This window comes from Haliotis rufescens, unplaced genomic scaffold (assembly GCF_023055435.1).
Source record: "Haliotis rufescens isolate VD_foot unplaced genomic scaffold, xgHalRufe1.0.p SCAF_14, whole genome shotgun sequence".
Lineage (NCBI taxonomy): Eukaryota > Metazoa > Mollusca > Gastropoda > Lepetellida > Haliotidae > Haliotis > Haliotis rufescens.
In genome coordinates, this window is record NW_025963824.1 from 24022070 (window position 1) to 24143965 (window position 121896).

At 41.1% G+C, this 121896-nt stretch overlaps 2 protein-coding genes and 1 long non-coding RNA gene across 3 annotated transcripts; 1 reads left to right on the plus strand and 2 right to left on the minus strand.

Annotated features, from left to right (window-relative positions):
- The first annotated feature begins 3272 nt into the window (after positions 1 to 3272).
- Positions 3273 to 34027, plus strand: LOC124131227. The gene is made up of 18 exons (XM_046494340.2): positions 3273 to 3366; positions 13429 to 14130; positions 16236 to 16506; positions 16840 to 16999; positions 17788 to 18143; positions 19374 to 19746; positions 20536 to 20776; positions 21395 to 21647; positions 21957 to 22097; positions 22586 to 22632; positions 25530 to 26028; positions 26499 to 26689; positions 27401 to 27861; positions 28557 to 29273; positions 30259 to 30499; positions 30965 to 31217; positions 32996 to 33136; positions 33748 to 34027. Exons 1-18 carry the CDS (start codon positions 3336 to 3338, stop codon positions 33896 to 33898), a joined length of 5229 nt encoding a protein of 1742 aa, XP_046350296.2. The 5' UTR covers positions 3273 to 3335; the 3' UTR covers positions 33899 to 34027.
- Positions 34028 to 49527: 15500 nt separating this feature from the next.
- Positions 49528 to 52459, minus strand: LOC124131293. The gene is made up of 2 exons (XR_006860634.2): positions 51651 to 52459; positions 49528 to 50177 (listed from the first exon to the last, which is right to left on the minus strand). It is a non-coding gene; the product is annotated as an uncharacterized LOC124131293 (long non-coding RNA).
- Positions 52460 to 67102: 14643 nt separating this feature from the next.
- On the minus strand, positions 67103 to 110765 carry LOC124131228. Its single transcript, XM_046494341.2, has 18 exons — positions 110660 to 110765; positions 95158 to 95859; positions 92190 to 92460; positions 91005 to 91164; positions 89997 to 90352; positions 88320 to 88692; positions 87275 to 87515; positions 85372 to 85624; positions 84042 to 84182; positions 83504 to 83550; positions 81266 to 81764; positions 80190 to 80380; positions 79301 to 79761; positions 76057 to 76773; positions 72410 to 72650; positions 70946 to 71198; positions 69139 to 69279; positions 67103 to 67751 (listed from the first exon to the last, which is right to left on the minus strand). Exons 1-18 carry the CDS (start codon positions 110688 to 110690, stop codon positions 67583 to 67585), a joined length of 5247 nt encoding a protein of 1748 aa, XP_046350297.2. The 5' UTR covers positions 110691 to 110765; the 3' UTR covers positions 67103 to 67582.
- Positions 110766 to 121896: the final 11131 nt, after the last annotated feature.

Here is a 121896-nt window from a genome sequence, read left to right on the forward strand (position 1 = left end):
GGCTGTGTAATGTTGTGTGAGGCTGTGTAATGTTGTGTGAGGCTGTGCAATGTTGTGTGAGGCTGTGTAATGTTGTGTGAGGCTGTGTAATGTTGTGCGAGGCTGTGTAATCTGCAGCGAGACTGTGTAATGTGGAGCGAGGCTGTGTAATGATGTGTGAAGCTGTGTAATGTTGTGTGAGGCTGTGTAATGTGGAGCGTGACTGTGTAATGTGGAGCGAGGCTGTGTAATGTTGTGTGAGGCTGTGTAATGTTGTGTGAGGCTGTGTAATGTGGAGCGAGGCTGTGTAATGTTGTGTGAGGCTGTGTAATGTGGAGCGAGGCTGTTTAATGTTGTGTGAGGCTGTGTAATGTTGTGTGAGGCTGTGTAATGTGGAGCGAGGCTGTGTAATGTTGTGTGAGGCTGTGTAATGTTGTGTGAGGCTGTATAAAATGGAGCGAGGCTATGTAATGTTGTGTGATGCTGTGTAATGTTGTGTGAGGCTGTGTAATGTTGTGTGAGGCTGTGTAATGTGGAGCGAGGCTCTGTAATGTTGTGTGAGGCTGTGTAATGTTGTGTGAGGCTGTATAATATGGAGCGAGGCTATGTAATGTTGTGTGATGCTGTGTAATGTTGTGTGAGGCTGTATAATATGGAGCGAGGCTATATAATGTTGTGTAAAGCTGTCTAATGTTGTGTGAGGCTATGTAATGTGGAGCGAGGCGGTGTTATGTTGTGTGAGGCTGTGTAATGTTGTGTGAGGCTGTGTAATGTTGTGTGAAGCTGTGTAATGTTGTGTGAGGCTGTGTTATGTTGTGTGAGGCTGTGTAATGTTGTGCGAGGTTGTGTTATCTGCAGCGAGACTGTGTAATGTGGAGCGAGGCTGTGTAATGTTGTGTGAAGCTGTGTAATGTTGTGTGAAGCTGTGTATTGTGGAGCCAGGCTGTGTAATGTTGTGCGAGGCTGTGTAATCTGCAGGGAGACTGTGTTATGTAGAGGGAGGCTGTGTAATGTTGTGTGAAGCTGTGTAATGTTGTGTGAGGCTGTGTAATGTGGAGCGAGGCTGTGTAATGTTGTGTGAGGCTGTATAATATGGAGCGAGGCTGTTTAATGTTGGGTGAGGCTGTGTAATGTTGTGTGAGGCTGTGTAATGTTGTGTTAGGCTGTGTAATGTGGAGCAAGGCTGTGTAATGTTGTGTGAGGCTGTGTAATGTTGTGTGAGGCTGTGTAATGTTGTGCGAGGCTGTGCAATCTGCAGCGAGACTGTGTAATGTGGAGCGAGGCTGTGTAATGTAGTGTGAGGCTGTGTAATGTTGTGTGAGGCTGTGTAATGTGGAGCGAGGCTGTGTAATGTTGTGTGAGGCTGTGTAATGTTGTGTGAGGCTGTATAATTATGGAGCGAGGCTGTGTAATGTTGTGTGAGGCTGTGTAATGTTGTGTGAGGCTTTGTAATGTTGTGTTAGGCTGTGTAATGTGGAGCGAGGCGGTGTAATGTTGTGTGAGGCTGTGTAATGTTGTGTGATGCTGTGTAATGTGGAGCGAGGCTGTGTAATATTGGGTGGAGCTGTTTTATGTGGAGCGAGGCTGTGTAATGTTGTGTGAGGCTGTGTAATGTTGAGCGAGGCTGTGTAATGTGGAGCGAGGCTGTGTAATGTTGTGTGAGGCTGTGTAATGTAGTGTGAGGCTGTGTAATGTGGAGCGAGGCTGTGTTATGTGAAGCGAGGCTGTGTAATGTTGTGTGAGGCTGTGTCATATAGAACGAGGCTGTGTAATGTTGTGTGAGGCTGTGTAATGTTGTGTGAGGCTGTGTTATGTGAAGCGAGGCTGTGTAATGTTGTGTGAGGCTGTGTAATATAGAGCGAGGCTGTGTAATGTTGTATGAGGCTGTGTAATGTGGAGCTAGGCTGTGTAATATTGGGTGAGGCTGTTTAATGTGGATCGAGGCTGTGTAATGTTGTGTGAGGCTGTGTAATGTTGTGTGAGGCTGTGTAATGTTGTGTGAGGCTGTGTAATGTTGTGTGAGGCTTATTAATGTTGTGTGAGGCTGTGTAATGTGGAGCGAGACTGTGTAATGTGGAGCGAGGCTGTGTTATATTGGGTGAGGCTGTTTAATGTTGTGTGAGGCTGTGTTATGTGAAGCGAGGCTGTGTAATGTTGCGTGATGCTGTGTAATGTTGTGTTATGTGGAGCGAGGCTGTGTAATGTTGTGTGAGGCTGTGTAATGTTGTGTGAGGCTGTATTATGTGGAGCGAGGCTGTGTAATGTAGTGTGAGGTTGTGTAATGTAGTGTGCGGCTGTGTTATGTGGAGCGAGGCTTTGTAATGTTGTGTGAGGCTGTGTAATGTTGTGTTATGTGGAGCGAGGCTATGTAATGTTGTGTGAGGCTGTGTAATGTTGTGTGAGGCTGTGTAATGTGTGAGGCTGTGTAATGTAGTGTGAGGCTTTGTAATGTTATGTGTTTGTGTGCGTGCGTGTGTGTGTGTGTGTGTGTGAGAGAGAGAGAGAGAGAGAGAGAGAGAGAGAGAGAGAGAGAGAGAGAGAGAGAGAGAGAGAGAGAGAGGCGGAAAGAGAGAGAGAGAGGATAATTGAACATTATTTTCATATTCAATATTTAAAACACTGACCCGATTCACCGATCGGAACAGACAATATAACTTACATGGCCTTGATCCTCAGGCAACCCCCCCCCCCCCCCCCCCCCCCCCCCCTCACACACACACACCCCATCCACCCTCCCTCCCCCGTTATATCCGCAGTGACACCCCCCACTACTGACCCTCCTTGTCTGAGCCACTGGTCAAGATATCCTAAGACGTAAAGAGACTTGAGCCAGCAGCCTACGCCATCCTCTAACATGTCAACAAACGACTTATCGGAAATGCGACCATGTTAGTGAGCCGCGTCCAACACAGCAAACGTTATCAAGCGCAGTGTACACATTTGACCTCTCGGCTGAGACAATGTTGAGAATGACAAGACTCAAATTAAGCTTTCCGTGTCCTCAAGTGATTCTAACTATCACCACTTATCTCCCTTTGGGTACACCATCACACGAAAATAAAATATTGGGCTGTCAACGTTAAGTCTTTCAGCATTATCCGGTGATAAGTTATTGAAGCTATATTGAATCCATATATTGGTCATAAATAAGTCATTAGATGACGCCACGCCTTCAATATCTTATATGCGTACGGCTATGAGATAGAACAAAACTTGGAAAAGGTAAACATTTTTTTGGGTCTAGGTAGCAGTTATCTCCCTTTGTGTTATCGTTATTCGGGTTAAAAGAAAGATATGTCACCGTTGGTTGGTGTCAAGTTGGTGTTTGTTGCACTCGGAGGTCGGACGAAGCAGTGATGTGGCGATTTCTGTTGCCCCTACTCCCAGGTAGGACAAAGTGCATACATTTCTTTTATCGGAATGGATTACTGATATACCACATTTATCTATTTTTAAATTTACATGTCTATAATTGTAAGTAAAGAGGACGCATTAATATCCTTTCATCAATAATTACGCGTTTGAAAAATGAGTGAAATTCGTGGATGAAGTTCCTAAATCGTATAGATGAATTTGTTGGAATAAATCGTAAATTGGAATGTCTATATTAAGTTATGCTACATGCAGTTTTAATAATTTATGTCTAGTGTCTTGTGTCATCGTACACTTTCAAAATGAAATGTGATATTTTCATGAAACATCACAGATACAAAAGAAGTTTGAAGTTTTTTACCAAACATGTTCACATATCTAGGCGGTACATCGGCTGACCTCGTTACATATCTTAAATCCTCATTATTCAAACTACTGCCAGTTTTGTCAAGGAAAACGGCTTACCCATCATGACGTCGGAGCATTAAGCGTAACAATGATGCGCTGTAAAACGTTAATTGTTTGCATTGAAATAAACGTGATGTATTCGAAATAGTGAGTTCACAATTTGATTCTCCGCGTTAATCGATAGGGTAGTGTGTCCTGGTCAATCGCTAAGAATACTGTAAACCTTTTGTTCAGTGTTCTGGTCAATCGCTGATGTACAGTGAACGTATTGTTCAGTGTTCAGCTCAATCGCTAGGAAAATAGCGTAAACGTTTTGTTCAGTGTTCTGATCAATCGCTGATGTACAGTGAACGTATTGTTCAGTTTTCAGCACAATCGCAGGGAATATATCGTAAACGTTCTGTTCAGATTTCTGGTCGATCGCTAGGGTAACATTGAACGTAATGTTCAGTGTTCAGCTCAATCGCAAGGAATATATCGTAAACGTTTTGTTCAGATTTCTGGTTGATCGCTAGGGTAATGATGAACGTATTGTTCAGTGTTCAGCTCAATCGCATGGAATGCATCGTAAACCTTTTTTCAGATTTCTGGTCGATCGCTAGGGTAACAGTGAACGTATTATACAGTGTTCTGGTCAATCGCTAGGGTACGGTGAACGTATTATACAGTGTTCTGGTCAATCGCTAGGGTACGGTGAACGTATTATACAGTGTTCTGGTCAATCGCTAGGGTACGGTGAACGTATTGTACAGTGTTCGCCAATCGCTAGGGTACGGTGAACGTATTATACAGTGTTCTGGTCAATCGCTAGGGTACGGTGAACGTATTATACAGTGTTCGATCACATTAATCGGTAGGCCTGTCATCATACCCCGACAACACGGCACGTCCCTGGGGGTTAGGACACTGATGTGTGTGGCCCAGATTCCATTATGTGCAGGACTTCCCAGATTGTTTGAATATGACAAAGTGTTCGGGTGGACAGGCTCGCTGACTTGGTTGATGCATGTCATCGGTTCCAATTTCGTGGATCGATGGCATTGCTTATGATGTCAATCACTGGATTGTCTCGTCCAGACTCGAATATTTACAGGCCCCCGCCATATAGCTGGAATATTGCTGCGTGTGGCGTTAAACAACAAACAAACTACTACTACTACTACGCCGTGAATAGCTACTTCTACCATATCTTGACTGAATTCATCACGATCAAAGATCGATGATCTACTGTCTCGGTCTGGCTACACCCATCACGTGAGCCAATGTCGGAAGGTCTATCGAAGGGGCGGTAGGGTAGCCCAGTGAATAATAGTTCGCTTGTCAAGCCGAAGACCCGGGTTCGACCTATGCAACGGTTCAGTCACTCTGTTGATTTAATGAAAACAACTGTGTTGCTCGAGGGATTCGAACCGGTGAAGTCGGCGCATAGGGTAACGAAGGCTTACATCAACACCAGTGCTTCGTCTGGTCATAGATGGGGGAACCTATGTGATTTGTTTAGTATTCCATTTAATTTGGTTTGCTTGTTTGTTGTTTACGCCACACACAGAAATATTCCAGTTGTATGACGGCGACCATTAAATAATTGAGTCGAGTCCCCAGCAACCTTGGCATGTCGTATAAATCGACGCAAATGGATCGGTTAGTGTAGCTAGATGACTTAGTTAATTGTGTGTTATCGTACCACGATGAGGCAGGGCGTTGCTCATATCAACCACTAGTTTATCTGGACTCGATTGTTTACCGATTGCCGTGATAAAACGGTTACACTGCTGGCACCGGCATTTAACAACATTCACTCACTATGGAACCGTGAAGATCCGGGGTAGAATAGGTATCCAGTAACCCATGTTTACCGTGAAAGGCGACTCTGCTTGTTGTAAGAGGCAACTAACGGGATAGGGTGGCCAGGCTCGCTGACTTTGTTGATATATGTCATCGTATCCCAATTGCGTAGATCGATGCACATGATGACAATCACTGGATTGTTTGATCCAGACTCGATTATGTACAGACCGCTGTCATATAGCTGGAATATTGCGGCGTTAAACAACAAACAAACAAACAAACAAACAAACAAACACAAAGGTGCATAGAGTGAGTGAGTTTGGTTTTACGCCGCTTTTAGCAATATTCCAGCAATATCACGGCGGGGGTCACCAGAAATGGGCTTCACACATTGTACCCATGTCGGGAATCGAACCCGGGTCTTCAGCGTGACGAGCTAACGCTTTAACCACTAGGCTATCCGACCGCCCCGGTGCATAGAGTGAACTATTCCCGCAAACGGTACTCTCCATTAAAGGCCAACGTACCTACGTCCATGGCGTCCGTGTAAATCTCAAGGTTCATGCCGTTCGAGCCACAGGGTAGTCATTTGTTGGGGCACATTACCTGTACATAACTGTACTACACGGGACACAAATGACAGACATATATTGGACCAGAACGTTCAGCTGTGCTGTAACGCTTTGCTTCCGACTGTTAGTGAGAGGACACAGTCGGTGGTGTTTAATTAAACGTTTTAATTTGTTAACGTTTCAACAAGAGAGTCATACTCAAACAAAACCTATTTGGCGTCCTTTATCAAAAACATAACCACACACCTGATTTCTCGCGCGTGATTCGTCCTCTCTTGAGGACAAGGTCCAAGACTGCGCATGTCACGTCTGTATGTAAGTCCAACAATAGAACATGTGCCCTTTGGGTGAGTGAGTATGTTTGTACGCCGCTTTTAGCAATATTCCAGCAATATCACGACGGGGGACACCTTAAATGGGTTTAACACATTGTACCCATCACTGAACGCTTTAACCCTTAACCTTCCGCCCCAATCATTCAGGGGTGAAGTTTTTAAGAATTTCTTTTAGAAAGAATTCTTATCCAACACAAATTCATCTTTTATGGCTGTTTGCTGTTAAACGCCACAGACAGTAGCACCCAAACCGTATCACAGCGTTCTATCGAGGCTTGACCAGACAAACCAGTGATTGATGTCATAAGCAACGTCCCCTCGTGTTATGGGTCAGAATTGGTCACCAGCAACCCATGCTGGACATAAGAGGCGACTAATGGAACAGGGTGGAGGGTGGGGACTGGTAGTCGCACAGTCCCTGAACCATATTAAATTCCCTTCCGCCAAGCCTTTTCTGAAATGCAAGGGGCGGTGGGGTAGCCTAGTGGTTAAAGCGTTCGTTCGTCGCGCAAAAGACCCGGGTTCGATTCCCCACATTGGTACATTGTGTGAAGCCCATTTATGCTGTCCACCGCCGTGATATTGCTGGAGTAGTGCAAAAAACAGCGGAAAACCATACTCACTCACTCACTCTGTAATGTAAAAGTTCTAAATAAAGCAGGTCTAGATTTTCCTCAGGTTATCTCCTATCTCATCGGGGCTCCTTTCCAATTTAAAAGGAGTAATTTGTTTCTATCAAAACCTTATGTTTTCAGAGCTTAAGCGTTAGTCTAGGGGACTGGGTGCTTTCTTTGATAGTATTTCATTTGAACCTAACTTGGTGATTGTGGCCTCTGACGACAAGCACAGTCGCATTTTACATGGGTTGATGAGGACCTCTTCTAATCCGGGTCATTGAATTATGAGTACATTTCAGCACTATTCTGTCTGTAAATAATTGACAAGTGAGTACCAGCATGAGCAACGACCGACGCCTTATCAGGGAAGATCCTTCGACAATACTGCGGTACTGGGACGCTGTTTTTCTGGTCAAACACGATTATTTCCAGGCCGCCTCATAGAGCTGGAATATTGCCGAATATTGCGTTAAGAAAAGCATTCACTTACTTTGATGTCATTATATAGAGAGACTATTGTCCATTGTAGCACAAAGTGATATTCCCTCACTTACAAATAGACGTACCATCACACAAGTTCAACCTCACAAATAATTACAAGATTCTAGTACCAAATGATATCAGATATCAGTGCTTAAGACGTAGATGTCTTTTTGACGACGAAGACGTATTGCTGAATGATTACTACTGCTTAAAGAAGTTAGATGTAGAGCGGTCAAGGCTGGCTATCCCAATGCAGAACAGAGTGAGTGAGTTGGATTTAACGCCGCTTGAAATAGCATTTCAATTATATCACGGCGTGTGAGCTTAATGTGGTAGGAAAGCCCGAAGTGATGCAGGCCGTAGACGTTTACCACTTTGTTCAAGCCTACGGGCAGGGGCATGGTGCTGAAAAACATAGAAACAATCACGGAACACCGGGATTTATGGGGGTCTGGCGTGTGCAAGAGACTCAACACAGCATGGCGGATTGAGGTGGCTTAGACGACAGCGTCATCGGTGTCCCTCTTGAAGAACAGAGAAGGTTGATGAGTGGTATAATTTAATCTTTGGAGACAGAGTGAGTACTGTAGCTACCACCAAGAGCCGTATTTATATACAACTCAGGCCTTCAAATTTCGGAACGTTGTTAAATTGTATAACTTACCCGTGTCTCACAGCCAGACTCACCATATGTGCCGACCATGTGAAGTAATCTGTGGCAGTCTGAGAGAGTGACCCACAGTTGGAATGACAGTACGTTTAGCCTCATGTGTGAAATATTAGTTGCGGCGGTCAACTGATGCAATACCTACATTGCATTTACTTTAAGAATCATTATATTATGTACAGATACGATTTGATAAAATGAAAGTTGGTGTTATAAGAAAAGCAAGGACACTGAGAAACGAAGAAATCATTCACTAACGCAGGCCTCTGAAATTGGAAAATATTTGTTCCACATTTCAGTGTTTTCCAGTAGGATTACGCAGGATTCTGTTTCAATCTAAACATCAAACAAACAGCACGATGCCTCTGTGGTTAGAATACTGGAAGGCATGGCAGCATAGAGACACACGGCACATGGTTCTCACCAACCAATCGAAACATTGTTTACTGAGAGATTGAGACCAAATAAACAGTCTGTGTATAAACAAAGATTCCGACAAAACTAAATCTGGGACAGACTAGTTTCTCGGTTAGTTGGCGCTGTTTTAAACTACATTACGAAAAATCTAACAAAAAACCGAGAAAGGGCCAATCTGTGGTTGAATTCGGAATACCGTCAGGTTTGGAGTTACGTCCCTTGACTTAAGTGACGCGTTTGGCTATGCACAACATTAATTCAACACAAATTAGTTAGCTCCCATCTTCAAAATCTCACAAAATTTTACTCGGACGTTTTTAGAACTATCTATAACGTTAAAACAATAAATTATCAATTAAAAGATGAAAGTAGGACAAATAATTTTTTAGTTAGGATGAATCAATAGTTTTTTCATTTAAATTCACATTTATCAGGCAATTCGGACAAAATCCGCAGGTGCTTTATGCTTGATATAAAGTGAGTGGTCAAAAATTTGATGAAAAATGACTTTCTAAACACATGATCCCCCTACTTTGTTTGAAATGTTTTAATTTTTTGCCGAAAAAAGGCAAATTCATTGATTTTCCGAGATGAGGTATCTAAGATACCAATCAGAAGTTGTGTAATATGCGAATTTATTTTCAATATTTTATATATATATATATACTGAGAGGCAAAAGAAACCATACCTCTCAGTTGATTTTATCAAATTTCTACATTCCAAGTGAAAACATCTCAAGTTATTATATCCAAAAGGGATATAATACCCCAGGAAATGAACTGTACTAGCGCTTAGTCAGCAATCAAAGAATACTCCTACTTATTCTGATATTGTTTTTCAAATATAACGTAATTAAAAACGCTTTAAAATTGAAAATAAATTCGCATATTACACAACTTCTGATTGGTATCTCAGACACCTCATCTCGGAAAATCAATGAATTTGCCTTTTTCGGCAAAAAATTAAAACATTTCATATATATATATATATGATTTAGACATTTTCAACCTGCCAACCTTTCAATAGGCCAAAGGGTTTAGCGAACTGACACCCAGCTACTGCATCAGACATTTTACTGCCAGGTTAATATGACCTGCACTTACCTACAGTGTTTGCTTCAGAACAACACTGGACGTTTCAACATACAAACTGGGGTTGATATTAAGGCAATACGTTCCTTTCAGTCTGCACCAGCAGTGTGTTTGGGGCGACCTTGAACTATTGAAGAAAACAATGATGATTCTAACGTAATGCATGATTTGTTGTTGTAAGCTGAATGTTCTATATACAGATATAAAGTAACTTGAAATTACTGTCGTTTGAAAATATATCGAAAAGATTTTTTATCCCGCTACCAATTACTGAAGTATACCAAGTCACACACTGCACCACACTGGAACCTGTTGTTGATGGCAATTACTAAATAGTACTGTTTAATTAACTTTCAACATATAATGAACGCCTCCTGATACGCCTGTCCACGTGGTATTGTAGAAGGTTATAAAAACGTGGAATCATGCTATAAAACACACACACACACACACACACACACACACACACACACACACACACATACACACATATATATATATAATTTTACAAATGTACTTTTCGCACATTTAAGAGAGGAATTTGAACACATTAATCGTGTTCACGTGTGGAATTTAACGCCCATGGCAAACCAAATATAAAAAGTAAAACATGTTTGAAATCATAAAAAAAGATGCCGAAGCAATTCCGGACTTAAATGCCGAAATTTCTGCAGATCCCATTAACAAAAGCGCCTATGCTTTATTTCATCAAAAATGAATACTGAGAATACTGATTCCATGTCGAAGACATGAACCGTTGGTGTTTCCGAGGGGATCGCCATTTATTTTCCCAAACTTAAATTTCAATCTGGAATCCTTATTCAAAGTTAAACTTCGATGACATGCAAACCTGACAACACGCTCCGTCACAACACCTCATACGACAAGAATAGTTGCTGAGGAACAAGTCGGGGTATTCATGTAAACTGTGGTATCGCAGTAGGCCAGCACTATGGACTCGGCATTAGTACAAACATCCTTTCACACCCACACGTGCATGCACGTCGATATATGAGTGCAATACTCTTGGATGCAGGGTACAACCCCATTTCACCTCACCTGACCTAAGATAGTCACGTGCGTGAAAACGTTAGTCATACCAACATGGCGTCGTCCAATTGCTGGCTGAGGAACGTGCAGAGAGCTGGGCTTCTTAAGTCATTTTATGGACACTTCGACCGACCCGTTTGTTAACTTCCATACTGTTATCCTTGTCGCTCAATGTATACCGGAACCACTGGGCGACTTCTGATTTGTCGATCAAGATTGTCCCATAAATGTTGAATGGGCGAGCATGACGGCCATTGTAAAACCTGAAATGTTCGCGTTGTTAAAGAAAGTTCTGCGTCAAGCATGCAGTATGCGGCGTCGCATTGTCGTGCTGGAAAATGATTCCACGCGGCTGTTGCTGGATGAATGGCTCCACAAACGGTCGCAAAACTTCATCTCGATATCGCTGTGCATTCATGTTACCATGAATAACCACGAGCCTCGTTTTCAAGTTCCCCCCAAAGACCTCCGCCTTCAAATGCCTTCGTGACTGCAATTCGGCGCTATACGTCCACCAACTCTTCTGTAAACACGTTGCCGACCATCGTTCCTGAAAAGACAGAATGTGCTCTCATCGGAGAACCTAACACGTGCCCAGTCACGCAGTTGCCAACGTCGAAGTCTCCTGGCCCACATCAGTCTGTCGAGGCGATGTTGAGGTGTCAACAACACTCCTCGGTAGAGTCGATGTGCTCTGATACCATGGACTCCTTATCACCTGGCCTCGGTGTGTCGACTGAACCTGTGTCGCAGTGCCGTCGCTGCCGTTAATGTCGTCGTGACAAAGCAGTTTTGGAGGTGAATTGTCCGGATGTAGCGGTCTTGAATGGGCGATGTCGCTGAAATATTTGAGACATCTACGGGACTACGCGTGGGCTGTGTTCTTATCCCGCTTTTTTTCTCGCTGCACATAAATTTACAAGTAAATTTCGCATGAATATAGTTAAATAGAGGAATCCAGTTGTTCCCTGATTATATAGATACTTCTGATTTTAATATTTGCAGACGACAGCATACTCTTTCCCGATAACGTAATTGGACTACAAAGTCATCTTGCTATCTTGAATTTAACTGTATAAAATGAAAATTGAAAGTCGTTTTCCGAAAATAAATCCAGTGAAAATAGCAAAATTATGGAAGTTTGGACATGAGAACAATGAAATAGTCTCTCAATGTAAATATCTTGGGGGTCATGTTTACTTTAAATTAAATATGAACAAAGCAGTGCAGAGTACTTGTATTAAGGGTAAAGTGGGCATATATGAACTTCTTCTGCCTTCAATGAATTCTGTTGGTAGTCTTACGTTCGACCTGTTCTATTATTATGTATGGATCTGAACTATGGGATACACCAAAATATATATGTAAACACGAATTCAAACAACGGCATGCAAAATATGTTTAGGAGTGCCGAATTATTCAATGTAATGGCACTTGGGGATTGTGGAAGACAACCATTTTTTTAAAGAATCTCTTATTTTAGATGATCAAATACTGGCTGTCCCTCATACATATATGGGGGCGGTCGGGTAGCCTAGTGGTTAAAGCGTTCGCTCGTCACGCCGAAGACCCGGGTTCGATTCCCGACATGGGTACAATGTGTGAAGCCCATTTCTGGTGTCCCCCGCCGTGATATTGCTGGAATATTGCTAAAAGCGGCGTAAAACCAAACTCACTCACTCACTCACTCATACATATATGACAAATACTAGGCTCCAAAAGAAAGCTTACACTGTGAAATACTGCCTAGATGCACATAAAAAGATTAACTTGGCTGTCAATCATTGGGAAGCCACTTTTTACATTTAGTCTTGGGTATGCATGGGTCTATCAACAAGTCGGGAATACTGACTACGTTTTAAATGAAGTCAAAATGAGACTATTTCAAGAATAGCATTCGAAATTGAACGAAAGTTCCTGATATTTTAATTATTCTAGTTATAAACATCATCTGCATCCTGAAGGTTATGTTACAAATACTATGTATTAATTATTAGACAGCATCTAGCACTATTAATACTGGTGGGGCAGGGCTAGACAGATATTGGATGCAGATAAAATATCCTCAAAGTAAGCCAAATCGGTCAGTTTTGTAATTTGAATATGGTTGAAGTTGAGTTCCACGTTGTTTCTCCATTGTATGGTAACACAAGAAAGCTATGCATACTCCTCAAATATAGAAACATATTGTAATTTTTGAACAATTCTGTCTTCTTAAGACGGATACTAATAATAAAATTGTTAAGAGCTATTTTGATCCAAATAAATTTATTATTAATGTCGTATACACTGCAAATATATATCTATTACTCAACTTAACCTTAACTCTATGTATCCTATATGTTTGTGGGTCTTCGGCCTTGAATACAATCAACTGTATTAAAATATCTTGATATATTATATATTGTTTGTTTTCGTGATTAAAAAAACAAACAAAACGTAAACAATACCACTTTTCGTTTTCGATATGGAATCCTTACTCTTTTTGATGAACAAAGTAGAAGCGATTATGGCTTGTCTCTTATTTCCCAATATTATTTACTGCCAAAGAAATACACTTCTTAAAAAAACATTGTTTTATTAGTAATAAATATTGAATTCACAAACATGCCTGACCATGTGTTGTCACCAGTTGTTCTCTGTTCCAGCACTGGTCAGCTGCCAGGTCTGGACACAAGACATGCTGGACAACTTCGCCCAGACTCTGCAGGTCAGATGGAAGGTCAAGGACAATCTTGAGTTCGACAACAAATACTTCGCGGAGGTGACCCTGAAGAATACAGGGCCGTTTATCCTGGGTAAAACCGGGCAATGGAATATATACTTCGACTGCATCAGAATGATAGAACCCGATGTCCTACCCCGACCAGAAGGGGTTGTCCTAGAGGGTCAAGGGGTCAAGGTTACCCATTTGCAAGGTTCCCATTTTCGCCTTGAACCAACGGACGCGTTCCTTGACCTACCGTCCAACACAAGCAGAAAAATCAAGTTTTATGTGAAGTATTGGCAAGTTGCTAAAACAAGTGTGATGCCGAACTGGTACTTCATGGCACCGGGTTTAGCACCCAAGGTAATAGAAAGCACTGTTGGGGAAGCGTTGTCTTTCGTTGACGACTTCATTAAACCGCAGCAGGTGAAACGATACGCGGCGGACAAGTATGCTCCCTTCACACCACAGGAGAGATACAGACGGAACCACTTGACCGACCCTTTCGAGAAGGGAGGGGTCAGGATCATCCCCAAGCCCCTGAATATGACGGTGGTCAAGGAGGAGAGCTTAACCATCAACGCGGATACATGGAGGGTGTATGCTCTTGACAGCCTATCAAGCGAGGCCAACTATTTCAAGCGTGGGTATTGTCTATGCGACGTTAAAAACATTTGCTTGTCCGTCCCGTTCCCATCTCCAGTGCTCGTATATCGATAAACCTACACTGATCCATGGATCCATTCCCGTGGTTCTTGCGATCTCAAAAAACATGCCCTTGATTTTCATTAGCTAATTTGATTTGCTACTCTACTCAGTCTAACGGACCAATCAGAATGCGAGTTACAAACCAGCCTAAATGTTCGGTTGGCGATATCTACGACATGGCGGCCAGTCCCAGTGATTACGATAGAGTTTGTGAATAATTGGCAAGCAAAGAAAGACCTCTAGAAACCTTTTGATTGAAATGATGTCTTCATGTCAATGAAAACTGGCGGTGGCTTTGGTTTCAAGGCAATACGAGTAACCTGCCTTAACTATATTCTTTTTTCAATTTTATTGAAATTTGATTGGTAGGTAAAATGTTAAAGAAATCAATGGCGGGTCATTTAAGAAACACGGGTAAATGAATCCAGGGATAGGTGTGGGTTTACCGTAATGCGACCCCTGGAGAAATGGACAAACACGCATGAAAAAAATGAAAAACCCACTGTCAGTAATTAGTCAATGTATCCAGTTGAACCTGCATACTTGCATTCCTTTACAGATCTTTATTGACCATTGAATGCCTTCATCACATATGCCTTATCTACCGCAGTGAATAATGCACTGAATGTCACATAATACAGCATTTTGAACAGAATTATTTAAAAAATTGGTTACTTTTGGTTTATAGATGTCCAATAAACTGGACCAAGGGATTGAAATATATTGAGTGAGTGAGTGAATGAGTTGGGTTTAACACCGCTTTTAACAGTATTACAGTTATATCGCGGTGTGTCAGCTTAATGTGGCAGGAAAACCTGAAATGATGCAGGTCTCAGTAAAACCCACTAGCACGGATATGGTGCTGACAACCCAAAAACATATCATAGGTTTCTGGCGTGCCCAAGGGACACAACTGCACAGCTAATCGCGGCGCATTAGGCGACTGGGCCACGCGTGCTCCCGTGAAATATGTTGAATAACCAAAGAAATCTATGAATGATATATACTCATAGGGTGAAAAGATTGCCAAAGCATTATCTGGGGACCTGTTATCATTCATCTCATGATCTTGTGGCTGCCTCCGTGGTGTAGTGGATAGAGCATCTTCCCGGAGAGCGGAACGTCGGTGGTTTGATCCCCTGGCCGAGTGGGGTATCCATGTTATTTATTAAACTGCGGCATGGTTAGCACTATTCCGGACTAGTACAGCAACAGATACACGTGCATGCAGGTCGACATGTGCGTAAATCAATCTTAAATGCGACGTTAAACCAAATTTCACCTAACCTCAAATGTCAGGTCCAGTCTGGTAGGAAAAATGAAATTATTCTTATTTTTGCCTATTTTTTTGCTAGCAAAACATGGGCTTCTACGTGACGAACAGAATGGTTTCCGATCCAGACGAAACTTCTTCTTTTTCACCTTTATTCACAACAGAAAAACCACAATTACACAATTCCGTATAATTTCGCCATTCCCTCTTTCATTAGGCATCAGGTACATATCAATTGAATGTTTCATATGCATGCAAAAATTTGTCACCGAACATTCAAAAGCGGTTGGTAACCTGGTGGTGACTTCGTAAGCTGGTCGTGCTGAAAAACACACAAAAAAACCGATCCCCAAAGAGGTATAAACAGTGAAGACATTCTTCTATTCGCAATATGTATTGTACTTTTACAGTTTAGTGGTTCTCAGCTGCTGAAATCGCTGTGCAGAGTTTCATCCTTTCATCGTGCCAGGAATCTTTGAGATTCGATGAAATAACAATTAAATGTTTTGGCAGGAGTAGTGCTATGAGGTGTCAGGCAACGAAAACATACATTTTTAGGCAAATTGTACGAGTGGCGGATGCTACCTGGAGAACAGGACATGCCTACCCTTTTCGCGAACACCTGGTGTCATCAATGATTTTCAGTGATCCATTCATATTATTGTTTACCGCTTTTTTCCTTTTACGCCCAATGGAATCGGTTATGTCAGATAATCAAGTTATTCTCGGGCGTTGACGATTTATATTTGTAAAACAAACTTTTTCAGAGATGTCCAATATTGACCTCGGTGGTGCAGACATCGGAAATAACGTCATACGCATGCGTATTGGCAACGTTGCTGTTCCCGAGGGAGGGATCCCGAACAGCCCCGACGCGTACAGACTGACAGTGGATGTCACCAACAGAGTGATTGAAATCACGGGACAAGGAGCCTCGGGGGTGATGTACGGAGCTCAGACCCTGCTCAGCCTCATGTCTCAGAGAGGGAACATGGTCTGCAAGATGGACATCATCGACTCGCCGAGATACTCATACAGGTGATATATAATACACCAAAATACTTGTATTTGTTCAATCCCATAACTGTCCTTCCCAGTCAGTGTGTCATCTCAACCAACCAGCATTGGGAAGCGTAGGGAACCCAGATGTTGATTTTGTAAAACGTTCTCTTGTTGGAACATCGATATGTGCGATGGTCGGCTTGAAATGGCAAGGGAAAAACTTGACATTGACACAGGATAGTGGACGCTCGCTTGTCCAGACTCGATGACAAACATGATATGATATATGTTACCCCATCTACTCAATTGCGTGAGTGCAAATGTCGATTTGTGGTCGAGGAATGCCAATGTTTGGTTATTCATATACAGGGGTCTCCATTTGGATGTTGGACGGAACTTCCAATCGAAAGAGGAAGTGTTGAGACTGCTGGGTAACATGGCGATGTACAAGCTAAACAAGCTCCACCTTCACCTGTCTGAAGACGAGGGCTGGAGACTGGAGATCCCAGGGCTGGGGGAACTCACTGAGGTGAGAAGCGACTCATCAGTAAATAGTGATATTCCCTTGGAGGTGTTGAATAAATAATAGTTTAAAAATACTTCAAAATAAAATGGCCTCCGGCTTCACTCAAACACATCAACTGTTCGCTGGGAAAGCTGGTGTCCTCAAATTATTCGTGTGAAAAGAATAATATTCGCCTCGTATCAGAGAAACAAAGTCTTCCGGAACAAGTTATTTTCGTTCACCCCACACGGAAATTATATTACTTGTTTGTCTTCAAATCATTACCATCAACAACATCACACCAATTTATTGACAGCTGAAATGCATAATACCAAGGTTGTTGTTGCCTTTATAGCTTTACAAATTGATGAGTTTCTGACTGTGTTCACAGCAAAGAGCATACTGGTGTAGCTATTAGCTTAATGCCCTTTAAATGAATATTTCGGAAAGACCTAACCCTTTCAATCTGGGGTTCCTCTCATATGAGCGGTGAAAACAGTAATCACTATATTTCACTATAACACCCGAACACACTTGAACAAACAGTTTCAAAGGCAGAATATGTATCTGTTTAAATCCATATTTTAATAAAACAAATTAAAGAAAACTCCTCCAGAATACTTGAAATCTTCAAGAATAAGTGTGTAGGTGTGTGTTCAAAGCTGCAATATTCCAATTATATGACGACGTCCTTAAAATGAGTCTTTTCCCTCAAATCCGGGCATGATGCTTGATAACAATAATATTACGGTTTAAATGGATACAGAGTGATCCGTCATAAAAAATATGAAGCTAAAAAATTGAATTTGCAGATAGGTTCCAAGAGATGCTTCGATCTCACAGAAATGACGTGCCTGTATCCACAAATTGGTTCCGGTCCAACAGCGTCCACTTCCGGTTCCGGGTTTTACACAAAAACCGACTACAGGGAAATTCTTCGGGAAGCGAACAGATTGCACATTCAGGTCATACCGGAATTTGACATGCCGGGGCATTCCCGCGCCGCCGTGAAGTCAATGGAGGCAAGGTTTAAGATTCTTCAAGGTCAAGGCCTGGAGGAGGAAGGCCGGAAGTACCTCTTGGTTGAAGAAGGGGACAATTCAAGTTACATCACGGCACAAATGTTCACAGACAACTCGATTAATCCCTGTCTGGAATCTACCTACACGTAAGCATGGAAAATAAAATAAAATATTACTCGTGTTATAGATACTGTCACAGAGGCGACAAATCCTTTTTTTATCCCTTAATGCCGAGCGCCAGGCAGGGTTGCAAGTGCCCACTCATAACTGCCCAATGCTACATATATGACCTGGCCTGGAAAATGAACCATCAATCTACCGATATCTGGGCAGGCGCTCTATCCATTGCACCACGGATGCGGTCATATCAGTGAATGAAGGAATGTTTTTTAATGCCGTAATTTGAAACAGTTCATATCAGAAGTCACATTAACAACTTTGGAGTAACATTTTTTATATTAAACTGAGGAGCAAAAGAAGATCTACCTCTCAGCTGATTGTATCATGTTTGATTTTTGAAAATATCTTATGTTTGCGATATTATATCTAAACAATGAATTGCGCTTTGTCAGCACTCAGAGATTACTTCTACATGTTATTATTTTTCGAAAAATACTTTTTGATTTAAAAAGTTTAAAAATGAAAAGAATTTTTTTCAGAACCAGAATTGCTTATAGGTATCTTAGACATCTTATAATTGACAATCAGAACATTTGCTTTTAAAACATGGTAGCGGTCATTTGGTTGCAAATTCATTTCTTAACCAAGTCATCATTGAACCAATTTCTTTGTACTTTTTACAAACTGCTGCAGGAATGAGTGATGCTTAAATAGACATAATCAAACTTAATACATTTTTTTTCAATTTTCAAATACATCAAAAAACAAACTCGGTATACTTGCTTTTGCCCCTCAATTTAGTATCCTGTATTTATTTGCTGAGGAAATACCGGTGTTCTTGTCTACAAACTGATAAAATCGATTATCTATTGACATCTTTTGTAACTATTGTTACAAATACATAAATAACAAACTCGGTCTACTTTCTTTTGCCCCTCAGATTAAATGAGACAAAAGATAATTAAACCATCCTGTTAAGATTCCTCCGATATGGTTTCATGGGATACTGGTACCTTGTTTGATCGTCATTCTTGCATGAAGAAAGTGGAAGTGAAATAAAAGTATGTAAAGTAATGACAAGGGAATTATCTCACTTCCTTTATGAACCAAGTTTGAACATGTTGAATGGGGTTTTATTGCAGAATAACTCAACGGGAAGAACACTTTGTATTTCACAATTTTGACATTTGTGAAATTTCGGTCGATCCATAATTCAAGTAATGCGCCTTATTTACTCAAGCAAATGTCTGTTCTAGGTTCATCGACCACGTCATGCGAGAGGTGATGGCGTTACATCAAGACATTCAACCACTGACAGTCTACCACTACGGAGGGGATGAGGTTGGGAACGGGGCATGGGTCAATTCCACAGCCTGCAAGACCCTGTTTGGCTCTAACACCGTGTCTACTGGACAGGTCAAGGAGTACTTCTTCACACGATTGGCAAATCTGACAGTTGCAAGAAATCTAAATATGGCAGCTTGGGAGGACGGCCTCGTGAGGCAGAAAAATGAAGTATTTGACAGAAGCCTGGCGGGGAATGAAGAAGTGTACAGCTACGCCTGGGACAACATTTGGGAGTTGGGAACAGGAGGAAGGGCGTACGACATGGCCAACAAGGGTTATAAGGTATAAGATTATGTCGATATTGGATTGGGAACCGCTGCGGACCCGGTCGCGATCCAGTCACAATTTAGTAACATGGAGAACAAGGATGATAAGGTATATGTATCTCGATTACGATCATGTCGATGTTGGATTCAGAGCGGATGCTTACCTGATGACGATCCAGTCGCGATCAAAGTAGATAAGGATTCTGACCAAGTCACGATCCGTCACAATTAAGTAACATGGAGAACAATGATTATAAGGTATATGTTTCTCGATTACGATCCTGTTGATGTTAGATTCGGAGCGGATGCTGACCCGGTATTGATCCAGTCATGAACAAAGAAGATGAGGATTCTCACCAAGACTCAATTCAGTTGCGAACCTGCAGTGACCAAATCGACAGCAGATCTTTGCATGATCATGCGCACTTTTGTTTGTTATAACGATTTAATAATATGGACAACAAGAGCCATAAAGCAGTAACATTCACAGGGAACGTCCGACCACATCCTGATCCAGTCGCTAACCTGCCGTCACAAAAATAAGAGCATATCTTTGCCTGGTCACGATCTGGTAGTGAACCTTACAGGGTCCATATTTTATTTGATATGTCACTGTGATTATAATGATAATTGTAATATTGTCCTGTTGAGTTTGTTTCAATGGATTCATTGCATCAACAATCGAGTGGACGTTTGGGGTGATATTTACTGTAAAGAATATAACATTATACAGGGATCGGATTCTGTAATTAGTGTTGTGATCTGTGAATGTGTGATAAAGTATGCTGATTGATGTTATCTACAGGTCATAATGGCGCACGCCACCCACCTCTACCTGGACCACCCCTATGAGCCCGACCCAGAAGAAAGAGGCTATTACTGGGCAACCAGATTTATTGACTCTAAGAAAACGTTCAGCTTTACCCCCGACAATCTCTACTCTTTGATTGAGGTGAGGCGGTCAGGAGTTACTCTAACGAGGGAGGAAGCTTGTGGAGTGAATGATGAGAGTTGTCCTCCCTTGCAGAGACTAGAAAATATTGCCGGTAAGAACTAAATAAGAACATGTTTGTGTTAATAGTGAAGCAGTACTTTAAATGTTCATCTATCAACAATTAGGACTCAAAGATTCTCAAACGCTAATGTACGTGGTAACTGCATGATAATATTAAAGATAATATTATGACTTGGACCATTTGGTATTGTAGATTGATGTGTACGTTTCATATTCCTTCTTATGACAATCCAGCATAGATGTCGTTGGGGTTAAGGAAGTAAATTGTCCCTTTCAAACTTCTCTTCGTCATACTGTGATGCTTTTTGGAAGATTGTTGGAAGCGGTGGAAAGCCAACTCAAAACGCAGGAACAAATTAGCTTTACCTCTGGTTTAGCCAAAAAATAACCGTTGGACATGCCAGATGTCCTGAGCAAAATATTTCTCCTTCCTTAAGAGAAGGAATATGGATGTATTGAAGCAGTGGCCGAAACCTATGTCTCTAATAATCAAAATGTAATAGTGAAAACATGGAAAATGGGCCAACTCTTGACTAGATACTTGATTGGTGAACGGTATGAAACAGAAACAAGCTATCTGTAGAAAAATACCTACAGACTTGTGGGCGAGTGTTGCCAAACTATACTTTTACACTTTATTTGATTCTAGGACTCCAAGCTTGTTTATGGACCGAAACGTCCAGGACGCAAGACCAGGTGGACTCACGACTTTTCCCTCGACTGCTCTCATTGGCTGAGCGTGCGTGGCACAAAGCACAATGGGAAGACGAGAGTGAGAGCGAGGCTGGCAAGGCCGCCATGAGAGAGGACTGGGAGTCCTTCGCTAAACTGATTGGTCGTTATGAACTTCGGCGTCTAGAAACCAACGGTGTTAAATACAGAATTCCCCCACCAGGAGCTGTGTGAGTATTTCGTTTTGATGTGCTGATAGTATTCATTCCCACTCAGGGCCACTGAGGATTATCAATCAGAATAGATAACCAGTACCCCATACTTGTCGCAAGAGCCGACTATTCTGCCCCCGGAATCCCTGAATTTTCTTTCATGTGATCTCTGAAGTTATTATAGTTAATCACGACTCGGAAAGAATCGGGTGATCATTGAACGAATCGGTTTGACTTAATATATTTGGGAACAGTATATTTCTCTCTATATATAGCAAGTGCATCAACTGACAATGTACACACTGTAATATCCGACTGTATTTACAGGGGAGAGAACGGGTTTCTGAAACTGACCACCACATACCCCGGGCTGCCTGTCCAGTACAGCAAGGACGGTGGCAACACGTGGTTTGTCGCCAACAACAACGTCCTGGTCAAACCGTGGGACACTCTACATCTCCGGACTAGGTGAATAGAGCTGGACATAGGGAGAACTTCAATATGTCGATGAAACACAATTGGGTACAACTATGGCCTGTACTTGCTTGATTCTGTTTTTTCCCCTTATGCTTCACCTGCCAAAACTTACTGTCCTATGTGATCAAACAATAATTTTGACAATTTTACTTTAATTAACTTGAAACATCATTTTACTGGTTTTGTAACTGAGGCCTCACAATAAGGGATTGATATTATTTGGATGAAGGACTTCAGAAAAAATAGTCCAGAAAATGTGTTCAGACAAAATTATTTGACCTCGTGTTTCGCAAAAAAGAATAGTTTATCCCATTCTATCCATATCCTATCAGTGAAAATAAGGTTATGTCTTGGAGGAGTAACAGAAAATATATTCTTTTTCTCACATAAATATACATTAAAATTTTAATTAGGCGGTGACTGAACTGTTTGAATCCCAGCATCGAAAGTCCTATGACCACTGGATGTCTCTACTTCAGATCCAGCAACATGCAGAGGTTCAGCCGAGTTGTTAAACTCCAAGGAAGTGAGTAAAAAACTTCACCCATATATGTTGTGGTAAATTGCCAACGGTCTCCCTTTCTTCTGAAACATCAGGTGAACAAATGATATATTTGGGATAACAATTTCTCAGTAAAGTACAGATTCTCGTACTTTTTGGGGGGTTGACTCCAATCCGGGATTTGACCACTTTCTAAATGGCATTTGTGTCTTCATCAAGTGAACAATACTTGTTCTTACTGCACACGATGACAGCTTATGTTGTTGGGGGTACCTTAAGTTTTCGTCAACCAAACTTTCATGACACATAGTCAAACGAACGCCCACTTAAGATATCGATAGGAAAACACATCCTCATGTTAAATGTAAGAGTAGCCATAGACACGCTTTTTGACACACAGACACACGCACACACAGAGAGAGAATTTTTTAAATTAAATTGAATTTCACATTTTAATTATTAGGCTGTATAATATCACAATTAGAGATAATTACGTGGTGAACACTTTTCTTCCTAAATCAAAAGGTTATCATTCCATGATTGCTCACGTGAGGAGTATATTTACACCAGACGAAAAAGCACACTTTTAAAGCACGGACATTTTTTTGCCATTTGTATGTAAATGCCCAAAAGTCTTGTCTGAATTTGACTTTGTTTTTGAAACCATGCGGTGCTTTGGCATCTTGGGGATATGATATCATGCATATCGCTATTAGTGCGCTGGGAATTTTGTTTGGTTTGTTTTGTTTTGTTTTGGTGTTTTTTTTTCAACACGGCACTCACCGATATTACAGCAATACAACGGCTGTTTGTAAATAATGGAGTCTTGAATCAGACATCCTGAAGGAGCAATGATCTTAGCATCAGGGATACCATGCCATACATTAACCAAGCCCGCGAAACTGACCTCCCGACCCCGTCAGTCGCCTCTTACGACAAGCATAGGTTGCTGAAGACCTATTCCAACACAGATCTTATTAAAAGGGGGATTTTCGTTTGACATATTGTTGTCATGTCAGTGGCCAGTTGCTGTAAAAAGTTTGTTTTCCGCCCACCCCAAAAAGGATTAACGGGAAATCACTGAAATGTGGTACATGTCTTCCTCATGGCAGGCTGAGACCTGGTACTTATATTACTTTCCATGAATAGCCTATGCCATATTTTCGTTGTTACACTGAACTCTCCGTAGGGGCATCATATTTAATTTGGCTTATAGCCACGAATTTTTATAATATATTATGTATCAAAATGCATTGATATATTTTCTGTTGCAAATTATAATCTGATACATCATGATTCTATAGATAAAATGGTGGTATGTATACAAGCTATAGAAAAGTAAACAGTTTTCAACTTAACAATGTGTGACACTCTGACGCAGTCTATTTCGTCATGCAGTGACGTTTCAAAAATGTTCTTGCGAAATGTTTAGCAAATGTATTTGAAAACGTTGTATTCACGCGAATTTGTATGGTTTCGGAAAAGTTTTGGCAGCGTTATCTGCCAAATTTAGTAATAACGTTTAGAAAATGTTTTTGAAAACGACCCAGGGCGTCGGAAAAGCTCAGTGTTTTGCTGCCAATGTTCCAAACGTACAACACCAACGAACTGTTAACACGACACAAATGATTAGGCGTGTTCTGCAGGAAACACAATATCAGTGGCAGACAAGGTAGTTAATGCTATGTCCTCTAAAGTCAGTCAACAAAGAACTTCAAGATAAATTCTGTGGAGATTTTAATATTTTTAGAAAGCTTTCACACCTTTCGAAATTATTTTAGTCACCTTCTGACATAACATTTCTGCAAGGTGTTGAAAACATTGTAGTGAGTGAGTGAGTATGGTTTTACGCCGCTTTTAGCAATATTCCAGCAATATCACGGCGGGAGACACCAGAAATGGGCTTCACACATTGTACCCATGTCCGGAATCAAACCCGGGTCTTCGGCGTGACGAGCGAACGCTTTAACCACTAGGCTACCCGACCGCCCCTGAAAACATTGTAATAACATGTTATGAAACAGTTTCGGCCATATAATAAGCATGATGTTCGCCTACATAATAACATGATATTTTTTAATAACACTAAAGAAACATTTCAATAACATTTTGAATAATTGTAAAACACTTACACCTCATTCTAATGATTTGACATGTGTACACAAAGTTTTAAAACATGATGATAACATTTAAAAAATATGTTCTGGCATAACATTTCTGCAACGTGTTGAAAACATTGTAATGACATGTTATGAAATACGTTCGCCTATGTTATGGTATAATGTGCTTGAATAGCATTTTGAAAACATGTCATTAACATTTTGAATAGTTGTGAAACATTTCTATATCTTTAATAAAATGTTTTTGATGAAAATGTTTTTGAGAAACTACAATGAAATCTCATGAAAATGTTTTGAAAATGTTACGTGTTAGCTGGGTACTACCAACACAGAACGTTTTGTTTCATGATTGTCTTGGTGACATGACTAGGTCGTACTAGATTTGACAAGATTAGGGATCAAAGATGAATATAGATAGATATTGGTGAGGTCAGCTACCACCTAAATTGATGTTGGTAATTTGGTCAAATGGTTCATGCTTCAGATGGTAAAATGTCGAGCCATTCTGGGAAAAGAAGGAATGGATGTTCTTCTGTTAACGTTATTGCATGCGATGCAAACATATTGTGTATTTTGCCAGTTGCTGATTGCTTTCGATCATATTCAGATTGTTTTGAATTTCATGAAGTTAAACAGTGCTTCGCTTTTAATATAAGCCCAATGTCTTGACATGTACGAATGAAGGGTAACTCAAGGTTTGGACATGTTGGACAGTTTCTATATGAAAACCAGCTATCCAGTGCTATCTGTGACTATTAATGTAGTAGAAACTGGAAAGTAGGAAATGAATTTTTTTTACAGACGAACCTTCGCCACTGGTAGACCAGTCTGTCCTTGACTACATGGCAGAAAACATCGTCCTCACTTACTCAGTTTTGGATAACTTCCAAGATGGCGCTAGCACGTTTCTTGCCCAAGTCACTCTGAAGAACATAGGTCCACAAGATGTTGTCAAAGGCAACTGGGGCATCTATTACTGCAGCATCTATATGGTACCTGATGACCAGCCAGAACTGACACTCGAGCGGATGACCATCAAACACATTAAAGGATGCTTGTTCAAGATGGAGCCAACATCTGAGTTTAAACCACTGAAGTCGAACGAGGTACGGAAACTTAAGTTCCGGGTTCAGAACTGGTCTGTGTCAAAGACGGATATGATGCCTAACTGGTATATGTGGGCGGAAGGACTGAAGGCTCGCACTATCGCCAGTACCAAGGGACCTGGGTTAGAGTTCGTGAAGGACTTTACAACAGTCAACCAATGGAAGCGGTATGACACTCCTGATCTGAAAGACAGGTAAAGGAATTACATTATTTGTATAAGGAGATACTTTTATTGTGGTGTTAATTTTAGGGTATGCTGTCGGTAATTTATTTACCGTAAATCACCTAACATAATGGTTTTGAAGGATGGAAAGCCTTACAATCTCACTGACAATACCCCGAGAACAATAAATGTTCGCCCCAAGCAGCTATTGTAGACATGACAAATATTATTTATAGCTTCTCCTATGCTGTCAGCAGTGTGTAGCTGTGTTCCCTGAAACACTCTAATCACAAAAATGCCAAATGAAAATAAATTCATATACTACCGACCCTTCTTTAACAAAATGTAACGGTCTAAATTTGTTTTTAAATTTATAGTTTCCATTCGTCCATCGACCAAAGATTAAACCAATCGATTGTAAACGGTGTCAGTGTTTGTAAAATTATTGTTATGTTGTGGCATTGTTAATAATATTCTAGTGAGTGTGTCCAATGTCTCAGGTACGACCCGTACTCCCCTGATGTAAGATATGGAATGGCCCAGGACATAACTGACCTGGGATCATCTCAACATCCAGTTATTCCTACTCCAGTTACCATGGTGATGGATGATAATCTTGAAATGATGACGTCAGCAATTAAAACCATTTCTACTGACCCTTTGTTCCAAGCTGACGCCGACTTCCTCAAAGGTCAGTAGAGGTCAAGATGCTTGCTTGTTTGCTTGTTTGTCGTTGAAAGCCGCACCCAGCATTATTGAAGTAATATGGCGACGGCCTGTAAATAATCGACTCTGGACCAGACAATCAAGGGATTGACATCATGAGCACTGATCTATGCAATTACGGCAAGCATGGGTTGCTGGAGACCTATGCTCTACCCAGATGTTCACGGATCTAGATGTTGAGAAAGAGACTTGATGTAGTGCTATGACCAAGTGATTTTTAAATACATAGACATATGTGTGGTAGCCAGTCGATACAAACATTTCCCCCGGGCTACATATCATTATCAGACATTATGCATGAAATTTATACTTTGTCCAACTGTTTAAAATAGTAAAAACCCATCACGATATCTTAGTAGGAGAAGGGGAGTCAGCGAAAACAAAGCATCATTTTATTTCTTCTTTTTTTTGGTACTCTAACAATAACTTAATAGATAGCTTATTATAAAATTTAGATACAATTTTACATTTTCGTGTTTCAACCATGTTTCAGGAAATATTTTTTCATAACACCTGTAATGTATTATTTGATGCGAGGCGTACCACCATGTCAGTTTGCATCAGGTTCCGTCTGTAGAATGGAGACCCTGGATACACGAGGATGGTCAGGACACCCGGTTGCCCTGTACTATTAGTAATTTAAAAGAGTGTAATGCAATGTTTTATTTGAATCCAGACGAGCTCTCTAAAGGAGGTTACTCTGCCATCAATGTCAGCACATCAGCTCCACCACCTCGTGGCTACATCCAGCTTCTCCAGAGAGACCCACAAGTCATCATAAACAGAAAAATAACCTCATCCCTAGAAGCATACTCTCTGACCGTTGACCCTGTCAATGAGGTCATCCGAATTTGGTCCAACACATCTGACGGCATCTTCTATGGTATACAGACCCTGCTCAGCCTCGCTCTCAAGTCCAGCTCTGACGGCAAGTTGTACAAGAGTACCATAGAGGACGCACCCCGGTTCGCATACAGGGGGATGCATTTGGACGTGGGCAGGAACTTCCATGGGAAGGAGTCGGTGATGAAACTGCTGGACGCCATGGCCATGTACAAACTAAACAAGTTCCACTTCCACCTGACGGAGGACGAGGGCTGGAGGGTGGAGATTCCAGGTCTGAAGGAGCTCACTCAGGTGAGTAAGTGAGTGGTAGATTGACTGAGTCATAATGTTTGGGCTACATGGTAGAGATTCTAGACATGGAGGAAATTTTGTAAATTAATAATAAAAAAATAATAATCATATTAAGTACATTTCTATGGCGCCAAGTTCCATACATTCAGTGAATGCCTATATGGCGACATTGATAACATGAGGAAAATAACTATTAACAATGTCTATACTGTCCACAGAGGGAATTGTTACACGTCAGTTTATCAACATACATAAGAATAGAAGAAATATATTTGTCTTCAGCCAAGACTTGAATGATGTTAGAGACGATGCTGACAGTTCGAGCGGCAGTTGATTCCATAGTTCAGCACCATAATATTGGAACAATCTATGTCCAAATGTTTGTTTGTTATTTAACGCCGTACTCAGCAATATTCAAGCTATATGACGGCGGTCGGTAAATAATCGAGTCTAGACCAGACAATCCAGGGATTTGACATCATGATCATCGATCCACGCAATTGGGATACTCATTCAATCAACGAAGTCAGGTGATGTCATTACGTCAAAACATATGAGTAGGTGCCGTCTTAAGCTATTTATTGACAGTTCTAATTGTTTCAGTCGCAATGCATAACCCAGATACAATATGTAACTACTAACTTGTCTAAGGATTAAGTTCACCATCCTGTCATATTTCTTCTTTATGTTCTCAGCTTGGAGGTAAGAGATGCCACGACATCGCAGAAGAGAAATGCGTCCTTTCCCAACTTGGGTCAGGTCCCGACACTACTACTTCCGGGTCAGGATTTTACACGGTCGAGGACTACAAAGACATTCTGCGATACGCTAGTGCCCGTCATATTGAAGTCATACCGGAAGTAGACTCGCCCGGACATGCGCATGCAGCTATATTCGCCATGCACGCCAGACGACAGCGCCTCCTTGACATCGGAGACATTGACAACGCCGACACGTACAGACTGGTCGACCTTGACGACCCATCGAATTATATCTCAGTGCAAATGTTTAAGGACAACGCCATCAACCCGTGTATAAATTCAACTTACAGTTTTATCAAATACATAGTTGAAATGTTTATTGACATGCACAAAGACATCAGTCCTCTGAAGACTTTCCATTTTGGAGGTGATGAAGTTGCTAGTGGCGCGTGGAAGAAATCGCCAGCTTGTCAGGCGCTGTTGAGAGCCAATGTCAGTCTGAAGGAACACTTCACGAGGAATGTCGCCAACATCACGAATCTCCAGAACTTGAATCTCGGAGGATGGGAGGATGGTCTCATGGAGTCCGTCTTCGAACCCTTTAATAAAGAACTCCTGGGAAGTCAGGACGTGTTGGCGTATGCGTGGGACAACGTATGGGAGTGGGGTGTTTCAACTCGGGCGTACAGACTGGCCAACGCAGGGTATAAGGTTAGTCAAAATAATTCTCAGTTTAGGTCGAGGTGAACAAACATATATGTATTAGCTAGGTCAAGGTGATATGGCTTTAGTATGAGCCAAGGTGAGAATCATATTTATTATCTCTATAATTAGTAATTAGTGACTGAGTTAGGGTATGCTTCCTGGTACGATTATCAGCTATACAAGACCACCCTCGTAAAGAGTCCTGGTTAAATGTAACTTCTGTTTATCGCACGAGGCGAAAACATATAAATGGACCCTAAATGGTCTGGTCAGGCTCGATGACTTTGCTGAATGCGTGTCATCGTGCACCAACGGTGTGCATGGTCCATAATACAATCACTGGTGTGTCTGGCCCAGGCTCAATCTGTTCTTCATATTAGGTTTCTGTGATATGGCTGGAATAACGTTTAGAGCTCTGTTGAGGAACAAACAAACAAACGTTTAGGATGTTTTACGGGTAATTGGGTGGAGAACAGAAGCAACAGAGCTCGATAGGGTAAATATACAACTCACTTATGTTATACTCCCTGAATAAGTCTTGTAAGCCTGATAATTGCCGTGCCAACAGCTCGCCAAATTATCCACATCCTGTTAATGGTTGGGTCCGGTAAAATTAGATTTAACGTTGCGTTTAAGTTCGTTGCACTTATATATCGAGGTACATGCACGTCTATGTGTGTGGCTGCTTGTACTAGTCCGGACTAATGCCGATTTTATAATGGTAGTCCACCGAGATACCATGCCGCACTTTAACATGAATACCCCACTCAGACACAGTACAATGACTCCGAGCCGACCAGTCCTTGTTTAAGGATCTTATGCCGAGAGCCTATCAGGGTAACAAGTACCATCTTTTACCGTCTTTTTGGTATGACGTGGGCGGGGATCGCACCCCCGACCTTCTGCTCTCTGGTCGGACGCTCGAACACTAGACCACGGAACAAAGACACTGTTCCTATCGGCGTCACACTTATTCCTTCTTCGCTGTCAGGTTGTTCTGGCGCATGCGACCCACCTGTACTTCGACCACCCGTATGAGCCGGACCCAGAAGAGAGCGGGTACTACTGGGCCACCCGTTTCACCGACACCGGGAAGACGTTCGGGTATATGCCGGACACCGTTTATGAGAACGTGGACGTCCGGCGCAGCGGCGACCCCATGACAAAAGAAGAACTATGCGGCAAGGACGGTAGCAAGTGTACACCACTTACAAAACCGGAAAATGTTGTTGGTAAGTCATGTTAGACCTTATGGTTGAGGAAGGACCTTGAACCTCACTTCGACTTCATCGGGCCAGAATGTGATGTTTTAGGTAGTGTTGGTCAGTATGTCAAGAGGAGGAACTCGTGTTCATATTAAGCATTATTTTAATCGAGCTATTTTGTAACAACCTGATGTATGTTCAAATATTATGAAAGGGCGGCAGATTAGATGCTCGGGTACTGATCACATGTATGATGCGACCCGTGAAGATCCGGGGTAGAATAGGTCTTCAGCAGCCCATGCTTGCCGTAAAAGCTATGCTTGTCGTAAGAGGCGACTAACGGGATCGGGTGGTCAGGCGACGTTATATTTTTTTACTCAGTCACTCTTATATTATATAAAGCAACTACTTATGAAATGCGTATCTTAACGTTGTCGTTTTAGTTTAGTTGACATACCTGTGTTTAATTTATTTGCATCATTGACCTTCCAGGAATGCAAGGTAACTTATGGACCGAGACGGTTCGAACTCAGGACAATCTCTTTTACATGATATTCCCGAGGATAATTGCCCTAGCGGAAAGGGCGTGGCACAAGGCAGCATGGGAGGACATAATGGAGGCAGAGACGCGCAACAAAGAAAAACGAAAAGATTGGATAAACTTTGCAAACTCGTTAGGATACCAGGAGTTACCTGCCCTTGATAAACTTAACATCACTTACCGGGTGCCGCCCCCTGGTGCAAGGTTTGTTGATATTTGAGTGAAAAGTAAGTAAGTAAGCGAGTTTGTCAGTCAGCGACATTTACATTTCGAAATGAGTGAGTTAAACTTGGACGTCACATCGGCAATTTTTCAGCCATATCGTGACGAGAACTATGATGAATATATTTAGAGATAGAATAACATCCTTTTAGCGATGGACAGTATAATAACTACACAACAGTTGCGATTTCAACTGGTTGAGAACATTTAAAAGCAGAAATTATTATTCTACAACACAATATAAAAAATAGGCTATAGATCGCCAGCAACCAGTTTAAATTTAACGTCACATCGGCAATACTGCAGCCATATCGTAACGAGAGAAAGTACTACTGTTACGTGTCGATTTCTAAATTGAAACAATGTTAACCAAGAAATATATTCGTAAACGAAGTGAGTGTGAAACCAACAAACGGTACACAATTAACAAATGTATTACAAATTCACTAAATTTACAAATCAATACAAATTACTGCACAGCAATTACAATGGCAGTACACAATAGAGTGGTAGTACAATATTCAATGGCAATAAATAATATGATGGCAGTGGTCACTATCAAATACAAAATTACAGCGGTAATAGCAAAAGTCAGTGACAATAATATATATTCATCCAGCGGCGACAGTGGTCAAGCTTTCGGGATGGGCAAGGCAGGGAATCAGGGATGATGAGCGATCCTCACATGAAAGCTGGTCTTGACTTGATGAACATGCGTACATGTAAACACGCTCTTGTCCCACTATATACACAGCTATTCGAAGTTTCCATACAGTGTCCATGCCAGTCTATCGGTACTAGAACATGACAGAATTTACTGCATGGGTCCACGGCCTAGCGGAAGTTTACACGCCACACTAGCATCTAAATATAGTAACTTCCTGACGACTGCTTGCATTGCCTCAAATACAATGCAGTTAATTGTGTCTACTTGGTAATGCAGTGAACGTCTACCGAATTTCAACAAAAACAATGCAAGACCGTTACAATCATTGTTAAACAATCAAATACACTGCCATATAGCACTACATTGAAAAAATATATTTTTAACTTTGTAAAAACCTTTTGTCGAAGGACAGTTTAATAACTACTTTTCAGTTTTTATTTAAAACTAGTGTAGAACCATAAACATATCTCACAATACATACCAGTACATGATATAAAACGAGCTATAGATCGCCAGCCACTGAAGTTAGATCACTATACTAGGGACCATGGCGACTTGCAGTACTTTTGCTACCTGGATGGACCCAGCAGGATTTACACCATCCCTTCATTTGTTGGCGATTGTCCGTAAATTTAGCCACAATGAAAATAACAAATATTCTACTTTTAAAAGCGTACTTTTAAAAACTTACAGCATAATTATATCCAGTGTGTGTTCAGATGGACAGTGGACTTACCTTTGCAAATGCCTTCGGTGTGGCACGATGCGCGCACCATTCTGCGTACTCCTGGTGTCATTACTATTATAAAGTGATTTACAAACATGCTTATGATTTAGCAGATATTTTTTTTGTGTATCTGGAATTTTTGTCGCTTTTATAGTATAACTGGAGTATTACCACAATGTGTTAAAATTGTGATTATTTTAAATTACCTTCTTAATTTATAAACAATCCTCAGCAGCTAGAGTAATGGTGTAAATCCTGCTGGGGTACCATCCAGGTATCAGAGGTACTAAGTCTCCATGGTCTATAGTGTGGTGTCCTAACGCTGGTTGCTTGCGATCTGTGAAGATCAAACTTTTATGTTTTCAGAAATAATAACGGTCGACTAAATCTTAAGTCGCCATTCCCTGGCCTCGCTTTGGAAACAAGCACCGACGGCGGAAGGAGCTGGCAGACGGCATCAATGGAAATGACGGTTAATCAGGGGGAAACAGTCCTCGTGTCGCTCAAGTACGTAAAAATAATCTGACAGTGACCAATCACGGATGTCTGTAACAATATTCTCGAATGAGAGAGTTGGGTAATATTTCTGCTATACCAGGCGGAGATTAGAAATAGGTTTTACCTATCGAACCCGATCCTTCAGAGTGACGAAATACTAGGCTATCCCACGTCTCTCAACCTCGTGTGTATACGATTGCTTTGCTGACTGTTTCAAGTTAGATTCGGCCACCAGTAACCAAATTCTTGTCGAAAGAGTCGATCAGGTGGCGTGTAATCGTGCCTCGAATGCATAGGTAATCGCACATGCCTTCAGTCAATGGTTTGCCTGACCCAGATTCAATTATTTACAGTCCGTTACAGAACAACATTCACTCATACATCCTCACAAGAAACATAAACAACGTTAGACTTATGTATAATTCACACACTTAACATGTATATGCAAATTACCAACGTACCGTATCTTAGACATTGATTTAAACAAGTAGCCCTTGAATATTGCGGTTCATGCCAGCTTCTGATTTAGAATTTCCTTATCAAAATAAACAGTACCGAGGCAAAGGTTTCTGGATACTATCTGAGCTATGAAGTTAAATGTATGTATTGCTTGTTTCCAGGTCGGCTGACGGGAGAAGACGTGGGCGGGCGGTTACTGTCAGGGTACCCGGTAGTAATACCGTGACAGGTTCCGGTGCAGACAGCAAAATAAATTCCACTGCATTAACACTGGTTGTGTATATACTCCAAGTGATATATAGATCTATGTAACGATATATCGCTATGTAATGGTTGGTTTGTTGTATAACGCCGCATCCAGCAATATTCCAGCAATATGACAGCTGTCTGTAAATAATCGAGTCTGGACCAGACAATCCAGTGATTAATAAATATCATGATCATCGGATCCACGCATTTGGGATCGATGACATGCATCAACAAGGTCGGCAAGCCTGACCACCCGATCCCGATAGGAGCCTCTTACGACAAGCAGTCACCTTTTTTCGGCATGCATGGGTTGTTGAAGACCTATTCTACCCCGGACTCTTCATGGGTCCGCAATGTAATGTGATTATTGTGTTTGGGTGTCTGAAATACGGAGAACGATAATAAACTCACCTAACAGCTAAAGTATTCACTCTTCATAACGTTTGTTAGGGGTACTGACTGAGATATGCCATTCAGAGGTACACTCAAAAACATGATCATTTTTAAGTATTGAAAAATGAAAATAAATAATAAAAATACGAGCTTTATAGAAAGACACGCAACAACCCACGTGTCAGGGAAGACCACGGAGCTGGAGGCCGTGTTAAATCACTGGTAGAAAAAGGAACAATTCCAAGCTTGGTTGTAACATTGGAAAATGGATCTTTCAAACATTTCCTCAGGTTAAAAGACCGACCTTTCCAAAAGCAAAGCAAAGGACTACAAGCATCCCACACTATACATACACATACACTGTTTAAATAATATTATGCCCAATATGTTTGATACAATTTGTGTTAAACAATTTGTTTTTAAATGTAACTTTGTATTTATGACTAAATTGTACACGTCAACTTGTTCTCGTCGCTATATGGCTGAAATAATACCGATGCGACGTTAACTTTCAACTCACTCATTCTACATACAACACGCCACATGTCAAGGACATGGCAGTCTGATGCCATTATGCATATTGGGGTCAAAGTTAAAGTTTCACCACAAATGTAGTTTGCCCTCTGAAACTAATGCTAATTTCACCCTTTTCAATGAAACAGCTTCAGAGAGTTCAGCCAAATGTAACACAAAATCACTAAAATAACCATAAGAAACGAGAGCTCTACCTCAAAATCACGGCTTTATAACTATCAACATGCTTTTGATATATTTGCTTAAACATTTCTATGTCATGTTTGGTGTTTCCAGGGATGACAGAAATATGCTCCAGTAGCTAGGTAGTGTATATTGGTATCCAGAAATATATTTTTGTACTGAGTTAGATAGCTTAATCATATAGTAACTACACACTATTACAGTTAAAAGGTCGTCATATTATAAGATTTTGTTTGGCTGGCGTAATTTTACCAAAAGGGGGAAAGTATTTGTATTATATCTTATTCTTTCTAACATTGTAAATAATGATGTATTTCCCCCACCCAGCCATATACACACTGACCGAACCAATACAATAAAAAAAGTGTTTCAAACGGCTTGTTTGTTCGTACGCAACTAGTAAAAGTATAACCGGAACATTCGATCTAGCATATAGTCATCCAAAAGGAGATTGTGAAAATACGACCTAACTTTGACAGGAAAACCGAAATAGTTAATGAACATTACACGTGTATGTTACGGGTCACAATTTCGTTTTATATAAAAGGAATACCCCTATCAAAAAGTATATCGGAAGGCGGATAAGATCTTATTTGGACTCGACGCAAATCGCTGAATTGGTTGAAATCAAAGCAGCATCGATTGTGTTTCTTTTGTACATAAATTATATTTACACATGTTTGTATACTTTGGGATTTCTTCCTCACATTTGTAATAAATACTTCCAATAGTGTGTGTTGTCTTGTTGTTTATACACAATGGTAAAACCAGATTCGAACGATCTTAATATAATTTATGATCGTGTGTCATCCTATTCCGAAATTGTATTGCTGCTCATGCTATCAACCACCGGTTTGCCTGTCCTCGGCACAGTTATTCGCAGAGTGCCATGAGAGAGAAAGAACATTGTTAGATTCATGTTGATTGTTTTGTTGTTTGACGCCACACTCAGATATATTCCAGCTATATGAAGACGGTCTGTATAAATAATCGAGTCTGGACCAGACAATCCAGTGACATCATGAGCATCGATCCACGCAATTGGGATCAATGACATGCATCAACCAAGTCAGCGAGTCTGACCACCCGATCCTGTTAATCGTCTCTTACGACAGGCATTGTCGCCTACTACGGCAAGCATGGGTTGCTGAAGACCTATTCTATCCCAGATCTTGACCTATATTCTACCCCAGGCCCCGGGATCATGAAAGTGGTCTTAGCTCAAATTTTGCTGAGCACGAATTTTGCCTTAAGTTATTAAGATTTTGCTTAGCTAAGATTCGGTCTAAGACTGGATCTTGAAACGGTCTTAGCAAAATCTAAGCAATTTCTAAGTCTAAGACCGTCGCCATAGGGACGCGCGCACGTTAAACCGTACTACGGTAATCATTGGAACTCTTCAGTGAATTGAGATGCGAAATGCGTGTTGTTTGTAAACACAGCTGTCGCGTGTGACATGTTGTCTGCGGTAGCTGTCAACCATGGATGACAAGAAACGAAAGGTGAATTGGACTTAAGAAGAAGAGGTGCTGTTGGTGGAGGAGGTTTCAAAAAGGGAGGCTATTCTGTTTGGAAAGCTTGACGGATGTCAGCGTACCGGACAGCGGAAGATGAAGCTTTGGGAAGAGATTTCGAGCATACTAAACTCGTGAGTAAAACACTGAGTTACTGCAAATTTACAGATCGAAAGTTAGCTTTGCTTGCAAAATTTGTATTCACACCCTACTACCCTTGTAAAGATATATACTGTTCTTATGGTCGTCGAAACGATATTTGCGGTCATCTATTACGCAAAGCTACGTCGTTTTACATCGATCCCAACTGCGTGGGATTACATAATTATTTACATGTAAGCCAACATTAGTTTACTGATATGGATATGAAAAAAGTGAAATAAATGAAATTGACGGAAAAGCATGACAAGCAAAAACCAGGAGGCAATTTCACTACACTTGTTACAGTCTATATTTACAGATGAGGCAAGGCCATCATCATTTGAAAAAAAATGATGCAATCAATTTATATTTTTGTGTTATTGTCATCAAACAATGGCCAGCAACATTCACCCTCTTATTCTTAAATTAATACTTATCATCATTAGAGATGATGGTTTGACAGGTAAATTGACTACTTGGTTCTTCTGAATGCTGTTGAATACACCTTTCCTACAAGTTATTAACATTGAGCATGTTAAGATCACAATAATTACATTTATAAAGTAATAATCAATGAAAAGTTTTATGAAGTGAAATGTAATATTTATCTTGAACAATGACCTCAGTATCCTCCATTGTTATGATAATTTGTCATTTTCTGTAATGGATTATTCTTACAGAAGAGGCACTTCCGGAAATCGGTCGATTGGGGAAATGAAAAAGAAGTATCAGAATATTAAGCAGAAAGGTAATTAAATATTCAATTTTACACACAACTACATCCCATATACTAGATGTATATTTCAGTTCAACCTACTGACCATCCAACCAGAGCATATAGATTATGAAAAACTCATTTGTGACAAAATAATCAGTATCTGACTTTTTTAACAATTATATTAGGATTTATGGCTGTAATACTTCACCAATAACCATTGATATTGGACAATGTAATCTTCATTGATTTTAATACAGAAACAACTGTTAGGAAATTGTCTGATTTCATCAGTTTTTTAGAATAAATTATTCTACATACAAGTTAACAAAATATCCTTAAGACTTTTGGAAGGCAGTTTATTCCTAGAATCTGAAACTGTTTATTTTGATGGAAATATTTTTCAATATTATTAGCGAAGGCAAAGAGGAGTGCTGCAGTGTGACCCCAAACAGGTGGCGGTCCTCGTCCAGCCTCACCTACCCTGCCAGAGCAGTTGGTGCTGAGAATCTCAACACCCTTTATTACCAATTTCATATTTTTTTTACCAAATTCAAAGATTCTTCAACTTAATCTTCTCATTGTGAATTTTATATTTCTCTCTCTCTCTCTTTCACACACACACACACACACAGAGTTGACAGTACAGGGTCCAAATACATGTACATGTATGTATATGTATATCTTAATGAAATAGGGGGCACAGGTGGCCCAGTCGTCTAAGGCGCCGCGATTCGCTGTGCAGAGTTGCGTCCCGTGGACACGCCAGAAACCTATGATTGTGGGTTCGAATCCCGATTATGTTTCTAGGTTTGTCAGCTTCATACCCGTGCTCGTGGGTTTCACCAAAGTGGTAAACGTCTGGGACCTGCATCACTTGGGGCTTTCCTCCCACATTAAGCTGACACGCCGCGATATAACTGGAATACTGTTAAAAGCGGAGTTAAACATAACTCACTCTTAATGAATTATAGAAATGCCTACATGGGATATATTTCAACCATCTGCTTGTATTGAGCCTGTATGTTAACTCACATTCAGTTGAATATTTCACTGAACTAATTACATGTTACTTCATGTGTAAGTCACATAGGTGTGTGTATATAATGCAGCATTTTCAATGTTTTGGGTACGGAATCATAATAGAATTATGTGTAATAACTGTTTTGTATTTACATATTTCAGGATCAATGGACACAGGCGAGGCATTATCAGCAGCATTGCCTCTGGACATAAACATGGCCAGCCTGGGGGTGGAGGACTTCTTGTCCAACAGCATCGTCCCAGCATCTATTGATGTGCAACCTCCAAAGGAGTTAACTACAGAGGAGGAAATTTGTAGGGAGGAGCTCCAGAGTATCCAGGAAAGCAGAATACTTATAAAAGAGCAGACAAAATTGGCTCAGCTGAAACAAAAATTAACAATACTGCAAATTAGACAAATTGAGCCATTTTTGATTGAATAATGTGCCCTTAATGTCATGCCATCTTTCATAATTAGTGCCAACCTGCTAAACTGTTCCATACACATTACTTAGAATTTGACAAAGAAGAGACAATTTATGGATAACAACTCTTCATGTGTTCTCTGGCCATCTTGATCTTACAGTATTATTCTCCTGTTGTCGTTGTTTAAACTACTCTTGTTAATCTCTCTGACATATGCAATTGTTGATACAGTTAATCCTCCATCAACAATAAGTATTCTGTACCATGTTCATTATTCAGCATTGATTGACAACGGTATAAGGATCTATTCAGAAATGTCGCCTTTACAGTAAATCTAGAAGTTGTTATCCTTAAATTGTCTCTACTTTGCCCACCTGGTAGACTGATTTAGGTTTGTTTTTTTATATGAAGTAGCTCTGGGCTCTGATGCCAAAGCCATCATTTCTCTGAAACTGCTGCTGTTGCTTAACTGGACCCTGAATTGTCAACTCATCCACATGATTAATTGTATATCCTGTTTCAAAATTACGGAAGCCTTTTAGGGCCATTTGTTTTTTTATTTTTTCTGATACTATCTTGAAATTTCAAGATACTAAGTTGAAATTTCAAGATACTAAGTTGAAATTTCAAGATATTAAGTCGAAATTTCAAGATACTAAGTTGAAATTTCAAGATACTATGTTAAAATTTCAAGATACTAAGTTGAAATTTTAAGATACTTTCTTGAAATTTTAAGATACTAAGTTTTTAACATCCTAAGATGTAAAAATACGTTTTAAGTGAATAATCTTGAAATATCAACTTAGTATCTTGAAATTTCAACTTAGTATCAAGATAGTATCTTGAAATTTCAACTTCTCTATCTTGAAATTTCAACTTCAAATTTCAACTTCTCTATCTTGAAATTTCAACTTAGTATCTTGAAATTTCAAGATAGTATCGAAAAAAATAAAAAAACAAATGGCCCTAAAAGGTTTCCGTAGGATGATATCTTGATATTTCAAGATTATTCACTTCAAACGTATTTTTACATCTTGGAATGTTAACTTATTATCTTGAAAATTCAACTTAATATCTTGAGAGTCTCAAGATACTATCGAAAAAAATTAAAAAAACAAATGGCCCTAAAAGGCTTCCGTACAAAATTCCTATATCATGTAAAATTGCACAGGAAACAACATATTTACATGCTCTGGTTGGATTGGTTCTCAGTCCCAAAGATAGACAAGGAAATCGCAGAGAGAATAATTATATCTGTCTCTGTATCTGATATTGCCAGTGTTGTAGTAGGGTTTGTTGTTTAACGCCGCACTCAGCTATATTCCAGCTATATGACGGCGGTCTGTAAATAATCGATTCTGGACCAGACAATCCAGTGATAAATATCATGAGCATCGATCCACGCAATTGGGACCGATGACATGCATCAACCCAGTCAGCGAGCCTGACCACCCGATCCTGTTAGTCGCCTTTTACGACAAGCACAGTCACCTTTTACGGCAAGCATGGGGTGCTGAAGACCTATTCTACCCCGAAATCTTCACGGGTCTAGATCTGTTGTGGTAGGGAGTCATCACGTATCGTCTACAGGGGTATCCAGAGTCATCCAGCAGGAATTCATCATGAACACCTGAAATATATATGTGCAATTCGTTTTCATATGATTTTAAACTTTAATTCAGTAAGGACAACTATGATAAGAGCCCAAGAAATGAATTTGACAAGAAACTTGGTAATGTAGTCATTATATATGTTCATGTTAATAGTAATTAGTCTTTGTCTTTTTGGATGTTTTGGACTTGAGTCAACATTGAATGTAGATGCTTATATTCATAGAAATCTTTTCAGAATGGTTGACATTTCAGGGAAACCTTTACTGTTTTTCTAAGGATATGGATAAAGAATTCATCTTGAGTCACAGAATATCGTGTTTGTGTGTTGTTTAACGCCGCACTCAGCAATATTACAGCTATATGACGGTGGTCTGTAAATAATCGAGTCTGGACCAGACAATCAAGTGAATAATATTTGCTTCAGTGCGCCGTTCTTGACTCCATTTTTCAAAGCAGTCTTGATGCGAGCTCAGCCTTGTGAGAGCCTAAGGTAGAATGTGTCCCCAGCATTCCCTTATTGGTCGTAAGAGGCGACTAAATTGGAGAAACCTCTTAATTTGTCGTGGGTTGCTGTGTCGGTTGAGGAGGCTAGTCTGGTGGTTGAGGGCACAGGCTCCATTGCGAATTGGAACCTTACTTCACCTAGAGACCCGTGAAAATTCCGGGGTAGAATAGGTCTTCGGCAACCCATGCTTGCCGTAAAAGGCGACTAACGGGATCGGGTGGTCAGGCTCGCTGACTTGGTTGATGCATGTCATCGGTCCCAATTGCGTGGATCGATGCACATGATGTCAATCACTGGATTGTCTGGTCCAGACTCGATTATTTACAGACCGCAGTCATATATAACTGGAATATTGCGGAGTGCGGCGTAAAACAACAAACAAAACTTCACCTAGACGGGCGGTAGTATGGACCTGGGTGCCGTTAAAAGTCTCTTAATTACCGCTACGACCTTCTAAACCACGTCGTAAAACACCTCTTAAATATGTGTGCCGTTTTACAAAGACCTCCTAACTTTACACCTTATCGTAAACAAGCTCCTAATTCTACGATAGGTTAATTAGGGGCACTTGTAACTAGCTTACGACATCCCTACTCAGCGTCTGAAATGGCGACATTATTGAGAATTAAAGAAATTTTGAACATGGGAAACGTTAGGGCGAATATTCAAGGATAGGACTCAAATGTTGGATACTTTGACCGACACAGAACTGATTGCCAGGTATCGCTTCCCTCGGCATACCATCCTACAGCTGGTTGATCGGGTCAGCTCGGAGATCTCTCGGCCGACCCAACGTTCGTGTGCCTTACCTGAGCATATTCAGGTGTTAGTAACACTTATATACTATTCAAAAGAGAATTCCTAAGGGAATTAGGAGATGTACACGGTATTGCCAAATCAAGTGTTATGTCGCGTGTTGAAAAACACGACAGATGACTTGATCAGGTTTCCAACGCCCGACAAACACGCTAAACTAGCGGATGATTTCTTCCACATCTGTGGTTTTCCAAAAGTTGTTGGTTGCATAGATTGTACGAAGCAGTATATGTGTGCAGAAAAGGATTCCACGCAATCAATGTGCAAGCTATGTGCGACGCCCAACTCCGGTAAATATCCTTGACGTCCTTGACCCTTGCAATGTAAACAAACAATCAAGACTTTCTGCATGGACATTGGTACTTTCAGAAAATAAACGTCATTGTGTCATAATTGATTTGTCAATCGCTCATGTAAGGCATAATTATTAGGCTTATTTAAAATATTGTTAGGCTTATTTAAATATTATTTTCTTAATGAATGTGGGCTTATTTAAATATTATTTTCTTAATGAATGTGGACTGAGTTATTTATTCATTTTTGAAGATTCACAAATATTATTGTCCAAAGGCCAGGATCAACCCATGATACTCATATAATCAACAACTGCAATTAGAAATGGCATCTGGAGGAAGGGAAATATGACATCTGGCTTCTTGGTGATTCAGGGTATGTCCAAGTTAATTAGACCCGGGGTAGGCTGACGATGTCATCGTATCCAAATTGCGTGGATCGATGCTCATGATGTCAATCACTGGATTGTCTGGTCCAGAATCGTTTATTTACGGACCGCCGTCATATAGCTGAGTGCGGCGTTAAACAACAACAGCAACAAATAATATGTAAGGGGAATTGGCCAATATACAGGAGGCTAAAAGGAGCAATAGTGCCTACAGATAAATCAATTTTTTATCTATCAACAAGATATTACAACACGCACAGTGAAAGATGTTCATAAATATGACAGAGAAAGAGCTACACTTTAACTTAAAAAATGTTAGGTTTTGAATTTGGCAAAATTTGTTATGTTTACATCTTCAAAACAAAGATTGGTTGGTTGGTTTGTTGGTTTTACGCCGCACTCAGCAAAATTCCAGCTATATGACGGCGGTCTGTAAATAATCGAGTCTGGACCAGACAATCCAGTGATTGATACTCTCTTGTTCTTTCATATTCATCATTATGCAATAACAATGAGGGATTAATAAAATTTTGAAGTGAAGTGGTGGTTAGTAGTTGTTTATGTTTTAAAGAGAAAACACACATGAAAATAATCTGACCTAAGTTAACTATTACTACATATTGTTAACCTATAGGGGGTGTAAGTAGGTCACGGGACTACGCGAGACCTAACGTTATTTAGTACTTCCGGTGACAAACAACGTCTCGCGGCAATGGCGACAGCAGTGTCACTTCGGGCAGGGCCCGGCGAATCATATTTGGAAAACGCAGGTGTAACTTAGAAAAACATGACACTGTCACAGTCATTAAAACACTCGAGATGGGGAACATGAATAGCAAGTGTTGGCTTGTCAAAGCAGTTGCAGTGTTGTCAAGACGTCCTATGGTCGATGTCAAACTGGCCGCTACCCATTCATAAATATTGAGGTAAGTTTTCACTTTTTGCACACTTCTGATAAGTTGGTATAATTGTCAGTGTTGATTAGTCAATACTGATCGGTTCATCATCACACGTACAATGGTGATGGCGTTGAAAAATGAGCATAAAACATTCGTTCTGAAGGTATTTGCAATATGCTCTCGGTTTGTGCACCATACAATGTTAGGGCAAATTTCCATTACATCTATCCTGAGCCTTTTCCAATAATAAATGTTCGGCTCTGATAGGGAACGTCACAGAATTATATTTGTAGGTCCAGGGGAGATGACACAAACTATAGTCATATTTAATGAAGGCCTATCGAGTGCATGTTGGCAACGCAAATTTTGTCAATACTTAATGTTGTGCAAGGAGACTTATGGGGGTGCCTGTGTTAATAAATAAGGATATGTGCCAATATCACGATGATAATTTTATGTGCACTGAAAAATTTGTAAATAATGATCATTAAATCCTTGCGGTGTTTGTTATAAAGATCTCTGAAAAGTGACCTCACTTAAATGTATTCTGTATGATGTGAATAGACTTGACCATTACAACCCCATTTAGCATTTGTTAAGCATATTCAGTTGAAGGTACAATGTACATGCTTAATTTATTAATTATATCTTGACACTGATTCTCAGCTAAATGGTCTATTTCACATATCAAATGTTAAAAAATATATTTCTTGATATTGAAAAACTTAACTTATTTTCAGTAAAAACAGTATTCAGGCTTTCAGAATTAATCATTGGGGGACCCAAATGACATCAGAGTTGTTTTTAATGATAACGGAAATAACATATGTCAAATGTCCTGTAGTCAGATACGTTAGACTGCATGTTATCATTGCAATCAAAATATATTGCACAGCATTAATTAACTTGCAAAAAGTGCTATTGTCATTTGCATAGGACCACATATTATATCATTTTCAAACGAAGTCATTGCCTAAGGATCATTTGTCTCAAAACAGGACAGTGTCGCGGACACCTGTTCAAGAAACACATTTTCTACAGATATTAGCAAATAATAACAGACACGTATTGTCTATGAAAGGTTGTTCATTTTGCAAAAATAACTTGATAACAAACATTGGTACAAATATCGAACAAACTACATGCCAAGTCCCTGGCCTTCAAGAATTAGTCTACTGAGAACACAGCAATAATCTTCAACTGCAAAAACTGACGTATCTGATGTCAACCTGAATCAACAACACAAGTTCACAAGTGGCCGATCTTTGGCTTAAAAACGTCTGAAGTTTAAACATTTATATGAAAGATGAGGTTTATATTTTCTCCATATGACATTTAGCACAAACTCTAACATAACGTATCTGATGCTTTTTGAGGCATTGTGGTTGAAATCTTGGCAATTCGTAAAAAATACAAAGTGAATGTTCATTTGAATGCCTTCTCAATACGGGCGACGTCACGTGCAGCTACGTTGTACTGGCGCCTTGTTTTGCCAATAGCGACCGGTTCATCAATAAAGCAGAGCACATCGTCAAATTCTATCCAAATTTCATCAGGACGAGATGGCCACTTGTAGGTCTTGCCTTTGTCTTGTGTTTTCTCCATGAAAGTTATTTTGGTATCGCCATCATCTATGTCAACTTCGAGAACCTTCCCGATGAACCAGTTACCATCATATATGGCAGCCAGAAATCTGCCAACAACTGGGACAGCAGGTACATGTGGTGCAGCAGGTACAGGGGATACAGAAGCCTGTGTGGGCTGCAGTACATGCGTTTCCTGGGATATGGTTTGGTCAACATGGTGACGGCGCCAACCAACACATAAGTCATTGCCGCTCAGACAACCTGTACAGTAGCATGATACAGTTCTTGAAAAAAGAACCCCATTCTGCTGCATGACTGCGTGCAACTTCATTGTGCCATGTACAACCTTTGCGTTAGAGGTAGCTATGTCCTGTGCAGCCTTCTCTACTTCAGCAGTAGAGTACAATCTGTATTGGATTGATTTTTGATTGTGTCTCGCCCACTCATAAAAATCGTGGGCATCTTGAATTGTCGCTTTGCCTTGTTTTACTGCATCAGATGCCTGGCGTTTACATGCACCTCCTAGTCCATCACATGGACCTTTCCCGTGTCCACACTCAAAATAGTTCCAACGTGCCTCAAGCCCAAACAGCTCCTTATGCTTCAGAATGACATCAAACATGTACCGATTTCTGTACTGTGATGACGGGCTATCAGTCCAATAGTGAACATGCGTTGCATCAGGGAAAGTGGTTTTCAGTTCAGGTAACATCCGTTTTAGGATTGTAAGTACCGCAGTCGAGTTGTGCTGATTGACGTCAGACACATAGATAAAGTTTTTGTGTACCAGTTTGTCCAACTTGTAGTAGACCACTACAGGGTGAAGCGTGACATTTGTTGGGTTCCAGTATGCACTTTGGATTTCATCCATGCTGGAACATGTAAAGTTCTCAGCAAAGTCCATCTGTATGATGATATGGCCATCTGGGAGTGTATCCTTCAACTCATGGATAGCTGCATATTGCGACTTTACTCTTCCAACGTGGTCACGGAACTCAGCAAATTCAAGTAGCATATACTTCTTGAAGTCAGTGGCATTCTTTATTATCTTCACCACCTTCATTTTCTTTTTCCCCTCAACATCCACACGCCTCCACTCATCATATTCAACGTCATCCTGAATAGTTTCCAGCATCTGATCCATTGCGTCCACGGATACACTGTCATACGCCATATCCGGTGATTTTGGAACTTGTAATCCAACACTTCTCAGACATTTGAGTTTCATGGCCATATTCTGATGTTTGTTGCATAAGCAAGTGTTTCTTGAAATGTGTGATGTGAGCAAGATGTACCTGGGCCGTAGCCTACAGAATGATGCAAAAGACAGTTTCATATTCTGGTTTTCAATCTTGAACTTAGCATACACCTCAGACAGATAATCATTCATTATTCTTGTTTGATGTTTGACACCATTTAGGCTCTTGGAATCTGCTTTGCCTGGCATACATACGCTGATATCATCTCTCTCCATGAATGAGACAATTAGTCTCTTAATCTGCTCTCTTACGAGAGTGAGACGGGCTCTTCCTCGAATCTCTATTACCTTAGAGGTGGTCCGAGATAAACTTCTTCGTGACAAACCTGTAGCCTTGTTCAAACCCGACACACATCTGTACTTCTTAAGTACTTTCCCTCCAACAAGAGATGTCATCACATTCATTTTGCTTTGCTTTTTGTTGGCTGTGACACTTTCTTTAATTTCTCCAAAAAGTACATTAGCCATTGTTAATTGTCTAACAACAGTAGCTGGCAAGTGACTGGGACTCACACCGTTTTCCCGGAGATCATGTCTGGTTTTTGTTGAAGGTGTTGCTTCAGACTGTTGTTGAAGACTGCCTGTCGTCTGATCCGAGCTATTTTCAGTATTGTTGCGGCTAGTCTGTTTGGATGTCCCATACTTCGCCTTCATCCTCTGATATCGTTTCTTCCATTTCTGTTGCTTCTTTTTGTAGCTAGAGAGTTGTTCAGTCAACTCTTTTACTTTTGTATTTGCCCTTTTCAGTGTACACGAGCGTTTTGGTTTTCTCTGTTTATTTGGAAAAGTCATTTTGACCAAGAAAGGACCTGGGCGTGACCTTGACTGCCGAGATGCATCAGTACTGCTTGATACTGTGTCGACCTGGTCAGTTTCTGCATCAACGACCACATCTGTGACCTCAACTATGCTGGCACCTTGTGCTTGTTTCTGTGTTTTCTTTCGATCCCGGTATGCTTTACTATAGAGTTTATTCCTTTCACGAACTGCCTTTTTTTTCTTTGTTTGCATTTGATCAATTGGTATTCTGTACCCTTTGACTCGAGCACGTTCTTTGGCTAGATATTGACTGTCATTTCGTTTCTTTCTTTCCCGATACACCTTTTGGTTTTCTGCGTCTGTTTTCGCCATTTTCTAAAATCAAGCATAGACAAAAACATGCTGAAACAGTCGTCGAAGTGAAAGAGATGTTTGCACTATGAAATAGCCACCCTTTAAAAATGTTCATACTTTATTCTTTGTGAAATATGCTAATTTCATCAGATACGTTATAAAAATCATCACATACGTTAGTTGGTATTTAGGTGTTTAGACAGGAGCTTGAGTAAAATATAGTACTTTTCCTATCAATGAAATGCATACCGACAGAAAACATCAGTAGAATGTTGTGGTCTTCACTTCAGAAACATATCTAATCATTAAATTACATTCGTAAACTACGTTAGGTTGGCATCAGATACGTTAGGTTGGAAAACATGCTCTTTGGGAATTGCTAATATACAGAAAGGGATTCATTTTTTCCATCCTAATGAACAGAATCTATTTTATCAAATAATTATCACCTATGGGGTGGCTTTCAATTCAGATGACCCATTTACTAAGATGGCAAAGATTACTTACCAATTTGTGATGGATTGTTGAGAACCGAAACCAGGTTGCAGGACGTTCTTGGCTGAAAATCGGAAGTAGAGAGGTGGCACGGCGCGCATGTGCATTGATAAGATTCAACTTATCGAGATTACTGAAGTTCGATGACCATCTTCCGATGTCGCTGGTGTTATCTAACGTATCTGACAAAATTGTATCTGATGACAACTTTGCAAATTGGTCAGAAATTTCGAAAGTATACTCATGTCAAGGTTTGGGATGGACATTTCTCATAGGTGACACGTTGTTTTATGAAAGTAACAAACACAACATCATATATTGTAGTTTATCAGGCGCGTGCGGCAATAAATCATGCTAACGTATCTGATGAAAAGTATCGTACCCAGCTGGTATAATTTTGTGATTTTGTGATTCATGATTTTTCTTTAAGTTTTTTAAGAAATTGATGATAAAAAGTGTTAAGACTATGCTTGAACAAATCATATCTGACACATTGTGTTATAATGTTTGTTTAGTTGGTGTATGACTTCTTCACACAAAAGTGACCAACGTATCTGATGGTAAAATCGGGGACAGTAGAATATTGCTAGCCAAAGATATTTTATCAGAACCATTGCTTGAAAACTGCTGGTAATGATGATATATGATCATTACGCATGAAAAAAAAGAGTAAAATGCAGTAAAAATGTGCAGAATATTTAATTATTCAGTGGAAAAGTCACACACTGAGAACGGGGACAAGGCTGGGGACGACTTTATAAGCAACACTATAGACTGGTGAAGATACAAACTGAACGAAGTACATCAACATGTGTATTCATTTAGCCGTTCAGCTTGCATTATATGATTTGTAACAGAAAATATAGTTTCAGCTAAGATATTAACCAGGTTTTCCGCAGGGGACAGCACAATTGTGTAATTTACCATTTAGCTGAGAATGAATGCTTGATGTAGGCATTGTAAGAAATGGTTGGTATTTTAGAAGTATATATTATCTGATCTCATAAGTGTTATTTATCTTTTGCAGTTGGACCATATTTCCATGTTTGAGGGGAGAAAGATTTCCTCATCTTACTCACGGGTAGATGCATATGGATCACCAGAATTACCTTAACTGCACCTCAAGAGCATCTCAGATTATAACATATCTTCAGATTTCTTGGAATATTTTGTGGTCAAGCATTACATTGCCTATGAAAGAACAACTCTTGTTGTGTATACAGGTGTAAACATATTAAAGTTCTATCTGAACATTTTGCTGAAGTATTGGCTCTGTAAATGATGTCTGTGACCATCAGAATACACCATATATACACTGGACACTTGTTGGAACAGGACCTACTTGTCATCAACATGGTGTTGCAGAACATCTTGGGACTCTCTCATAAAGTCCAGTGTGAATCTAGATACTGACACCAGTAACAGTGCATGCTGGCACATTTATTTGTTCAGGCTTGGCATTTGGGAATATTTGCCATGAATGTTTAATACTCATGACCTTGGAATAAAATTACTTAATAGATCTAAAGCTTATTTATTGTTTTTTGTCTGGGATAATGCCATACAAAAAAAGTTTTTTAATATTTCTGGTATCAGCCATGATACTGAATTGATATTGAATATAATATCATAACAATGCACATGGAATGTGTGATAAATATTTCCAGTTTATGGGTCAAAATTTTCCAAGAAAATACAACAGATGCTTACCAATGAAATTTAACTTAACCAATGGCATAGCAGTTGTTGCTTTGTGAAATGAATTCTTTGTTGAAATATCAACATGTCTTGTTTTCGCATCACTGTTTTAGGGTCCAGCATACAAATTACACTGATTCATAGAACAATAGCCAATAAACATTGACATTTCTTGACCAGTAATCTTAAAACAGATTGGTCCAAATGGATAGCGGAAAATGTGAAATGACAGTTACCTCATTTGTTTGACTTGGATTTATTGGCAGAATATTTAAAATACACGAATATATGAAAAATAGGTGCAATTGTTTCTATCTCTGCATCAAGTCAATATGGTTGCACTACATTGTGTGCATCAGTGTTGACTGAGTGATAAGTTGAATCTATTAATGTTTTGGACTTGTGGCAATTTTTTTACTTGGTTCAATTGAGCCTCACAACCAGAAATATTAATTTAAAAACCCCTACCGTTTATCACAATTAATCTTTTAATCTTGCCCCTGCTATTAATCAGTCTGCAGTGTTATAACAATTATATTGCTGACGAGGTGCAACACTTTTATTTCTTCCCTCAGAAAAACATTACACTTCATTTATTAGTAAGTATCTTTCTAATGTAGGACATGTCATTGGTGATGGCCTCCATAATTCAGTGTATTTGTATTGCATTTTGGCCACTTCTGACTTGAAGTTGCTGCGTGCTGGATGATGATTCATCTTTTGGTTGCTGTACAGCAGAAATTCACTCCTGTATGACCAAGAAAAAAAACATTCATGTTCTGCAACAACATAGAACTAGACATAAAGTACATACACAGTGTAAAATTACCATTGTCCAACACCAGTTCTATTCATCACCGGACTTAACAAATAATGTTTACACAATTTGATGAATAAGTATATCACTGTGAATATTCATATGGAATACTAACAGCAGTTACTTGTTGCACAAACCTGAAACCACCTGAGACTAAGAGGTCTTTGATTGAAATATGCGAGTAAAATAAAACAATTTGACTTACATACTTTTAATATAACTATGATAATACATATTCAAATGTAGTTCGAAATTAAGGGGTATGTGGGTTTTACAGGATAGGGTTTGATATATTTATTTCAAATACTAGATTATAGTTATCAATATAATGTATTGACTTGCCTTCATGGTTATTTGATTAACTGTTGAGTGATTTGTGACACTATAAGTTATTATGTTTATTCTCCCATGTATTCTTTTTTGGTGCATGTTGATGAGAAAAGCTTTATTTTATTCAATTTGGATAATTATTTTTGGGATCAATATACTTACAGGCAGGGCTAAGAAAATCTATTTGGCATGCAGTAATGACTGTCATTCATCCAAAGTAGAGGAAATTATTCATTTTCTCTCAACTTTTAATTATTTCACAAAAACATTTTTTTTTATTATTATCTTTTTTTTTTTTTTCTTTTTTTTATGGGTTGGGGTGGGGTGGGGGTCTTTTGAATCTTTCTTGTTAATTTCTGACATCCGCACTTCCATACAGTCATTAAGTACATGTAGGTGAGAGTAAACTTATGGTGCAAACTACCAAAGTGCAAGAAATAGTACATCTGCATTATTATATCTATTCACATTTAATTTTCATAATTACACATCAATTTATGCACAGGCTTTCTACATTGCATTTTAATTGTCTCCTTCATAAAAAAATATTTATAAGTAAGTTTCTTCTCCAAACTAACAAATTTCTTAATGGAATATTATTTACTTAATTAAAGGTGTGTGACAGAGTAAACATGGTAATTATGACCAAATATAGTGCATATTAAATTTTAAGTTCCAAACACGTGACTGGGTTATTAAGTACTATAATTGCTAAAAAAATAAATAAATACAATTTACTAAAATAAATTTCACGTTTAAAAATATATTCATAGCATAGATTTTCCAAATTTCATCCTCCAAATCTTGCCTAATTTAATGCCTATTCAAACTGTCAAAGGCACGGCTTCCATGACACTGCTCATGCCGTCAGATACCAGAATAACGTGGTAAGTTGGGGAAAGTGGCCTACCCATTAGTAGTTACATCTTCATAAATGATATTACATCACAGAAACATGTAACACATCCTCCGTAATCATAAAACACTGTCCACTGAGACTATAAATACACGTCTGAACGATAGTACCGCACTGGTTGTCAAAATTATTTTAAAGTTAAAGAAAAGAACACATACCTTTACGAGCGGTCCCATGGTTGTCAGTTGTCATTCAGGAACCGATAAACCTGACAGTATTGACAAATAACCGATCATATTATTGTGAAATAAGTAAACTTTTACGACTGTCAACAGCGGTGACAACCAAGCGTGGTAGTTCACTTGGTACCGTCTACAGAGTTAGCTTTGGCGGCCGCGCATTTCGAAAGCAGCACTAGTTCACGCGGATAGGCATGTCACCGGAAATGCTGGCAACGGAAGTAGCGCTTCGCGAGACTTACGGGCCCTATAGAAAGTGTGTTCTGTGTTGTGATTGGCTAATTTAGGTCACATGACCAAATGTCAAAGGGTGAAAATATGATTTGCATTCCCTGAAGCAAGCTGTGTAGGAATATATAATTACTCAGCATTTTTTGCATACTAATTAACAATGGACGCAAATTGAAATACAAAATTAACATTCATAACAAATATTTTGATTTTCTCAATTCATGGGAATTATTGAGATTTTAAATTTTTTAATTAAAAAAATTTATTATGAAATAATTACCAAAATCACAATCACCATAGCGACTAACGCGCACCTGGCGAATCCTCAGATATCACTGTTCTGTATATCAAACGGCATAAAATTTCCAAGACCAAGCCAATTCTTCAAGAAATGTGTGCATATAATTTAACGAAAAATAATCTTCATTTTGGTTAAGTTATATCGTCAGTTTTAGTTATAAAATAAAATGAAACGGCTATTCATGGACACTATTTATATGAACTTATAATATTGACTATTACACTCCCGAGAAATATACATACATGTGACAGGTACATTTACATTTCATCTTGTAACACTTGTTCAAATTAAAGAAATATTGTATACGACACTTTAAACTAATCAACTTCATATGTGAACATTGTTCATACAAACAGGAGATTATCAAACGTTCATATATGTTCTGGCCTATATCTACGTATGATATCATATTGAACATTGATTAATATCCAAAGTGAAATTAATTGTCTGAAAAAATGTACAAAAGATATCATCATGAAACAGTAAAAAGCAGTAAACAATGATCGTGTGTACCTTCATTCAAGGACCTTCACCTGAGAGAAATTTCCAAATATGTACAACAAATATGTTTAAGTTTGACATCACTACCGGTGACCGAATTTTACAAAATGGCGTGTTGACTGTCAACAGACGGGATTTTACGAGGGGTCTTTTGTTAATTCAGGGTTCGTATATACATAAATGTGACATGTAAGTAATCAGAAACATTCTGACAGTCTGTGTACTGTTTTTTGTTGTTGTATTTTTCATTGAAACCAACGAAAATAGTCAGAAATTCCGTTGTTGTGCGTGATTTTGCGTCAGTCATGGCGTCACACAGGACGGAAACTTCGACAAGTTCTGTTGAAAATATCAAATCATTGCAATGTATACATGTTTAATTCCCTAATTCTTCCTACGATTCTCTTCCCGTGTATATTCTGAAAATGCAGATCTAGAGCCAATGTACTCAACGTATAGACGAATGGTTTTGTTTATATTTCCATCAAGTGCAGTTTTTTCAGCGTTCGTTTTCACACCTCATTTATTTTACTTCATTACATCTAGACAATTTGTATTGGTGACAAAGACCATTTGGCATTTGATTCTAAAATGTATTTGGAATTCAAGGATGTAGGTATCGCAGCTGAAATATACGTGATGGTATTTGCGTCTCATTACCGGTGTACGTTAATTACCAAAATCACAATCAGTATAGCAACAACAGAACGTTCGATGTTGACGCCTCACAACCGAGTAAGTACGAGGTGTTAAAGAGTGCGCATGTTTTTCTAACTAAAACAATAGGTTTACAATATCGATAAATACTAGATCTATGTGTGTGTCTATTTCCGGAATTTTATCGAGTATTTGCATCTTGGAAATTTTCATTCGAGCCCCTCAAGCTAACGCTTTCGGGTTTCGAGATGAATTCCCAAGATACAAATACTCGATAAAATCCCGGAAATAGACACACACATAGTATTTATCTTCTAAATGTAATCCAGGATAGGGCCACATAAACCACTTCTCTCAAAAAAATGTTCCCCTATTTCCTATTTGTTTCATAAAACGTCACAGATCTAGGACCCTTGAGACACATGCCAACTTCTTGTTACGTTTTTGAACATTCAGGAAAAAAGGAAGTTGAAATAAATAAATAGATCTAAATGAATAAATATATAACAGAATGTCCCCCTTCTTTCATGCGTGAAAATCATATTCATCAACTTAAAGTGGCCTCACTTTTAGATTTTATGAGAGTTTCCTTTTTAACGTATCACCAGAAAAGGCGCTTACTTATTTGTGATGTGTTTCCAGATCTTCTTTGCTGCATTATTTGCTACTGTATTCGTAAAGGCGGAATTCAGCGTGTCAAAATTACTTTCAACACCTGACAATGATATCTATGTCAGCCGAAGAGAAGTTTCTTTTTCTGTTCTTTAGTGCAGAAGCGTCCATAACATATACCGTAGTTCTATGTCGTCTGCCGTTTCGAAGGGGAACAACTCTAATATAACAATCTTGTGTGGTTCCACACAAGAGAGTTACCGGTGCTATGTTTTGCCGATACAGTTTGTTATCGCTGGATTTACTATTCAAACCACCACACTTGACAGCTATTGATGGAACTATCGATGTGGAACAGACTATCATGAAACGTCAACAGGCTTGTTGTTATCTATACTCACCATTAATAAGCTTTTATTTCATTTATGTTTAGCATTTGGCTTTCCTTTGATGAAAATTAACAGGTGCGCTTCCATTTCCGGTTTGAATTGCATAGCATTAGGATTTAGTAAATCTAATCTCACTCTTATCGTAAGAAGGGTTTACGACGGGTTTCAACAACCGAGCAATCCATGCTCGCCGTAAAAGGTGACACTGCAGGTCGTAAAAGGCGACTAACAGGATCGGGTGGTCATGATCAGGCTCTCTGATCGACTTGGTTGATGCATGCCATCGTATCCCAATTGCGTGAATCGATGCTCATGATTGTCAATCACTGGATTGTCTGGTCCAGTCGCGATTATTTCAAGACCGTTGTCACATAGCCGTAATACTTCTGCGCTTCCATTTCCTGTGTGAATTGCATAGCGTTAGGATTTAGTAAATCTAATTTTCACTCTTATCGTAAGAGGGGTTTACGACGGGCTTCAAAAACACAGCAATCCATGCTCGCCGTAAAAGGTGACACTGCATGTCGTAAATGGCGACTAACAGGATCGGATGGTCAGGCTCTCTGATCGACTTGGTTGATGCATGCCATCGTATCCCATTGCGTGAGTCGATGTTCATGATTGTCAATCACTGGATTGTCTGGTCCAGTCGCGATTATTTCCAGACCGCTGTCACATAGCCGTAATATTTGGTTGGTTTGTTGTTTAACGCCGCACTCAGCAATATTCAAGCTAGATGACGGCGGTATTTAAATAATCGAGTCTGGACCAGACATTCCAGTGATTAATATCATGAGCATCGATCCACGCAATTGGGATCAATGACATGCATCAACCAAGTCAGCGAGCCTGACCACCCGATCCCGTTATAGTCGCCTTTTACGACAAGCATAGTCACCTTTTACGGCAAGCATGGGTTGCTGAAGACCTATTCTACCCAGGAATCTTCACGGGTCTCATAGCCGTAATACTACTGATTGCGGCGTTAAACAACAAACCAACCAACCAACATTGCCGTACGTTGCCGTGTTTAACGCCGCACTCAGCAATATTCGAGCAATATATATAACGGCGGACTGTGAATAATCGAGTCTGGACCAGACAATCCTGTGATTAATATCATGAGCATCGATCCACCCAATTGGGATCGATGACATGCATCAACCAAGTCAGCGAGTCTGACCACCCGATCCTGTTAATCGTCTCTTACGACAGGCATTGTCGCCTACTACGGCAAGCATGGGTTGCTGAAGACCTATTCTATCCCAGGTCAGCGAGCCTGACCACCCGATCCCGTTAGTCGCCTTTTACGACAAGCATAGTCACCTTTTACGATGAAGAAGACAGCAATTCAAGAAGACAGTAAGACAAATTCCATGATTCCCTTATGAACGTCAACAAATACAACTTCAATCCTTATACTGACAGATACTTAAATCAAAACAAAACAATCCAAGGGATAGTATATAGAGGTTATTACGCGAATGTGTGGGGATGGTAAATATCCTGCATTAGGAATAAACACTGTATTTAACGAGCTAAATACATAGTGTTTATTCCAAATATAGGATATTTACTATCCCCACTCACATAACCTCTTTATCATATAATGTCATTCTTTAATTCTGTGCTTCAAGATCGCTTTCCCTCTCTCACAAACATTACCGAAACCGAGTTTTCCTGGAATGCGCGCATTAATATTTGTTAAGTCATAGGGTAAGTGATGTGTCAGTCGGACAGTGATAGTAGCCAATATAGTTCTAACTGAAATCTGTTTCTTATCCAGTGGCGAAGTAACATATACGCAAAACAACAATTGTTTTTAATTGCTTTTCGCGGCAATCCATCGGTCTGTCTGCTAGAGTAACTGCCCTTTGTCAAAGGGAAGCTACTCCAACCCTAGTCTATGAGACGTCACGGCCACGTTCAGACGCTATTGACAGTCGGCCTGTCCTGTCGTAACGTTAAAAAGTGCAATCAGATGTACACACAACGACAATACGAAACAAGGTAACAATTCAAACATATTTCGGCCAAATCCAACTATTATGATTATGACTATGGAAAAGATTCAAGCCGCAGAGATCTACAAGCACAGATATGGCTACTGATCCCGCTTGGCTAGGCCTAGTGCCCTCGCAAAATTGCTTCGAAAATTATATCTCCAAAGTTGCCAAAACTTATAAAATGCCTTAGCCATGTCACAGTTAGACACTGATTTTAAGTATATTAGACTGTTCATTTGATAATGATAGCAATTATCTCTGTAGTTTATCCAGGTTCCCGATGGTTAATTCTGACTCGATTGCCGAATGACGAGGGCGACGCCATGTTTGTTTATAAACAGGGAAAGTAGTCCTACTTGACCTTTGATATTTGCATCTCTATCCACATATGACGCCAACGAATATCGTTTTTATCCGTTGGCTTTATCCTGCCGAGAAACCTACCCATTATATGATAAAGCCGGTTCCTCTGTATGCACATTTGCAAACAACTAAAATTGATTTGTGGAATACGACTTAGATTTGGGGATTGTTAAGTTGGGTATTAGGATAATCTAGCGTTTTCCCACACGCAAAACAATCCGGTACGATCACCTTACCACGGAAACAATGTACTGTCATTGCTGGGTGACAGCCATGTAGGGTCTAAAAGGACCAGGAGCAGTGCTCTCCGCCAGATCCGACTAAAACTGATTCGTGCAAGTGGAATACAACATAGATTAGGGGATTATAAAGTTGATTGTAAGCGCCAATCTGTGCAAGTGCAAGTGATCTGTGCAAGTGGGCTGAGTATATTTACCAAAGTCTAGATGGCAGCTCAGTAACATTGTTGCAGAAAAATGACAATAAAAATAGTTTTCCAAACAGGATCCTTTCCCAGCTCGAACATTCTCATCCCGCATTCAAAAGGAACGCTTTATCTCCAGACATCCTCTCCCACAGCAATCACATTCAACCAAACCATCAGGTGAAGCTCCCATATGCGGATACGCTGACTTAAGGAAAAGACCACAGGTTTCAGACTTCCAGTTTGTATGGTTTGGAGCAGTCTCTCGCTGATACTTGTTCCGTGCTGTTTCCTCATGTTTGCAACCCCATTCAGTTGCTGCAATGGAGAACTTGCATTCCGTCGGATAGCAAATCGATTTCAGTAAACTCATTGATGGATTCTCACATGATGTTGAACAGACCGCTTTAATGCTGTTATTCTACCAGTTCTCATTCGATGCCAAAGCTTAGAATCTGCTTGATCTCTGGTTTCGCTTTCAACGTTATTAGCTTCATCTTCTGTTACTGCAATTTTTGGTAACAAGGACTGACAGTGCTCGAGAATATGTTCACGGTCCATACCCACTTGTCATCAAACAGTTCAGTCAATACCAATGGATATTTGGCTTGAAGGCTTTTTGGGATGTAAGCTGTGTTATATTCTCTGTTCACAGACAAACAGGTAGGCATGTCAGGTTTAATGGCGTTGAAGAAAAGGTCTATTCTTGATTTATTTATTTCAGTTGGTTCCTTTACAGATGTCCTTTCATGGCAGGCAATTTTCAGATCTAAGTTTTCCAATGTTTGAACTTGGCTAATTTTCTTATGAAGTTGTTTTCTCAGAGTTTTAGATGATTTAAAGTCAATTCCAAGAAGAGGGGAATAGTTGACTGAAGTGCGTGACGTCGGCAACATCCAGTATGCAGGGGCTTGTGTCACTGTACTGGCTTCTCTTAGTCTTACTGTGGCTTCAATGTAGAATAGCACAGAAGCAACATGAGAACAACTTTCTCCAAGTCCAGCTTTGCAATCACAATGTGCAGAAATTATTTTAGACTGGTCATCAATAATTATCCATGGATGGAGACTGGGATCTGATAACTTTTGCGAATGCATCACTCTTGCTTTTATCACCTTCCTCGGATTTTCACCTGCACTGTAGATGTAAACACCAACATCCCTCACCCACCCACAGATACAACGATCGTAAGCATCTAAACTCTTGTAATTTTGAAAGTCTTTCAGCGTGTAGAAGGGACTGGGATGGAAAATCAGATAATTTACCAGGTCCGGGTAAGTCAGTTCGGGAAACAAGCTGTGATCTCTACTCCATTCTTTTTCATCAATCTGGTAAGGGTCCTGTTTACCGATAAATGCAATCTTTTCCAAATACCTCGCATGTGCTTGTTTGTTTAAGGAATCCACATACTTCTCCATGATGTACGATATCTTGATAGTCACCAAAAACACTTGCTCAAAGAATTCACAGTGCGCTTTCAACAATATTTGCTTCGATTAGATAATAGCCCCCGATAGCAGACAGTCATGCGAGCCTACCAACATGTCGCGCCGCACGGGCTTGTGGGTAATGTTACTATATTTAGCACAAAGGACGGAGCCCTCTATTGCGTGGATCGATGCTTATGATATCAATCACTGGATTGTCTGGTAAACACTCGATTATTTACAGACCGCCGTCATATAACTGGAATATTGCTGAGTGCGGCGTTCAACAACAAACTAACCATCATATAGCTGGAATATTGCGGAGTGCGGCGTTAAACAACAAACCAACCACAACGGTTAGAGTAAGTGGGGCTTGGGGAGGAAGAGGCTACAGAAATACCTTGTTAGTATAATTATGATTGTTACCGCAGCAGTGCAGCATTATGGGCCTCCATCTCGGCGTGTGTGAGGTTGACGTTATCCACACAATGTTCCGGCTTTGGGGTAATGGCGACAACCTGGCCACCCAGCTGCCCCTTGACTAAGTTGGAGATGCGGCGGTTAAGCTTCTTGCGTTTGATCTCGATGGCGCGAACGTAGTTGGCTCCACGCCATTCAAGCCGCGACAGCATGCCGGACCATACAATGGTGGCAGCTGGGCAGCGCAGGCGGATGTGTAAGAGGTCCTGATAGACACTATAAAATAAGTCATTGGAGAGGACTTGACACAGGTCGTTTGAGCCTAGGTGCACTATGATATACGACCTGCATGGGCCCCCCTCGTCGATCAGCCTGCAATTCGACCAGAGGCCCGATCGAGGTAGCTGCGCAGCCTGGCAGCGTAGCTGGACCCGATTATCCAAGCTGGCCCTGTAACCCACAAAGCAGTGATGTCAGGCCTCAGAGTTATTTTTTTTCAAAGGAGCCACTTGGCTCCTTATTTTTTTCAAAGAAGTGAAATAGAATTTAAAGGAGCCAAGGCAAAATGTAAGGAGCCAAAAGTAATGCCTTGTAATTTAACTGAGCTTCTGCATAACAAAACAAAACAATCCATTAGTTTGAATAATCAGTTTTATATAATGAATAACAACTGTTGTTGAAGCTTTTGAGTTTTTCAGACAAACAAGCTTTAGAACATTGTGTCAGTAACATCATAAGACAAGCTTTAGAACATTACAATACTGATAATTATGTTATATTTCAACTGATGTAGTGTATCTTACAAATTCAGAGGCGACTCTGCTTGTCGTAAAAGGCGAGTGCGGCGTTACACAACAAACCAACCAACCAACAAATTCAGCATTTTTTTAATGTTCAAAATAAAAGCTAATCTATAACATCATGTTTCATTCTCCAAATTTATTCACATCAGATTATCAAATGATTTTAATGCATGTTTTCATGAAATTTATCTATTTTTAATTTCAAAGTGCATTTAAAATTTATTAATTTATCTTCCAGTCAATTCAAATAAAAAATTATTTTTAGATGGTGCCCTCATCTTGCCATATTTCACAGCCAGTCCTGTTTGAATGTTCGTTTACCAGTGCCAGTGGCAGGTTTTGGTTTATCGAACGAGTCGACAGACGAATTAACACACGAATTGCTAGATGACGAAACTTCCGTGTCAGCTTCGCCATTCAAAGCATTCCCCTTTGGGGGAGCGCAGTCGTCATCATTTGCCACTTGACAACGTTTTGTTGTTGTTTTGACTTGCGCAAATATGGAAAAATACTTCGTGTTTTTGTTAAACATCAAACAACATCAGGTGGAGCTTCTGCTGCTTATGAAATAGCAAAATCTCTTGATTCTGGCTTGCAAAAGGGTTTGATTTTATTGTTTATGTATCATTTCCCATCCACAGACAACCGACCCGTGAAGATACGGGGTAGAATAGGTCTTCAGCAAGTATGCTTGTCGTAAGAGGCGACTAACGGGATTGGGTGGTCAGACTCGCTGACTTTGTTGAAGCATGTCATCGATCCCATTTGCGTGGGACCCGTGAAGATCCGGGGTACAATATGTCTCCAGCAACCAACGCTTGCCGTAAAAGGCGATTATGCTTGTCACAAGAGGCGACTAACGGGATCGGATGGTGAGGCTCGCTGACTTGGTTGATGCATGTCAATGGTCCCAATGGCGTGGATGGATGCTCATGATGTCAATCACTGGATTGTCTGGTCCAGACTCGATTATTTACAGATCGCCGTCATAAAGCTTGAATATTGCTGAGTGCGGAGTAAAACAACCAACCATGCAACCAAAATCCACAGACAACCTGAGATTTAGCAACTTCCTAAATCCAATATCGTTGATCAGCTTTTGCCAGTCAAAAGTGGGGACAACTGTCGCTCCATCTTGTCTCATCTCGTTTGAGGAACATTCACTCTGGATGTTGACTTGAGTTGTACATACACGTATCAACATCTGCTGTGTGAACCTCTGGACTTGAATATTCCAAATGCCAAGTCTGGGCTAAATTTAGTGTGACGCACTGGCAATCAACATCGTTGTTCCCTTTCATGCAGATTACCTGCAACTCTCAATAAGAAGTATAGTCTATTACAAAGCTGTTTTTGTTTTGCCCTGTGCAATTGTCCATATTGAAAGTAGCACTGGTTTCTCTAAGCCCAAAGTTAGCCAAGTGGAAGTGTAACATGCTTGTGACTGCGTTTGAACTCTCTCCTGTAACAGCATTCTCTCCAGTACATCCGGAATGACCACGGTGTTACGCGGAACACTACTGATTGGAAGTGCCTGATGAAAGTGTGTCTCGGTGCTGGTTATTGTAAATGTTGGAATAATTGTCAATGCTGTGGAAGTTTTTGTGTTCAGAAATATACTTGATGTTGGTTGGTTGTTTAATGGACCTGTGAAGATTCCGGGATAATCGAGTTTGGACCAGACAATCCAGTGATTGAAATCATGAGCATCGATCCACGCAATTGGGATCGATGACATGCATCAACCAAGTCAGCGAGCCTGACCAACCGATTCCGTTAGTCGCCTTTTACGACAAGCATAGTTACCTTTTACGACAAGCATGGGCTGCTGAAGATCTATTCTACCCCGGAATCTTCACGAGTCCCACGCTATTGGGATACGATGACATGCCTCAATGCCCGTGAAGATCCGGGGTAGAATAGATTGTAGGTCTTCAGAAACCCATACTTGTTGTAAAAGGTGACTATGTAATTGCGTGGATCGATGCTCATGATATCAATCACTGGATTGTCTGGTCCAGACTCGATTATTTTACAGACCGCCGTCATCTAGCTGTAATATTGCTGAGTGCGGCGTAAAACAACAAACCAAAACATGCATCAACAAGAACAAGTCAGCGAGCCTGACCAAACGATCCCGTTTAGTAACCTCTTTACGACAAGCATGGGTTGCTGAAGACCTATTCTACCTCGGATCTTCACGGGTTCGATGTCACAGGAACTCGATGATAGCGTGTATATCATAATATTATTCTTTTTTATAAAAAAAATCACTCCCCTCTACATATGTATATAGAGGGGTGTGATACTCTCTCTCTCTCTCTCTCTCTCTCTCTCTCTCTCTCTCATATAAAATAATAAAGTCCACGTTAGTCCATCATCTTCTTTTTATCAGTTTCAGACATAGTACTATCGCTGTCTCATGACAGCTCTTCAGTGTAACTGACAATGACAGTGGATACAGGCTGGATAGGTGAATTACTTCATGATGTTCAAATAGTCATGTCTGTTGGCATCTTCCTGACTGACACTTTGCCACAGCTGGAGGATGAACAGTCTGGAAGTGGGGTTCCTGGCCAGATACAGCTCCAGCTCCGACCACTCCACCTGGGCAGACACTATGTCACATCCACAGGCATGGAGCAACTGAGAGAAGTGGTGTAGGATCTGTCTCAAGTCTTCATTTCTATATTGATAAAGAGCTAAAGAAAGAAATATGCATATATTTAGAGATATTTGAATTTAAAATTATTCCATTTTAATTAATATATCTGAAAGCCCCAAAAAGTTAAAATATATTCTTTCCTTTTTCTTATGAATATAATGATCATTTTATACATCAAAAGAACCCAAAAGATTTAAGGTTTTTGCCATTAACTAATATATAAAAATACTGTGATTGTGACATATTAATGATTGTTGATTTAGTTTGATTATAAAACATACTGCATGACATGTATCACAAATATTATTTTATGATGTTTATGATTACCGTTCCATTTCCATTGTTAGGTGATGGCCAATTTTTGTGATCGAAGATGTGGCAGGCAGCAAAGGCAGTGAAATCAGCAAGGGCATTGGAGAACCTCTGATCTATGCAGTCAATCACCTTCTGAAGAATCTGTCGATTCTGTGTCTTCAGGATTTTGATATCCACAACATTGTCCAATGCGGTGCCTTTATAGACTCCATAAACAACATCATGAGAGAATTCCTGAAGCTGAGGTCATCATTGCCTAGAGGGCTGTCTGGGCACATTGCAGCTTGGTCACAGCACTGCTGACATTGATATCATCCCGTTGAAATAGCAGGCTCATCTTTGACACCTCGTTGAGGACATCCTTCAGGAAGTAGAGATACCAAATAAGTTTAAACTGTCTTAGCTGAGAGAGTCTTCCTCTGGCCTTGGCCCTGTCTTCTGCCTTGTTGCTGACATCTTCAATATAATCCATATAGTGGATGATTATAAGCTCCCAGTTGGGACCCGTGAAGATCCGGGGCAGAATAGGCCTTCAGCAACCTGTGCTTGTCGCAAGAGGCGACTAACAGGATCGGGGGGTCAGGCTCGCTGACTTAGTTGATGCATGTCTTCGTATTCCAATATTGGGTGGAACGATATTCATGATGGCAATCAATGGATTTTCTGGTTCAGACACGATTTATTTACAGACCGCCGTCATATAGCTGGAATATTGCCGAGTGCGGCGTTAAACAACATACAAACAAACTTACATATTCCGTGATGTTATATACTGAACCAAATTTAAAACTTCACAATCCTAAAATTTTAACATTTTGACCAGTTTTTGTGGGCCCTTATCGTGTATTTAAACAGTAATGGCCACGCATTGTCTTCAGATAACTCCCGTTTTTGTGCAGGTGAATCGATCAAAATCATGTGAACAGCACTCTAGTGTCAAAAGTGGTTTTTCACGTACAACTGGTGACGTGGCCATAATACCGCACGTGTTTTCAGCCATACTTGTTAGCAGTCATTACCAAAAAAAAAGAAAAACACAAGAAAACACAAGTCTTTACGGACATTTTTATGCCACGCCTTTCAAATGTGCAACGTGAATGTGCCATCGGCATGTTGCAGACGGGAACGTCCGTAGCTGAAGTCGCAAGGACGATGGGTTTAAGCTATAGTCGACGGACTGTTTATGATTTACAGACGCGTCTACAGAAAACTGGTACCACCGCTGATAGCCCTCTGCTAGGTCGACCACGTGTGACGTCACATGCAGAGTATCAAATTGTCTTACGTCACCTCCGTAACCTATTTTGGACGGCTACATCAACAAGAAATGAACTGTTTAGGGGTAGTCTGAGTGCTCAAACTGTTCGAAACCGTCTGAGAACTGCTCACCTTCAAGCACGACGGCCATATTGCGGACCGATTCTGACTCAATGACTCGGAAGTCAACGTCAATTGTCACAGCGACACTTACGATGGACTCAGAGGAATTGTAATCAAGTCGTCTTCAGTGATGAATCCCGATTTAATCTTCGATTTGCTGATGGTAGGGCGAGGGTGTGGAGGCGCCGTCATGAAGTTAGTAAGTGTTTTGTACAGGAAGTTGACAGATTTCGAGGCGGAAGTGTCATGGTGTGGGATGCTTTCTATGGCAACGCACGTTCCAGGCTTTTTGTCATCCGTGGCAACCTCAACGCTGCTGCTTACCGCGACCAGGTACTGGCACCAGAACTTCTGCCTTTTATGGCAGCACATGGACCCGATTTGATCTTCCAACACGACAATGCCAGACCCCACACAGCAATTTTGACAAGGAATTTCCTTCAGAATGCGGGAGTCAACGTCATGGACTGGCCGTCAAGGTCTCCCGACGTCAATCCCATCGAACACGTCTGGGAAGGTCTTGGCAGAAGTCTGCGCACTCTCCAACCACAGAATTTGCAAGATCTTGGCACCATTTTGCAGCAACAATGGCGTCGTCTTCCCAATCATGTGTTCCCAAGCATCACAAGGTCCATGCGGAGGCGTTGTGTGGCAGTTGTCAACGCACATGGTGGCCATACACGCTACTGTGTGCCATCAGATTCTCGTGCTTGGGACTTATGATTTAAACTGTTGATGTTATTACCGAATACCGTAGGTGCTTGGAACAAATTATGGTTACCACCGTTGATTAAAATCCTTCTTTGGACATTAATGATTAAAAATTACCTTCTCTGATACATTTGTCCGTTGTAAATCATATATGGGATTACTTTTAAAAATATGAAGTTTTTAATTTGACATAGTATATATTTCTATCAAAATGCATGTTTGACTCTCTTAAACGGGCAGATTGGGGATGCTTAAGTTTGACATATCATGACAGTATAAACACTTATGTATTAGAAGATATTGTACGTTACTTGTGTTAATGGTCAGTGACCGCGAATTGAGTGTTGTGGTGGTCGTTATGCGCCGGGAGTGTGAAAAAGTTGTGATAAATATTGTGATAGTTACCTTTAGTGGCTATAAACAAACAGGACAAACTTTATCGCTCGCGACGTTAAGTGATGTGACAGCGTCTAGAAGGCTGCCTATTCATATATAACAGTGAGTCGTGGGCGATCTACTTCCCCAGTGCTGACCTTATATCTATTACAAAAACTCCGGATTCCTGACAGCTTCAAACACTATTACGGAGCCAACAACACAGCCAGTCCCGCTTTTAAGACATTCGACAGTGACCTAATCAGGGATATTTCTTTATAGGGCTTGCTTCTTATTCCTGCTTCCACTTATATACAGATGAATATTTATGGAAAGTATTTCATTTCATTTTTAAAGATCCTATTTAATGAAGTTAATCCTCATTTAATAGTTCACCTTTTGTGAAATATGTTTCCTCGATACATTTTGAACTTGCATATAAAGTTTGATTTTTTTATGGATTGGTAGTGTATATTTATTTACTAAGTTTGTTAATGGCAGCACCCGAGATTAGGGTAAAAGTGGTGAACATTTATTGTTCCCCTGATAGGGTAGTGTATACACCATGTCATTCAAAGAATATTTATATCTATCATTGCTGGATGGATGGTATAAATCCGTATGGGGGTACTATGCAGGTATCAGAGGCATCGTAAGTTCCGCTAGTAAGGTGTCTAACTTGGTCGCTGGTAATCTGTATCCAGTTGTAATATTGTATTGTTAAGTGCATTGATATCTTGTTCTGTTTTCATATAAGTTTTTACTACAAAACTGATAATCTTGTTGTTTTACTGCTCTTTGTCGACCCTATTATATATATATTCTAAGTGTATTTATTATTATTGCAGCATAGCTATACGGCTGCAATATTGCAGATGCGATGTAAAATGTTATCTCGCTTTCTTATTTGCAAATTGTATTGCCTTTTGTGGTTTCAGGCCTAAAACTGTTTTTCAATATGCTTCGTTGATTATTCATCAATGTGATGTTATGATGTCATTATATTCACCGATGCTGGTTTGATTTAGCGAGATCGGCCACTCACTTTTACTGACTGAAATAATAGCGTCATGGCCTGTTTGTAGTCCGTCGTCCGTCGCCGGTCGTGCGTCATAAACATCTCAGAAAACACTGGACCAATTAATTTAAACTTCACATACTTGTTCACACCAATGAATGTTTTCCAGATGTTATATTCCGTGGCTGAAAAATCATTTTGTTACTAAGTGTCCTGAATTTTGTTCCTCGTGTAGGCAGTACTGGAGTCAAACACATGTTTTGCCGAATATTAAACGTGATTGATTTGTTTGACCTTTGCAGTTTGACCCTTTTCCTAAATTCTCCAACCAGTGATGTAATCTGTATTTGTTTAATAGGTTCAAATCCGCCGTGGCGGCCTCTAATTCATATAGCAGGAATATTGCTGAGTGCAATAATAATTGTGACCTATTACGTGGTTAGACAGAGCTGGGTCGGGCGTGACGTACCATTCATGATTAAATGTTGTTTGACGCGGCAGGCATGACAGGATTCGACACACGATCTCAACATACACATTGAAATCATTCAACTCTGAGTTTACAACCAAGGTGTACAAAAAGACAACACACACTGAAGTACCGAAGTATTTAATACAAATGTGAGAAAAAATCCCGAAAGCTTACATACATAGTTGTGCAAGAGAAACACATTCGATGCTGCCTTATTACAAAGTAGTCAGTCCATGCTTGCCGTAAAAGGCCACTATGCTTGTCGTAAGAAGCGACGAACGGGATCGGGTTGACAGGCTCGCTGACTTGGTTGATGCAATGTCATCGATTCCCATTGCGGGGATCGATGCTCATGGTATTAATCACTGGATTTTCTGGTCCAGGCTCGTTTATTTACAGATCGCCGTCATATAGCTGGAATATTGCTGAGTGCGGCGTTAAACAACAAACCAACCAACCAACAAGCAAACCAACTAACCAACCAACAAAGTAGTCGACGTATACCGGCATTTGTGCCATAAGGAAGATGACTTGTAAGTTTTTACTAGTTGCACACAAACAAGCCGTTTGAGACATGTTGGTTAAAAAAAGAGTAATTTTGTGTCTCTTTTGCATTGGTTCGGTCAATATATATATATATGGTTAAATGCAATACCTTAAAATATCACTTTTTACAGTGTCAGAAAGAATTCGACTTTATAAACATAGTTTGGTCCCTTCTTATTGCTAATATTAAAAGAGCCCAACCAAATGCAATATTACACTTATTTTAACTATAAGAGATTGTCCTATCACTGGAAGGTTATTTCAATATGTTAGACACCCAAAACCAATAATCATATTATTTTGAGACACGTATTTCCAAATATCTGTACATCAACTGAAGTATACACATGAACAATGATACTGTTGTGGCTTTTATTGTGCTGTGTGCGCCTGAATCCGTCACGGTATTACTAACGGGTACCCTGACAGTAACCGCCCGCCCACGTCTTCTCCCATCTGCCGACCTGGAAACAAGCAATACACACACACATTTAATAACAGCTGTAACTTGAGATCGTACAAAGCTGAAATGGTTTACGAACAGAATTATTCATACAATTATTAGAACCAACTCATTTATTTGCTAAATTAAAATGCCATCAAATGATCTATGTACTGTTTGCATGTTAGAAACCGAATTCTATTGTACATTTGTTCTGTGAATGTGAAAAAGTAAAAATATTGTTGAAATCCCTAATTGATGATCATAATAAAATGATAATGTCCACGTTAGTCCATCATCTTCTTTATATCAGTTTCAGACATAGTACTTTCGCTGTCTCATGACAGCTCTACGTGACTTCATGACTGAAGAGCTGTCATGAGACAGCGAAAGTACTATGTCTAAAGTACTATATATATATATATATATATATATATATATATATATATATATATACATGACCCAGAGTTTATATTATATGGTTGTAAAAATACTGATTACACTATAAATATTAATTGCCAAATATTGAATTTATAAATGCACTCATTTCAATATTTAAAAATGTAACAAGTTTTATTCACAATGTATGCTGTATCATTGTCTTTTTGAGAGCCATCGATGTGATTCTCATGCACTAAACCCTGTACAAACTTGTATACATTCGTCTGGGTAAATGCTGCATGGATGCGATGTTTATGTCCCTTTTCCCCATAAACACCACAAGACCATTGCTTTTTAAATTATTTTGTATAAAGAAATAACGTAATAGAGGCTTATTCTGTGAACGGTTCCCCGTTACTGTGACATGGACTTAAAAAGAGATAAAAAATAAAATAGTTATGTCAAAATACGTTTACCATTGTTCATTTCCTTTAGCCTAGGTCGCATCGAAAGGAATATGTAGCCACATGGTTTTATTTTTCACGTGTGAATTTGTGAGTGAACTTTGTGAGTCAAAACTCGTAATTACGAGAATAATCGTAATTACGACTTTTACAAATGATGATGAAAATCCCCGTGATATAATGACAAAGCAATAAATAGAATCTTTTTAAAACTATTTTTTCTCGTAATTACGAGTTTTGTAAAGACCTTTTCTCGTAATTACGACTTTATTATGGTTATAACCAGTTTTTAAAAGTCGTTATTACGAATATTTTCTCGTAATTATGATTTTATAAAAGTTGTAATTACGACTTTTTCCGCGTAATTACGACTTTTAAAAGAGAAAAAAACCAAAATACCAATATGGTCCTAATGGGTTTTCGTAGAATTTATATAAAAGGTTTTAGTGAAACATACCTAAACTCCCATTGGTATGGCGGAAATATTACCCAACTCAGACACTCATTCTAGGAAGTTGTTACAAACATTCGTGATGGGTCAATCTGTCACATTTATTTACGTACTTGAGCGATACGAGGACTGTTTGCCCCTGGGCAACCGTCATTTCCGCTGATGCCGTCTGCCAGCTGTTTCCGCCGTCGGTGCTTGTTTCCAAACCTAGGCCAGGGAATGGCGACTTAAGATTTAGTCGACCATTATTATTTCTGAAAACATAAGAATTGACCTTTACAGATCGTCAGCATACAAGGGGCCATGGGGACTTACAGTACTCTAGCTGCTGACCAATGTTGGCAAGTTTAGCCAGTGATTTAGAATAAGGACAATTATACTTATTGTGATAAAACTCCGGTAGATATTGGGAGCGGCATAACCCTTTGCGTAATCATATTGAGTGAGTGAGTAGCTTTTACGCCGCTTTTTAGCAATATTCCAGCAATATCACGGCGGGGGACACCAGGAATGGGCTTCACACGTTGTACCCATGACGGGAATTGAACCCGGCTTTCAGCGTGACGAGCGAACGCTTTATCCACTAGTCTACCCCATCACCCCTGCAAAATCATAAATAATCCATTGACGATTCCAATTATATCATGAGCATGTGTTTATACTGATACCAGGTGTTCGAGAATTGGTGAGCGTGTCCTCTCCTACCAAAGGCAACCGTTACAAACACATGTCAAGGCAAGACAGCTGATCACGTGAACAAATAAGGTATAGGTATAAGCCAGAATAGAACCCTACCACGTTGTAAAACCTTAATTTCTTGAAGGCTGTAACCCTGATCAAGCAACTGTTGAGAAAGAATCGTTTAATGCTCTTTGCAATCTTCGTAGAGAGCGTATGCTCGATTGTATTTCGATTGTTCTGAACCTTGGAGATAGATATGGTCACCACATTGTGTGACAAATGCCCCATGGATTAGGGAGGGAACATTTTCCTTACGTGTGCCGTGTTTTATATATAGTGGTGAATAAACACGTCGTCTCCCATCCGCACTGCGAAGCATGAAACGTGACTCGTCACTAAGCCAAACTCCATACTCGGTGACCTTGACACCACTGACGTTACAGCCAGCGATGCAGGTCCGTCAAAATGATACCTTGAACTGGTCGTCTCTCGCGAATACCTTCAGCGCATAAACGGTTTCTCAATGCTTGGGCTGATATCCTACGCAATCCTGGTTTTGCCGCAGTTGCAGAGGTGGCCGTGGTGGTTCTTTCACGTAGCCGTATGAATCTGTCCTTTGCTCTGGTAGTGGTATATGGTCGACCGGATCCACAGTCTTGTAATGGCGCTTGGTGCTACGTGGAAAAAAACTGGCTACAGCTAAAGATGACTCTCCTTTTTGCAGTCGGTCGATGGGTTTGTTGCGTTGGGCTTCCGTCAGTGGTGGCATGGTTTCGTTGTTCACTTGCTGTAAGATTGTGATGGCATGCAAATGAAAGGCCAACGTTTTTGTATAGCCCAACAAGTGATGTTGCACGTCCATGTCGTGGTTGGTGTGTTTATGCGCCAGGCTCTCACGTGGTTGTATTTTTGCGATGTTCCTATCTTTTCACCATATTTCTGCAGTACCTCTTTCTTTCGATACAAATCAATCCCAATCCCCGCAGAACTGACCAATTCATTTTTGGTATTAATTTTGTATGGATGTCGGCAACACTCTTACTTTTGCGTTTCATTCATTTGCTGAGTATTTTAGTTTTTTTCATTTAAATTATCTACTTTTGTTTTACCTTTGAACTGAAGAATCATGATATGTTACTAAGCTAAACATTTAATACAGTGAATTTAGAATATCGCTACATTTCAAATTTGAACTGACTGACTCACTCACTACTCAAAAGTGGAACTCTGAAAACAAACCTTGCACCAGGGGGCGGCACCCGGTAAGTGATGTTTAGTTTATCAAGGGCAGGTAACTCCTGGTATCCTAACGAGTTTGCAAAATTTATCCAATCTTTTCGTTTTTCGTTGTTTCGCGTCTCTGCCTCCATTATGTCCTCCCATGCTGCCTTGTGCCACGCCCTTTCCGCTAGGGCAATTATCCTCGGGAATATCATATAGAACAGGTTGTCTTGTGTTCGAACCGTCTCGCTCCATAAATGGCCTTGCATTCCTGGAAGGTCAATGAAGTAAATCAATTATATACATTAACCTAATAAATTAACAGGTACTGTAAATCTTGAAATTAATATAAAAGTGAAATCAATGCGAAAAATGCACGTTGTCTCGCATTAATTCGCACTTTTGTCTCAAATTTGGCTGTTGTCAAGAGAGCCTCCCATCTAGGGGATGCAGTATATTTGTAAACAATATTTTTCGAGTATTGCGCAGAAAAAAATCTCATCCCTTCAGGTGAACAACATGATAATTAAGGAAGAGAATTTATAAGTGCCAACTTCTTTATTATAAGGAACACATCGTGATGTCTTGTGTTGATGAAGGAGTAAGCATGTACTCCGAAACGTTGTCTTTCCTCATAATAAAGACGTTGATATCCATAAATTCTCTTCCTTATGTGTATCACTTCTAAATGCCATTCGGGGCGGTCGGGTAGCCCAGTGGTTAAAGCGTTCGCTCGTCACGCCGAAGACCCGGGTTCGATTCCCGACATGGGTACAATGTGTGAAGCCCATTTCTGGTGTCCCCCGCCGTGATATTGCTGGAATATTGCTAAAAGCGGCGTAAAACGATACTCACCCACTAAATGCCATTCAAAGATTTAACATGATAAATATTTCAACACATGCATGTGGGAAAACAAGTATATGGTCGGACCTTTACTTCCCGAGAATGCAAAAACAAGCAAGGGTCACCAGGTAGATTCCCCAGATATGGGATCTGTACTGAAACGTTTGCCGTATTATTATATATTTGAACGTACCTCAAGTTTTAGAAAAAGCTCGATTAAAACAATAATGCTTCATTTGAACATTCCGGGAAGGTTCGGTGGAGAATAGGTCTTCAGCAACCCATGCTTGCCGTATGAGGTGACTATGCTTGTCGTAAGAGGCGACTAACGGGATCGGTTGGTCAGGCTCGCTGACTTGGTTGATGCATGTCATCATATCCCAATTGCGTGGATCGGTGCTCATGTTATCGATGACTGGATTGTCTGGTCCAGATTCGATTACTTACAGACCGCCGTCATATAGCAGGAAAATTGCTGCGTGCGGCGTTAAACAAACAAACAAACAAACATTTGAACATTCCTCATGCACCTTGCCATGATGACCAACACTACCTAACACATCAAGTATTTTGGCCCGATGGAGTGGAGGAGAGGACCAACGCTCTACCTCGTACCCTGGATTTTACAAGACTCACCAAGAACATTTTCCGGTTTTGTAAGTGGAATACACAGGCTGCCGTCCTGGCCACACAGCTCCTCCTTTGTCATGGGGTCGCCATTGCGCCGGACGTCCACGTTCTCGTACACGTTGTCCGGCATGTACCCGAACGTCTTCCAGGTGTCGGTGAAACGGGGGCCCCAGTAGTACCCTCTCTCTTCCGGGTCCGGCTCATACGGGTGGTCGAAGTACAGGTGCGTCACATGAGCCAGAATAACCTGACAAAGCCGAAGTAGGTACAATCAAAGATATACAAGGAAACAAGAACGGGACTGAGAATTTCATTACCAACCGAACAAAATGCACACTATTGTGTCCCATGATGGTACTTGCTGTTACCCTGCCTGGAGCTAAGCACTAAGGGGTTGAAACAAGGACTGGTCGGCTCGGAGAGGGGTATTCATGTTAAACTGCGGCATGGTATCTCATTTGGCTAGCACTATAAAATCGGCTTAAGTCCGGACTAGTTCAAGCAACCACACACACACACACACAACCACACACACACACACACGCGCGCGCGTGCAGGCACGCCTCTATATAAGTGCAGTAATCTTGGACGCCCCCACGTTTGCTTTGCAATTCGATCCCGGCAGACAACGTCAAAAGGGTCGGGTGTCATGCGATCGCTGTGTTAATTAGGTACACGAATAATAAAGATCCATTTCATCCCCGCCTGAACCACTCGTCATATTTACACGCTCCCTGTTTATAACATCCATTTCATCCCAGCCTGAACCACTCGTCATATTTACACGCTCCCTGTTTATAACATCCATTTCATCCCAGCCTGAACCACTCGTCATATTTACACGCTCCCTGTTTATAACATCGATTTCATCATCCCCGCCTGAACCACTCGTCATATTTACACGCTCCCTGTTTATAACATCCATTTCATCCCAGCCTGAACCACTTGTCATATTTACACGCTCCCTGTTTATAACATCCATTTCATCCCAGCCTGAACCACTCGTCATATTTACACGCTCCCTGTTTATAACATCCATTTCATCCCAGCCTGAACCACTCGTCATATTTACACGCTCCCTGTTTATAACATCCATTTCATCCCAGCCTGAACCACTCGTCATATTTACACGCTCCCTGTTTATAACATCGATTTCATCATCCCCGCCTGAACCACTCGTCATATTTACACGCTCCCTGTTTATAACATCCATTTCATTCCCGCCTGAACCACTCGTCATATTTACACGCTCCCTGTTTATAACATCCATTTCATCCCAGCCTGAACCACTCGTCATATTTACACGCTCCCTGTTTATAACATCCATTTCATCCCAGCCTGAACCACTCGTCATATTTACACGCTCCCTGTTTATAACATCTATTTCATCCCAGCCTGAACCACTTGTCATATTTACACGCTCCCTGTTTATAACATCCATTTCATCCCAGCCTGAACCACTCGTCATATTTACACGCTCCCTGTTTATAACATCTATTTCATCCCAGCCTGAACCACTCGTCATATTTACACGCTCCCTGTTTATAACATCTATTTCATCCCAGCCTGAACCACTTGTCATATTTACACGCTCCCTGTTTATAACATCCATTTCATCCCAGCCTGAACCACTTGTCATATTTACACGCTCCCTGTTTATAACATCCATTTCATCCCAGCCTGAACCACTCGTCATATTTACACGCTCCCTGTTTATAACATCTATTTCATCCCAGCCTGAACCACTTGTCATATTTACACGCTCCCTGTTTATAACATCCATTTCATCCCCGCCTGAACCACTCGTCATATTTGCACAGTCACAAACGCTGCATAAAGAGGATTTCAAACACACCAGGCTAATTCGTGCTTTAGATATGTCTGGACTAGTTTTTTCACACATGAATGAACTCAACTTTAGCTTTCATCTCATTGATGTAAATGGCTATTAATGTTTATGTGTGGCAGGTTACCCTAACCTCTCCGTCAAAACTGTACACAAAACAAGTGCATTATCTGAACCAAACTAAACATACATTTATTCAGTTGATTCAATTATAAAGGACGTTGTCACAGCATAGGTCTGCGCAGCACAAAGTATTTTATAAATAAATCGGTGAATCCTTCATAAATCATACTTTTGCCATTTATTTCACATATGCCTCGAAGTGAATTTTGGTCAGTCAACAAGGGATTCAGGAAATCTGGAAACTCGTTTATCCGAACAATATATGAGAAAACAGCCCAGACAGCGAAAGGTCGACGGTTCGATCCCCGGCCGCGTTTCACCAAAAGACGTTAAAAAATGGAACTTAAAGGAGGGCTTGGCATTAAGAGGATAAATAAAGGAAGGACTGGTCGGAGCCAGTATATTGTGTCCGAGTCGGGTATCCCTGTTAAACTGTGGCAAGGTATCTCAGTGGTCTAGCACTACAAAGCCGGTATTCGTCCGGGCGAATACTCGAATGCAATTTAGTGGTTGACAGCATAATGAACGATAACTCAGAACAAGGTCATCACGCTCTGACACAACTTTGACCGAGGTTCCAAATAGGGAAACCACGGGAGCATGGGGACCCAACCTTTGAAAACTACCTTCGGAAATCAAACATGTGGTTCCACTGGGGGTTTCGGCGAGTATTGTCAAAGGGATAGGAACAACTTTCCTTTATTCACTGGAGAATGTTACGAAACGTGGCACTACAAAGAAGTGAAATCAAAATATTATCAGTATCAACAGAACAAGGTTGGTTGGTTGGTTGGTTGGTTTGTTGTTTAACGCCGCACTCAGCAATATTCCAGCAATATGACGGCGGTCTGGACCAGACAATCCAGTGATTAATATCATGAGCATCAATCCACGCATTGGGGATCGATGACATGTATCAACCAAGTCAGCGAGCCTGACCACCCGATCCAGTTTGTCGCCTTTTACGACAAGCATAGTCGCCTTTTACGGCAAGCATGGGTTGCGGAAGACCTATTCTACCCCGAATCTTCACGGATAAGAAGAACAAGGCTTATTCGGAAGGTATGTGATGAGTGAGTAGAGTACTCACCCTGTCGACTACTGTTGCTTCTGTTCTGTACGTAATAACTCGAAAAACATACATGTTTGTTTCTTTTGTGTGTTGTTTAACTATATTTTAGCTATATGACCACGGTCAATAAATACTCGAGTGTGGGCCAGACAAACCAGTGATTGATATTATGAGCAACGATTCACGTCTTGGGGGTATACCTACGAGGACACGCAATCTATAAAGTCACGAGTCTGACCACCCGATTCCGTTAACATGTTTTTACCTCGCACGATAAACATAAGTTGGTGTGGGACTATTCTAACCTCGAATTTCCACGCGGCAGATCTCACACAACTGACATTGATCGTATTTGACACCCCCCCCCCCCCCCCCCCCCCGCTCTCTCTCTCTCTCTCAATCTCTCTCTCGCGCGCTCTCTCTCTCTCTCTCTCTCTCTCTCTCTCACACACACACACACACGCCTAAACACGCACCTACACACAGACGCACACACCTGTTTTGATAATAATCTGACATATTTTCCTTGACCTGTATTGAAGATATCTGGATACATATATGTGTTTCACATTGACATATTATCTATATAACTTCTCATCCTCACCGACTAACCTTAAATCCTGCGTTGGCCAGTCTGTACGCCCGAGTTGACACACCCCACTCCCATACGTTGTCCCACGCATACGCCAACACGTCCTGACTTCCCAGGAGTTCTTTATTGAAGGGTTCGAACACGGACTCCATGAGACCATCCTCCCATCCTCCGAGATTCAAGTTGTGGAGACTCGTGATGTTGGCAACATTCCTCGTGAAATGTTCCTTCAGACTGACATTGGCTCTCAACAGCGCCTGACAAGCTGGCGAGTTCTTCCACGCGCCACTAGCAACTTCATCACCTCCAAAATGGAAAGTCTTCAGAGGACTGATGTCTTTGTGCATGTCAATAAACATGTCAACTATGTATTTGATAAAACTGTAAGTTGAATTTATACACGGGTTGATGGCGTTGTCCTTGAACATTTGAATTGAGAGATAATCCGATGGGTCTTCAAGGTCGACAAGTCCAAACGAGTCGGCGTTGTCAATGTCTCCGATGTCAAGGAGCCGCTGTCGTCTGGCGTGCATGGCGAATATAGCTGCATGCGCATGTCCGGGCGAGTCTACTTCCGGTATGACTTCAATATGACGGGCACTAGCGTATTGCAGAATGTCTTTGTAGTCGTCGATCGTGTAAAATCCTGACCCGGAAGTAGTAGTGTCGGGACCTGATCCAAGTTGGGAAAGGACGCATTTCTCTTCTTCGATGTCATGGCATCTCTTACCTCCAATCTGAGAGCAACATAAATAGAAACATGACAGGATGATGACATGACACGGCAGCACTTAACTAGTGGCCAAGTCTGGATTAGATATAGTATCTGGGATATGAATTGCAACTCGAAAACTATTAGAACTGTAAAAACAGCTTAAAACGGCACCTATCAGTATCATCTGTGACATATTTGACTCACTGGCTAAATCTCTAAATGACTGACTTCACAAGTCACTGAATGACTGTTCCGGGGTAGAATAGGTCTTCAGCAGAACATGCTTGCCGTAAAAGGTGACTATGCTTGTCGTAAAAGGCGACTAACGGGATCGGATGGTCAGGCTCGCTGACTTGGTTGATGCATGTCATCGATCCCCAATGCGTGGATTGATGCTTATGATATTAATTACTGGATTGTCTGGTCCAGACCGCCGTCATATTGCTGGAATATTGCTGAGTGGGGCGTTAAACAACAAACCAACCAACTAACTGAATGGCTGGCTGAAACACTGACTGACTTGCTGATTGGTTAACACACTGATGATCCACTGACATCCCCATGAACTGACTTACAGACTGACTTGGTGATTGCCTGACTCGCTTGGTTCACTTACTGACTGATCCACTGACAACCCCATGAACTGACTTACAGACTGACTTGGTGATTGCCTGACTCGCTTGGTTCACTTACTGACTGATCCACTGACAACCTCATGGACTCATTGACTGACGTGGTGATTGAAAGCAATCACTACACCTGGAATCTCGAACCTCAAGTTCTCACTCAATGACTTCATCACTTATTGGAATGAAGCCATCCAGGCCAAGAACTTCCACAATCCAGTCAATCCAGTCATCAATCAATGACTCGATCACGCTAACATTCACTCACCTGATTGAGTTCCTCAAGGCCTCGGCTCTCCACCTTCCAGCGATCACTCAATAAATCGATCACTCTGTCACTTGAGTCACTTAGTCACTTGAGTGAGCTCCTCCAGACCTAGAATTTCTACTTTCTAGCCATCATTCAATGGATTGATGGCTACATCACTCACTAACCTGGGTGAGGTCCTCCAAGCCTCGAATCACAACCATGTAGCCATTGCTTAATGACTTTATCACTCTACCACTCACTCACTCACCTGAGTGAGCTCCTCCATGTCTAGAATCACAACCATTTAGCCATCACTTAATGACTCGGTCACTCTACCACTCACTTACTCACCTGAGTGAGCTCCTCCATGTCTAGAATCACAACCATGTAGCCATCACTTAATGACTCTATCACTCTACCACTCACTTACTCACCTGAGTGAGCTCCTCCATGTCTAGAATCACAACCATGTAGCCATCACTTAATGACTCGGTCACTCTACCACTCACTTACTCACCTGAGTGAGCTCCTCCATGTCTAGAATCACAACCATGTAGCCATCACTTAATGACTCGGTCAATCTACCACTCACTTACTCACCTGAGTGAGCTCCTCCATGTCTAGAATCACAACCATGTAGCCATCACTTAATGACTCGGTCAATCTACCACTCACTTACTCACCTGAGTGAGCTCCTCCATGTCTAGAATCACAACCATGTAGCCATCACTTAATGACTCGGTCAATCTACCACTCACTTACTCACCTGAGTGAGCTCCTCCATGTCTAGAATCACAACCATGTAGCCATCACTTAATGACTCGGTCAATCTACCACTCACTTACTCACCTGAGTGAGCTCCTCCATGTCTAGAATCACAACCATGTAGCCATCACTTAATGACTCGGTCAATCTACCACTCACTTACTCACCTGAGTGAGCTCCTCCATGTCTAGAATCACAACCATGTAGCCATCACTTAATGACTCGGTCAATCTACCACTCACTTACTCACCTGAGTGAGCTCCTCCATGTCTAGAATCACAACCATGTAGCCATCACTTAATGACTCGGTCACTCTACCACTCACTTACTCACCTGAGTGAGCTCCTCCATGTCTAGAATCACAACCATGTAGCCATCACTTAATGACTCGGTCAATCTACCACTCACTTACTCACCTGAGTGAGCTCCTCCATGTCTAGAATCACAACCATGTAGCCATCACTTAATGACTCGGTCAATCTACCACTCACTTACTCACCTGAGTGAGCTCCTCCATGTCTAGAATCACAACCATGTAGCCATCACTTAATGACTCGGTCAATCTACCACTCACTTACTCACCTGAGTGAGCTCCTCCATGTCTAGAATCACAACCATGTAGCCATCACTTAATGACTCGGTCAATCTACCACTCACTTACTCACCTGAGTGAGCTCCTCCATGTCTAGAATCACAACCATGTAGCCATCACTTAATGACTCGGTCAATCTATCACTCACTCACCTGAGTGAGCTCCTCCATGTCTAGAATCTCTACCATGTAGCCATCCCTTAATGACTATCACTCTACCACTCACTTACTCACCTGAGTAAGCTCCTCCATGCCTAGAATCTCTACCATGTAGCCATCCCTTAATGACTCGGTCAATCTACCACTCACTTACTCACCTCAGTGAGCTCCTTCAGACCTGGAATCTCCACCCTCCAGCCCTCGTCCTCCGTCAGGTGGAAGTGGAACTTGTTTAGTTTGTACATGGCCATGGCGTCCAGCAGTTTCATCACCGACTCCTTCCCATGGAAGTTCCTGCCCACGTCCAAATGCATCCCCCTGTATGCAAACCGGGGTGCATCCTCTATGGTACTCTTGTACAACTTGCCGTCAGAGCTGGACTTGAGAGCGAGGCTGAGCAGGGTCTGTATACCATAGAAGATGCCGTCAGATGTGTTGGACCAAATTCGGATGACCTCATTGACAGGGTCAACGGTCAGAGAGTATGCTTCTGGGGATGAGGCTATTTTACTGTTTATGGTGACTTGCGGGTCTCTCTGGAGAAGCTGGATGTAGCCACGAGGTGGTGGCGCTGATGTGCTGACGTTGATGGCAGAGTAGCCTCCCTTGGAGAGCTCCTCTGGATGTAAATATTGCATTGCATTACACTCACTAATGCAGTCAGTAAAAATAATCTTACATATTAATCCAAAACGCTGGGTTTGGAGATTGAAATAAAGAATAATTGTATCCTAGTTTTATGCTAAGCTGTCTACAAAAGTCATCGTTATGGTCAAGTAATAAAGAAACATAATGATGCTTTGTTTTGATGAGTCAAATGAAATCAAACGATTATTTCTCTTCCCCAATTCCCTCTCATTCATCAGTTGGAAAAAAATATAAATTCTCAAAATTATAATCCATGCAAACACGCCTTGGCATGAATGTGTATCAATTACCTGGTAACCACATCTATCTATGTACTTGAAACTCTTGATGAAGTGATGACAACTGAGTTTACAAAGCTGTACATCACGTGCCACTCTCTACATCCCGACCTCAACTGACCTTTGAGGTAGTCGGCGTCAGCTTCGAACAATGGATCAGTAGTAATGGTTATAATCGCTGACATCATCATCTCAAGGTTATCATCAATTACCATGGTAACTGGAGTAGGAATTACTGGATGTGGGGATGATCCCAGGTCAGTTATGTCCTGGGCCATTCCATATCTTACATCAGGGGTGTACGGGTCGTACCTGAGACATTGGACACACTCACTAGAATAATATTAACAATACCACATAACAATGAAACACACACTTAACGGTATTTTAATCAGGAGGGATGTGTTTTTTTTCTTTCAAAACTTTTTGTTAATTTACGAAATAAAAATAGAACAAAATTAAAATCCTTCAATTCCTTTTGTTCCTGTTAAAAAGGGAAGGTCTCAGGCTCTCATTTCATTTGGCACATTTGTGATTTGGTGCTTTAGGGAACAAAGCTGTATTCTGCTTGGAGGAGTTGCAGAGCTATGAATACTATTGCTCAAGAGTACATTAGATGCCTGGAGCAAACAGTTATGGTCCATTGAACATGGTCAGTATGATTATCGTGCTTTCCATTCCATTCCAAAATCATCATTTCATGGGACCTTCAATTCAGGTTAATATGAAACATCAGCCCCAGAGAACAATTAGTCTTGATCTGCCGAAACAAATTCAATTGGTCGTTAAAGCAAAATAGTGTTCAAAGTTATATGAATGGATCACGTCATATTCGTACTCAGCATCACGAACATCATAATAATACTTATGCTGTACCCGTCCTTTCGTATTCGTTTGGTGTTGTTGACTGGACGAAACAAGAAATTCAGGGTGTTGACACCCTCACACGAAGAACCTTCTCAGAAAACAGATCCCACCACACTCGCTCTTCCCTCAATCGCTTATATTTACCAATTATAGTGGGAGGGCGTGGTTTGATTAACGTAGAAATATATTGTGCCCATTTCCACACGTTTATTTGTCTGATGATTCTCTTGTGAAGCATGTCAAAACTCATTATGACAATTACCGACTACAAACTCTAAAATTAAAACCAGAATAAAAGTATCTCCTAATACAAAAATGTAATTCCTTTACCTGTCTTTCAGATCAGGAGTGTCATACCGCTTCCATTGGTTGACTGTTGTAAAGTCCTTCACGAACTCTAACCCAGGTCCCTTGGTACTGGCGATAGTGCGAGCCTTCAATCCCTCCGCCCACATATACCAGTTAGGCATCATATCCGTCTTTGACACAGACCAGTTCTGAACCCGGAACTTGAGTGTCCGCACCTCGTTCGACTTCAATGGTTTAAACTCAGATGTTGGCTCCATCTTGAACAAGCATCCTTTAATGTGTTTGATGGTCATCTGCTCGAGTGTCAGTTCTGGCTGCTCATCAGGTACCATATAGATGCTGCAGTAATAGATGCCCCAGTTGCCTTTGACAACATCTTGTGGACCCGTGTTCTTCAGAGTGACTTGGGCAAGAAACGTGCTAGCGCCATCTTGGAAATTATCCAAGACCGAGTAAGTGAGGACGATGTTTTCTGCCATGTAGTCAAGGACGGACTGGTCTACCAGCGGCAAAGGTTCGGCTGGAGGTTGAAGAAACATTGCAATTCTTACATGGCAATGTCTGTTACAGTAGTTGCATGACTCAGATAACATTTGTAAAAAAAATGTCATTTAATTTTTTTAGCGTCTCCAACCAATGAGTTACTTTTAATATGTATACTCCCAAACTTTGGTGATAATGAAACATCCAACATAGAGGCCCACACTGCTAATATGGTACAATTAAGTCTGAATGCAATTGAAAGCATTCAGCAACTGGAAAGGCGTTTGCATTATAATGCAGAAACATGGCTTTACACGTTATGTGACAGGTGAGGACACCAACTTCAATCTATATTGATCCCAATTGCTGTGAAATGCAGTTCCACTTAGTCATGTGTAACTAGCGACCCTACAATAAGCCCTTCCCATTCAATGGTATCACTTCCAGTTTTGGTGAACGTATGGTCAATGTCATATCTGTAGCTAAACTTATTTGAAAGGTATTCGGGGTTACCATCCAATTAAATGATATTATTTCTGGTTTGGGAAAAGACATATCCAATGCAAGACAGGTGTAAAGCAGAAAGCCCCGTGCCTCTAGCTACCATAAACAGAAAGGTAAATGCACTTCCGAGTTGATGACCTTCACATGACATGTAATAACGATAATGTGTTATTTGCTACTCAGTAAAAGTAGATCATTGTAATGAATGTGACCTGCCGTTACTTGTCCTACATGTGGATTAAATTTATCCACAACGACATCCAGGTACGGATCCACATGCTGTCAATGAATCCCTTCTGAGAGCTAGTGATACGGTCACTTTGATGTATGAAGATGTATTGTCATGCACCTCACTGTCGCAGTTGTAGCAGCTCATCTATATGATTGAGGAAACCAATATGTAACGCGCACCGTAAGGCTTGCATTATGCCAGTCTGTTTTGATTTCAGAATGAGCGGGTTTGTGTACAAACAAGCGAAACGTCCGGTAACGTGATACGTATATGCGAAGTCATCACTGCCCAGGAGTCTGCCTTAAATGATGTTTTTCGAACTATGGCCTTCAGGATGACCTTAATATATCTCAACTACATGTCAAACTTAAATGATACCTGCAGAAAATGGCATTTTAGGGCGAATGGCAATAAGTTTTGGGATATGACCTTAAGCATGACTTTGAGATTACATATCAATGTGTCATAAATATTTTCAGGGCTAAAATAGAGATATGTTGTGTCGGCGCTGGTTAAATTCAGACACAATTTTCATGGAGCTGTCTTGTCAACCAAGGATATCAAAATTTAGAAAATACCCTCACATGGCCAGTATTTTTTTAGAAAACATTCCAGGTTTTTCCGTGCTTTGAAAAGGTTATTTTCCTTTGGTGAAGTATACTTCACACGTGTACAACCATGGAGAGATAACCCTCTCATTTCTTGAGAAATTAGTTCAACAGGTAGTGATTTTTTATTGCGAAATCATAGTGATTATTATTCCGACAATTAGCTGCATTTTTCAATGTAGTGTTTCTTCTGAAATCTACCAAAAAATACCAATAAATATGATTAAAACTTACATCAGGGTATCAAGGGTATCAAGGTATTTCCCTTTTTAAATGGCGTTCTAGAAACTGAAGAGGGTAATCACAAACTGCAATTTGGTTGACAAAACCTTTAACTTACACCACCTACAACTACATATACTGTTATATGTTGCCATAAGGACAAGTACAGGGTTAGTTTAGAGAAGATAACAGAGAAAAGAAGACACTAACTTCCATGTAGTGTTACAACCCGGCTGAACCTCTGCATGTTGCTGGATCTGAAGCAGAGATATCCAGTGGTCATAGAAGGACTTTCACTGTTGGGATTAACACAGATTATGGATCGACCGTTGATAATTTTCTGCCCCTCATACAATGGCTTTGACTGATGTGACAAAACTAAACCACGGCCTTTTGTCCAGGGGATCCAGCTTGTCTTTTGTTGTGTGCAAATTAACAAGTACATTTTCTGGACATATTATTTGTTTAAAAACACATCCCAAACCTCAAGAATATCAAATGGTCGATCCCTCAGACGTCAGTTACCAAATTAGTAAAATGACGTCTAAAGTTACTTTATCGAAATTTGTCGAGTTTATGGCACTGATTGCTCAGTCACACCATTCGGTACAGTTAAGTATCCCATTTTCTGCGGATGCAGCACTGCCAAACAGGAAAGGGTCTGCAATCAAGCTATTAAAGGATAGTATTGTATGCTATTGTGTGACACCACCCTACTCGAGATCGTCCATTGTCCAGCTCTATTCACCTGGTCCGGAGATGTAGAGTGTCCCAAGGTTTAACCAGGACGTTGCTGTTGGCGACAAACCACGTGTTGCCGCCGTCCTTGCTGTACTGGACAGTTAGCCCGGGGTATGTCGTGGTCAGCTTCAGAAACCCGTTTTCTTCCCTGTAAATACAGTCGGATACATACATGGTGTGCATTGTGTCATTGTGAGTTGTTGCACTGGATATTAAACATGTTTTGCGACTATTACTACCTGTACAAACCCTGACTTACAATGTTCACATTATACCAAATTGTGGTTGACACTGGTATAGAATACTGATCACAGACTACACAACCATCGAATATCCCAGTGCACGCAATAAAATACATTCCGAGTTGAAATCGGTCCCCTGCAACTAAGCTCGTTATAAAAACAGCTAATGGATCGGGTTGTCAGGCTCGATGACGTGTGACGATGTTCATGATATTAATCACTGGTTCGTCTTGTTCAGATTCGATCATGTGACCCGGGGTAGAATAGGTTTTCAGCAACCAATGCTTACCGTAAAGGGTGACTATGCTTGTCGTAAAAGGCGACTAACGGGATCGGGTGGTCAGGCTCGCTGACTTGGTTGATTTATGTCATCGATCCCAAGTGCGTGGCTCGATGCTCATGATATTAATCACTGTATTGTCTGGTCATGACTCGATTATTTACAGACCGCTGTCATATAGCTGGAATATTGCTGAGTGCGGTGTTAAACAACACAACCAACACATCATGTGTGTATCATGTACAGGCGATGAATCAATACAATATAATTCAAATCAATCGAATGTCAACGAATGAAAAGACGGTCATATTTGGTCATTCCATGCTCTTTCCAAAGTTGTAAAGATTGTTTTTCTTCGAATGTAGATATGCTGTAGGCATTTCGCTTACCATGACTAGCCCGAATACAACTCCTGATATAAAGAAGTACATGTAGTAAATATAGCGAAAAAGCATCTCATATAACAAATCGTTTGCAACATTCATATTTGGCCTTATTGTTTTAGCCGGTAGTATTCAGCGATGTTTGAGTTCGTAGCGTCCGAAAGTCAAAGCATATGAATCCTCTTGTAATAGCGTGAGTTTCCGTTGTGTTAAAAAATATTACTTACGTATCTCCGCGACAAGTAAATCCTGAGTCTTAACAAGACAAAACACGACAAAGGTCACACATTGAAAAGAAACCTGAAAACATTTTTGATATCCTTCTTGGGGATGCCAGGGAACAGTAGTCGGCACGGTGCTTGCTCTGGATTCCCAACGGGCTTCCAGTGGGAAAGGAATGGCAAGACAAGTACACGATAGTGTAATACTTACACAGCTCCTGGTGGGGGAATTCTGTATTGAACACCGTTGGTTTCTAGACGCCGAAGTTCATAACGACCAATCAGTTTAGCGAAGGACTCCCAGTCCTCTCTCATGGCGGTCTTGCCAGCCTCGCTCTCACTCTCGTCTTCCCATTGTGCTTTGTGCCACGCTCGCTCAGCCAATGAGAGCAGTCGAGGGAAAAGGCGTAAGTCCACCTGGTCTTGCGTCCTGGACGTTTCGGTCCATGAACAAGCTTGGAGTCCTAGAATCAAAAGTTTTGATTTGGGGATAAAAGAAGAAACTCGGTAATACACGATAACATGAAGCATAAAAGTATGGTTTGCCTATGTAGCGGCCATAAAATTTCCGAGTCCTGTGATGGGATTCGAACCATGGACCTTCTGATCTGAGGTCGGACGCCTTGTGCACATGACCAAAGAGGTTAACCCCGTCAACAGAAGGCACGTCCCGGGTCGCATTGTAAGGTACTGAGGCTTATTTTGCTCAAATTTAATATGAACGAGCTCAGCCCCACGCTGGGCGCCAATGTAGCGGCCATAAAATTTCCGAGTCCTGTGATGGGATTCGAACCATGGACCTTCTGATCTGAGGTCGGACGCCTTGTGCACATGACCAAAGAGGTTAACCCCGTCAACAGAAGGCACGTCCCGGGTCGCATTGTAGGGTACTGAGGCTTATTTTGCTCAAATTTAATATGAACGAGCTCAGACCCATGTTGGGCGCCAATGTAGCGGCCATAAAATTTCCGAGTCTCGTGATGGGATTCGAACCACGGACCTTCTGATCCGAGGTCGGACGCCTTGTCCATATGACCAAAGAGGTTAACCCCGTCAGCAATCTGACAAGGTAAGGATGTCATCTGTGGGATGACTACGCGCCCTGCTACACCTACAAGCGCACACAAGTACGAAGATATTAATTGCGACTTCATGTCCATTTGAACATATGGTTAGTTCCTGTTTTATGTCGCATATTAACCACGAATCTGGTCACGGCTAGGCCTACTTTCCATGATGTCAGTTTTAGCTGTTTATTAGAGACCTATTCTTTTCGGGCACGTCTTCAATATATACATTTTCATTCTCTGAATGGATGAGACGAACAATTATTTTCTCACAACAATTTCGTTCAGGACATCAAGTATGTCAAACAATTATTTTGATGGGGCAAGAGTTGAGGCAAAATTATTCTTCCAGCGTTTTGAGTATGGTTTTAAGCCGTTTAAGCAATATTCAAGAAGCATCAAAGAAGTTGGGTCCACTCATTGAACCCTTGTGGGGAGCAGGGCTATGGCCTTTGGTGTGGCCAGTGTCTGGTTTACAGAAATTTGAAAAGGAAAATAACCCCATCGGCATCTGCGTGCACCAATATATAGGTGAGGTGAGGTGAAATGGGGTTTAACGTCGCGTCCAAGATTATTGCACTTATATAGCGACGTGCATGTACGTTTGTGTAGCTGCTTGTACTAGTCCGGACTGATGCCGATTTATAGTGCTAGCTCACTGAGATACCATGCCGCAGTTGAACATGAATACCCCACTCAGACACAGTAAACTGACTCCGAGCCGACCAGTCCTTGTTTTAGCCCCTTCATGTCGAGCGCCAGACAGGGTAACAACAAGTACCATCTTTTAACGTATTTTGGTATGACGCGGCCGGGAATCGAACCCCGGTCCTTCCGCTCTCCGGGCGGACGCTCTACCACCAGGCCACGGAGGCGGTGACACCGATCTATGATACCAAATAGAGCAAGCCATAATCTTATCTTTAATATCATGCAGTTGCCAATAGTACATAAGGGTTTGAGAATCGTTGGATCCTGACTATTTATATATGAACTTTCAAAGTACAAGATCACTATTAATATAACATGATGATATTTAGTTCTTACCGGCAATATTTTCTGGTCTCTGCAAGGGAGGACAACTCTCATCATTCACTCCACACGCTTCCTCCCTCGGGAGTGCAGCCCCTGACCGTCTCACCTCGATCAGAGAGTAGAGATTTTCGGGTGTAAAGCTGAACGTTTTCTTTGCATCGGTAAATCTAGTTGCCCAGTAATAGCCTCTTTCTTCTGGGTCGGGCTCGTCGGGGTGGTCCAAGAAGAGGTGGGAGGCGTGAGCCATTATGACCTGTAGATAACATCAATCAGCAAGGGATATCACACAACCGCAGATCACCATAATTATTACAGAACCCCATCCCTGTAGATAATGTTTTATTTATTACAGTTAATACTGCACTTTAACCCTAGGGTCTACTCGATCGAATTGTTATGAATCGATCGAAACATACTCAACAGGAAAATGTTACAATTTATTATCGCAGTCACAATGACATATCAAAGAAGCGATTGAATATGAATTGCGTTCGGTTCACTACTTGATCGTTACTTGGCCATGATCTGATCTCACTTTGGTGCCTGCAGGTTCTCGACTTGATTGCGATCGGATCGTTATCAAATCCCTAACACAATACTAATCGAGGGAATGCTTTTTATAAAGGTTAATACGTTATAACCGTTGTAGGCCATGGTATTGAATTGTTAGGACAGTTGAAAATGATCTGCTGTGCCCGTAAAGATCCGGGTTAGAATAGGTATTCAACTACCCATCCTTGTCGTAACAGACTTGGGTGATGCATTATTGTCATCGTATCCCAATTGCGTAAATAGATGCTCATGATGTCAATCACTGGACTGTCTGATCCAGACTTGACTATTTACAGACCACCGTCATATAGCTGAAATATTGCTGAGTGCGGGGTTAAACAACAAACAAACAAATCGATTTGGTCGAGACAGTTTCGCGACTGGATCGCGACTTGGTCAGAATCATCATGTACTTTACTCGTGACATGTTCGCGACAGGATCACGGTCTGGTCGGCATCTGCTCCCAATCCTATATGATCAGAATCACAGTCGAGAATCCTATACCTTATAACCCTTGTTGGCCATGTCGTACGCCCTTCCTCCTGTTCCCCACTCCCAAATGTTGTCCCAGGCGTAGCTGTACACTTCTTCGTTCCCCGCCAGGCTTCTGTCAAATACTTCATTTTGCTGCCTCACGAGGCCGTCCTCCCAAGCTGCCATATTTAGATTTCTCGTGACTGTCAGATTTGCCAATCGTGTGAAGAAGTACTCCTTGACCTGTCCAGTAGACACGGTGTTAGAGCCAAACAGGGTCTTGCAGGCTGTGGAATTGACCCATGCCCCGTTCCCAACCTCATCCCCTCCGTAGTGGTAGACTGTCAGTGGTTGAATGTCTTGATGTAACGTCACGACCGCTCCTATCACGTGGTCGATGAACCTAGAACAGACAGTTGACTCAAATAAATAAGGTACATCACTTTGATTATGGATCGACCGTAATTTCAATGTAAATTTGAGGTGTTACCCTAAAATGTAAATCATATAACAAACACCAGACCCGAAGGGTTTAAGAAAATGCTCAATAAAGAGATCTCATAAGGGTGGTATTGCTACGAAATGATCATCTAATTGACACGCAACGATGAACCAGGAAATCGACGAACTTAATTGTGAAATCAGGAAATGACCCCACAGCTTCAATAAGGACCGCAACACAATTAGTCAAATAAGAGGGAACAGCAATACATGTAACACACCCTATTATTAGTTGGCAAATAATTGCTGTCACTGTCGGAGGACTTGAAACAGGCCTCCGTTCTTGAATCTAAAAGAGTGTTGGAAGAATTCTGTGCTGTCCGCTCGTAATCTAATCCACACCGCGCAAGTAGATGAGACACAGGTCGGGTTGATAAAGGCCCCCAAACACCCTATTGTTGTGCTTATATCGGTACAGCCAACCTTCTAGAAACAGTCCTCTCTCGAAGAGTCTCGCACGCTCAACCCTGTTGTGTTCGCAAAGAACAACCAGGGGCTGATAGCACTGATCATCCACTGCAGCCCACAATACTCCTAGTTTCATTGCGTTTCAAACATTTGCTGCCACTGGCAATTATTACAAATAAACAGTCCCTTTTGCCTTATAACTGTATGGCAATCTTGTGTCTCATATATTATCAACGGTGACAAATCAGGTATCCAGATTTAAAAATTGTTACAATGATTTCTGATACTGATACTGCGTGATGAAATGCCATCATTCATTCACTGAAACGACGGCCTCGTGATGTAGTGGATAGAGATCTGTTTGGGGAGGGGGGTTCAATTATCCCCCTGGCCCCGCCATACCAAAAGCCGTTAAAACTTGACGTCAGTATAATCTGTGTGCGTGGATTATGAATGTTAAACTTCGACATGGTATCTCTGTGGGGTGGCACGTGCACTATTAATCCCGCGTACGTCCGGATTGGTACAAGCAGCCACACACTGGCGCATGCACGTGCCTTTATACGTGAAATAATCTCAAACCCTACGTTATACCCCATTAACCTCATTCCGTGATAAAACTTGATATAACAAATACGAGTGTTAAACTCATCCTTGCGGGACAGACACAAAATAATATTGGTATGGAGGTACATTAAGCGAATATTTACTTAATATATAAATTGATTAGAATTGTTTGATATTTTTAAAAAGAACTAGTCATAGATGTGATAGAAACAACACAGTTGCCATACTTACGTGTAGGTCGATTCCAAGCAGGGATTAATGGAGTTGTCTGTGAACATTTGTGCCGTGATGTAACTTGAATTGTCCCCTTCTTCAACCAAGAGGTACTTCCGGCCTTCCTCCTCCCGGCCTTGGCCTTGAAGAATCTTGAACCTTGCCTCCATTGACTTTACGGCGGCGCGCGAATGCCCCGGCATGTCAAATTCCGGTATGACCTGAATGTGCAATCTGTTCGCTTCCTGTAGAATTTCCCTGTAGTCGGTTGTTGTGTAAAACCCGGAACCGGAAGTGGACGCTGTTGGACCGGAACCAATTTGTGGATACAGGCACGTCATTTCTGTGAGATCGAAGCATCTCTTTGAACCTATCTGCAAATACAATTTTTATTCTTCATTTTATTTGTGACGGATCACTCTGTATCCATTTTCAACTTAAATGATATTGTGATCAACCAACATGCTCCGGTTTAAGAAAAAAGATGGATTTCCGGGTAGTACCCATCAATAACGGAGATTGCTTCATGTATACTCCAACTCCGTCGAATGGTTAGTGGCTTTGTGGGCGTGTCTAGTTATGTTTATCTATTGTTTATCAATCTCGTCATTGCTGTCTGATTGGATATATAAAGCTGTTCTTGGTTAAACTATTGAATATAACACATGTTTTTGTTGTCAAATTTAATTATAAGGCTTGACTGTGGATGTTTGTTCGGTTCATTGAGGTATGAATCGAAAAGACGATGTGCAAAATGTATGAAATCCACAGTCAATCCTTAAATAAAAAGATGTGACGTTGCTGATGACGTACGGAAAGACCAATAATATTATTTTTGGGGGATTAGAGAAAATAATTTGTTTTGGAAGGCACATAACTTTTCTCTGAAAGGAGGCGATTATTTTTCTTTTTCCACAAATCGCCTAATTTGTCCAGCGAACAACTTAAATTCTTTGCAGTATTTTCAACAAACAACTTAAAAAAACTGCAGCGAATATCACTATAAACTGATCGGTCCCTCCTAACCTGAGTAAGTTCCTCCAACCCTTGGATCTCCAGTCTCCAGCCCTCGTCTTCAGACAGGTGAAGGTGGAGCTTGTTTAGCTTGTACATCGCCATGTTACCCAGCAGTCTTAACACTTCCTCTTTCGAATGGAAGTTCCGTCCAACATCCAAATGGAGACCCCTGTATATGAATAATCAAACATTGTAATTCATCGACCACAAATCGACATGTGCACTCACACAATTGAGCCGATGGGGTAACATATATCATATCATGTTTGTCATAGAGTCTGGACAAGCGGGTTAACACACCATCAGTGCCATGTTCCCGAAGCAAGCGTCCATTATCCTGTGTCAATGTCAAGTTTTCCCCTTGCCATTTCAAGCCGACAATCGCACATATCGATGTTCCAATCAGAAAACGTATTACAAAATCAACATCTGGGTTCCCTACGCGTAGTGATGCTTTAGTCACAGCCTTCTCCTGCCGAATTTGTGCTGGAATTATTCCGAAAATTAAGCGAAGACAAATATTTTCGATGTGTTCGAAAGGGGTGTTTTCAACTCACACGACTCACTTCTTATCGCAGCGACTGAGATATAGTGCTAGTTTTAGACGACCCGTGTTGTGTGTTTCATGATCCGAACCAATTCACCGATCTGGACTACCCGATGCTCGTTAGGAACATTCCGTTCAACATCCAAATGGAGACCCCTGTCTATCAAGACAAAATATTGTCATTTCCCGACCATAAATCGACATGGTGCACTCACACCGGTGTCAGCAATATACAGCTACATGACGGCGACCTGTTAATAATCGAGTCTGGAATCTGGACAAATGGGTACACACGAACGGGGGGGGGGGGGGGGGGGGGCATTCTAACGACCAACGTGATGTACTGAGGACCTATCCCTGAGGACCAAGGCGAAAATGGGTAAGTCGGGGGTAATAAACACAACTTGGAACGAGGTAATGTACTAGTGAGATAAGTGAATTCAGTTTGACCGGATTATTTGGTCCAGACTCGAATATTTACAGGCATTCGACAATGATTACACATGTCTGGAATACGACGGCCTTAAAGTGCGGCCAAACAAATCCAATATGGCTTCCCCTCAATGCTGGTCGAGATGACGTACTAACTGGTAATAGGAGGAACAATTAAAGGATTAAAGTGAGACAAGTCGTTTTTGATGTCTCACCTGTATGAGTATCTCGGCGAGTCGATGATGTCCATCTTGTAGACCATGTTCCCTCTCTGAGACATAAGGCTGAGCAGGGTCTGAGCTCCGTACATCACCCCCGAGGCTCCTTGTCCCGTGATTTCAATCACTCTGTTGGTGACATCCACTGTCAGTCTGTACGCGTCGAGGCTGTTCGCGATCCCTCCCTCGGGAACACCAACGTTGCCGATGCGCATGCGTATGACGTCATTTCCTATGTCTGCTCCACCAATTTCAATATTGGACATTTCTGAAAAGGTTTGTTTTGCGGAACTTTCATTTGCGATTTCATCTTTATGACAATAAATACATTAGTCAGTGAATAATGTTCTCAGGATTTGCATATCATATGAACTGACACTTGTAAGTGCAGAAAGTGGCAACTCATCAAGGCCAGTCGGGAAGCTAATTTAGTTCTAAATGCATGAGTAGTCACGGGTGGTCCAGTCTTCTGAGCCGCCGCGATTTGATGTTCAGAGTTGCGTTCCTTAGGCGCCAGGAATCAATGAGTTCGAATTTCAGATTTGCCGTGATCATGCTTCTGCCACATCCAGCAGCTGACACGCTGTGATGTAACGTACAATAGCGTTAAACCCAACTCACTCACTCACTCAAGCAGCTGACACGCTGTGATATAACATACAACCAGCATTAAACCCAAATCACTCACTCACTCAAGCAGCTGACACGCTGTGATGTAACATACAACCAGCGTTAAACCCAACTCACTCACTCAATCAATCACTCAAGCAGCTGACACGCTGTGATGTAACATACAACCAGCATTAAACCCAACTCACTCACTCACTGAAGCAGCTGACACGCTGTGATGTAACATACAACCAGCATTAAACCCAAGTCACTCACTCACTCAAGCAGCTGACACGCTGTGATGTAACATACAACCAGCATTAAACCCAACCCACTCACTCACTCAAGCAGCTGACACGCTGTGATGTAACATACAACCAGCGTTAAACCCAACTCACTCACTCACTCACTCAAGCAGCTGACACGCAGTGATGTAACATACAACCAGCATTAAACCCAACTCACTCACTCACTCAAGCAGCTGACACGCTGTGATGTAACATACAACCAGCATTAAACCCAACTCACTCACTCACTCAAGCAGCTGACAAGCAGTGATGTAACATACAACCAGCATTAAACCCAACTCACTCACTCACTCAAGCAGCTGACACGCTGTGATGTAACATACAACCAGCATTAAACCCAACTCACTCACTCACTCAAGCAGCTGACACGCTATGATGTAACATACAACCAGCATTAAACCCAACTCACTCACTCACTCAAGCAGCTGACACGCTGTGATGTAACATACAACCAGCATTAAACCCAACTCACTCACTCACTCAAGCAGCTGACACGCTGTGATGTAACATACAACCAGCGTTAAACCCAACTCACTCACTCACTCAAGCAGCTGACACGCTGTGATGTAACATACAACCAGCGTTAAACCCAACTCACTCACTCACTCAAGCAGCTGACACGCTGTGATGTAACATACAACTAGCGTTAAACCCAACTCACTCACTCACTCACCCAAGCAGCTGACACGCTGTGATGTAACATACAACCAGCATTAAACCCAACTCGATCACTCACTCACTCAAGCAGCTGACACGCTGTGATGTAACATACAACCAGCATTAAACCCAACTCACTCACTCACTCAAGCAGCTGACACGCTGTGATGTAACATACAACCAGCATTAAACCCAACTCGATCACTCACTCACTCAAGCAGCTGACACGCTGTGATGTAACATACAACCAGCATTAAACCCAACTCACTCACTCACTCAAGCAGCTGACACGCTGTGATGTAACATACAACTAGCGTTAGATTCGGTTGGATCTCGATCGGATCAAATTTCATAACCAGGTTCACATTTCATTGAATTTCAGATTATTTGATGAAATAGCAATCAGAGCGAGTGAGTGAGTGAGTTGGGTTTAACGCCGCTTTTAACAGTATTACAGTTATATCGCGGCGTGTCAGCTTAATGTGGGAGGAAAGCCCAAAGTGATGCAGGTCTAAAACGTTTACCACTTCGGTGAACCCACGAGCACGGGTGTGGTGCTTACAAACCTAGAAACATAATCGGGGCGAACCGGGATTCGAACCCACAATCATAGGTTTCTGGGGTGCCCAAGGGACGCAACTCTGCACAGCGAATCGCGGCGCCTTAGACGACTGGGCCACCCGTGCCCCCCGAAATCAGATAAGATGAGCTCAAAGTAACTCACTCAGCATGTAAATATGTACTAGATTGGGCATGCCTGACGTCAACTGCAAACACCTTTCTAGTTAAAGGGACCGACCATTTGATATTCTGTGCGGCGGGGAAAAAAACATTTGTCGCAGAAAATGCTTGAAATGAATAAATATGCTTTACGCGTTTAAAAGAACACTATTCAAGGTCATCGTTTTAATTTCAAAAATAAGGTTTTGCAAAGTAGCTGAAAAAATGTCCAGTTTCCACCCAAAATTCCAGTCCACGGGTCTGTCGGTGCATGAACATGATAGTGTCACTCCCTTGGGTCTAGTCTTGTGGGTACTTATACACCAATACTAACCATCTTTAACAATAATTCTGCTTAGAATGTTGTTTCAGGTGACAATTCATGATATTATTTACGGTAGTGGGGTTAACGAATATGTAATGAGTATGTAAAGATCTATGAAGAAACACATTTCCGCCAGCTGACAAAAGGCTGCATTGGGTAATTACTCTTGGTTGTCTTAAATTGTACACAATCAACTCCATAACTTTGATATTTGTGATTTTATGTTCGTTCTTTACGCAAGTACGCTTATCTTGTGTTGTGGTCTGGATGAAGGGTACAACTAAAAGTTACTGTTGACGGGATGGACAAGCAAATGTTTTTTTAAAGTCGTGTGGACAATACTCACGCTTGAAATAGTTGGCCTCGTTAGATAGGCTGTCAAGAGCATACACCCTCCATGTATCGGCGTTGATGGTCAAGCTCTCCTCCTTGACCACCGTCATATTCAGGGGCTTGGGGATGATCCTGACCTCTCCGTTGTCGGAGGAGTCGGTCAAGTGGTTCCGTCTGTATCTCTCCTGTGGTGTGAAGGGAGCATATCTGTCCGTCGCGTATCGTTTCACCTGCTGCGGTTTAATGAAGTCGTCAACGAAAGATAATTCTTCTCCTACTGTGCTTTGTATTACCTTGGGTACTAAACCCGGTGCCATGAAGTACCAGTTCGGCATTATACTTGTTTTAGCAACCTCCCAATACTGTACATAAAACTTGATTTTCCTGCTTGTGTTGGACGGTAGGTCAAGGAAAGTGTCCGTCGGTTCAAGGCGAAAATGGGAACCTTGTAAATGGGTAACCTTGACCCCTTGACCATCTAGGACAGCCCCTTCCGGTCGGGGTAGGACATCAGGTTCTATCATTTGGATGCAGTCGAAGTATATATTCCATTGCCCGGTTTTACTCAGAATGAACGACCCGGCATTTTTCAAGGTCACTTCCGCAAAGTATCTGTTGTCAAACTCTATATTGTCCTTGACCTTCCATCTGACCTGCAGAGTCTGGGCGAAATTGTCCAGCATGTCTTGTGTCCAGATCTGGCAGCTGACCAGTGCTGGAACAGAGAACAACTGGTGACAACACATAGTCAGGCATGGTTTGTGAATTCTATGAATCCTATCATCGTGTTTCTAAAGTAGAACATTTCTTCGGCATTAAACTGTTTGGATCGGTTTTCAATAGGAAAATGAGCGATACATAAAAGCAGTAACGACTATTCACTTCCATTTTGTTCATTGAAAGTGAACTAGAAAGTAAGGAGTCTATCCCGAAAACTTAACTGTTGGTATTTTTGTGGGTCAGCCATTTGTTTTCCAAAAGACGGACCTTTTTTAATCTGTAATCCTTAATCAAAGATCACTTTTAATGACAAAAAGGAGAGGTAATCGAAAGAGGGAGAGAATGGTCTCTATATTAAAAATATGTGTGGCAAATCGGAGATGTAGAAGTGCGCTGTAAATCTTACACTGCACATTGACAGACATTTCTAAAGGCCCCGCAGTAGTGCCTGTTTGTTTGTTGTCTAACGCCGCACTCAGAATTACTCCAGTAATCAGACAACCAAGTGATTGACATCATGAGCATCATCAATCTACGCAATTGAGATACGATGACATGCATCAGACAAGTCAGTGAGCTTGCGACAACGATGGGTTGCTGAAGACCTACTCTAACCCGGATCTGTACATCAGATCAGTTTAAATTGTCATAACAATTCAATAACATGGCCAACAAGGTTATAAAATATTAACCTTCATGAAGAACATTCCCTCGATTAGAATTTTGTTCTTATCGGATAGGTAGGGGATGACGCCATCAAGTCGTGAACCTGCAGCCAGCAAAGTGACAACGGATTATGGCCTAGTAACGATCAAGTAGTGAATTGAGATAACGATGACATGCACCAACCAAGTCAGCGAGTCTGACCACCCGATCGCCTCTTACGACAAGCAAAGTCGCCTCTCATGGTAGGCTTAGGTTGCTAAAGACCTATTCTACCCCGGATCTTCACCGGAGTTATCTAACGTTATAGCAATCATCTAATAACCCGAGTCATCTAACGTTATAACACTCATCTAATAACCCGAGTCATCTAACGTTATAACAATCATCTATTTATCAGGGTCATCAAACGTTATAACACTCATCTAATAACCAGAGTCATCTAACGTTATAACAGTCATCTATTAACCCGAGTCATCTAACGTTATACAAATCCTCTAATAACCCGAGGAATCTAACGTTATAAAAATCATCTAATAACCCGAGGAATTTAACGTTATAACAATCATATAATAAATCGAATAATCTGACGTTATAACAACCATCTAATACACCACACATAATGATTGGACATATTTTATTATTTTATTTCTGAAATATATATTGAGCGAGAAGGATGCAGAGTCAGATGGATCAGTCGTCACGAGTAGAAGTGTCTATACCATGACCAAAGACGCCCACCTCTCCGGTCGTTCCTCGGCAAACAATTGAACGACGCCTCATTGGTATTACTAGTATTTTCGTCCACGTGACTATCACATGTCCTTCGTACGTTGATGTTGGGAAAAGCAGAGTGAAGTTAAGTCAAAACCTGTAGGAGAATCCTTCCATTTACACGTCCTAGGAACTCTTGGAAAACATAGCAATCAATGTTTTCAGTGACAAATCCTTTTTTGATTACTAAACTAACATTAATTTATTTGACTTTTTTCAATAATAACCACACAAATACCTGTCATAACTACCCATAATATATAAAACATCTATCTAGAGTTTAAACACAATGTATTTGATGTTTAACACCGCAGTATCAAAGCTATATGATGACACACACAAAATAATTGAGCTTAGATCAATCAAACATGCGACTGATCCTTAAACGTCATAATGCTTCTTGCATATGTCAATCTGACCTAGTGAGGGGTAGATCAACAGCTCTGTAAACAAGTAAGAGTTTTCACATAAACGTGGTAGAAATAGACCACTGTTGAGGTCACAAGTGTGTACTCTTCAATAAAATCATGACACCACGTGTGCGATTGTAAATATCCGGTGTTTATGTGTTATATAAGTACATACTCGAAGGCATAAAATGAGTTACAGATAAAATGTTATGATTTCTGTCTGACCCTGGTGTGTTCCCCACAGGCGTTTATGTCATAATGTGTGAAGCCGAGTTCTGGTGTCCGCCGCCGTGATGTTGCCATCTTCCCAGGGCAAGAGAGTTTTACTGACTTTAAAAGTCCAGTTTCCACCCTTGCCGAACTAGGCTGTAATTCCTGGGCTCGATCGTAGCGCCACCACTGGCTGTTACTAGTTATGTCCCTTCTGAGCCTCTCCTTTAGACCAATCAGATTCCACCTCACGTATCGCTTGCATTTGCTTCACACAAATGGTGGAGCCCAGTCAGGACGATCTGATCGATAATCAAGATCTATATTGTTATAAAACGGGTCTTACATCGCGAAATGCATCAAATCACGTGAGCACCTTGATTAAAAATATGAAAAGATTTGGGAAATATCTGCTGACAACGAGTTGGCGGTGCACATGCTTTGCAAATCCTGCAATCGACCGAAATCTGCACGACAGTTTACGATCCGGATTTCGATTTCGGTGCGCGAGTTTGATTGGGCTATGCATAGACTCGTTAGTCCAGCCAAAATGTAACTCCAGAATACCAGCTTAGTTCGGCAAGGGTGGAAACTGGACTTTTATAGTCAGTTAACTCTCATGCCTCGGGAAGATGTGATGTTGCTGGAATAGTGTCAAAAGCGGCGTAAAAGCAGCCTCACTCAGTCAGCAACATCCTAGCAATACCACGACGGTGGTCATCGATAAGCGGATTCGCACATTGCACCCAAATGAGATTCAAACCCGGGCCTATGAGCTGATTAGCTAACGCTTATCTCACTGCGCTACCAACCACCTCGTTTCAGTTTAAGTATATAAAACCAGCATAAGTCTGACTAGTATAAGCTGCCACACACCCGTGTTTTGAACGAGACGTCAAACTCCATTAACCTCAATCCCTGATACATACTTAATGTTTGTTGCAGACGTCTCTTGAATGTAGCTATGGACATCTGCTAGAAGACTATCATGAAGGTAAGAGACATAAAAAGGATATTTGAATGGCATGAAGAAAACGCGATATTCACTGGTACAGTTTTGGTGTTTTTGCAGACATTACTTGTGAGTGAGTGAGTGAGTGAGTGAGTTGGGTTTAACGCCGCTTTTAACAGTATTCCAGTTATATCGCGGCGTGTCAGCTTAATAACAGAGGAAAGCCGACGCAGGTCTCAGACGCTTACCACTTTGGTGAAACCCACGAGCACGGTTATGGTGCTGACAAACCTAGAAACATAATCGGGGCGAACCGGGATTCGAACCCACAATCATAGGTTTCATATTTAACTATACATCATGAGAGCAACAGAATAGCCTTGTATTTGAATGACGTATAACGAACTGCCCACGACATCACAAGTCCCGACTGGTACAAACAGACACATTCACGCGTGTTGGCACGTTGCAATAGACGTGAAATCATCTTAAACGACCCGTGAAGATCCGGATTAGCGTAGGTCTTCAGCAACCCATGCTTGCCGTAAAAGGCGACTCAGCTTGTCGTAAGAGGGTGACTAACAGGATCGAGGGACCGAGGCTCGCTGACTCGGTTGATGCATGTCATCTTATCCCAATTGCATGGATGATGCTCATGATGTCAATAACTGGACTCGATTATAAACAGACCGCCGTCATATAGATGGAGTATTGCTGAGTGTGGCGTTAAACAAAAAACAAACAAACATCTTAAACGCGACGTGAAGCACCAGTCACGTGATCACGTCACATAACGGGTAAGTCATACCCTTACATTTGCTTGTTTATGCGACAGAATTAGGTTGATTGTTCGTGCTGTATATATTTATTGGTCGACCTGCTAGGGCACCCCTATGGACCCCCGCGCGCCTCAATAGCGTTGTTTACCTGGCTACAATAGCTCATTGTAAATCACTGTTACGACGATACGACCTCATGGAGGCTAGACTTGGTCCTCAACAACTCCTGCTCGTCGTATGAGGTATGGTAACGGGTTGTCAGGCTCGCTGACTGGGTTGTGCGTGTTATCATACCCCGAAGGCGTATGACGTTGTCCATCATATCAATCACTGGTTTGTCTGGACCAGACACGATTGTGTACAGTCTGTCGTCATGTATATGGCACATTGGTGAGTTAAGCATAAGGACGGACTGGTATAAGCGGACACACACACGTGTTTGCACGTCGCTATATACGTGAAATGGTCTTAAACGCGACGTCAAACCCCGCGTTTGAACTAAACCCCAGTAACCTCAATCCCTGATACATACTGAATGTGTGTTGCAGACATCTCGTGACTGTAGATATGGACATCTGTTAGAAGACTATCATGAATGCAAGATATATAAGAAAGGATATTTGAATGGCATAAATAAAACGCGACGTTAAACCACATTCATTGATACAGTTTTGTGTTTACTTGCAGACATTTCTTGTGTGTATCTGTGGAAGTATATATTTAACTATACATCATGAAAGCAACAGATATACAAAAGAATAGTCTAGTATTTGAATGACGTAGAACGAACTGGTACTAGTGAAGCCCCGACTGGTACAAACAGACACATTCAAGCGTGTTTGAACGTTGCAATACAAGTGAAATCATCTTTAGCGACCCGTGAAGATCCGGGTTAGCCTAGATATGAAGCAACCAATGCTTGCTGTGAAAGGCGACTTTGCTTGTCGTAAGAGGCGACTCGAGTGATCGAGGTTCGCTGACTCGGTTGCTGCATGTCATCTTATCCCAATTGCATTGATATGCTCATGATGTCAATCATTGGATTGTCTGATCCAGACTCGATTATAAACAGACCGTCATATAGCTGGATTATAGCTGAGTGTGGCGTTAAACAAAAAACAAACAAACAAACATCTTAAACGCGACGTGAAGCACTAGTCACGTGATCACGTCACGTAACAGGGCAGTCATACTCTGTCATACTCTGTCATACTTTGATTATTCGACAGAATAAGGTTGATTGTTCGTGCTGTATATATTTATTGGCCGACCTGCTAGGGCACCCCAAAAGAGTCTACGCGCCTCAAGAGCGTTGTTTACCTGGCTATCATAGTTCATCGTAAATCACTGCTACGACGATACGACCTCGTGGAGGTGAAACAGGATAAGACTTGGTCCTCAGCAGCCCATGCTAGTCGTATGAGGTGTGGTAACGGGCTCGCTGACTTGATTTGTGTGTGTGTTAGTATCATGCCATGAAGGCGTATGACGTTTTCCATCATATCAATCACTGGTTTGTCTGGGCCAGACTCGATTATGTACAGTCTAGATCTATCGTCATATATATGTTATGTTGGGGAGTTTTTAACAACAAATTAAAAAAATATATACAAACTACATGAAATATTGCTGATGCGAATAACATTGTCACTCCCTCACTCACCTATAACTATTTCATCGAAAGTTAACTTTGAATAAGGATTCCAGATTTAAAAAAAACCAAGTACACGTTTGAAAAACAAGATGGCGGCCTCCTCTGAGCCAACACTGGTTTGTGTTTTCGATTTGCCATCTTTATTCAAAGTTCACGTTTGATGAAATGAAGTATACGTGTTCAGAGGTAAAAGATTAAGGTGAGATGAGATGAAATGGGGTTTCACGTCGCGTTCAAGATTATTACACTTATTTAGCGACGTGCATGCACGTGTGTGTATGTGTGTGTGGCTGCTTGTACGTGCTAGTCCGGATTAACGCCAATTTTATAGTGTTAGCCCACTGAACTACCATGCCGCAGATGAATGAGTGAGTGAGGCTTAACGCCGCTTTTAACAGTAGTCCAGTTATATCACGGCGTGTCAGATTTGTGTCGGAGGCAAGCACGAAGTGATGCAGGTCTCAGGCGTTTACCACTTCGGTGAAACCCACGAGCACGGGTATGGTGCTGACAAACCTAGGAACATATTGGGGCGAATCGGGATTCGAACCATCAATCATAGGTTTCTGGCGTGCTCAAGGGACGCACAGAGAATCGCGGCGCCTTAGACGACTGGACCACCCGTGCCCCCACGCCGCAGATGAACATGAATACCCTACTCAGACACAATATACTGACTCTGAGCCGACCAGTCCTTGTTTAGCCCCTTAATGCCGAGCGCCAATGAAATATTGCCAAAAGCTGAGTAAATCCTAGCAATAAAAGCGGAGTAAATCCTAGCAGTAAAAGCGGAGTAAATCCTAGCAATAAAAGCGGAGTAAATCCTAGCAATAAAAGCGGAGTAAATCCTAGCAATAAAAGCGGAGTAAAACCTAGCAATAAAAGCGGAGTAAATCCTGGCAATAAAAGCGGAGTAAATCCTAGAAAAAAAAGCGGAGTAAATCCTAGCAATAAAAGCGGAGTAAAACCTAGCAATACCACAACTGGGGGCACAAATATTTGGATTCGCACACTGCAATCGTATGGAATTCAAACCCGGGCCTTCAAACTGAAGAGTGAACGTTTATCTCACTGAGCATTTATAAAAGCAGTATATATAAAAGCAATTTCTTTTCGCGAATACCTGGCGTCGTCACTGATTTTCAGTGGTCCATTCACATAATTTTCACAGCTTCTTTGCCCTTTTCGCCAATCTCGACTGGCTATTCTCTAGTATTGACAATTTATATTATGTTATTTTACTGATCACACCTGACTATGTCCCTTGTTGATACAAGCATACACCAATCCCTGGTACAAATATTTCCAAGAAATCCCCAAAAAGCTGATACAAATCAGGTCAAAGTTACCCGAGCATCCCTCAAACCGTGTCAGTCTCCATCTCTACACCGTCCAAATCCACCACTTGTTCACCCCCGAAAATCTGTTTGTTAACTGTTTCCTTTTCGTGTCCAGAATAATACCGAATACAGTTGATCTATCTATTTGTAAGTTCTTTTTGATATCCACACGGAAAAAGACGGTTCTATTTTAACACACATTCTTTTGTCGACATCGGTGTAAGTACAATAAAACCGGTTTTACCTCAAACACAGGATTGGTAGTGTGAGGTGTTCGTGGACTCCTTCATGTACAGTGCAACATCGTTTAAATACTTTATCGGCTGCAACATTTTACAAGGCAATAGGTTCTTAAGGGTACTTAAGTAAGAAACTGAAAACACGTGTTTTACTTTTAAATCAAACTTGGGGTAGGGATGGGGATGACTGTCCGAGTTAGTGGACAACTGAGTTGTCCGAGTGAGTTGAAACGTTTAGCGACGTTCCAGCCATAGCATTACTCTCTGTGTCACTCGTCCGACGCATGTTCATCTTGCGGCAAATTGCATCCATGTCAAATCGTACCCAGGTTTTCGGGTCTACACTAACTGACACGTGAGGCCTCAACATGTTAAGTATCATTCAATGATATTATAGCTACGTTTTAAGTGTTAGATTTTTAGCAACATGAAATAAAATTTCACTTTTTGTTGTTTAACGCCGCGCTCGGCAATATTCCAGCTATATCACGGCGCTACTTCAAACTACTTGATATCCAACATGTTACCCGTGGAAAGGATATCAAACATGTGGGCACAAGGAATGGGCTTCATACTTGGCGGGAATCGAACCCGGGACTCCGACGTAACAAGCGAACGATTTCACCTCTTAGCTTCCAAAATAAGGTGTTCGATAATTCAACTTGATTTGTCATATCATATCTTGTCATTGTGTTAACATTCCTTTCACAATTAAAACACAATGTAAAGCAAACATTTACCGTTTGGAATTCTATATTATGTATCCACCTACCGACTAAAGAATCTAATCTTATTTAACGTTAATATACCCTTAATTTAACGCTTTAGCTCTCTAAGTATTAATCTAACGTTGTCGTGAGTGAACTTGCCAACGCTGGGTCTCACAAAGCAAACTGCTGGTGTTTACTGAAAGGAAGATATTGGGTATGTATCAACCTCACTTTGTCGGGTCAAACGTTCAGGGTTGTTCCTAATCATAAGCAAACGGTGTAGGCCAGGATAAGAGAAGGCCGTATACATTAGGTGCGTTTCAATTTGAAATTACCCTTTGCTTCTGGCGAATAAAATATGACTTGTCAACGTACATATTTCCATAAGTACCTTCATCCGCCAGCCAGTAGGGGTACGGGTCGGAATGGAGACACTGATTTACGGTTATTCGAGAAACGTTTGTATCATTTGAACATTGCCAAGTTTTCACCTCTCCGTTGGAGATTCGAATACGATGCAAAAAGCAAATTTTCATTGACGTTTCTGAGTTCCATTTTTCTAATTTCCTTTATTCACATCACTGAACTTGAAATATTGCCTTTAATTTAAAATAACAAGTGACAGAAATGTAAAAGGTCTTTTGTCAGTCATGTAATGATTTTAACTTCATGGCAATACTTCAAAGTGTTCCACTGTATATTACATGTAGGAGTAGTTCACTCATTGAGATTCAACCAACGTAGCAGCACCCGGACATGCTATTTTTTCCCTGTTTAAATGTGCAGTTTGTATACCAGCCTGTGAACGACAGCGTCTAGACACACAAACCACTGACTTAATTCAATAACATCGCCCTAGCCATCGGGATAAACTGCTCTGACGATAACAGTGGGGTATAAATGCAGCTGGAGGGGGTGGGTGTGACGGTTGGTGTCAGTTTGTGTGCGTTCCATCACGATCCACTATGTCACCTCTTCTTCTAGGGACCAACCTGCCGGGTAGTAGTAGTAGTAGTTGTTGTGTCAGTGGTCAATGTGTTTGTTTGTTGTTTGACGACGCACTCAGAAATGTTTAAGAAATATGTTTAAGATCTGTAAATAGTCCGGATACTATGGACCGGACAATCCAATGACTGACATCATGGGCATCGATTCACGCAATCGGGATACGATGTCATACATACCGTAGCATTAGTAGTAGTAGTAGTAGTAGTAGTAGTAGTAGTAACTACAATAGTGGTAGTAGTAGTGAGTGAATGAGTGAGAGAAAGTGGTATTACATCGATTTTAGCAATATTCCAGCAATATCACGGCGGGGAACACCAAAATGGGCTTCACATATTGTACCCATGTGGGGTCCTCGAACCCGGGCCTTCGGCGCGACGAGCGAACGCTTTAACCACTAGGCTACCCAACCGCCCAGTAGTAGTAGTAGTAGTAGTTGTAGTAGTAGTAGTAGTAGTAGTAGTAGTAGTAGCAGTAGAAGTTGTAGTAGTAGTAGTAGTAGTAGTAGTAGTAGTAGTAGTTTGAGAATTGATAGTAATATTAAATGTGGTAGACGTGGTACAAGCAGTAGCAGCAGTAGTAGCAGTAGTAGAAGTAGTAGTAGTAGTAGTAGTAGTAGTAGTAGTAGTGGTAGTATTGTTGTTGTTGGTGGTGGTAGTAGTAGTAGTGGTAGTGATAGTAGTGGTGGTAGTGATAGAAGTAGTAGTAGTAGTAGTGATAGTAGTGGCGGTAGTGATAGTAGTGGCATTAGTAGTAGTGGTATTAGTAGTAGTAGTAGTGGTGGTAGTAGTAGTAGTGGTAGTGATAGTAGTGGTGGTAGTGATAGAAGTAGTAGTAGTAGTAGAAGTAGTAGTAGTAGTAGTGGTAGTGATATAGTAGTGGTGGTAGTATTGTTGTTGTTGGCAGAAGTAGTAGTAATAGTAGTAGTAGTAGTAGTAGTAGTAGTAGTTAGACGAGAAGTAGTAGTAGCAGGATTAGGGTTGGTAGTAAAACAGATGTAATAATAATAGTAATACTAGAAGTAGTAGTAGTAGTAGTAGTAAAATCAGTTGTAAGCTTAGTAGTAGTAGTAGCGGTATTAGTAGTAGCAGCAGCAGAGGCCCGCAGCAGTAGTAGTAGTAGTGATAGTAGTGGCGGTAGTGATAGAAGTGGCATTAGTAGTAGTGGTATTAGTAGTAGAAGTAGTAGTAGTAGTGGCGGTAGTGATAGTAGTGGTAGTAGTAGTAGAAATAGTAGTGGTAGTAGTAGAAGAAGTACTAGTAGTAGTAGTAGTTGTAGTAGTAGTAAAAGCAGCTGTAAGCTTAGTAATAGTAGCGGTATTAGTAGTAGCAGCAGCAGAGGCCGCAGCAGTAGTAGTAGTAATTATTTCATTTTAGTAGTGGTAGTATTGTTGTTGATGGTAGTAGCAGTAGTAGTAGTGATAGTAGTGGCGGTAGTGATAGTAGTGGTAGAAGTAGTAGAGGTAGTAGTTGTATTAGTAGTAGAAGTAGTAGTAGTAGTGGCGGTAGTTATAGTAGTAGTAGTAGTAGTGGTGGTAGTGGTGGTAGTGATAGTAGTGTCGGTAGTGATAGTAGTGGTAGTATTATAAGAAGCAGTAGAATTGGAATTCCGGCAGGGTTGTTTCTGCCTTCTAAGTTGGATGTTGTCGATCCTACAGGTAATATGAGCCCCAAATGTTGATACGCCGTGTTGGTTTGGGTGTGTGTTCTGTTCGTCTACCCGGGGTACACACTCTGTGTGACCAGTCCTGTGTTACCAGTTCACACGCTGGGCAGGGTGGGGTCAAGCAAACGGTACCCAGCGGACAAGTTTACCTGGCCCACTTGATTGCTTCATATCAAGGGATGCTCTGTTTGAACATCGGATCATGGCTTACGCTTCATATCAAGGGATGCTCTGTTTGAACATCGGATCAAGGCGAACGCTGTGGCATACCTTTTATAAATGGGTAATTGACACTCGGCCTTTCAGTAGCCAAACAGAGGCACGCCCTTGTTATTTTATATACGTTTTCATTATTGTTTGCCATAGTTATGTATCTAAGTCAGAAGTAAAATAGGTGCAATAAATACAGATATAACGTCACTCTATTGTTTCAACTGAAGATTATTTGTAACGGATTGACAGCCTACTGACCTACTTTGTGCAATGCAAATTTTTAGCTCGTGCATAAATTCTAGGCACGTGCATTACGAATGTACTTACTAGAACGATCAAATCTCACAAAACGCACGTGCAGTACGAATATTGTACTTTATCAAGATCACGTGGACCAATCAGATCTCATCATTCCGACATGGGGTATGATAAACATGGAGGATGTTCAAATGCATCACGGATATAGAAGCATAAAATGCAAATTATTATGTATTACGAATGGTCTGCATGGAATTGCCGTTCATCATATTTGTGTTGCATTTATTTTCATTTACCTATAGTTTATTTTAACTATCAGGCTGTATTTAAAATCCAATTACACAGTATTTTGTTACTTTGATTCTGTATTTTAAATCATATTTCGCACGTGCAAAGGGTCATTCGTTACAAGAAAATATATTCGAGAGCTTCGCTAATAATAATAATGATAATAATAATCACAACAACAATAACAATAATAATAATCTATTTATTTACTCTAAGCACCTTAGACATTATTACCCCGGTAAATGGACCCGTGTGCACTCGATATTCATTTTCAGCTCCCTGGGGAGTATACAACCAAAGCGAATGTCCAAATACTTGTGTGTTATCAAAAAAAAAAGACGCAACGTTAATAAAAACATTGTAATTGGACTGATGTTGTGCATTGCCTAACGCGCCACTTAAGTCAAGGGACGTAACTCCAAACCTGACGGTATTCCGAATTCTACCACAGATTGACCCGTACTTGTTTTTTTTGTTAGTTTTTTATATCGTATAAAGGTTTAAAGCGGGGCCAACTAACCAAAAAAAGTAGTCTGTCCCGGATATAATTTTTCGCAGTTTGTTTATACACAGACTGTTTATTTGGTCTCAATCTCTTAGTAAACAATGTTTAGATTGGCTGGTGAGAACCATGTCCCTCGTTGAAGCCATGCCTTCCAGTAGTATAACCACGGAGGCACCGTGCTGTTTGTTTGATGGTTAGAATGAAATGCTGCGTAATCTTACTGGAAAACACTGAAATGTGGAACAAATATTTTCTGATTTCAGAGGCATGCGTTAGCGAGTGATTTCGTCCTCTTTCAGCACTGACAATAAGTATCATTGGTATTTTGTTAGGGTTTTGTTGATATTTATCAGTTGACTTTGAGTAATCGTACGTATTTGTGAATGAGTGAATACTGCTTCGTGCCGCAATGAGCAATGTTGTAGCTTCAGCATAACACTTATACATCGGTTTATCAAAGTGAGTGAGTGAATTTGTTGAAGGCCGCAGTGAGCGATATTCAAACTATATGAGGCTGCCTGGAAGTGATCGAGTCTGGACTAGACAAACCAGGAACTAGTACCTCATACTTGTCGAAAGACCTACTGCGTTTACTACTTCTACTTCTACTACTACTGCTACAACTACTACTATACTGCTCGCGCTACTACTGCTACTACTATACTGATCGCGCTACTACTACTACTACCCAGACTCCATAGTTTACAGACTACTGTGAAATGGCTGAATTATTGCGTGGCATCGTACCCAGACGCCCTAAAAATCAATCACTGGATTGTCTGGTACAGACACGAATATCTTGAAAGGCCATCGCCATATCGCATAAAATGGCATGTAAAATGTGCGACCCGTGAAGATTGGGGTTATAATAGGTCTTCAGCAACCCTTGTGTGTCGTAAGAGGCGACTTTACAAGTCGTAAGAGGCGACTTTACTAGTCGTAAGAGGCGACTTTGCTAGTCGTAAGAGGCGACTTTACTAGTCGTAAGGGGGCGGTCGGGTAGCCTAGTGGTTAAAGCGTTCGCTCGTCACGCCGAAGACCCGGGTTCGATTCCCGACATGGGTACAATGTGTGAAGCCCATTTCTGGTGTCCCCCGCCGTGATATTGCTGGAATATTGCTAAAAGCGGCGTAAAACCATACTCACTCACTCACTACTAGTCGTAAGAGGCGACTTTGCTTGTCGTAAGAGGCGACTTTGCTAGTCGTAAGAGGCGACTTTGCTAGTCTTAAGAGGCGACTTTGCTTGTCGTAAGAGGCGACTTTGCTTGTCGTAAGAGGCGACTTTGCTAGTCGTAAGAGGCGACTTTGCTTGTCGTAAGAGGCGACTTTGCTTGTCGTAAGAGGCGACTTTGTAAGTCGTAAGAGGCGACTTTGCTAGTCGTAAGAGGCGACTTTACTAGTCGTAAGAGGCGACTTTACTAGTCGCAAGAGGCGACTAACCGGATCGTGTGGTCAGGCTCGCTGATTTGGTTCATGCTTGTCATCGGATCACAAATGCGTAGTCGCCTCTTACTGGAATCGAACCCGAGTCTACGGCGTGACGATTAAGCGCTTGTAACATCAGGTTACCCAACTGCCCATCCTGCACTCTCTGTGGCCCCGTGCCAACTTGTGTCCAAAATGCATCTCTACGCATATGTTTAGTGACGTACGTTTTGTTTGTTCACGAGTACAAATGGCGGTTATATAACAACAGACTTAGCAACACGCATGAAAACAAGTAATACACTTTAATGTCGTCACGCCCAGTTTCACCTCATACGTCGCGAGGTGACAACTAGCTATAAATCAACGCACACGACTTGCCGGTCTTACGGTCGCGCATTATAGTAGTAGTAGTAAGAGGTAGTAGTAGTAGTAGTGGTGGTAGTAGTAGTAGTAGTAGTAGTAGTAGTAGTAGTGGTGGTGGTGGTAGTAGTAGTAGTAGTAGTGGTGGTGGTAGTAGTAGTAGTAGTGGTGGTAGTAGTAGTAGTAGTAGTGGTGGTGGTAGCAGTAGTGGTAGCAGCAGCAGTAGTAGTAGTAGTAGCAGCAGAGGCAGCAGCAGTAATAGTAGTAGTAGTAGTAGTAGTAGAAGTATTATTAGTAAAAGCAATTGTAATCATAGTAGTAGCAATAGTAGTAGTAGTAGTAGTTGTAGAAGTATAATTAGTAAAAGCAATTGTAATCATAGTAGTAGTAATAGAAAAAGTTGTAGTAGTAGTAGTAGTAATTATGTCATTGTAGTAGTAGTAGTAGTAGAAGTAATCGTAGTGGTAGCAGTAGTAGTAGAAGTAGTAGTATAAATAGTTATAATAGTAGTAGTAGTAGTTGGACGAGAAGCAGTAGTAGCAGGATTAGGATTAGTAGTAAAACAGATGTAAAAATAATAATAATGGTGGTAGTAGTAGTAGTAGTAGTAATTATTTCTTTTGGTAGTAGTAAAAGTAGTGATAGTAATAGTAGTGATAGTGGTAGTGGCAATAGTAGCAGAAGTAGTTTTTCAATATCACTGATTCCTGATAATTGAGACTGCGTTGACATGTTGTTTTTGGATCAATGCACCTGTACTAATTACTTATGACAGGGGGTCATGACGGGTGAGATCGGGGGTGATGTTTACCAACACTGTAATATTGAAGCAATCTGGGAAGTCCTGCACATAATGGAATCTGGGCCACACACATCAGTGTCCCACCCCCCAGGGACGTGCCGTGTTGTCGGGGTATGATGACAGACAGTCAAGTACATCAACGAGTATGATAACCTGATTCAGTTTCGTAGCCCCTGACCACTTGGAATAAACTCCCCTCCCCCAACTGCCCCCAGAATGTCCTTGACAATAGGTCATATTGAAAGCACCCTGAACTATTCGTTCACTGAACCTAAGCGATATTTTTGCGGTAAATTTAATAGTGAATCAAGTCTTCATATGTCCAACACGTGTCCGTATAACATATCATAGTCGGGGATAAGCCCTAGCCGTGGCAACTGGACTGAGTTTCATAATCGAAAGTTAGAAGCAATGTGTTTGCTGAAAGGATTAATTTTTAAAAAAGTCTCTGGTTTAGCAGCTGTAGCTGAACAGTACCTGGTCTCAATACAAAATCCCACACACCATTACCCTAAACAGATATATCTCCTTGGCCTACCTGGGAGTAGAGGAAACAACACTCGCCACATCACTGCTTCGTCCGACCTCCGAGTGTACGACGCACAGTTACAACCCTAACATATATCTTTTTGACCCGAATAATGATTACTTAAAGGGAGATAACCGCTACATATGCTAAAAGTAAGTTTTGTTCTCCCTTAAAGCCCGTTTCAGAGAATAAATGCATGGACGTCAGGTTATGAATTATTTATGACCGTGCGGTTGTTCCCCTTTGTTGATCTAGCCATTCAAGATGTTTTTGAGGAGTGATGACGTGGCAAATTTTAAGCCTTCCTTTGTACTATCACTGGAAGATACCAGCGCTTACAGTCCCAGGTTCTGTTTCAAACACATTTTAATTTTTTTTTAAAAATAAGTAAATAAAATACACAAGAGGAATCTCAGTACACAGGTTTATTTACATACCACAATGACTCACATGGACATTTGACAGGTCATGCACATGCACGCCAAACGCGGGTATTAACAAAATGGCCGCTATTCACAGAGAGCACAACGCGTCCATTCATACAATTCACATCACAAATGCGACACATAGACAGTCGACAATTCACACAGATCACGTGGAAACATCAATGGCTGCTCTTCAAAGAGAGCATGTTGCACCCATTTTGTCAATTCATACCTCAATGCAACACATACAGGCAAGTTCTCTCATCGGAGGCGATGTATAAAAGCACCCAAAGAGAACTCAAAGAGACCACAGCGGTGTACGAAGTTATTATACGTATTGCCATAAACGAGTCACGAGCATTTAAAGTCTGAGCGAACAACCACGTGTGTTGGCACAAAGTTAACACTGTCTCTCCTTACCCTAACAAAGTGGGAAAAGTAGTGAGACTGACTGACACCATGTTTACCTCACAGGCGGCACAATACATTTGCCTGTTGCCCTCAGCTTTTGAGCAAGACTACTCCGCCACTGCTCTCTACAACTTGTCAAGTCACCAAGGGAGGCAACACCCCATAAGCCGGAAACAGGCTGTTGTTGCGTGAACATTTTGTTAACCCAGAAATCTGTACATAAAAGAACTTAGTGTGACACACACCCCCAACCTTTCCCTTGTAAACAAAAAAAGGCGGTATTGGTGTCCCTACAGTGTTACCACATCCTAGTATGGTAGTGGTATTTGACTTGATTTGGTGACAGCATAGGAAATAGCCAGGTTGGATGACACAATGCAGGGTGGGGTGTGCTGCTCCATCAACCCCTTTTCATCTACGTAATTGATGCGATGTGTCTTTCAAGTCGTACTTGTGATGAATTCTTCCAAATTCCTGGAAGTAGTGGCCGACTGTCTCCTTTGACGTAACATTGGCGCTTTTTTTTGTACTTTCAAATCTGGCCAATGCTTGATGAAATTGTAGAACCACTGCATGCAAAATGGCTTGTCTTCTTTGAATCGCTTGCCAAGGTGAATAGCTAATAATAAAAATCAGTGGCAAGAGTGGCTACCTCCATACGTGAATAACCGTATCCAAAATCAGCCATGGCTTGAGCGTGAAATCTCTCTCCTCCTGAATTGTTAGCAGAGGTTCACAGCCGGATTTCAGGTAGCCTACTCTGATTTCTCCACTGGTGCGATCATATTGTCAGTCGGTTGTCATCGTCTCGGTGTTTACGTCATATCTCGTCGAGTATCGCGAGAATAGCATTTCAAAACTGCTGACCGAAATCAGATTATGAACGAAAACACATAACGGGAGGATAAGCTCTTGTCCTGGTCCTAGCAAGGTGCGTATGAAGAAGGCAGGTATGGTTTGGGTTGAAGATAACATCAATTGGACAAACCAGGACTGGGCTCCAGTACTTTTCACTGATGAATCGAGATACTGTCTAAACTTCATAAGTTGTCGCGATCGTGCCCGTGTGTGTGGAGTAGACAAGAAGAAAGATTTCAGGATTCCAACGTAGCCGAACATGACCGCTATGGAGGGGGTCAATCATGATTTTTTATTTATTTATTTATTTATTTATTTATTTATTTATTTGGGGGGGGGGGGGGGGGGGGGGGTCAATAGAGCTGGAATTACCCATCTCCATGGCCTAGATTGGGTCATGAGGACAGGTGTTTGCTACAGGGAGGACATTCCGGATGTGTACGTGAGAACTATGCGGGTGCAATCGGGCCGGACTTCATCCTCTTGAACGATAACGCATGACCTCATTGTGCCAGGGTTATTGATGCCTACCAAGAGCAGGAGACCATTGTCCATGGAGTAGCCAGCCCGGTCACGAGACCTCAACCCTATCGAACACAAGTGGAACGAGATGCAGATCGCCCTCTCACGACGCCATGCCCTTTCGGCGACTCTACAGGAACTCGGCAATGCTCTAACTGAAGAGTGGAACAATCTTCCCTTGGCAACCATCCTTATTGAGAGAATGAGACGACAATGCCAGTCTGTGATCACATATGGGTTACTAAAAGCTGCTTTGTTGGACAATGAATTTGTTTTCGTGATATTTTGACACTTTTTGTCCAACTCCTGTTATACCGGGGCAAGCCCAAGAGCGACTCGTGCCTCTCTCGTGGCCATTTTGTGCGGCTGGATTCAGTCTAAGCGCAAACGGGTATAGTTAAAGGAATTGTCAACTCGGTGCGTAATGATTAAGGTATATATCCCCATGTCATATATATTCCAGATGCTATATATATTAAAAACACATCGGGACTTACAGTATTTACACAGTATGAGTACGGAAAGGGGCGAGTGGTGAGGAATGGGTCAGATACTCTTATTTTCACGGGTGATCTGATTGATTATTGGTCACACGTTGTTGTCTTTGGCCATTTCAACGGATGCGTACAATTTTACATTTTACCTTTTAGAGTGGTAATCCTTAGCAAACCTTGAGTAGTATAGTATTTAAGATTTGTTCCTAAATCTCCTCAACATACTTCTGAATAGTCATCATAAGAGGTTAGTGCACGACCCTATAACCCTCCAGTGACGTCATCCTTTACTTGTTTTCCAATGTGATAATACCCCAGGGGTTATATATATCAAATGACAAATGTCTTCTCTGTGTTACTTGCAACATTCGTATCTGTTGCCTTTTGACTGAACCACTCGGCTACAGACGCGCGTATGCGCCATCAAGATATATTTTACGTCCGTTTCCCAAGGTCCATGGACAGATTGAAAGAAACAGAAAATTGTTGATAACTGATGTTTCAGATTTGTTTTCGGTTTAAAAAAAACACTTCCCATCGGTTTTATGTGCGATTTAAAACTCTCGGTTTCGTGTTCAAAATCTCGGTCGTGTTTTATCCTGCACAATTCATGCACAGAATCTTCATATCTACCAATGTTTTAATCGTAAAATTCAGCTGAGCTTGCAAATAATCGCCAGCAGCTAAAGGGATGATGTAAATCCCGCTGGGATACCATGCATGAAGCAAAAGTACCGTAAGTGCCCATTGTTTTATGCGGTGAGGCTGTTTCGTAGTCTGTGTTCTTTTCTAATTAGTTTTAAATTCAAATCCGTGATGAAACTTGTTATTTCAGTCCTTTGATGGCATGTATTCATGAAAATATAGCTGCATTACTTTGTTTCCCTATATCGGAAATAATGCCGACGTGAAATAAAGCTGACCCGTGAAGATCCGGAGTAGAATAGGTCTTCAGCAGCCCATGCTTGTCGTAAAGGGCGACTAACGGGACCGGGTGGTCAGGCTCGCAAACTTAGTTGATGCATGACATCGTATCTCAGATGGGTGGATCAATCACTGGATTGTCTGGTCCAGACACGATTATTAACAGACCGCCGTTATATACATGTAGCTGGAATATTGCTGAGTGCGACGCTAAACAACAAACAAACAAAACACTCACCAAGCTGGTACCAAAATGAGTTGTGCAAGTACATTTGTCATCTCAGCATTAAAAAATCCCCCATAGAGAGTGTAATCCATACATAAATACTCCCATATTCTGCTAGTTTCATTTCAAGTTTGATATATCTCTGTTTGTCTTCAGTATCACTGGGTATTTTCCGCTATAATGGTAGTCATGTTGAATTCATTTATTGACTTTCCATTTACCTGTGACTGTGTATGTTATTACCTTTGACACTTAACAGGGGTAGATATTACAAGTCAAGCCCTAGAAATATCAGATAAAGTGGTTCCAAAATTGGCCATACACAACGTAAAGCTGTCGCAATTGTGAGACGTATGGATAGTAGGCATTGATAATTCATCTTAAAAGCAACCAAGTTGTAAATATGTAAATATTGTTGCATAACCTTCTAAAGGGTGTCGCATTTAATGTGTGTTTTAACACGGGGCGTCAATTCATCTTGGCTTTTCAGCACACCTGATACTTTGCGTCCTTGAAGATTAGTCCTTTCGTTATTAAACAGCTCCGCTTCTGCCAGACCAGGCGTTGCTTGGATATCTCAGGTAGATCATGTTTAGTTTGATTTCCAATATCCAATAACTGATACTGACTCACAATGAATGTAGTGAGTTATAGTTCCAACTTCAGCACAAATGAAAAGAGATACTTTCAGTTGGAAGCCAGGTTGATTGTCATGTACAGTATACTACGTTTATAACTAACACGCTTATAACGAACTGACGGATATAACGAACTAACTTTTTTGTCCCGACGATTTGCTGTAGTTATTTTGTATATATGCTTTTAACGAACTACGGTTATAACGAACTAAAATTAGTGGTCCCTTTGAGTTCGTTATAACCGTAGTTTACTGTACTTTCTTGGCTACACGTCCGACAAAAGCGAGATGTCGTAGCAGACAAGAGACCGTGTAGAGTTTGATTTAATAATTTACTGCATAGATGGTTTACTGAGGTTCACTTATGAAAGGGCGGTCGGGTAGCTTAGTGGTTAAAGCGTTCGCTCGTCACGCCGAAGACCCGGGTTCCACTCCCGACATGGGTACAATGTGTGTGAAGCCCATTTCTCCTGTCCCCCGCCGTGATATTGCTGGAATATTGCTAAAAGCGGCGAAAAAACATACTCACTCACTCACTCACTCACTCACTTATGAAAACATTTGTGCTTAGTTTTAGAAAAAAAAATTTAAAAGTGCTTTTGTTCAAGGTGTAAGCAGTTGTTTTTCTGCTAGAATGGTAATTTCGCCCCTTCTAAGCTCTTCCTGCTTTTGAATTTTGCAAATCCTCAATCATACCTCAATACCCCTACAAAATGTAAGGTTGACGTGCCCAAACAGCTTATAATGGGATAATTTTATAATTTTACCGGAAGTGCACTTATTTTCTTAAAAAAGATAATATCATTTGTGATGTCAACAGGCTAAAATGCAATATGCGTTCTCTAAAGGATTGTTCGAATTGTAACCATCCACATGTGATATGGAAATGAGCTGATAATATCACAAATAAAACCTTGGAGCAACTTTAAAGGTAGGGGTTTTCATGTTCTGAAAGGCAGTGATGTCTGGTTATCCGATTAAGCACTCTGAAGCACTAAGCCAATGGGACTCAGAAAGAGATTCAGTTGTTGTCCCAAAGTGTACGAGATAATATGAAACCAAACGTGCAAATCTGTTATGGTGGCTTGGGGTATATATTTGTTTGTTGGTTTGTTGTTTAACGCCGCACTCAGCAGTATTCCAGCTATATGACGGTGGTCTGTAAATAATCAAGTCTGGACCAGACAATCCAGTGATTGACATCATGAGCATCGATCCATGTAATTGGGATCGATGACATGCATCAACCAAGTCAGCGAGCCTGACCACCCGATCCCGTTAGTCGCCTCTTACGACAAGCATAGTCGCCTTTTACGGCAAGCATGGGTTGCTGAAGACCTATTCTACCCCTGATCTTAACGGGCCTGGGGCCATAGACAATTCAGTTGCATTGAATATGTCATGTATATATGCAATGCATATTGCTTCTTATTTAATACTTTGATAGATGGATGTAAATCATTTCCCAGATCGGAAGGTAAATTGTATCCAACTTGAAATATATGACGGTATGTGGATACACGATAAAAAATCACTTTGAACATTTCTGACTCTACAGTATGGGAAAATAATCCGTATACTACATTTTATCCTTCTTTTGCCCAAACACTACGATAATGAGACACCTAAAAAAATATTGATAAATTGCTTTGCGTGATACAAATTATTAATGCTTAAGACATTAGCAGCCTGAATTCTAGACGTCTGTTCAGCTGGCACTTGCTCCTCAAATCAAGAACGTATATGTCCGCAACATATTATGCTATTCGGAAAATATTTCTAAAGGATGGCGGCGTATGCTAGTCTAGCGCTCTGTGTTGCTTTGGGCCATCATTCCAACTTGCTGTTCATCTGTCATGAGCAAGCTAGCTCGTTACTGAAGTGTGCCGACATCTGTTCGAGGCACCACCCTCTGTCACAAGGCTTTGTGTCTTCTCGTGCTAGTAAAACTGGTTGTTGCTGTTTTAGACGAAACGAGGAAGTAGAAGCACAGACACCTCCTCCATTTGACAGAAATGACAGCCTCTGTCTATTTCAAGGTATGTTATTTACAAGCAGCAATATATGTTTGATGAAGCATCTCTTTGAGCACTATCTTGCAATAACACGATGCGTAAGCTCACCTGTTATCCGAGGCGACAGTCAAGCGAAAAGGTTGAATATATTTAAAATGTTTGTTGAACGCTGAATGTTGGTTTCTGTCACACCATGATCGGGTCGAATCTTGGATTCAAGCCGTTGATGAGCTCATCCTTGCAAGGCATCTGTTGAGAGATGGAAATGTTGTTTTTTTCCATTCTTGACAATATATGTTATATGGCTTTTATTGACTAAACCCGGTTTGGTAATCGAAAGGTTCTTCAGATAGCATTATTCCGTTATATAATGAAGACACATTTGATAAACACGTACTCGACAGTTTTATAACAGTCACTTACCAGGACGTCAAACATAATGATAAATCTTGTTTGCCAGTTACTAGCTATGGACGTGATGTCTTATTAACAGATATGGTCAAACCATACATTTTCCTTCCAGCAAAGGACTTTTATTGTCCTTTAGCCTTTAGCGAATAGTTCCTTCATCGTCGACACTGTTGAGCTTCTGGATTAGGATAATGCCCAAATTAGCTCAAACCTGTTGTAGTATAACTAATGTCAAACTTGGGATATTGGATCTGTTTGATAGCTGACTAAACGAGCAATCGGATGGTCATGCAGTCTGATCACGTTATTCCCGACTCCCATCCCAGACAACATTGGGGGTATTTATATTAGACCTGGATTTACTAGTTCCACAGTTTCTCGCACAGGAGTTATCAACGCCGACTGTTCAGATGACGTGGAATGCCTTCTCCCCAACACAACCTGCTTCAAGGGGAGATGCTTGTGTACTCCTGGCTACTCCTACATCCAGACTCAACATACATGTGTCAGGCGTAAGTCAGATGCATATTATAATGAGTGAGTGGTTGGTTGGTTGGATATGGATATTTTGTTTCTAGGGCCTATTATTGACTACTGCTGCTACAATTGTGACCCATTGTATTGCCTATTACGATTGTTTGTTTGTTTGTTGGTTGTTTAACGCCGCAACTCAGCAATATTCCGGCTATATGACGGCGGTCTGTACATAATCGAGTCTGCACCAGACATTCAAGTGATTAATATCATGGGCATCGATCCACGCAATTGGGATCGATGACATGCATCAACTAAGTCAGCGAGTCGGACCCGTTAGTCGCCTCTTACGACAAGCATAGTCGCCTTTTACGGCAAGCATGGGTGGACCCCGGAACTTAACGCCGTTTTGAACAGTGTTCCGGTTATATCACGACGTGTCAGATTAATGTAGTAGGAAGCCCGAAGTCATGTAGGTGCAAGATGTTTAACACTTTAGTTAAACCAACGAGCAGGGGTATATGGTGCTGACAAACCTAGAAACATAATCGGGGGGCAACCGGGGTTCGAACCAACAATTATAGGAACATGAAAGAACTATAAATTCTTTCCTTAATTAATTAACTAAAAATTGTTCAAAATGGAGTGTTATCTAAATGAAACTAGATTTATAATGAAATTCAACCTCCTTCAGCTAAAAGGAGATGGCATCACATTATAAGAAAATAGTTTCATTAACGAAGACCAAGGTTGTGAATTCATGAAATTTTAAACTAGTGAAACTATGATATGAAAGGTTCGTGTGACCTGTACATATATCTTCGGAACACATCCTGCATGGAAATTCACTGTTGTGGACAAACCCAAGAATCAACAATATTTATGTTAGTTCAAGTTGTTTAAAGTCATTTACGGGAATAGGGGATGAGTCCAATGACTTGTATGCTATCGTATTGCTTAAAACTATACACTCTAGTACCCGGGTTCGATTCCCCATATGGGTACAATATGTGAAGCCAATTTTCCGGTGTCTCCCACCGTGATATTGCTGGAATATTGCTAAAAGCGGCGTAAAACCATACTCACTCACTCACTCTAAAACAAGAGGAATTAATGCATATATCCATAAACAGGGGATAAGTCCTTCGTTTGAAAGTGTTTTTGTGAAGATCAATGTCAGCGAACAGATGCAGTTGAATTTTATCTTTGAAATTTACATTACGGAAATATGTGTATGGTTAAAGAAATTGCACATTCCAACTGTCTTCTACATGTATGACGTCACAATGTCTCTGTCACAGATTGCGAGGTCTACGGAAACACAACACTGGTGTATCGGGACCTGGCCATCAAGGGGCCCAATGCGCATGCGATTGTTGTGAGGAACGTGCCTGGGCGCACGCTGTTGGGCCGGTGCATGGAGTTCTGCTTCAGCTTCCCCCGTTGTCGCTCTGTGGACGTGGGTAGAGAAACGGGTGAATGTATGGTGCAGTATGTCGGCTACCTGGATGTAACGGAGGAGGAACGATATTTCGCGATACCTGAATGGAGCTTTCTAGCCAGGAACTGTCTTCAGTAGACAAATAGTATTGTCTCAGTGCTAAGGGAGATCTGATCGTTTGGAGAAGCTTAAGAGGTGACTGAAACGGATTGATTTATCTGGTCCATGCTAGTTTATTTACAGGCTGTCGTCAAAAATATTGAAATATTGGTGACTGTGGCACTAAACACAGCTCATTTACATTACTGCCGTTAAAATATTTATAATAATACGTTGAAGGAAATTAGTTGTTGTTCACTTGAACTTATGGTTTGGGACTAGTTCAGAATAGGATCGTGGTTATGTTGGCCAGATTTAGAGATACCAATACTGGGATCAATGTAAGGATTTTTGACATTGGGTCCGACATTGGAATTGAGAATTAATAGGATGCCATGGGAGGGTGTTTAAATACCTGGATATTTACAATCACACAAAAAATCAAGACTTCTTTCTGTTTTGAATTTGGCGTGGCTTTTAAGCGACGGGATGCCTACCTGGAAATACCAACAGTGACAGTGAAAAATATGGATATTTTGTTTCTAGGGCCTATTATTGAGTACTGCTGCTACAATTGTGACCCATTGTGTTGCCTTTTACGATTGTTTGTTTGTTTGTTTGTTTGTTGTTTAACGCCGCACTCAGCAATATTCCAGCTATATGACGGCGGTCTGTAAAATAATCGACTCTGGACTAGACAATCCAGTGATTGACATCATGAGCATCGATCCTCGCAATTGGGATTGATGACATGTATCAAACAAATCAGCGAGCCTGACCACCCGATCCCGTTAGTCGCCTTTTACGACAAACATAGTCGCCTTGTATGGCAAGTATGGGTTGCTGAAGACCTATTCTACCCCGGAATCTTCACGGGTCTTTACGATTGTACACCTAATGTGTGTTTCAATGTAATATGACTGTTAATTATTCATTGATCTTGAGAGGTTATTGACTGATTTCACAATTAATATAGTTCTGTATGTACCAATTTCGCATTTGAGAATCAACAAAAATTGGGGGCTCGTCTGGGATCCCAATTTAATTTGCTGAGACTTATTTGTTTGTAAGGAAATAATTTCCGTGCTACATTTGCCTGTGCTCATTCTATCCTCATAGCTTGGCACAGGAGTATTGTGAAATCAGTACCTGTTAAACAGAGTTTGAGCTGGAGATATTTATTGAGTTTTTTTCATGAGGGGACTAAATAAGGTTAGGAATAAATCAGAATTGTTAGGTGTAACTTAGTGGTATAGCCTTGATGCCAAACTTTCAGTGATAAAAGGTGAATGTCAGATTGGTGCTCCTTTTCAAGAAAAGGAAGTTGACCTCTTTTTCTTGCACGTTGAGAAGGTTACAACGAATTTAAAATGGATAATGTTAATGCAAAGTGTATTGAAGGACAAAACACATTAAGGTCATAAAGCACTACCAGTTGAGGTTAGTCCAAACTAAAATGAAGTGAAAAGGCAATGAGTTGGTCCCTGAGGTACATAAGCAAACATTTACCAGTGAAAGGATAGGGGAGATGGTGCGTGTGTGGAGTTTGCTGAAGGGAAGGAGACTTTGTTGATAGGTGTTGCTTGTCTAAAGATGTTGGTAAGGATTTTGTTAAGCTGCGGCAGCTGATTTTGTTGGCAGATTTCAAGCAGTGTGTGCATGCCGAGATTACGACTTTGGATAAAAAGAAGGTAGATCAGTAACAGAAGGCTGTTGCCTTGGCAGATGATTACTTCAGTTACTGACATGGGTAGGTTTCGGGTAGTATGGTTACTCTCAGGCTTGAAACCTCTAAACTTTTCAAGGTGGGTAGTTCATTCCCAACTGATTTGTCATACCATCTGATTTAAGAGTTTCATAAACTCCAGGCACAAACTCAGGCACAAACCTCTCCCTTTGCTTTTGGTGATGCCAAGTGTTATGTGGCAGTGTTTTTTATTGTTTAACAATGATTGTAACGGTGTTGCATTGTTTCTGTTGAGATTCGGTAGACGCTCATTGCTTTGTATTTGGGCAATGTAAGCAGTCGTCAGGAAGTTAATATTTTAAGATGCTAGTGTGCAAACTCCTCACAACAATCACCCGTTCGCGAGTGTAACGAAGGTGTCACGCACTGGTAAGGATCTTTGCTAGTGTTGTGTGTAAACTTCCGGTCCGTGTACCGCAGACGGTGAGAGTATGTTATAGAAACATATGAAAATTTATAATATTCTATGTTGTGAGTACTGTCTGGAACCTTCCAGTGGCTTGACAGTTTGTATATAAGGGGGAAGTGGCGTTGTTACGACGTAAATTGTAATAAAAAGGTA

Coding starts and splice junctions, on each gene's coding strand:
- LOC124131227 (XM_046494340.2), top strand. CDS start 3,336: ATGTGGCGATTTCTGTTGCCCCTACTCCCAG. Junction 22,098..22,585: donor ACTCTACATCTCCGGACTAG/GTGAATAGAGCT, acceptor TCTCTACTTCAG/ATCCAGCAACATGCAGAGGT. Junction 33,137..33,747: donor ACAGTCCTCGTGTCGCTCAA/GTACGTAAAAAT, acceptor GCTTGTTTCCAG/GTCGGCTGACGGGAGAAGAC.
- LOC124131228 (XM_046494341.2), bottom strand. CDS start 110,690: ATGTGGCGAGTGTTGTTTCCTCTACTCCCAG. Junction 85,625..87,274: donor GAGACCAGAAAATATTGCCG/GTAAGAACTAAA, acceptor TTTTGATTCTAG/GACTCCAAGCTTGTTCATGG. Junction 72,651..76,056: donor TGGCCAACGCAGGATTTAAG/GTTAGTCGGTGA, acceptor CGGCTTTGTCAG/GTTATTCTGGCTCATGTGAC.